Source organism: Silurus aristotelis, assembly GCF_946808225.1.
Source record: "Silurus aristotelis genome assembly, chromosome: 12".
NCBI classification, from domain to species: domain Eukaryota; kingdom Metazoa; phylum Chordata; class Actinopteri; order Siluriformes; family Siluridae; genus Silurus; species Silurus aristotelis.
In genome coordinates, this window is record NC_139585.1 from 22,168,099 (window position 1) to 22,312,277 (window position 144,179).

Here is a 144,179-nt window from a genome sequence, read left to right on the forward strand (position 1 = left end):
TGAGGCACAATAACAGTAGACCGTGTCAAGTTTTACACCCATTCCATTTTCTTTTTAGTTTAAAGGGGGGGGAAAAAAAAAACGATCTGCGAGTGTAAATACCCTGTTATGGATTGAGTGAAATACTGGTTCGAGCTGGCAGGGAGGGAGGTCACCTTAATTTGAATAACCAATCTTTATGACCACGGTGAGCAAAAAAAAATATCATGGCAACATCATATAGCATGTAAAAATCTGAGACACAAAAACAGAAGACCATGCCGGGTTCCTGTCAGCCAACAACAGGAATTTGAGGCTACAGTCGGCACAGGATCGTTAAAACTGGATAGGCGTTAACGTTGGGAAAATTGGAAAGCCTTTGGCTGTTCTTATAAATAAAGTGGTGTGTGAAAAAGCAAAGTTCCAGATTTGTCCTAAAAGGAAGAAATTATTGCTCAATTAAACAGATGACAATCACATTTCACCTGATACACCCGGAACATACTTGTTACACAAACCTGTTTGTCATCACAAGCATGAATAATGCGCTCTTTAGATTTCTATCGGCTCACAACAGTGTGGGTGGGACCTTTTTTCATGTTAACACTCCCATAACAGCGATCAAAAATCCTAAATGCTAAACTGGAGATGTTAACATCTCTGTACGTAGGCGAGGTTTGTTGGATTGTGTAAGGAGATCGCATAAATCATGTACATAGCATGGAAAATTAACTGAAATTTGATCGCCAAGACAGACGAATGAGGTCTGAGACACACGTATGCCTTGCTTTTGTTCTGAGGAAACGCTCATTAGCATTCAGAAGGATTGGGGTTTGTCACCTGTGGGGTTGTCAGGAGAAGACCAAGTGCCGTAATACTTAGGAAGATGCTCCTGCAGCTCGAGTAGGCACGGGTCACAGCAGTCCTTGGCGTAAATCTGTGCGAAACACAAGTAAAAAAAAATAATAATAATGAGCTGGAAATTTTAAAATGTCCAGTGACACGAGTGGATCCCTTCTCTAGCCGGCATTGTCAGTTAAAGAACTGAACCATAGCGGAAATCCTGACTGAAAACACTCACAGCTTCAGGGCATGCTGAAAAGAATAAATCAGACTACTGGCTCACAGCCTCTGTCATTGGGAGGATACGCTTCAGAGTTAACATTTACCCCCAGAAAGCAATTTTGGACTGAGAGACCAGCTGGTCTTCCTAAAGAGTCTATTGGGAGTCAGTGAGAAATGTCAAGCCTCTGGAGACGTGACTATTATCTTCACGCCCATGAGCATCAATGATGGCGCCAGATAAGCTTATAAACAGAGAGAGCATTTTTATAAACAGTATTTATTTTATATGAACACACAGACTGCCAAGAACATACCCAAACATGGGTATAATCACAATACACTAATGTAGGCACCTGTCATGGAAATGAGAGACTGTATAGATTAGAAAATAAGAGGCAAAGGCAAAGAGCGAGCTATTAAATGTACTGTTTAGTTTATATTAGAACACTTTCTTTTTTGTTTAGCAAAATCCTTAAGGATATTGCATAATAAATGTGTTGATACCTTACTGAAGTTCTCTCCTCATCGTGTAATATGGAATAACCAGGAGGAGACACCAGTCAAAAGATCACGCTTTCAAGTCTGGTACATTCATACACAAGATGGTTCTGGAAAACTGTGATTGCCAAATTGAGAGAATTAGATTTGGACTCAAATATTGAATTTGTGATGCATTTAAAGGCAGCAAAAACAAGCCAAAGCTACAGCATCAGTGACTCTGGGTATCAGGAAGATATCTTGCCTTTTATCCCCATACATGTAGATTCCAGTTGTACGTCAATATTTGGCGCTTGGTGCTGCATTTTGCGAGATGCTCTCAGGAATGTTTTTTTTTGTTCAAGCAACATTTTCGAACAGCTCTTATGAAGATAGAATCGAATGATGTTGAGACTTTAAATCAACTAAGATGTGTGAATCTGTGATATCTTAATTCATTTCCTTTTACTCCAGGTTTGGAGTGTGTTCAGTTTTCTGCAACTGTTTTAGACTCTTGAAACTTGAATGTGTTCTCTCTCTCATATATTATACACACACACACACACACACACACACACACACCATCATCTGACAAAGAGTATGTGCAACCTCTTATTTGGCCATGATAAGTACAGTTTCTGGTGACTAAAGTCACATCTAAAATAAAACCATTTCAATGGAGAAACTACAGAAGTCCTAACAGGCCATGCATTATCATTTTATCTTTCTTGTTTTCTCGTGATCTCGACACAACTTGTGTCGTGGCGCGTCCACGCGACTTCATTTGCTCCTGCTACAAATGGCTGTGGTTATGGTCGAGATCATGAGGAAACAAGAAAGCAAGAAATATTATAATGCATGGCCTCTTAGGACTTCTGTAAAAAAAAAAAAACTCTTATTTATGAGTGTCAACCATGCCCACATTCTAAATTACTGTTATTTGTATGACAAGTATTTCTTGCTATATTAAGAATAAGTAGGTTCTTTTTTAATGAAAATTGTGGATCATTATGTCTAAGTTTGAGTCCCTTTTTACCAATTCTTGTACCACATCAAATATTATAAGCCAAAGTATACAAGATAATTGACCATGAGGGAAATGTACTATTCAACACTACTTACCATGCTATAGAACTGCATCTCTCTGGGTCCTCTGGGAGGAGGTTGGAGCTGCTTTAGTACCGTGCCATCAGGATGCTGCAATATACCTGTAGTTCAATTCAACCAAATACATAAACTACATCAGTCAAGACAGTCGACTTATTTAGCGTTTATTACATAGATTACTGGATATATCAAACACATAGTCATGACTATTACGGTCACTAAGACTATTGCAACATTTCCTTATTCTCTTCAGCTGAAGTTGCACTCTGACTCAGTACCAATGCGTATTTTGTTGTGAACATCTGAACTGGATTTCTGTCAGTAAAACAGTCCTGAAACTTGAAATACATTGGCACCTGTTTTAAGGTAGAAATGATAAAACTGGGAGAAGCCCATTGCAACCTAACAGCTCCTGGGTGCCTGCTTTCAGCCTGAATGTGGGTTACTCTCAGTGACGTGTTCCACATGTTCTACCTACGTCTATCTGGGGCTCTTCTCAGTTCTCGGACTTCCTCACAGCTTCCAAAAGAAAGCTGGGATGTGGATTAGCTATGGTGAATTTACCTTTATGTAAATGAGTGGGCAACAATGCGTTCCTATTCAGGGTGTGTCCGTATTCCCAGAATGTGCTACTTAACCGTGACTAGGATAAAGTTCACTAAAGGAGTTTCTCTACCCCTATAAGTTACCCTTACTTATAGAAATATCCTGAAAGCAATGCAAAACATGATTCCTAAACATCTCATTAAGGCAAAACCTTAAATAAAATTGTGGGCGAAGAGAGGTTTGTGTTTGGATGTGCCTCACGTCAGCACTTTTAGACACTCTACGGACCAGATCGTCGTGTTGTGAACATTGATTCAACCATCAATCCCTCCCCAGACCTTATTTTAAAATAACCAGCATGGTATATCTCAGAGCTTGAGGAGGGGGGCAGCTCAATGATTAAGGCTGTGGGTACAGATCGGAAGCTTGGAGCCCCTGAGAAAGACCCTTAACCTTCTGTGCTCTTGGGGCCCTGTCACATGGCTGACCCTGTGCTCTGTCTCCAGCTTCCTAACAACGCTGGGACATGCAAAGTGTCAAAATGACAATTTTAAAGCTCTTCTAGTTTTAAGAAAGAAAAAAAAAAAACAGGCTGAGATTAATCTTTCTCGATGCACCTGTTAAACTCAAGCCCAAGTAGAAATTGCATACTTAAGGCGACAAATAGTGTGATGTCATGAGTTTAAATTGACAGACAACTTGCACGTGAACGCGCTTATTGCATGTCAAGTATGACAGCAATTTTCCATAATACAGACGATCTGGATTTCGGTAATGGACACTTACTGTGTCATACATCTTTAACTCTGACACAAAAAAGTCAGGGGTCCCATTCAGTCAACTGACCTACTTTGTCCACGCCGTACTTGTGGCCCGCGACCTGGTGGGAGAGCGGCACGCAGCCGAGAGGTCCCGCGCGCGTCCCCGCGTTCTGCGCGCTCCTGTCCTTCGCCCCCGGTCCGTTGAGGCGCGCGTCCGGAATCACGGCGGCGCGCCCGTGCTCCAGCCTCCCCAGCGTTAACGACGAGTCCATGATCCGACGCAACTGCCGCTTTGTTTATAAATACGCTAAGAGGAGCGAAATACAAAGGAAAGTAAAAATAAATAAATAAATAAATAAAACGCGCCGCCGTCCGCTACATTACGGCGCACGTGTGACGTGTTCCAGCGCGAGACCAATCCCAAAGAGCCTTCGTCGTGGTCGTGCTGGCGCTGATAATCGTGGGGGTGATGATCGTGGTGATGGTGATGATGATGATAATGCAGCTGCAACATAAAGAAGATGCCATTACTCGCGCGCTTTTATACACATCCGCGCGGTAGAGGGGTTGGTGGGCGCGCACCAGGCGCTCGAATCGTGTCGCATCGTGGACCGTAAGCGTAGATAGAACCGGGGCCACATCCCACTTCCTCACTTCGTAGATGTTTACACGAGATACACGCCATGGGGGGAGACATCAGTGCACGCCACCCAAGCCGGAAAAACCAAAGCAAACACACGCCATCCGATTTAGGCGAGACCAACTACAAACATAGCAGGAAAATATATACATATGACACACACTTCTTTTCACACACTCTCTTCTCCCTCTCGCTCCTCCGCCTCCTCCCCATCCCAGAAGACACGCGAGAAGCACGTGACATCACGTGTGACGTCAGCCTTCTCAAAGGTCACGCCACACAATTAAATGGAATATAAACGCTATAAATCTATACACATATATATCTAATATATCCGCATCATTAAATTCAACACACACGTTATAAACTGCATTTTATTAAACATACATTATACATGATCTTTAGACCGCCGCCTTTAGTTCAAAGCACTTCCGGGTGACATCCATGAGTGCTGTTAAAAGTCATATTTTTTTTAGGTCAATATTAATGACCAAAAAAACTTTCAACACAATAGTATAAACAATTAAAAAAATTAAGGCATTTATTGCTCAAACTTCTGTAAAATAAAACATGTGAATGTGCCTTGTGTGTGTGTGTGTGTGTGTGTGTGTGTGTGTGTGTGTGTGTGTGTGTGTGTGTGTGTGTGTGTGTGTGTGTGTGTGTGTGTGTGTGTGTGTGTGTGTGTCAGCCCTGTTGCACCATTTCACAAGTTTTTTTTTTATATACTTTTCCAAGAACATGACTCTTGTGTGAGTGGAAATTGCATCAGTTTCATGTGTCTCTTTTCTTCCGAATTTATTACCTGTTTTCCAATGCTCGAACAAATGGCGCAAGCAATTCATTGTTCATATAAACATTACCAATCTTTCCTGTCTGCTGTTATGTATTTCATCATACACTATGGGTCAGGTCAGTTTGAATAGAGGCACTATATATTAAAAGAAAAAAAGGGATCGTATCTACACTATCAGCACCGAAGTATTGGGACACCTGACCTTTCCTGCCATATGTGGTTCTTCTCCAAACTGTTACCACAACGCTGGAGGCACGCAATAGTATAGGACATCGTTGCGTTATAATAATATTTTTCGTTCACTTGAACTTGGAAACCCAAACCTTTTTTCCGCCTGAAAATGCCCCTGTGCACAAAGTGAGCTCCATAAAGATCTGGTTTACATGGTATGGAGAGGCCCTGATATAAAGCTCTGACCTCAACCCTATTGAACACCTTTGGGATGAATTAAGACGCTGACCGCACCCCAGGCCTCCTCACTTCACCTCACCTACATACCTGACTTTACTAACATCCTTGTGGCTGATGAACACAAATATATATAAGCACACTCCAAAATCTAGTGAAACATCTTCCCAGAAGAATGGAGGGAATTATAAGACTATATTGACTAAACGAGAAATTGATGAACTTGATGTTCTGTAAAGTAAACCTTGTATTAAAATTAAATTAATTAATTATTTATATATATATATATATATATATATATATATATATATATATATATATATATATATATATATATATATATATAACACATGTCTACCTTTAGTAGCCCAATTTCCACCGGTACCCTGTTGGCTAATGATACCTGTGGCGGTCGTTGTAACCTGGGCCTCAACCGATCCAGTATGAATTTCTGATTCGTGATCTGCATATTTGATTTGACACATTTTACGCTGGATGCATGCGTTATAAAGGGTGTATATCATGATGAAGAAATTCATACCGATCGGTCGAGGCCTGGGTTACCAACGACCGCCACAGGTATCATTAGCCAACAGGATACCGGTGAAAAGTGGGCTACTGTTGGCCAAAGGAGGAGAAATAGAGGAGGAAGACGTCTACAGAGACAGCAGGGAAAGGATAAGTGGAGGAGAGTGGAGGTTCAGGTTGGTGCTTTAAATGTTGGTAGGATGACTGGTAAAGGGAGAGAGGTAGCTGATATGATGGAGAGGAGAAAGGTAGATATGTTGTTTGTTCAGGAGACCAAGTGGAAAGGGAGTAAGGCCAGGAACATTGAAGGTGGATTTAAACTGTTCTTTCATGGTGTGGATAGAAAGAGAAATAGTCTAGGGGTGATTCTGAAGGAAGAGTACAGTAAGAGTGTAATAGAGGTGAAGAGAGTTGCCGATAGAGTGATGAACATGAAGCTGGAAGTTGAAGGAATGATGATAAATTTAATCAGTGATTATGCTCCTCAAGTGGGTTGTGAGATGGAGAAAGAAATATTCTGGAGTGGGTTAGATAACGTGGTAGAAGGTGTACCTAGGAAAGAAAGACTGGTGATTGGAGCAGACTTTAATGGGCCTGTAGATGAAGGGAACAGAGGTGATGAGAAGGTGATGGATAGGTATGGTCTTAAGGAGTTGAATATGGAAGGGCAGATCGTGGTAGATTTTGCTAAATGGATAGAAATGGCAGTGATTAACACTTATTTTAAGAAGGAGGAGCATAGGATGACATAAGAGTGGAGGAAGGTGCACACAGGTGGACTTTGTTCTATGTAGGAGATGCAACCTGAAGGAGATTGGAGACTGTAACGTGTTGGCAGCGGACAGTGTAGCTGGACAGCATCGAAACTGAAGGATGTACTCCATAGTGCTCACACTGGAAAAAACTCAAAAAATTCAGAGCAGACAGGGATTTGGTGGTGGTGAAGAGGTGCTGGATGATTGGGCAACTACTGCAGAATTGAATAGGAAGACAGCTATAAAGGTACTTGGTGTGACATCTGGAAAAAGAAAGGAAAACAAAGAGACATGGTGGTGGAATGAGGAAGTGCAGAGATTTGGTGGTGAAGTTTTAGGTACCTGGGGTCAACAGTGCAAAGTAATGGAGAGTGTTAGAGAAGTGAAGAAAAGAGTGCAGGCAGGGTGGAGTGGGTGGAGAAGAGTGGCAGGAGTGATTTGTGATAGAAGGGTATTTGCAAGAGTGAAAGGGAAAGTTTATAGGAACTGTGGTGAGACCTGTGATGTTGCATGGTTTACAGTGGCATTGAGTAAAAGACAGGAGGTGGAGCTGGAGGTAGCAGAGCTGAAGATGCTGAGGATTTCATTGGCAGTGACAACGATGGAGAGGATTAGAAACGAGTTTATTAGAGAGACAGCGCATGTAGGACCTTTTGGAAACAAAGTGAGAGAGGCCCAATTGTGGAGAATGCTGAGGATGGAGCCGCCAGGAAGGAGGAAAAGAGGAAGGCTAAGGGGAAGGTTTATGGATGTGGTGAGGGAAAACATGCAGTTAGTTAGTTTGAAAGAGGCAGATGTAGAGGACAGGGGGGATATGGAGAACGATGATCTGCTGTGGCGACCCCTAATGGGAGAAGCCAAAAGATTTTATTTTATACAATGGTACGGTGACCTACGAGTGCATTAATGTACGAGTTTTCTGAGGTACGAGCGGTCAATCATTTGATTTTTTGCTTTGTTTCGCGAGCAAAAAATTGAGGTAAGAGCTCGAGACGCCGCTGCTAGATGGTGAAACGAAGCCAGAAAGCGAAGATTGTGACGAAAATTAAGATAAGCAAAAAAGAAAAATTAAAAAATTAAAAGTTTAGGGATACGTAGTGTACAGTAGTGATAGAGAGAGTATATATATATATATATATATATATATATATATATATATACAGTGAGGAAAATAAGTATTTGAACACTCTGCTATTTTGCAAGTTCTTCCACTTAGAAATCATGGAGGGGTCTGAAATTGTCATCGTAGGTGCATGTCCACTGTGAGAGACATAATCTAAAAAATAAAAATCCAGAAATCACTATGTATGATTTTTAAACTATTTATTTGTATGATACAGCTGCAAATAAGTATTTGAACACCTGTCTATCAGCTAGAATTCTGACCCTCAAAGACCTGTTAGTCTGCCTTTAAAATGTCCACCTCCACTACATTTATTATCCTAAATTAAATGCACCTGTTTGAGGTCGTTAGCTGCATAAAGACACCTGTCCACCCCATACAATCAGTAAGACTCCAACTACTAACATGGCCAAGACCAAAGAGCTGTCCAAAGACACTAGAGACAAAATTGTACACCTCCACAAGGCTGGAAAGGGCTACGGGGAAATTGCCAAGCAGCTTGGTGAAAAAAGGTCCACTGTTGGAGCAATCATTAGAAAATGGAAGAAGCTAAACATGACTGTCAATCTCCCTCGGACTGGGGCTCCATGCAAGATCTCACCTCGTGGGGTCTCAATAATCCTAAGGAAGGTGAAAAATCAGCCCAGAACTACACGGGAGGAGCTGGTCAATGACCTGAAAAGAGCTGGGACCACCGTTTCCAAGGTTACTGTTGGTAATACACTAAGACGTCATGGTTTGAAATCATGCATGGCACGGAAGGTTCCTCTGCTTAAACCAGCATATGTCCAGGCACTTCTTAAGTTTGCCAATGACCATTTGGATGATCCAGAGAAGTCATGGGAGAAAGTCATGTGGTCAGATGAGACCAAAATAGAACTTTTGGGTCATAATTCCACTAAACGTGTTTGGAGGAAGAAGAATGATGGGTACCATCCCAAGAACACCATCCCTACTGTGAAGCATGAGGGTGGTAGCATCATGCTTTGGGGGTGTTTTTCTGCACATGGGACAGGGCGACTGCACTGTATTAAGGAGAGGATGACCGGGGCCATGTATTGCGAGATTTTGGGGAACAACCTCCTTGCCTCAGTTAGAGTATTGAAGATGGGTCAAGGCTGGGTCTTCCAACATGACAATGACCCGAAGCACACAGCCAGGATAACCAAGGAGTGGCTCTGTAAGAAGCATATCAAGGTTCTGGCGTGGCCTAGCCAGTCTCCAGACATAAACCCAATAGATAATCTTTAGAGGGAGCTCAAACTCTGTGTTTCTCAGCGACAGGCCAGAAACCTGACTGATCTAGAGAAGATCTGTGTGGAGGAGTGGGCCAAAATCCCTCCTGCAATGTGTGCAAACCTGGTGAAGAACTACAGGAAACGTTTGACCTCTGTAATTGCAAACAAAGGCTCCTGTACCAAATATAAACATTGACTTTCTCAGGTGTTCAAATACTTATTTGCAGCTGTATCATACAAATAAATAGTTAAAAAATCATACATTGTGATTTCTGGATTTTTTTTTTTAGATTATGTCTCTCACAGTGGACATGCACCTACGATGACAATTTCAGACCCCTCCATGATTTCTAAGTGGGAGAACTTGCAAAATAGCAGGGTGTTCAAATACTTATTTTCCTCACTGTATATATATATATATATATATATATATATATATATATATATATATATATATATATATATATATAGTCACACTATTTGCACTTTATGTAATGGTTTTGGATCCCACACTGTGTTTTGCATCACGTAATATTCTGAACCAGAGTCCTGCAGGCATTAAATGTAAAACCTCTGTAGACAAATTGCCTCAAATGAGTAAGCAACTGAGGAAGCGACTGCAATGGAAAATAATCTCTTATCAGTTAATGATGATTGCAGGTTATTACCCATCTTACAAACAAGTCCAAAAAAGAAAATAACAAAATAAAGTGACTTCCTGTGGAAAGAAATGTACAGATATGACTTATTTTTTATATAACATATTTACTCAGAAATTCCATGTAAGAGATGATGAGCAAATGATTTGGGAAGTTAAGCAATCTGTACATCAAGATATCTAGTTAATTTAGATGATTCAGATTTAATTATTGGTAATCTTCAAGCTAATTAAGATAGAAATGTAATGCATTGATACTGTTCATACACAAATGCGAAGTAAATAATAATCATACCTTCTTATATTTATTTATAGGATGAGAAGTTGGATTCAGGGTATATCCCGTGAGAAACATAGGGGAATAAGATGGGAATGCAGGATGGAAAGTCGGTCCTTCGCAGTCCACAGTATTCACATCAAGAACCAGGATGTTTTCAGGGCATGGGAGGAAAACAGGAGAAAAGCTATGCAGACATGGGGTCTCCTCACAGGCAGGGTCTTGGAGCAATGCTGGTTTACATACAGTGTGAATGAAAAGAAACTTAAAGATAAATTAAAAACAGGCGCTCTCCTAATGCACCAGTATTGTTTTAAAACATAATGAGAAGACAATTAACGATGATTTGAGTCCTAACTCAAATGTAAAAGGGAACAGTAGAATTTGAGGACCACCCAATAAATAAATAAAATCCATCCAACTACATCTTCACACGTTTCCTATAAAGGTAATATACAATATAAGGTTGTACAACGGTTAATAAAAGCATCAAACGAGACATGTCATTTTAAAACAAATTTTAATGAAAAATTAAAAAAAAAGAAAAGAAAAATCAAGTATAGTCAAATTTTAACTATACAATAAAAATATCTAAACAAAATGGATTTAAATTGAATGAGAAACACATTGTCCTTAATTCCCCTGATCTGGGGTAACTGCAGCTGTACAATGCCATGCCAATTTTAAATAGGATCTACAATACAATGAAGAAAATGCAAAGTGCCCCACATTGCCAGAAAGGGAAAAATGGTGGGAGAAACGCACAGGGTGAATAACCGCTTTTGCTTTTTTTGTTTTGTGCAAAAAAAAAAAAAAAATTAAATTAAACAATAACGCTCCCCTCTGACATACTAGTTTAGGTGTTGGTCACTTAAGATGGTCAAATGTTATCAATACAATGCGTTTAGTAATATAACCTAAGTCATTTTTTTCACTTTTTTATTTTATTTATTTTTTTATGCTAGAATTTAACAGTGATCTGTGACTTAAAAAATGTCCATTAAGTCTTCACATGGCATACTTTTGGGTCCATTCTCTTGCTAGTCTGTTGTATCTGTAACAAATAAAGAACAAATTAATAATTAATTAAAAAGGAAAACATTATCTAAATAACAAATGCACACATTACCTGTTATGACGTGCTATAAAACAGGTTTTGCAGTCTTGGCAGTTGGGGGGGGGAGTGTGTGTGTGTGTGTGTGTGTGTGTGTGTGTGTGTGTGGGGGGGGGGTATAATATGCAAGCCAAGTATCGCTAAACGTGCACTTCCCCATAGACAAAAACTAAAATCTGTTTAACGTCAGTGGTACAATTAATGAGAGATTCGTGCCAACAACAGAAAGCTGATTGGCTGTTGCACGTAGTCGTAATACAGCGAATTATATTTGGACCTTCGAAAGAAAGAACTAAAACACCAAGGAAACAACAACAACAACAACATTCTAAAGTGCTACAATGAGTGTTAGACTTAAGGTAGATTTTTTAATTTTAGACTTTTTTTCTTCTAGATTTTAAGACCCCACGGAAACCCTGACATTTACCATATCCATCAGCCTAGACTGGCATGTGTTCGTTTTGTTGCCACCAAATTTTAACCCAGAAATGACCATTTATCAGACCAGGCTTTGTTTTTTTTTTCTCTCAGCAGGCCAGTTTTGGTCAGCCTGTGCCCACTTCAGCCTCAGCTTTCTGGTCTTGTTTAACAGATCTTTAAGTGGTCTTCTGCAGTTTGAGCCCATGCACTCCAAAGTTCGAAATGTTACGCATTCTGAGATGCTTTTCTACTCGCCACAATTGTAAAATGATTATCTGGGTTTTTGCAGTCTTTCTGTCAGCTCAAAGAGGTTCCCTGTTGGTCTAGTGGTTAGGATGCGGCGCTCTCGCCACTGCAGCCTGGGTTCGATCCCCGGTCAGGAAATCAACCCCAGCCATTAAGCCAGTGCACTCTTAGTGCCGGTCCCAAGCCCGGCATCGCGTAAAAACGTGTCAAATTGAACATGCGGATCTCGAATACGGATGATCCGCTGTGGCGACCCCTAATGGGAGAAAGCGAAAGAAAGTTCTGTCAGCTCAAAGCAGTCTGGCTGTTCTTCATTGCCCTCTCTCGTCAACATGGCGTTTCTGCTCGCACAAATGCCGCTCACTGGATGTTTTGTTTATTGCACCATTCTGAGTAAACTATCGAGCAGGGGGTCACCAACCTTTTTGAAACTAAGAGCTACATCTTGGGTTCCGATTAATGTGAAGGGCAAACAAATTCGCTCAATTTACCTTTAATTAGATGTTATTATTAATAACTAGCTGAAAGTACCCGTGCTTCGCTACGGAAGGCAGAACGCTAAGCAATATGGCAATAAGCAGTAAGCACTGAGCAGGACTGGATGATCAGAGATCAGAACGTAACGTCAACAAATAACGTACTACCCCTTTGTAGTACTGATACAGGGCAAACTACTTTGAAAATAATTTTTATCGTGCATCTAACATGTAATAAGAAACAATGTAGTAAGTTTCATGAGGATCCGTACTGTTATTTTGAAGAGTTTACAATGCGTGAGAAATCGCGTTTTTCGCTAGTTAGCCCCGATCCAGGGCGAATTTTTCAAAACCCTTTCTTAGTGAGCACCTAAGACCCAAGAGGAAGGTATGTTCCAAATTTCATTGCAATCCGTGCAGTGGTTTTTAAGATTTCGTGATGAGTGAGTGAGTCAGTCAGTGGTATTTGAGCTTTATATATATAGATTAATTAATTATATTTATCTATATCTAGATATAGTGTTCTGGTGGCCGGAAAACTGGCTGATCATAGACTTAAATAGGTAAAGAGGCTTTTTACTTGTCACATGTACATTACAGCACAGTGAAATTCTTCTTCCCATATCCCAGCGATGTTAGGAAGCTGGGGTCAGTGCGCAGTGCCAGCCATGATAGAGTCAAGTCAAGTCAAGTCAAGTTTATTTGTATAGCGCTTTTCACAACAGACATTGTCTCAAAGCAGCTTTACAGAAAACAACAGTGAAGGTGAATGGTGTGCGTTTGTCCCTGATGAGCAAGCCGTGGCGACAGTGGCAAGGAAAAACTCCCTTAGATGATATGAGGAAGAAACCTTGAGAGGAACCAGACTCAAAGGGGAACCCATCCTGGAGGATGGGTGACATCAAAAGTTTGGTCATAAATAGAGCACCCCTGAAGCTTTAAAAGTTTGGGGTCTTGCTGAATGAGTGGCAGCTTGGTCATACAGGGGCTTGATCCCTCAACCTTATGATCAGTAACCCAGAGCCTTAACCACAGAACCACCCCTGCCCCACACGTTGCATGATCTTCTAGAGGCTATTTATAAGACTACAATTTATATATTACAAACAACAAACGGTAATACGGTGCTTTATAGGTCACAGTAATAAACTTACTTTTCTTTGTCTGTTTTGTAGATGTGCGCTATGTCTGGGACTAAGGGGTCGTCAGGGTTTGGGTCACAGAGCAAGGAGCATATGGACAACAGAACTGTACAAAAAACAAAAAACAAACAACAACAAAAAAGTGAATGCAATTCATGATATTCTTAGATTTGACACACAAGGGAAATCATCGTTCAATCGATTTGTCAACTATCGTCGCTTACGTTCAATTTATTACTGGACGGCGTGCTTTTTGTCCATTTATAGTTCCATTTAATGTTCTGAAATGTCTCGGAGACAAACTAGTTCCTGTGATCACTTACATTATAGCAACTTTAACCAACTGTTTACTAGGGCTGGGACGATTCACTAATCTGGCGATTCAATACTATCCCGATACTTTTGTGCCGATTCAATACATATTGCGATTCATTGTTTAAATTGTGATTTTTGTTTGCTTAATAAAAGATTAGACAATGGCAAATACTTGATCATACCCTTAAAAAGACTGTATATGAGTTATATTAACAAAAATAATGCATCACATCTTTCTGAATTTTTATTTCAGGAGCACACACATACATAGTGCATAAAGAACCTTGAAGCATAAACCTTTTCAAGTACCTCAAACTTGAATATAATATTTAAATGTGCAACAAATAACTAAAAACAATACTCTCTGAAATAAAATAAAAGTGCCGTTAAACTGTTCCAATGTTCAACTCAGTCAAGGTGCTAATATACTTCTCTCTCTTCCTCACCTCAGGTGAGAGCTATTATGGCATTTGTTGAAACATCTGGTATAAGTTTGTGCACAGGGAGCTCCAGTAACTTTTGTTTTTCCTGCAAAACATGAAGTCCTGCAGCACTTCTATGGAAATATCCAGTGATATGTCGTACTCATCCGAGTAACGTCGCGACAGCGGGCAGCTTCAGTGCGCGCTGTGAGGCCAGATTATGAGTGTGCGCGTAGCACTTAATATGGAGAAAGACGGTTAATTGGGCAGCGATAACCATATTAGACACAATGTCTGTGACTAAAGCAGGATCTTTATCCGTTAAACAATTCTCAAAGAGGTTTGCTCCACTGACTTTGCAATAGTTTTGCTTTCTCGCACCAGCTTAAAACGGATAAGACGTCATCTAATACGGACAACGACAAAATACGTTTCGCCCTCTGTTGTAATAAAAGCGGTAACATCTTCCCGCCACCTCTCTGAAAAAGTTAAATAATCAAATATATATCGATTCTGAGGTAGACGAATCGATCTCAAAATCGTTTTAAAAAGAATCGCGATAGTTTGGTGAATCGATTTTTTTCTCCCACCCCTACTGTTTACTCAGCAACTTTTGTTTTGTTTTTTTCCCCCAAAGCTTTAAAGACACTTCGTTCCGTAAGTGTTACATACAGTAAATATGTGTCTGTTTACAGAAAACCATTAAATATCAGTAATAAAATGTTCATCGAGTACAATTTTTTTCTTCGATTATGCAAAATATGCACCATACACTTTTCAGCGTATAAACAGTTATTATAAAACGCGTACCAGGAAAGATCAGGAAAGATCAGGAAAAAAAATCTTCTATAATAAACACCAATTCATGAATCGACATGTTTGGACCCGTCAGGTAAATAAACGCTGCTGCGTTGTAACGAATATATTTAATGAGTGAGTGATGTTATTTCTAAGTAAAAGTCTGTACCTTTTGAGACCGTTAGAGCTGGAGACCACTGTGACCTCAAGATGTCCAAGCAAATACTTCCATTACTGTTTATGTTTGGGTGATAAATTTTTGTCGTAAATGCTACCTGTGAAAAGCAGAAATGGGAAGAAAAAAAAAAAAAAAAAAACACACATTAAACCAAATCACCAGCGAATGGAAAAAGGCAGGCTGGGGATATAACTAATTACCTTCGGAGGCTTGAACGGATAGTCTGTGGGAAAGTGGATAGTAAGGAAGAACACCCCTCCTTGGTACGGACTATCGGTCTGTTGGAAAACCAAAAAAATACAAAATAAAAAAGAAGGGAAGGTCATAGCACCTTGGCTTTGCTTTGCAGCAGTATTTTTAAGATCTTTGTTTTATTTTTTTAGCAAAAATCCAACGCAGTTTCAAAGAAGAAAAATACTTACAGGTCCCATTATTGTTGCCTGCCAGTGAAACACTGCAAAGCACAGAAGATTGCGACGTTAACTCAAAGTCGAACGTCTGAAACCCACCGATATCGTGTTATTTAATAAACAAACGGTAGATCTATAGACTTACAGTCGTCTCCAACAGGTCCAGCTGAGCACTGTGCAGGAGGATCCCTTTGCAAGTCTTGGAGCTCCTATAGGACACACAAAAATGATGATTAGAGCGAATCAGGAAAGCAACATTTTCAATAAAAGAAAACCAAAAAGAGCAAACTGATGGACCGAATTCTGTACGAGATCACCCGGTGTTTATTCTGAATATTAGATAGAGGTCATACTGACCACGCAACGATTGCGTAATCCTATCTTTTGTGTAGCAGGTGTTTAAATATCAAATAAAGTACAACATCTTGAGTTGTTGTTGCTAATTGCTTTTCTAATTGCAGTGTCGGATATTTGTCAGGGCTTCGGTGCTGTGACTGTGCGGGACAAATGTGGTAAAAAAAATATATATACAGTATATTGTTACATAATCTGTTGTTGCAGATTATTGCTTTAATCTGCACTTGTAAAAAACATCCAGGAATGCAGAAAGTTTGTGTAGTGAAAGTACAGTGAAAACCATTCATCGAGACCAGGGGTCACCAACATGGTGCACCAGGTTGCCCTCAAGGACCACGTGAGTAGCCCGCGGGCCTTTTCTAAAAATAGCTGTTTCCTACTTTGTTAAATCATTGTTGATAATTATTGTGAGAAATCATTAACATGATCAGTGTCTTCACATGGATGAATATCATTAATCAATAATAATAACATAGAATAAAATGTCCACCATCCAGTTCATCCCATGTGTGTTTAATGGGGCTGAGGTTCCTCCAGGCCAACCTTGTCAAATCCTGTCTTCCAGACGCACACGTTTGCACACGGAGACACACAAAAACACCAAGGACAACTTTGTGGTAGGAACATGTACGAGATGTACAGAGCCTGTCGGGAATTTTGAAACACCTAGTGTTTTATTGTTGTTTTGAGACACGTGTGTTCCTTTTGTTTATAAGCAACAAACTAGGTAAAAGGCGAAAACACGGAAGAATCGAATAAAGTTCTGTTCACAGATGAGTCCGAATTTGACCTTTTTTGGCTCTAACAGAAAAACATACACTATATTTCCAAAAGTATTGGGTCACCTGACCTTTCCTGCTATATGTGCTTCTTTTCCAAACTGTTACCACAAAGCTGGAGGCACTCAATTGTACAAGACGTCTTTACAATCACTATAATAAAATGTTGCGGTTATTTGAACTTGGAAACCCAAACCTGTTCCAGCATGGCAATACCCCTGTGCACAAAGTGAGCTCCATGAAGATCTGGTTCACATGCTTTGGAGAGGAAGATCTTGCTGCTATAGAGCTCTGATCTCATCCCTACTGAACACTGAATTGGAATGCTGACTGCACCCCCAGGCCTCCTCACCTTCATCAGTACCTGCCTTTAGTAATACACTTGCGGCTGATAAACACAAATATTCATAAGCACACTCCAAAATCTAGTGGAACATCTTCCCAGAAGAGTGAGGGAATCATAAGAGCAAATTGGGACTAAATGTGGAATGCGATGCTCAAAAAAAAAAAACATATACTGTACTTATGATTAGGTGACCCAATACCTTTGGAACCAACTTCATCACACAACAAGACAACGACCCAAATTATACATCCAAGTTCTCGAAGCATTAGAAACAGTCTGAACTGGATCGCAAGGTCAGAAAGAAATCCTCAACTAGTGAAGACCATCTTTGGCAGGTTTTACAAGATGCAAAGTGTTTCAGCTGAACGTTTGGAGAAACTGTCTGAATGCCAAGAGTGTTAAGCTGTTTTTCATACTAAAGGAGGAGTGTTTACCGAAGTGTTACATCTGTAAATGTATATATTTGACTTAGTTCGTTGCAAAAACCGAAAGAAAACTTGCATGTATCCCGCCAAAAAAATCCATAAAATTCTAGATGTTTCCAAACTTTTCACAGGCTCTGAAAAGCTCAGGTGTAGTCGTGCCTACATACGGGACATACCATCAGAGTACTCATTAATGAATGACAGTTATTGCTCTTGTCCGCAAGTTGCGGTTTTCCAAGTTGAGGTTTACCATGTTGCGTGGCAACCTCTGACGTCACATCCTGAGCAAAAACAGCGGCACTTCCACATTCCTGCAATGCCGGAAGTTGTTTACAAGTGAAAAAAATGAACAATAAATGCACTAGGGCATTCAGCATTCAGTGTAGTCCAGAGCTAGAACACTCCTGAACTGTGTAGTCTCACAATGAAAACCACAACACATGAGGGCTGAGAGGGAAAAGTGTCAGCTAGGCACATAAACCAAACAAACAAACAAACCAAGCAAACAAACAGGTAAATAAGAAAACAAATCGAGGTTACACCAATGTCATGGATTTAAATTGTACGTGGTGATATTTTGTGCCAAACTCGTGGATATATTTCTGAAACAACGACACGAGAAATGCCCCCGTCTGGGAAAAAAAAACGGGTGTAAAATATCAGCTCAAACAAACAAACGAACAAACAAAAACAAACAAACGTATAAATAAGCTACTAATCTAAATAACACCAATGTCATGGCAATTGGTAGGTCACCAAATAATCGGTAGGGTGTTCTTATTTTGTGCCAAGAACGTGGATGGATTCCGAAAAACAACGACGCGTGAAACGAACCCCTCAAGCAAGCAAACAAACAAACAAATGACGTCAGGCCCGAGTAGTGCTAAGTAGCTCGAGCCCATCCGACAACTGACGGAGGAGCGAGAAAAATAAACTGAAAGTGTGACACTGATCTTATTAGAGCTCAGGGGCGGAGGGGACAAAGGAAAAACTGAATAGATAAAGAAAGAAAGAAAGAAAGAAAGTAAGAAAGAAAGAAAGAAAGAAAGAAAGAATCTAGGAAACTGACTAAACAGCCTAGCATTAGCTAATATTCGGCACAACCGCTGAGACCCTGCTGCTACTCATCCACCGACTCTGAGACAGAGAGAGGAAAATAAACAAGAAAACAAAAACACAGACAGACAGACAGACAGACAGACAGACAGACAGACAGACAGACACACACACACACACACACACACACACACACACACACGGATAGATACAACTTCACCCTTGGATGTGTTGTAACTGTCAGATGCCTCCGCGACATCCACCGCTTACCTTCTGTATTCTTTTTAACGCCATAGCACCGGGATGTGTGTGTATGTGTATGCGTGTTTGTGCGTGTTTGTGTGTGTGTGTGTAAAAGTGTGTGTATTTGTGTGTGTCCTGGTTGATCTCTGTAGTAGCGCAATCGGAGCTCCGAGTTTCCCTGAGACCAGCTGCTGTATCTGCTACGACCGAGACTCGAGCAATTGTTACTTCCGGGATCCAGGGGGTGAACTCCAAAACGCCTTGACGCACCCTGTATAGGTGCACTAATTCCTTACAGGTACCAGGGCGTATAGGGAATTTATCTAGTGCACTTGTTTAATAGGGCGCGGTTTAGGGTTGCACGGAAGACGTAAGCTAGCGTCAAAGTAAAAGTATGCACGTGAGTTTTTTTTTTTTTTTTTTTTTTAAATAAATGCAAAAATAAATTACGAAACTGTTACATAAAACACAATAAAGTTACTAAAAACAAAATCTTATTTATTATCTATTTATTTGTATATTCTATCTATCTATCTATCTATCTATCTATCTATCTATCTATCTATCTATCTATCTATCTATCTATCTATCTATCTATCTATCTATCTATCTATCTATCTATTTTTATTTATTTATTTGTTTACTTATGTCTGTTTATTGATATGTTTGTATGTGCTCATTAACTTATTATCTACTTATTGGTTTGTTTGTTTATTTTGTATTGTTGTATTTAATTATTTATGTATATATATATATATATATATATATATATATATATATATATATATATATATATATATATATATGACTTTATTTGTGTCATCTATCTATCTATCTATCTATCTATCTATCTATCTATCTATCTATCTATCTATCTATCTATCTATCTATCTATCATATTAAAGATAAAGCTGGGAAAATAAATAGTATGGATAATTATCGATCTGTAGCTTTGGCCAGTTTTGTATCCAAAGTTTTTGAGAGAATTTTAATACACAGAAAAAATAATAAAATGATAAAAAAAAAAAGGAGATTTGAATATTAGCAAAAATTCCACAATTTGAATGTGTTTTATTGATTCATCTAAAGCCTTTAATCGTGTGAATCATGAGAAATGATTTGATCTACACGACAGAGGGGTGCCTACATTTTTAGGTAGTATTCTGGCTTTTTGGTATGATCATCAGTTAATGTATGTAAAATGGGGTAATCATGTGTCTGCTCCATTTAATGTAGGTAATGCACATGTTAGACAGGGAAGTATTTTGTCTCCAGTTCATTTTAATATTTATATGAATGACTTATCAAAGATGCTAAATAGTTGTAAAACACTTTGTATGGTTGGTCAAATCGTTATCAACCATATGATGTATGCGGATGATTTGGTGATTTTTGTCCATACGGTGCAGGACTTCAACAGCTATTGAGGGTTTTGTTCTCAATAGTGCTCAGAGTTTGACATTAAATATAATTTAAAGAAGAGTAATATTATAATTATCAGGAGTAGGGACTCATTTCACTTTTCAGACTTTTCTTTCTCTGGTATTGTCCGTAAAGTATGTGATGACAAATACTTAGGACATTATATAACTGATGACTTGTCTGATGATCGGGAAATCTTTAGACAGTGTAATGTGAAGTCATGTGATTTATGCACAAGCAAATATGTTGGTTTGGAAATTTAGTATGTGTTTATAATCTGTGAAGACTGTAGTGCATAGAGCATACTGTACACCTGTGTATACTGCCCATTTATAGCAGCGTTACAGAAGAAGCAGCTTGCAGAAAGTTAAGGTAGCATATAATGATGGAATGAGAAGGTGCCATGATGGAGTATCCATGGTGGAGTCATCCATTGGGTCAACCATTGCATTGAGTAAAAGACAGGAGGTGGAGCTGAGGGTAGCAGAGCTGAAGATGCTGAGATTTTCGTTGGGAGTGACGAGGATGGACAGGATTAGAAATGAGTTTAATAAAGGGACAGCGCATGTAGGACGTTTCGGAGACAAGGTGAGGGAGGTGAGATTGAGATGGTTTGGACATGTGCAGAGGAGGGACATGGGGTATATCGGTAGGAGAATGCTGAGGATGGAGCCACCAGGAAGGAGAAAAAGAGGAAGGCCAAGAAGGAGGTTTTTGGATGTGGTGAGGGAAGACATGCAGGTAGTTGGGGTGAAAGAGACAGATGTAGAGGACAGGGTGGTATGGAGACGGATAATCCGCTGTGGCGACCCCTAATGGGAGCAGCCGAAAGAAGATGATTTTTTTATTGCTTTTTTTGTATTGTTTGTACACAATGGACCGTGTTTGTCCTTAAATAAAAGTGATTATCTATCTATCTATCTATCTATCTATCTATCTATCTATCTATCTATCTATCTATCTATCTATCTATCTATCTATATTTGTTTGTTTATGTCTATGTATTATTTATTAGCTTGTTTATTTCTATGTATTTGTATTTATTTATCGTTTGTTTGTTTCTTTATGAAGACTGAAACAGTAGTAAATAAATAAAGGCAGTTTGAGAGAACGTGTATGTTGATTCTCCGTGACCGCATTGTCGCTACATCTGGCCAAATGACGAAAGATAAAATAAAAGTCCCCCGACTATCTTTCATATTGTTTTTTGCATTTCGAAAGAAGTCTTATTTACATACATTAGAAAAACCTGAGCTTGAGTCATGCTGCTTTTAAAACAAAAAGCTTATTCTTTATAAGACTAAGGCACAACTGTAATTAAAAAAAAGATAATAATAATAATAATAATAATAATAATAATAATAATAATAAAAGAAACAGAACGAAAGTACGTCTGTGAATTGCAGGGTGGTCTTTGGTTATCCCACAATTCACCTGGGCTGCAGAAGGCGCCTTTCATGCTACTGAAGAGGGAGAGCGGAGCTTCATGTAGCTGTTGTAGCACTGAATCCCCGCTAACTTACACAGCCTGGTGTAGTAACCCTGTGTGTGTAAAAGTGTTAGAGAGAGTGTGTGTGTGTGTGTGTGTGAGAGTGTGTGAAAGAGTGTGTAAGAGGCTCAGGGTTTATCAGCAGCATGGCTCCATTCAGCATAATGACAGTTGGTGCAAATCTTCTGTCCAGATCTTGGAGTCTGTTTTCAACTGCACTTACTGTGAGGTAAAGTGCAATAAAACTGTGTAAACTGTGTGTGTGTGTGTGTGTGTGTGTGTGTGTGTGTGTGTGTGTGTGTGTGTGTGTCGACTGCATAAGCTGTTTATATGCATGCTTCAGAAAGAGGTTTGTAGACTTGGTGTGTGTGTGTGTGTGTGTGTGTGTGTGTGTGTGTGTGTGTGTGTGTGTGTGTGTGTGTGTCGACTGCATAAGCTGTTTATATGCATGCTTCAGAAAGAGGTTTGTAGACTTGGTGTGTGTGTGTGTGTGTGTGTGTGTGTGTGTGTGTGTGTGTGTGTGTGTGTGATCGATCGTCCTCTTGCAGGTGCTCTTGTGTTGCTCCAACATTAAAAAACTTCAGCACGACATCTGGTGGTCCTCCAAAAAGGCCCCTGACTGCGTACCTGCGATACGTGATGGAGCAGCAGCCCATCGTGGTCAAACAGAATCCAGGTATTACATGTGGGCTTTGAAGTTTTCTCACCCCCCCCCCCCCCCCGATTCAACTCCAGTGATTAGTCATATGGGTGTGAAAGTGATCTTTCACCATAAATGATGGTGAAAGATGGTGATTGGTTTTGAGGGAACGATGGTGATCAGTAATTAGTTGTAAGGAGAGGATGGTGATCAGTGATGAGTCGTGAGGGAACAATGATTAATCGTTAGGGAAAGATGATGATTAGTGGTGAAGAAACGATGGTGATCAGTGATTATCTGTAAGGAAATGATGATCAGTGATTAATTGTGGTAAAACTGTGGTGATTAGTTGTAAGGAAACGATGGTGATCGGCGATTAGTCTCAAGGAAACTGGTGATCCGTGGTTAATTGTGGTAAAACTGTGATGGTGATCGGTGATTTAAAGTGTTTTGCTGGCTACTATAACATACGCACATAAACCAAAACACCCAGTAGCACCAAGAAGTGAGGGACAAAAAAAATCCAGACAAAAAAATAAATGAAGGCGCCATTGGCTTCTATGAGAAAAAACAACAGCCGCCAAATAATATTTTTAAGTGCCATATAAGAAGGAACCTACTTGGCGTTGGTCAACAAACTATGTGATAGAACACGCACATAAAAAGTCATAACATGCAGATTATACGGTCATAACATGGACATTGATATGGTCGCAGTTTGGAGCCCTGTATGTTATACGCTACTATAACAGTTTCACGTTGATTTCTAGCCCAATACATTTTCTTGATTTAAGCATTTATCCGCTGTGTATACGCCGCGTCCGGTCGTTACAAAGCAAAGCAAAAAAAAAACAGTTTCAAGACTTTGTATGATGTGTCAAGTAAAACATAAATATTGTGCTGAACCCAAACAAGCTTTTACCTCAAAAATCGAACGATTTGTTTGGTGATGAGAAGCGCGTTTGCTTCAGCCTGCCGATTTGCTCGCGTGTAACTCAGGACTGAATTTCTCCATCGTTTTACACCTCCAGAAATCAGAGTTGTGGACGTTGTCCGAAAGATAGCGCTGCAGTGGAGGACCCTCACACCAGAGGAGAAACGGGTAGGTCCATGCGTGTTTAAATCATAATAATAATAATAATAATACAAAACTTTTCCTTCCACGTGGGTGCATGCTGCAAAAAGTAAACCAGAGAGCTGTACAGTGGACTCTCCGCATTATCTGAGCCTAATAAACACTGACACAAACTGTGTATGGTGTTCCTTCTCTCCCTCTGAGAGATTGACTGTTTATAGCTGCTATAAGAGAGGGAACGACGTGTTCTTTATTAAAAACACAGCTGACGGATCTTGTATAAGTGCAACCAAACACTCCAGGGTGCGCTGCTATCGCCAAATTATCCTACAACATCAAATTATCCTTCGATCCTACAACAGAACGTTTGAGGTCTTTGCTTATACAGTAAAACCCTGTTGTACGAGCAACTAATAGTACGAGCAAACGGAGATACGAGCGACCCTGCTCGCACAATTTTACACTATTTCACGAGCAAATTTCGAAGGCACGAGCAAACCAACGTTGCTCAGTGCAGCAAAAACGTAACTTTTTTTAGTGTTATATTTTTATTTCACTAGAAATCTTATAAAATGTCTTCGAAAGTAAATAGATTTACCATTGAAACCAAGAAGGTTACGAGCGAGTTGTGCGTCTCACACTCGCAATCAACCACGATCACATGGGTAAGTGTTAAATTACGTTTACATTACGGTCATTTGCGGCGTATTTGTTTGTTAAAATAGGCTACAAAAACTTTTTAAGTGCAGAAATAAGCGATCGGATGAGATCTCGGAACGGATTAAATCACTTTTACATTCATTCCAATGGGGAAAATGTGTTTAAACGTATGAGCAAATGGACCTACGAGCAATTTTCACGAACGAATTATGCTCGTCCAACAGGTTTTACTGTATTCACAAACTCGAAGGAATAAAACGGAAGAGCAATATAGGGGCTTGTAGCAGGGTTCCCATGACTCATGGAATTTCACCTCTGCATCCGGTATTTAGTTTTGTATTTGATCTAGGTCATGCAAATTGAGCTTTTTATTCAGTAAAAGTCAGGGAATTTGACATTTTGGTTTAGAGTGGGAACCCTGGTGTAGTCACCGTGATTAACTTCCTTTCGCAGCCTTTCGAAGAAGCCTCCATAACAGCCAGGGAGCAGTACAAAGTCGACATAAAGGCATACCAGGAGCAGCTGACGCCCGCCCAGAGCGCAGCACTCGCAGAGGAGAAAAGACAAAAGATGGCGAAAAGAAGAGCGATCAGGAAGAAGAGGGTGAGTGAAGGATCGTCCGGAATGCTACCGATACGCTTACACTTTTATAAACTGTATATTTACTAACATTTCTGCTTTTTTACTGTATTTTTAGCCTTTTGCTCTCTTGTATTTAAGATCTGACCTCAACCCTAGTGAACACCTTTGAAATGAATTGGAACACACCCCAGGCCTCCTCACCTTACACAAGTGCTTGGGTTTACTAACACCCCTGTAGCTGAATAAGCACAAGACTCAAAATAGAGGATGAAAGAGAAGTTTTGATTATAGCGAACGGAGATTTAACCTGGAATAGGAATGTTTAAGAAAAGCACATAGGAATCGAATGGTCAGGTGTCCACAAACTTTTGTCCATATAGTAGACAAATACAGTGAGGAAAACAAGTATTTGAACACCCTGCTATTTTGTAAGTTCTTCCACTTAGAAATCAAAGAGGGGTCTGAAATTGTCATCGTAGGTGCATGTCCACTGTGAGAGACATAATCTAAAAAAAAAAAATCCAGAAATCATAATGTATGATTTTTTTTAAACTATTTATTTGTATGATACAGCTGCAAATAAGTATTTGAACACCTGTCTATCAGCTAGAATTCTGACCCTCAAAAACCTGTTAGTCTGCCTTTAAAATGTCCACCTCCACTACATTTATTATCCTAAATTAGATGCACCTGTTTGAGGTCGTTAGCTGCATAAAGACACCTGTCCACCCCATACAATCAGTAAGAATCCAACTACTAACATGGCCAAGACCAAAGAGCTGTCCAAAGACACTAGAGACAAAATTGTACACCTCCACAAGGCTGGAAAGGGCTACGGGGAAATTGCCACGCAGCTTGGTGAAAAAAGGTCCACTGTTGGAGCAATCATTAGAAAATGGAAGAAGCTAAACATGACTGTAAATCTCCCTCTGACTGGGGCTCCATGCAAGATCTCACCTCGTGGGGTCTCAATGATCCTAAGGAAGGTGAGAAATCAGCCCAGAACTACACGGGAGGAGCTGGTCAATGACCTGAAAAGAGCTGGGACCACCGTTTCCAAGGTTACTGTTGGTAATACACTAAGACGTCATGGTTTGAAATCATGCATGGCACGGAAGGTTCCCCTGCTTAAACCAGCACATGTCCAGGCACGTCTTAAGTTTGCCAATGACCATTTGGATGATCCAGAGGAGTCATGGGAGAAAGTCATGTGGTCAGATGAGACCAAAATAGAACTTTTGGGTCATAATTCCACTAAACGTGTTTGGAGGAAGAAGAATGATGAGTACCATCCCAAGAACACCATCCCTACTGTGAAGCATGGGGGTGGTAGCATCATGCTTTGGGGGTGTTTTTCTGCACATGGGACAGGGCGACTGCACTGTATTAAGGAGAGGATGACCAGGGCCATGTATTGCAAGATTTTGGGGAACAACCTCCTTCCCTCAGTTAGAGTATTGAAGATGGGTCGAGGCTGGGTCTTTCAACATGACAATGACCCGAAGCACACAGCCAGGATAACCAAGGAGTGGCTCTGTAAGAAGCATATCAAGGTTCTGGCGTGGCCTAGCCAGTCTCCAGACCTAAACCCAATAGAGAATCTTTGGAGGGAGCTCAAACTCCGTGTTTCTCAGCGACAGGACAGAAACCTGACTGATCTAGAGAAGATCTGTGTGGAGGAGTGGGCCAAAATCCCTCCTGCAGTGTGTGCAAACCTGGTGAAAAACTACAGGAAACGTTTGACCTCTGTAATTGCAAACAAAGGCTACTGTACCAAATATTAACATTGACTTTCTCAGGTGTTCAAATACTTATTTGCAGCTGTATCTTACAAATAAATAGTTTAAAAATCATACATTGTGATTTCTGGATTTTTTTTTTTAGATTATGTCTCTCACAGTGGACATGCACCTACGATGACAATTTCAGACCCCTCCATGATTTCTAAGTGGGAGAACTTGCAAAATAGCAGCGTGTTCAAATACTTATTTTCCTCACTGTATGTGAACTTTTTGGCGCATGAAGCATTTATAAAATTGAGTTGTTTCGTCACGAACGTAGGAACTGAACAGTCTCGGGAAGCCCAAACGGCCCAGGTCGGCTTTCAACATTTTCATGGCGGAGCATTTTGAAGAAGCTAAAGGAACCACTGTACCGGTAAAGATAAAGTCTTTGGATGCGCCATTCATTACTGTAATTCCTTGAGTGCTTTTTTTCATACCATGGGATTGTAATATTTATTAGGGTATTTCTTTCAGGGCAAAATGAAGTCTCTGTTTGACGACTGGAAGAGTCTGTCCATGTCGCAGAAACAAGCAAGTTCCCAATTCTCATCTGAGTCACATCTGAGATTAGATCAAGGTGAAATAAATCTGACTGCACTTTTTTTTTTGTTTAGATATACATGCAGCTCGCAGAGGATGACAAGGTACGCTATAAAAACGAGATGAAAGCCTGGGAGGAGCACATGACCGAACTCGGGAGGGAGGATCTCGTCCGACGGAAGGAGTCAAGACGTAAGAAGGCGACGACTAAAAAAGGGAAAAAGAAATCTAGAGTGAAGGTTTTGAAGGCCAAAGCGCCTGCTAAGGAAGCGGCAGGGAAAAAGTCTTCTGATGCTGAAACCAAAAAACCACCCAGTAGCACCAAGAAATGAGTGGTACACAGTGTATTGGGAGAAACCTGTACACGCTTTCCTCAATAGCGCTTTAGGAGGGCGTACGTTTCCCCCATTAGCATTGAGAACTGTGAAAAACCCCACTGTAGGCCAGTTTTGGTGGGAAAGACTACGCAGCCGTTACCAAGGGGCGTATGTGTGGGCAAGGCTGAGTTTATCTGACTACTGCATTCGCTTTTGGTTTATTATGAAGTCATATAATAGTATTATCACTGCTTACTTGATTATTTTTGTTTGTTTGTTTTTGCTTTGTAGAAAGCATTTATACTTAATCCTGGCAGCCATGTTTTGTATACAATCTTTACTCAATAAATACCTGCATTTTCTAAAAAGAAAGAAAGAAAAAAAAAACCCACAAAACACAAGCAACATGATTTATGTCTACATTGTAACCCAAATTCAAAGCACATGTGGCACATAGTATTATACTATTAAAATACAAGTGGGAATGTAAGCCATTTTATACAGTCTGGTTTTATACACACATACAGAGGTCACAAATATTCTGGCCAAATATCGTCTTTTCTGCATTTCCTTCAGCTTTTGACAAATATTTTTTTTTACAGATTTCATAGGTTTGGAATAAACATGTGAATCAAAGTCAGTAATCCTCACAAAAAGGAGAACTTGCATTTTTATATATATATATATATATATACATACACACACACACACACACACACACGCGCGCGCGCGCGCGTTTTTGTTGTGTTTACAGTATAGTACATGTACAATTCCCCTTGAAAAAGGAACTATCAAAAGGAGAGAGTCAAAACCTCGCGATTTTTTGTTACTCGCGAGGGGATATAGTTTACGACTATCGAGATTTTAGAAGAATAGAATAGCCTCTATTTGTCACATATACATTACAGCTTGCTCGGAAACTGGGGTCAGAGCGCAGGGTCGGCTCTGATCCGGGTTAAGGGCCTTGCTCAAGGGCCCCAAGAGTGGCAGCTTGGCGATAACCGGGGTTCGAACCCCCGACCTTCCGATGAGTAACCCAGCAGCTTAACCACTGAGCTACCACTCACCAAAGGTTGCACTGTATACAGTAATCCCCCGCTTTAGCGGTGGTTTGTGGTTCAAATCTCGAGCCTCCGGTTTATCGAGGGATTGCGTTTGCCACATAAATATTTAGTTTATCCCTGTCTCTCTTTCGGATAGCACAATAGACCATAAAAAAAACTTTTAGGGAATTGTTTTTATGGAGTTTCATGTTGAAATAATGAAATCGATTAATAAAAATACTGTATAATTACTAATTGTAAAATGAAATAAAATGTTAATACAGTACTGTATACATAAAATAGCATTTGTGGGGTCGGTTTACTGCAGATTCTCGTTTATCATTCGCAGTTTTTTTTAACGTAACCACCAGAAACAGGGGATTACTGTGTATATGTACATGTGTATATAATATATATTGAAAAGTCTAGACATGTGTTTGAAAGGAAAGATGGCATTTATGTTATAATTGTTATTGCAGGAAAATTCTGAGGGGGTGAGGTGACGGTGTTTAACGTAGCAAAGTTAGGCAAAGTGCCTCTTATCACACAGCCGTGTAGTTGCAAAGGGGTTCTTGTAAATGTCCAGAAAGTTTTCATGGGAACAACTTCTGGGGAATTTTGCAAACGCCTACTATGAATTAATGGGAATTAATTTGAAATTTTGGGAACTTTATATAAACTGTATCATATACAAACATTAAATAAACATTTTGTTTGGTCATAATCTGATGCATGCAAACTAATACAGATAAAAGAAAAAAATATATGATTTAGACTGATTTAATTGTTAGTATAACAACATATATGCTTATATAATTAAATATATAGTACAATAGCTTACACACAGTACATGACTATGTAATTTATGTGAATACTCGCCAAAATGGATATTTTTCTACATTATTTTGTGTGTAGGATTGAAGAAATTATCCATTTTGTGGATGTAGAGGGTGTGGCCTTAGTGGATTGAATCTGGTTGCTTAATCCAAGATTATCTGGCAAGATTTTTTTTTCTCAACTATATTTAAGTTCCCTGTTATTGTATTTTGTGAATTTCCAGTTTATTCCTATTAATTCCCATTGAAATTTTCCAGTCTTAAAATTGTCTGGTATTTTGCAACCCTAACAGTGTATTATTGTCTTGAAACACCAAACATAAAGCGTGTCCTCCCCTTACTTAATGCAGGCAAGAGCGACCAGTTTTGATAAACCAGGTAAAGTTTATACAAGGCAACAAAACTGCCATATAAAGGCATAGTCGAGTTCTCCTTATTATTTACCATCATGATTGTAAAACCCATATCCAATAAATGTTTCTGTCTTTGTTCAAATGACTTTTGTTCTGAGTCAGAGTAACGCCATGATGGACTGAGAAATTGATCCATTTAATTTAGTCAAATACTTTAGTGAAATGTTGGTCCCCTGGTGGTCTAGTGGTTAAGATGCAGCGCTCCCACCGCTGCGACCCGGGTTCGATTCCCGGTCAGGGAACCATCCCCCGCCACTCTTAGTGCCGGTCCCAAGCCCGGATAAATTGGGGAGGGTTGCGTTAGGAAGGGCATCCAGCGTAAAACATGTGCCAAATCAAACGTGCGGAGGATCCGCTGTGGCGACCCCTAACGGGAGAAGCCGAAAAGAAAGTTACTTTAGTGAAATGTTGCCACAGGCACAGTAACAGTGACTGTTTTAATTACCGTATTTTCCGGACTATAAGCCGCTACTTTTTCCCCCACACTTTGAACCCCGTGGCTTAAACAATGCAGCGGCTAATTTATGGATTTTTCTGGATTTTTCCCGGTTTCACAAACTTCAAGCCAAAAAACTGAGCCCCATAAAATTAGACCAATGAAATTGCTGAACGGATTCAGGTGAACCAATGAAACTCTTTATATTAAATCAGATGCGCTCCCACTGAGTCGGGCCGCACCACATCATAAATATGGATGATGATCCTCTGACGTTTGACCTGCCGCTCACTCGGACTGTCAACAAGAAAATGTGAATCATTCGTCACGCTGAAAACAACCAGGCATGAAAAAACGCACTTCACCTGTGTTCTGAGCTGCACGGCATCGGGAGAAAACCGATGGTGATTTTTAAACGCACGACGATGGCAAAAGAAAAACTCTCAAAAGAAATAGTTGTGAAAGGAAGGAAGAAGACAGTGAACAATGACTTTCTTGGTAGGCTGCTGTTTAGATACAAGCCGTGTTACAGACACTGTTTTTCATTAAAGCCTGTGTAAAGTTTATTAGTTTCAATGTAGACACCTGCGGCTTATAGACAGGTGCGGCTTATTTATGTTCAAAATAAAAATGTTTGTCAAATTCAGTGGGTGCGGCTTAGATTTGTGTGCGCTTAATAGTCCGGAAATTACGGTACACAAATTGGGAAATCTTTCATCGTCTGCGTTTGTAAATCAAGCGTCCCCAACTGTCACAACCGCTAGTTTGGGAAACAAAAAGGTTTGTCATCCTTATCCTGTTAAAAATGTTAATAAATAGAAGTTGGGGTTGGTAGAGATTCCATCGTATACACTCGTGGGAGCAGTAAACTGGGCGCAAAATGATAATATATTAAGATTTTAATGGTAAAAATGACAAAAAACAAACCAGTGGACTGAAAGGAAAATGCACCTTTGATAGAATATGGATAGTTTTATTCAGGGTGGTTCAGCAGTTGTGTGGAGTGAGCGGTCAGTTGAATACTGATTGTCCAGAGAGATGTCTGATGAGAAATACAATAGTAAATGTACATCGATCAGGCATAACATCAACAGGTGAAGTGAATAACACTGATTATCTCTTCATCATGGCACCTGTTAGTGGGTGGGATTTATTAGGCAGCAGGTGAACATTTTGTCATAAAAGTTGATGTGTTAGAAGCAGGAAAAATGGCGTAAGGATTTGATCGGGTTTCACAAGGGCTGTATTGTGACGTCTAGATGACTGGGTCTGAGCATCTCCAAAACTGCAGCTCTTGTGTGATGTTCCTGGTCTGCAGTGGTCCAAAAAAAAAAAAAAAGTGATCCAAAGAAGGAACAGTGGTGAACCAGCAACAGGGTCATGGACAGCTGAGGCTTATTAATGCACGTGGGGATCGAAGGCTGGTCCGTGTGGTTCTAACCAACAGACGAGCTCCTGTAGATCAAATTGCTGAAGAAGTTAATGCTGTTAATGCTCAACAGGTCAGGACTGTTTTTGCAGCAAAAGGGGACGAACACAATATTAGGCATGTGGCCATAAAGGTATGTCTGATCACTGACCGTGTGTGTATCTTTTTCAAGCATTGCATGAACACACCATTATATCAAACACCCCAGTTTGCTGTACTAATCACGTCCACATGTGCGTTCAAAGACCCTAATTAGCCCGAACATTAGTACCACGAGTACTAATGAGTAGATCTTGGATGTCGTTTGCATGTAGTCTCACCTCTTCATGATGTATGAGGAATGGGCCCCAGATTTGAATCCTGTTTGCTCTCACATTAACCACAAACTAACCGGGGAACCATTTTTCAACAACTTGTCAATTGTTTGATGCTATTGACATGTTATAAACATTTTTGGAAACAAAAAGTAAAGCTGTTACCTACTAAACGACTATCAAATTTCTGTTAATATCCTAACCAGCGATTTGTTGCTAAACATTAAAAGCTTATTATTTTGCCATTTTGCACCCGTTTTCTTTTGACCCAAAAAATTAACTGGGAAAAAATTTTCCATTTTCTTCAGAGACTTTAGAAGATGAAGTCTAGATTTTGCGCCAAAAACCTTCGAGTGTACGTTGTAAAAATAAATACGAATAAAAGCACGACATTAAAAACATCTGAAGTGTCTATAACACACACGGCATCCCATCTTTCTAATGTACACAAAAACTTGGCTTCTGCAAATCGGAGCACGTCCACTTCTAACTTGTCATGCTGGAAATCTCATCCCGTCTGAATGGTTTTAAAGACTGGCTGGATGTGTGACGGAGCCTTGGCCACTTTTAGGAGAGCCTCGAAGTTGGGGGAACACACCAGCTTGTGTTTGACATCCCCGAGCACCGTCATGTCGCCGGTCAGACCCTCGGTGAGCCGCACGCACACGAGTTGCTGCGAAAGCGCACAAACACACGTCTTCATATCGCATGTGTCCTCCCGAAACTGTACACACTTCATTTATGCTGTGATTTATCCTGCAGCTACACTTCTATCATTTCAGCAAAAATTCTGGACCAGATTTACCTGAGGATAAGGAGCACTGAGAAACACTGTATTGATGTACACGGTGGTATCCAAAAGTTTCGGGACTAGTTTTGTAACACGCCAACAGATGGCAGCTCAGAGCTGCACGCACAGTCACAGGGAGCACCGACCTTTGTAAGTCAGTGTGCCAATAGACAATGGTGCAAATCGTGCTATGCGGACCACGTGCGCACCGAGCTCACAAAGGTTTCTCGCTGGAAATAACGTGATCTTGCTTACGCAGATTTATTCTTCCGAAGATGAAGATCCAGCTCAAAGGTCGCCATTTTGACCCGCTTCGAAAAGAAGACTTCCAGGACGCATTCCAGAAGTGGCAGGAACGCTGGGGGGCGCTGTATCGCTGTGCAAGGGGACTATTTTGAAGGTGATAAAGTACTTTTTTGTAAACAAACCTAGTTTCGAAACCTTTCGATACCACCTCGTATAAAACAGAAATGTAAGCACGGCTCCTGAAATATTTATCGTCCAAGTCTCACCTGTAGGAAAGAAAAAGCTGCTCCCTCCGACACGTCCAGTGTAATGTCCCCGACGACCAGCTGCACTTTGCCGGATTTCCTAAATTGCATTTTTCCTAGGAATCCTTCCGTGAAGTCCGAGAGCACAGGCACTGCCTCTTTCTCCACTGGCTCCTAAAACACAACATGTTCAAAATATTTCGGACCAAACCAAAGATGGAGAGAAAGAAAAACTGAAGGCTTCACTCACTGGTGCTTTGATATGAGAGACACGCTTGTCTTCGGCGTCACCTTTTTTCACAGGCTTTTCAATTTTTTGGGCTTTTATAGGAATAGTATCAGGAAGCTGAATGAATAATAGCTCTTCCTTCTCTGAGACGCTCAGCCGCTGGAAAAGTTCTCGGACACTCGGAGGCTGAGGACACGCAGAGAATCCACTTGTTTGTGTTGGAAACCTCTCGTGGGTTTTTAATGACTTGGGATCAGACTGTGCGTCTTTTACTGTGAAAACAATGTTACATATGGTCAAGGAGGGAACCTCAGCTGTATTCCGTATTCATGTAATAACAATGTAATAATGATTATACAAGCAATCATATTTAAGTGTATTGTGGCAAAACTTTCCAAATAAGACTATAAATGAAACTTTCAATGCGTTTCTTGGAATTTTTTTATTGGAATTGCCCGCACTGGCAGGTCCTGGTTTACACGCCTCACTTAAAGCAAAGCCAAACGTTTCAAACTTTTCCTCTAATATATGGACAAAGTTTGTAGACCATAAAAGGGGTAGCGCAGTGGTTAGGATGTTGGGGTTCTCATCAATCGGAAGGTCATGAGTTCAAATCCCACCACCGCCAAGCTGCCACTGCTGGGCCCCTCAGCAAGGCCCTCAACTGCTCAGCTGAATAAATAAAACCCCCTCTGGATAAGGGCGTCTGCCAATTACCGTAAATGTAAAATAGGTGTGTGTTTTTTGAATATCCTGTTCCACATTTAGAACCCATTTCCTGTTATAATAACCTCCACTCTTCTGGGAAGATGTTCCACTAGATTTTGAAATGCACTTGTGGAGATTTGTGCAGTCCGCTTTCCAATTCATTCAAACGTGTCCAATAGGGTTGAGGTCTACAGCAGGCCACAGATCTTCCACTCCAAACCATATAAAGCAGATCTTTATGGATCTGCCTTTGTGCACAGGAGCATTGCCATTTTGGAACCTGTTTGGGCTTCCTAGTTCAAGTGAAGGGAAAATTTTATGCAACCTCATAGAACCACATATGGCTGAAAAGTGAAATGTCCATAAAAGCTTTTGAACCTACGAGACGTCTCTGTCGCCAAGTAGCCGAATGACTGGTGCAGTGGAAGTCTTATTGGTGTCTGCTTGGGATCGTTTTTCAGACCGGGGTCGTCTATGAACTATACAGCAAATGGAGAGGAATAAGTTTTTTTAAATGCAGTGAAAACATTTTTTTTAATATAAAATTTGCAACTTACATCATCTCGCTGAAGCTTTTCTAGAATTCCATCGTCGTCTTTCTCTGGAACGTTTCTCTCCTTTTTAATACTCCTAGTAAGAACTGGATCGTAGTCGCTTACATCTGTGTTTCCCCAGCTTCCTGCAGATTAAAAGTACCGCTGCTAGGATCATGGACACTACTGTGCACTCTCTTATTTGATTTAGGTGTCAAATAACTGACCTGATTTCCTGAAGGTGTCTGCAGGACGCTGTTCAAAAATGGAGTGTGACTGAATGGTTTGGGGTCGCTCTCTCCGCCTGCGCTCTCTCTGCCTGTCTTCCCTTTCTCTTCTCTCCTTTTTCGGCGCACTGCACGGCTCCTCCTTTAACCTGCGTGGAACGTTGAAAAAGGCTTCGGTCGGCCGAACGCTGGCTTACACGTGGCTGACAAATAATCTTTTGATGCAGATACTTACTCGTCTTTGCTTTTCCGTATGGAGTGGACGTTTGGGACAAATGTTTTCTGCAGGAACGAGAACACCATTCAAGTCAGTTTTTAACCCGTACTTTATGCTTTACAGGTACCGGTTTCCTGTGTGCACCAGGAAGTGTTTCAGTAAGGTGGTTCATTTCAACCCAGTTTAGTCTTAAACCATAAACTCTGCCTATTCTTGGATTGTTATCACTAATTATGACCACCTGCCTAATATTGTGTTGGTCCCCCTTTTGCTGCCAAAACAGAACAACTATCTGGTATCTTTCATAATGAAGAGAAGTGGTAGCTCAGATGTTGGACTTCTGATTCAAAGGGCTTGAGTTAAAATTCCACCAACACTAAGCTGCCACTATGGGCCCTTGGGCAAGGCCCTTAACCCTCAAATACATAGTTGTATGAATGAGGTAATTGTAAGACGCTCTTTATAAGGGCGTCTAAATGCCCTAATTGTAAGACAAAATCAATGTACAAAATCCATATTGTAATGTAAAGAGAGGCGTAGTGATTGCGCACAAGTGACCTTCTTATATCCCCCGAGTGTCAGGTCTCTGGAACGCAGGGATGTGAGTCTGCCTGGAGGTGGAGGATTCAGTAATGTCCGTCCTGCCAGTCCTCTTCCCAAAGAGAAAGACTGACGCGAAGTCCCGGAAGAACCGGCCACAGGGTCTCCGTCACCACCGTCTGCCATACTGTAAAATAGGAATAAACTGGGCATTTACCAACAAACAGAGAACTTAAATTTCAGTTGAATTTCTACCCTGCACATTAACCAATCACATGCACACAGGACACTTACTGCAGGGCTGCTGAGGCCAGACCCCGGACATGCACTGCGCATTCCCCCATAACATAACAAATTATCCTGATTTGAATCCTGATTTAGCCGGTTCTAGATATTTGGAGGCCTTAAGCAAAATTAATATTGGAGGCCCCCTGCCTTCTTTCTTCCACCTTTCAGAATAAACCAAAAGCCCTTGAAATAAATATAATCTCTAACCTTATTATTTATACATATTTATATAAGACCTGTTTTCAGTGCTTGTATACATTTACTTAAATGTGCATATTAATTCAACTTTAACCAGGATCAACATTTAAAAATGAAATAAGAAAGAAATGTCATTCGGACCAGTTCTTCTTTTTATTCCTTGTCCATGGCCACTTGTTTAAAACAAGTAATGCTTTAACACCGAATGAAGAATTTTACCTGTTCTGCAATGTCGTTTTTCTAGCTGTGTACGGACATAATTTTCTCACCGAAGCAATAAAGACTACAGATACAGTAATAATCATATTATCTATTGCAGTGAAAAACCCTAAATACGCAAAGCAAATCAACAGTGGACGTTAAAGAGACAAGGCAGAAAAAAACTAATTTGAAGTTCTTCAATTGTATTTTTGTATGCTTCCATTTTATTCATTCGGCAAATACAACAGCAAAGTTAATTAGAAAACTAAAAAGAATAAGTATGAAGTAGGCTGTTATGGTAACGTAAACATCACCGGAATAATATACAAACAATTGCGGTACTTTTTTCAAAATAATAATCAATGCCCTGAATCCTGCTCAGAAAATAATGTTTAAAAAAAATTTCCATTTTGGTGAGTATTCACATTTCATTCACAGTATTCATCATTTATGTTTGTTGTGCAAATAAATGATACTAAGAATTGAATCAAAGAAGGGCTGCACGGTTTAGCGTATCGCAATCGCGATGTCAGCTTGTGCGTTTATATGACAGCAAATGTTGCGATTTATTGAAATAAATAAGTGCATGTTAGGTACTACATAGTATACTGGAGATTATAATAAAATAAATAAAGATTCCACTCAATTTAGGAAGCAACACAAGTTGGGGATCGTTCACTGCATCTTATGTACAATGTACCCCAAACATCAGACAAACCTGAAGCAATTTTTGAAAGTTTTTGGACACCGGATCGCCACACTGTTCGCCAAACTCATCATAAAGTTGTACTGGCACAATGGCTGTAAATTTCTGTACATTTAAGGCCACTGTTAAAATTGGGGAAGGTGGTAGCTCAGTGGATGACACTGGATCCGAAGGTTGTGAGTTCAAATCCCAGGCACACCAAAGCCCCTCTAAGGTTCCTGCATAAGTGCCCACAAGGGCTGCTTGATTGTAGGAATGAGATGATAGTAAGTTACTCTGGATACGGGAGTATCCCTTAAATGTAAATGGTTGGAGTGATTGTATTGGGAAAATTAATCTTTGACTGTTTCTGCTTTGTTTGAACTTTTCTCGATGCCCTCGTGTGCCTTTTTCGACTGAGTTGAGACAGTTTGTGCATGTTGCAGTGAGGAGGTACACAAACTGTTTCACTTTGTTACACCATAGAGAATGTCTAAATATGCACCGTTATTCTACAAAGCTTGAAGATTGTTAAACATTGGCATAACCAGAGCCTGGGGCTTTCTTCTCCGTCTGCTCATGTTCCAACAGGACGGGGATGTGGACTTACTGGAGACTTGGCAAGTAAAAAAAAAAAAAAAGGTTGCCAAGTAAACCATTTTCTCTTGCTTTTCCCCATCGAGTGTTGAGTTCTGAGATTTTTCCACCACCACCAGATCTCAGAGTCCTGACCTCAACCCATATGAACACCTTTGGGATGAACTGAAACACTAATACCCAGGCCTCCAATCCTTTACATTAATACGAGTTAACTAATGCTCTTGTTGCCAAATCCCTACAAATCCTCACAAACAATATCAAGAAGAAGAGTAGAGGTTATAATAACAGCAAAAAGAAATACAGGAATGAGATGTTCAGCATATACAGTATATATAATTCTTAGCTATCCCAATAGAATTATATATAATATATTTAATATTTCCAGTAACCTTGGGGACAAGCATTTTCTTTTCGTCTTAAAACCATAATAAAAACATCTTATTTCCCTTTACAGTTATCATCGCTCCAATGCTGAAAGTAGGCGTTTCTTCCCAGGTTGAGTTCCAAATGCGTCCACACTCCCTCTCCAAGTCCATTTCATACATAGCGAAACAATGACTCCACCACTTAACCTAGTGCACTACAGCTCCAAAAAAGTGTCGATTTGGGTACGGCCCTTCGCCGCCTCTTTATATTGCGAGCTAAAAGGCTAAACGAGCGATGGGAAAAACAATGGTGCTTACTTTCTCGGGAAAACAGGCAAACATAAAATAACCACGCATCATAAAAAAATGTGTGTTATTGATAAAAAAAATTATAATAAAACGAGTAAAAGTGCAAAACTTACGCGCTCGCTGCAGGTTTTAGGGCATCTTTCGTCCAGATGAAAAGAAACCGCTTCCGGGTATACGCATCTCCCCCTCGTTCCCTTGACCACGTGACTTATTTTCGGCGTTTCTATTGGCTAGTTTGTAACCATCGCAGAAGTTTCATGTTTTGTTTATCATGTGTACAGATGTCAATATGTAAGCCTGTTTCCGCCACTGAATAAAAACTGCGATCTCACAATTCTGACTTATTTTCTCAAATTTGCGTAATACAAACTTTCACACATATCAAATATACAAATATCTCACAATTCAAAACGGGCTTCCATATCTTAGTGACAGTTTGTACAATGGAATTCTTAATTTAGGCTCCAGGCAAACTACAGCAATATTAAATATTAAACATTAGACAGAAAGTTTTGTATGAGGAAGTCAGGTATGTCAGAGAAGTATGTGAGGGTGGTGCAGGACATGTATGAGGACAGTGTGACAGCAGTGAAGTGTTCAATAGGAATGACAGACTGGTTCTAGGTGGAGGTTGGACTGCATCAAGGATCAGCTCTGAGCCCTTTCTTATTTGCAGTGCTGATGGACAGGTTGATGGACAAGGTCAGACAGGAGTCTCCCTGTACTATGATGTTTGCCGATAGACAATACTGTATAACTGATTTTATGTATTACATTTGCAGTACACTGGGCAGTGGGTAGAGATCTGCTCCATATTTACAGGATCCTCAGTTTGATCCAGGCATCTGTTTACTGTTTGTATGTGTACTGTATGGTCTATCGCATGTTCTGATTTGTCTGTGTAGGTTTACCTTATGTTCATTAGCGCCCCTTCTATAAATTTCCTAAAAGAACAGATTGAACAGGTGGATTAGCCTGTGTTTCTGGAATAATAATAAATGACTGAAGATGCATGAATAGGAAGATGTTATGTTTTATACTGAAACTAGAAAAGCTCAGATGTACACTAAAGGGCTTGGGGAAAGTTTTACTGAAATTGGAGACCAATTTGTGTTATATTTTGGAAATCTGAAAGAACTACCAAGTAGGTAATTATGTGGTTTGATTATTATTTTTTTCTCCTGTCCGCTTTGCTTTTCTTCAACAGTTTGATGTCTCTTATCAATGTTTTATCCAGAATTTAATCTATATTACGCTATGGCAGTTTTGTTGTTATTTCTTTTTATCTCTACTTTTGTTCTGATATGTATGGGCTCAAGTCTTGTGTAAGTGTCACATGACTGTTGATTGCACCCTTACATTGCAATAATAGCTTTTTGGAGGGGTTGTATTGGGGATATTTGAAAGGAGAAACTATTTGTACTATCAAAAAAAAAAAAAGAAATAGGAAAGCAAGTGCAATATTTCATGTTCCACAGTATATTGCGCTCTAAAAAAAGACGAATAAATGAAACACAAGTGAAAATACAAAGGAATTACATAGACCAATTTTCTGTTTATTTTACGCTGCTATGAAATTTGTTAAACATTTGGTCTCAGGTCACTTTTGTTAATATAGTTATTAAAGCAGTGATCTTCTAGTATAACGCCAAGAGATGTCAGTATTTCTCTGCTCATTTTGTGTATCTGTGAAGCAGAGCCTGTGTTTGAAATAGAAAGAAAAAAAGGTGCTTTTTACTTGTCACATATACATTACAGCACAGTGAAATTCTTTCTTTGCATATACCAGTGTTAGGAAGCTGGGGTCAGAGTGCAGGGTCAGCCATGATACAGCACCCCTGGAGCACAGAGGGTTAAGGGCCTTGCTCAAGGGCCCAACAGTGGCTATACTAGGACTTGAACATCGGACCTTTCAATTAGTAACCACTGAGCTACCAGTTCATATATTCAATAAGAATATGACATACTGGCATGTTAATAATGTACTTATAATTATTTCTCAAATATGGATTTAGTTTAAATCGTTTCTATGAAATTTAAACACATCATTATGTCCACATCTAATAATTATAATAATAATAATATTGATAATGAAAAGTACTTTCATGATGATGAAATCAGTGATGATGATGATGGTGACGACAGCGTTCATGAAAAATAATGATGATGATGAAGAAGATAATTATGACGTTTTGATAAGGAAAATATTAATGATGAGGAGGAATATAATGGTGATTAAATGAATGACGATGATGTAAATGATGATGATGATGATGATGATGATGATGATGATGATGGCAACGTTCATCAATTGATGAAGATGCTACTGCTGCTGCTGCTGACATTCATGATTAAATTACTGATGATGATCATGACTTTCATGTTGATGGATTTGATGATGAATATGATGATAATGACAACGACGTTCATGATGGTGACATTAATGATGATGATGATGAAGGATGAAAGGTTGTTTCATTCTTGTTCGCGGGACTCCTCCATAAGAGGCAATTCGCCTTTCTCTAACTTGGGGTCGCCGTGGGCCGGGGTGCGAGTCGAGCGCAGAAGACAGTGTTCTTGTCCTGCTCGGAAGTTTGAGAGAAGGGCGGCGCTCTGCTCGCGGGGGCAGTTAAAGAGCGCGTTCCCGAACGGAGCGGAGCGGATTGGAGTGGAATGAGCGCCATGCGTCGCGCGTTTCCCTCCCGCACGTCACGGGAACTTAACGGGACCGCGTCCGATGCCAAGAACAAGTTAACACCAGAAGAGCGCTCGTAAGCAGAACACGGGCGCGTCTCTTTTTCTCTCTGTCTCTCTCTGTCTCTTTCTCTCTCTTTGTGTGTCTGAGTGTTCCTTGCGTTGTTAAGCGTCGGGTTACGCGCGGACACCATGGCCGCCGGGCGCAGCTCAGTGAACGGGCTCATGCATCAACTGGGAGCGCCGAGCTCCAGCGACTCCCCGCCGCCTCACGGCTCCGAGGACGAGGAGCAGCAGCACGCCGGAGTCGCGGCGGTTCCCCACGACCCCGAGTGGACCGAGGAGAGGTTTCGGGTCGACCGCAAGAAGCTCGAGCTCATGCTCTTAGGTAAAAAAAAAAAAAAAAGTTCTGCTCATGAGTTTTAAAAACAAACAAACAGATGTTTCTGCTGCTTTGCAGGCTTTGACTAACTGCATGCTTCCATACTGAGTAGTATTCCAGATGTTAGGAGTCAAAGCACTATACTAAAAAGGCCACGTCTATACTGCAGTAAGATATAAAGGACATATATATATATATATATATATATATATATATATATATATATATATATATATATATATATATATATATATATATATACTTTGGGGTCCTGTTCTTTGTAATATCTGAAATGACAAAGATTTAGAGGTGGAATAATCCCTTATGCATCATTCCTCAAGTCCTGCACCATTATCTGCATTAAAACTTGTTGCTTGGAGACTTTTAGACCGTCTTATACAGCTATAATCTCCAGACAGTTTTTTTTACTGTTACCTTGATTCATTTATTTATTTTTACATCAACTTTGGTTGTCTTCTGCCTTTAATGATACACGAGTTCTTTTACCATTTCCGTTGCTCTCCTTTCCCTTCCCCTTTTGTTTACACCAGAGGATATTTATTTTCGCCATCATTGATATGACGCTACATATTGTTTGTTGATCATTGGTTAGTTACTGTAGCAATGCAATATGCTCACTGGACTGTGTTGCAATATGAATGACCGACCGATGCAAACCCCATACCTGCGACATGATCAATGATATCAATGAAATCAATTGAAATAAATGATTCATTATTCTCACGCGGGCATCCTGAACAAAACTCATGGCACCGTATTAGTCATTTTGTATTTTTAACAATTTCAAATGGAAGCTTCACTGATTTGTTTATTGCATTCACAAATTGTCTTTGTGGTATAACTACAGTAAAATTTTTCATCCATACTGTTCACCTCCTGGGCCAATATGAGTCAGTGTTGAAACACATAGTCCGTGAGACGATTACAATGCGTTTACCAGTTGTTCTTCTTTATTTCCCCTCTGAATCTGTTTTACTGGAATACTGCGCAATTCTAACAAAACAACTTAGACACACAGACCTTAGTATAAATACACTATGTGAATAAAAGTTTGTACACATCCGACCAAGATTCGTGTGCCTTATTGAACATCCCGGTCCTCATTTAGTCCCCATTTGCTGCTATAATATCCTCCACTTTTCGGGGAGGATGTTCCGCTAGATTTTATAGTGTGCTTGTGGAGATTTGTGTTAGTAAAGTCAGGCAATGATGCAGGGTGACGAGACCTGGGCTGCAGTCAGCGTTACATTTCATCTCAAAGGGGTTTAGTAGTTAGAGCTCTATAGCAGCCCATTTAAGATTTTCACCTCCAACCCATGTAATGCATATCTTCAAGAAGCTGGCTTTGTGCACAAGGGCATTGTCATGTGGTAATAGGTTTGGGTCTCCTAGGTGAAGTGATGGAAAAATGTCATGCACAATACAATTGTGGTCCTCTAAATTTGTGGTAAAAAAAGTTCATATAGTGTATATGTGTATAATACTTTTTTTCAGTTAGAACCAGTTAGAAGTTATGACTATCTACTCCTCAATTTTCTACAGACAGAACACATCAGATCCAATGCATTGTCTGTAGTGAGTTGTGATTCCCACCACTAAATGAACAAACCATGACAAACCATGACTATGCTTCACAGACCACACTCGGGAAACCCCCTGCTGATATGTTTTTTTTTTAAACCTTCAATTCAAGGTTATAGAGAATGTCATGCAACTTTAAAACATCTTACAGCTCACGATCACTGTTGTGGTAGGATACAGAGCATCCAAAAAAAGAAAACATAAACAGAATATCAGCTTAAGGCTCAGATGGATAGAAAGATATTTATTCATTCATCTGAAGTAAGCTTTACAACATTGACAGGGTCGTGGTGGACAGAAACAGGGTCGTTCTAGTCCACACTAGAAAGACTAGAAATGAAGTTGAAATATGCACTGGATTGCATGCCAGGTGATTGCAGGGCAAACACACATTCACACCTTCAGGTAATTTAATGTAGTCAGCATGTTTTTAGGACTTTTTAGGAGAAAACCCAAAGAAAATTCTCATAGTCCTGCACAGGAAGAACACAGCCTTTTACCTGAGTTCAACTTTTTTTTATTAGGGGAAGCGAATAACAGTTTTTGAAGCTGATGTTTAGAAAAGGAAAAAATAGGCATGTGTAAGCACCTGAGCAACTTTGAATCTGCTTCTGAGTCGTGGCATTCATCTGAATGTTACTTTGTCATGTGCGACCCACTGAAACATTGTTTCAGACCAAGTACACCACTTCATGGCCATGGTCTTTTCTAATGGCAGTGAATATAATAAGGCGCTTGAGGAGCAAGGCTTATGAGACATAATGGAGAGTTTAAGGGCCCACATTGCAATTCACAAGGCTTAAAGGATTTGCTGATGTCGTGGTACCAGGTACCATTTCAAAGTCTTGTGCTTTCCACCCTCGAAGTGTCAGATCTGTTTTCGTGATATTTTTGTGATATAACCATTTTCATACAGTCACTAGGGTTTCTATCATCCCCAGTGACTTTCGAGAAGGCCGAGTTGAAATCGCTTTCCCTTTGGCAGTCTTTAAATGTGAACTCACAGCCTTTTAGTCACCAGAAAAGAATTAATAGTGAAGTAACCATCCGATCATACACCTTGACCAACTGTGACCAGTCATGACATTCTAACAACCCTACTGTGCATCTGTAGTTCGCATTGCATACCAATTTCCTGATTAATAATGACCACAGAGGCCTGATTACCGTCATACAATAGAAACCAATGTACCGTACGCCTTTCTGTACCGCTTGATGCTGGAATGGCATTTAAAAGCAGCTGGACGAAAAATAGAGAAGTCTGAACGAATAACAAGCCCATCATGCCAAAGTAAATGTAACAGACTTATGGCAGATTGATTAGATAGATTTAGTGTCCGACGTAAATCGGAAATTCAGATACAAATTGCTCACGAAAAGCTTTGATCCGACAGCTGGCACGGCTGATTCACTGAGTGATGGATCTGTTGACCATTCATCTGAAAGTGTGTTGAAATAAAGACGTTGCTTAGTAATGCCTGAAGGTTGACAAGGCCACAGACGTCACGCAGCATGTCCTGTCACTGCTCACATGTTTTTGCACTGATTTTTTTGTTTGGCTTCTGTGTATTTGAGTAGATGTATGCGTGTGAAAGAGAAATTTTCCATTCTCGTGCTTTAAAAGAATTTCACCCGGCTGCCTCGCGTTGCTGCAGCTCTCGCTCGTCATCTTAACAGCCCTGTGCAGGGTTTATTTCTTTAAATGTTTTAGGACGAATGTGTAAGCAGAACAGGTGCCAACACCATCTAGACCTTCAGAGCCGATTGCTCTGGCCCTTTCGACCCCCTTTCTTTTGTTGAACGCTTTCATACACCTCGGACAGTGACGTTAATTATTTGGATTTGAAACAGGTTTATTTTAATTGGCCCTCATGACCAGCGTAGCAATGCTCAAGCTTTAAAGTGTAGCGTCGTGGCAGAATGGCACATTCTGTGTTTTTACATATAAATTCAATGCAATTTTTTTTAGTCCTGGTCGGCTTCCATTAAGCAGTTCAATCCTGAGTCGTTTGGAGCATGAGTTTGAATTCATCGTCTTGGCCTGGAGGTGAAATGACACCAAGACACAAGCAAGAAAGCACATGTTTCCTGTCTAAATTTAAGGTCCTGTATGTGTAATTTTTTTTGCCCACCTGCTTCTAATACTCAAGTCACATATATGGCAGTGAAATTCTTACAGAAAACTTGTCAAATGTTGTAGCACAGATGGTTTTTGTAAGGGGAGAAAAATTAACATAAGATTCTGGAGTGTAGTATGCATTGGTGTAATATAGAGACATTCACACACACACACACACACACACACACACACACACATATATATATATATTTACAGTACAGACCAAAAGTTTGGACACACCTTCTCATTCAAAGAGTTTTCTTTATTTTCATGACTATGAAAATTGTAGATTCACACTGAAGGCATCAGAACTATGAATAAACACATGTGGAATTATATATGGAATTATATACATAACAAAAAAGTGTGAAACAACTGAAAAATGTCATATTCTAGGTTCTTCAAAGTAGCCCCCTTTTGCCTTGATTACTGCTTTGCACATTTTTGGCATTCTCTTGATGAGCTTCAAGAGGTAGTCACCTGAAATGGTCTTCCAACAGTCTTGAAGGAGTTCCCCGAGAGATACTTGGCACTTGTTGGCCCTTTTGCCTTCACTCTGCAGTCCAGCTCACCCCTAAACCATCTCGATTGGGTTCAGGTCCGGTGACTGTGGAGGCCAGGTCATCTGGCGCAGCACCCCATCACTCTCCTTCTTGGTCAAATAGCCCTTGATGCCTTCAGTGTGACTCTACAATTTTCATAGTCATGAAAATAAAGAGAACTCTTTGAATGAGAAGGTGTGTCCAAACTTTTAGTCTGTAATGTATATAGTGTATAGCTGTAGCACAAAAAGAAAAAGTGGTAATAGAACATGTTTAGTAAAAGCTCCCACGCATTCTGTTTGTGTGTGTGTTTGTGTGTGTGTGTGTGTGTGTGTGCGTGAAATACCACTTACAGGAAAGGATTTTACAAATAGAGATGCAAACACATTCTAGCCCACTAAGTGATAGTCCTGGTGAAATGTACGATAAAAATGGCAAGAAGCATGCTTTACCTTCTTCTATAAACAGATTCTGTTTGTTCTGGCTAATTATATACTTTCAAAAGTTCATACCACAACGGTTAGCAGATTATATGTACACACTCTACACAGCCTCTAAATCTATAGTATCTTCCATTATCTGCTTTTCCTGCTATAAATCTTTTACAGCACACCAGTAAATTTTGCGATCATCTTAAATGTTAGAGACAGTGTTAGTGCATTTCTTCTCTCACTGCACTACCTCGAAATTGTTCTGGGCTTGTGCGCTGCAAACGAACAAATTCCTTGTCAGGAAAATTGCTTCTCTCACAAGCACCAGAAACCTACTGGTCTCGAACCAAGGAACCAGTTATATAAAGGACTGGGAATGAGGGTCATTTTTTGTTGCTTTAGCAACAGCTCAAGAAGGTTACGTTGTTTGCAATAACACAATGAAAAGGAATTACAAATATGTGATATTGTGTTATTTTTGGGCAAAAATGTGCTAAAGCCCCAACCAAAGCCATAAACCAGATGGATGTTGGAGGAGACTAATACTTCATTGGCAGTGGACCGTACAGTGAACTTTCAGAATTAATTAAAAAAGGCAAAAAGAAAATTTATGTTTGAAGTGAAATAAATAAACATAAGCCCGATTGTTGAAATAATTGTTCGCTATTAATCATAATCATATTTAGTTTAAATCAATGGCTAACGGTGATTTATCACAATTTGAAATGACCAAATGGAATGAGAGTTTTTTTCCCCATGTTTATAGCTGCTGTTTTTGCGTATTTCCACAGTGTTTGGTAGGACTAGTGTGTTTTTAATGATTCAGGTCAGGCACGACCAAACCCTGTGCTGTAGAGATGCTGTGATGGAGCACCAGAGACTATATGTAATCGTATTAAAAAGTTGTAATTACTAGACCATGTGTTTCAGCCTAAAGCTTTTCTTTTCAGTGTTTCTTCACATTATTACTTCTCTGAAATGCTTGACACAGCACTTCCTTATTTCTGTTCGCCAGTCAGAGCAGGTGAAAACAGTCCCACCTTTTCGTGCACTTTAACACCCTGATAATTATGGCTAGTCAGTAAGGTCAAAGAGAAAAAAGTCATTAAAATAATTACTAGTGTCAAATTTGACATGATAGGTGAATAGAATGTGAGATTATTTTTTTAAATAAATGCTTAAAGACACTGTCTTTGGGTCATGTTCTGATTTGTGAGCTAGCACTGAATGAAAGCTAGTTAGCAGTATCCAAAGTGTTATGATGTACAAAGCTAGATCAGTGCACTGAAGCTTGAGGTATATTTCCAAAATATTTGCTGCTGTGGTTTATGAGAATGTTTGAAACTATTTCAGCTTCCCTTATATTTCTGCTCCGATTCTATCAGACACAGGACCATGAGAAGCCAGAAGAAGTCTATTTTAGGTGGCTATGTAATGCTTTGCTAAAATTAGCCCAATGTCTGTCTACTAAATCTGAAATCACGATAAAATCTTTTCCTTGATATTAGGATTGTTAGCAATGCTAGTATTTTGGAATTAGCAGGATTTATTGAGTAATCTTTTCTTTTTCAGAAAAACAGTAATAGCAAAGTATAAATAATGCTAGAACCATTTTTATAACCAAATGCCTTCTATAATACACTGGCTAATGCTACTGATAGATGGAGAGGGATGGATTATTAGTGGCCAAGCCACAAATTAGTTAAATTACCCGAGTTCTAAACTCGGGCAAAATAACTGCTATGTTTAACAAGCATAACTTTGACACAACACTGGAGCTTTATTGGTCTAAAAGTGCTCTAAATAAGAATTTGTTGCTACAACAGTGATGAATGTTTTGCAGAAAAACAGCCGGACTGAACTTGGCAAAGTACATGACATGTTCAGTCAAAGTTTCCTGTTTTTCCTTTCTCATTTTAGCAATGAGTGGCTTATTTTGTCAAAGCGTGACTTTAGGATGTTTTTAATTCATTGAGATCATTTGGTGCATAAATCATTCCTCAAATCACAGGCAGTGAAGGAACAGTGAAGTTTGCTCGTGGATGAAAATATATTTTGGAAAATGTTTCTCTCTCACGGTGTGTGTGTATGTGTGTGTGTCCGGTGTGTGTGTGTTTTAAAGAGTTCATCTTTGTTGTGCTAGATAAAAGTGTAAAGCAGTGAGAGAGTGCTGGCTTAGGCCTGCATGTGCTTAGGCCTGGTTGTCCTCTGGACTGTAGCCTAGGGAAACACTTCTCCATGCTTTTTAGAGGTTAAACATGGCATTCTCCCCAAGAACTACCTCCACAGCCAGCTGTTGCTATCCCGAGCCTCTATTCATGGCAGAGAAAAGCATTTCTTTCCTTGTTTTTTTGGTCAAATAAATGAATCTTACTGAAAAAAAAAAAAAAAAACACTGACAATCTTAATTTTCACATCATAAACCTAATGCTTTGCTTTTGTCGGGTCAATAAATGCTGCAAATGGCTTGAATCGGCATGCTGGGTCTGTGCTTGAAGCTCCAGCTCGGGCTGTTCTGGTCAGAAGGACCCTGAAGGAGCAGTGGGTGGAAGGTTCCCAGTGTTCATGACGAATAATTCAATGCAGCTGTTGGAGAGACTTTGGTTTAAAAAAAAAAACAAAAAAAACCTGGCTCAGACCAGAGACTTTGTTATGACAAGGAAAGAAATGGGCCTGTTACTCCAGAGCCAGCTTGCCTGCTTTAAGACAAAAACAAAATGATTGTTGTTCACAATTCAAACCCAAACAGCGCTCTGTCTTGGAGGTAATTGTGTAGATTCACCCTGGTACTAATTCCCAACAACTATTCTTGGTCTTGTATAAATGCAATTTCCAGATAAGCCACATAATTTATTTCCGGAAGTGATATTACAACTATTTATATGCTTGCTTGCTTCTGTAATTGTTTTTCAACAATTTGTTTTGTTTTTTTTTTGCGAAAAAGAAAGCTAAACGCTGCTGTAATGTTGCTTTACAATCTCTCCATTAGCTTCGATCAACCCATTCTATAAAATACTGCTAATCTTGGCTAGCTAGCTAGTGTATTGTTTTCAGTACATGAGATTATGTGAGATTTTTGCCCTGAATAGTTGCTTTTGTGGTTCTATACACATTTTAAAAACGATTTAAAGTGTCTGCACATGTCTATGCATCCCATTCTGGTTGCAGGAGAAGCAGCAAATCTTCTGTGTTTCTTAATAAGAATAGCTTTAACTTGCAAACCTCCTGTGGACATAACATACTCCCGTTGTTTGAGGCCAGGGAACACAGCTGCTGATAACGATTTCCTAATAAACCCCTGCATCCAGCTTTCATGGATGGTGTGGACATCCCTTGCACATAACTCTGCATCCACAGATAATCAAGAGTCCAGCACACATTTTTATGAACTGACTCATGTGTTAAATGAAGCCTTAAACCAGCCAGACATATTTTATGCTTCCTTTTTTTTAAATAATAGTTTTAGCTTGTCGGTTTTGTTTTTGTAAGTATATGAGAAAGGAGAGTGTTGTGCATGGAGTCAATGAGCCCCAACATTGAATCGGTTAATAATACACCAACTTGGATACAACCTATGCTTATGTATAAGTCAATGCAGAAATCCATCTTAAATTGTTATTAACTCATTTACCTCTGTTACTGTGTGTCCAAAATTTTGAAAGCATAAATGTGATCTAATTGCCTTGGGTCTATGACTAATTTGGGCTCAAGAATAGTAATAGTAATAGCATGCAAGTGATAATATTTAAAGCTTAAATATGCAAGGGTAATTTTGTATTGGGTATGTTTTTTTTTTTACAAAACATTGACACTGATTGTGGAAGTCTCTTGCTATGATGTAACTTATTTAGGGACACCCAGGACCAGTCATTTCTTGCGAAACATCGCCTTTATAGGTTTGTGAATGTTGACTTCCCTCTACAGTTCAGACATCAACATTTTCTCCCTAGGTTGGATATAGACATGTGGTCATTATCTTCTTGAAATATCTATGGCAAGCAATTCTTTAAATCTTGGCGGATGTAATCAGCTTGTGGGCTAAACTGTCTTTACACACATGAATCTTCACAAGAGCATTTGAAACCACTAGTCAATAAACCCCAGAGCATCAGTGATCCACCACTATATTTTACACTGAGTTTGAGGGATTTTGCTTCAATGCAGTAATCTTTCGTCCAAACAGGTGTGAGGAGCCAAAACATTTTAATGGCCTAATCCAACCACAATTTCACTGGTATTTCCTGTGACAGTCCTGCATTTTGTGGCTTTCTTTCAGAAAAGGCTTTGTTAGTACTTTTGTTGGTGTCTAACAATTTATGGGTATGAATGCATTGATAGCAATACTGCAGAAATCTCAGGCTAGTATATATATATATATATATATATATATATATATATATATATATATATATATATATATATATATATATATATATATATATATATATATACACTAAATTGCCAAAAGTATTGGGTCACCTGACCTTTCCTGATATATGTGGTGCCTCCACAAAGCTGGAGGCACTCAATTGTACAAGACGTCTTTAGAATCACTATAATAAAATGTTGCATTCAGTTGAACTTGGAAACACAAACCTGTTCCAGCGTGGCAATACTGGAAAAAAGTGAGCTCCATGAAGATCTGGTTTACATGCTTTGGATAGGAAGATCTTGAGTAGCCTGCTATAGAGCTCTGATCTCATCCCTACTGAACACCTTTGGGATGAATTGGAACGTTGACTGTACCCCAGGCCTCCTCACCTACATCAGTACCTGACTTTCGTAATACCCTTGTGTCTGATGGACACAGATATATCCATAAGCACACTTCAAAACACTTCAAGTGGAACAGCTTCCCAGAAGAGTGGAGGGAATCATAAGAGCAAATTGGGACTAAATGTGGAATGTCATTCTCAAAAATCACATACCATACTTATGACCAGGTGACCCAATACTTTTGGGAATATGTCTCTAGATAATTCTAGGTCTAGGAGTTTGATGCTTTTGTTTTTTATTATTTCCTATTTTAACTCTGATCAAGCCATATAGCTAGCAGGTGCATTCATTTAAATTGTTCTGTCATATTTCTGATTGAATAATACTAAGTTGATTGCTGATTTAGGTGTCAGTATCTATGCTTGTCAAAGAGCACTAAAATAAATATTTATACTTAGTTTTCTGTTATAAAAATGCTATTGCAAAGTTCATTTATATTTGGTTCTAACATTTAAACATTTTATATTGGTCTTGGTTTTGCTATTTAGTATTTTATAGCAGTTTATGTAATGTTACTGCATATTCATTATGTCATTTTTGTGCAACAACCACGTGTCTGAGAGCTAAAGGCTTGTGGGGTTTCCCATAGTGATTGATGACTAAGGGATTTCAAGGTGCCCAAACTTTGAGAACAGATTGTTAAGGATTATTTGCATTTGTATTCTGTTTTTCTGTTGTTGTTTTTTTGTTTTAAAAGAGTGAATGTTTGAGTGGAGAATTAGCTTTACTTAATCTCTGCACATTTTCTTGAAACTTGCCAGAGGTTGGCTGTATACTAGGAATGACAGCTCAATAACTTTGCTATGTAGTTACACGTAATAAAACATACTGTTAAAAGACTGCACAGAGATTGTGTTTTTGCATCATATGAACATTTTGGAACTGGGATCCCATTTATTTTCCGCTCTGGGAATGCTGTTAATCTGTAATCTATTTAACCAGCCCAATTGGCCATGCATCAGTAAAAGCATATGATACAATTCTGCTCTGAGGCTAGGTGTGCAGCTGATGATAGATGGACCCAAAATTCCAGTTAGGAGAAAATCATCACTGAACAATCTTTTTATAACAGAGTTGTGCAACTGTGCAAAAAATATCACTTTAATACTGGACTGGCAAAACACAGTACCACTTTAATATCAGCATATTAACACTTTATTGACAATCACAACGGGACACATTGAATATGGACTTCTGTCAATATCTCTGTCATATACACCCCCCACTCCCTCTGTCTAATTTTTTTGTGTTCATTTTAATTTAAAAGTCTATCTATCTATCTATCTATCTATCTATCTATCTATCTATCTATCTATCTATCTATCTATCTATCTATCTATCTATCTATATAGTTCTCTTTATTTTCATGACTATGAAAATTGTAGAGTCACACTGAAGGCATTTTTTTTTTCGAGTTCTGTAAGATTTCAAATAGAACTGAAATACACTTCTATGTCAAGCTTCATCGCTTTACCTTTCTAAATTTCTGTGTTTAACTCTCTTTGAACTTTAGAGGGTTTTGTGGGTTTGGCTTCTGTATACAGGAGCTGTCTCAAAAATAAGAACGTGGAGAAAATGAGTAATGACTTAAAACGAGCGATGACTTTTTTGGTGTTATCTTTTTTGGTTTAGTGTTTTGAAGTAAAAGTATGTAGTTAGTACTAATATGTTAATAAAATGTAGTTACAAGATTTTGCTCTGGTGTGAAAAGAGTGACAACAGTGTGAAAGTCATTGAATCAATCTATGGTGAAAGGAGAAAGATGGCTAAAGCGGGAGCCAGAGGAGATGAAGCTATGAGGAAAGATCTAGCTATGTTTCTATCCTCACCAATAACCATGAGCTGCACAAAAAACTAAGGTTGAAAGTTCAGCCTGCTAAAACAAGGTTTCTCATTACTATTAGGAGCTCAACAAACTACAGGAGGGGATGCACATAGTAGGACCACTGATTCTCCCTGGAATATTTCTGCACTAGCTCAAATACTGACTGGATGGAGATCCCAAAGCAGACCTCACAGTTGGCTGTGTTGGAACATCTGGGAACATCTGGGGTTTGCCCAGGAAAATCTCAAACCTATGGCTGAGGACAGAGAAATGTGACTTCTTCAAGGTCAATAGGAAAAGCACGAGGAAAATGAATTTTAGCTTTTAGTCAAAAATGTCTCTTTGTTGCATAAGATGCATAATCAGCTATTCAGAATGCATGTGCAGGTTCTAAGTTGGCTCTTCATGCTCCAGTGCTCGTTTATTGAACTGGTAAACATTTCTGAACCAAGCCATGTATCCACTTTCATACTATAATCGGATACAGTGAATCTTTTTTAATTGTAATATTTTTGACCTCTGACCGAAAATAAATTGCTGGGATTAGCATGAGCAATGCAGCTTCCATTACATTTGTTATAACAACAACAACATTCTAAAATGCAAACGATATCAAAACTTTTTTGACATTTTTCACATGATTTTGTTGTACTTGAACAGCCTGGAAATAATCTAGAGTTAAAAATACAACTTATTGTAGAAAATGAACTGTAAGTGTATCCTATTGGTTGAATTTTTTGGTTTGTTTATTAAGATTTGCCAATTGAGATTTGTGTCCTTTGTTAAAAATACTATATATAAAAAAAATCGGTAATTTATGTCAACAAAAACTCAAACTGATTCAGATGGGTGACAAAGTAAAAACAGTATGCAGTGTGTTGAAAGTGTTTTGCCACAAGAACTGCTTCAGTGCAACTTGGAACAGATTCTTCAAGTCTCTGGAAACATAGCGAAGGAATGAACACACTTCTGCCAAAAGATATTCCATGAATTGGCATTTTGGCGATAACAGTGATGAGTGTTGTTTAACGCATCGGGCCGCAATCCCCAAAAAGTTTTCCTTATAGTAGAGGTCTGGTGACTATGGCCACAGAATATGATTTAAATACTTTTATCATTGTCAGGATTTCCGTGGGTCTTACAAAGTAAAAATAAAAGGTGTACGCCTAAAAAAGTCAAAAAGTTAAATTCGCTGTTCTAGGTCTTGAATCATTTTAAACAGGTCGTAATTTTTCGACGTCTATGTAACGCTACCTCTAATGCTTGTAGAAATTCTTCAGCAGCACTTTAGAATTTTTTTGTTTGTTAGTTTCCATGGTGTTTAAGTTCTTAATTTCTTTAGTCCAAAGATAATTTGCTGTTTTACGACTACAAATGAGACCGACATGCATCAGCTTTCTGTTATTGGTGCGAGTCTGTTTTGGACTGTACCAGAAACGTAAAACGGATTTTATTTTTTAGCTATGGGGAAGTGCAAGTTTAGAGATTCTTGGCTTGAAAAAAATTATGTAGGGCTTGGTTAAGGTCACTTCCTAACAACGTGTTTGTGTCTTTTTGATATTGTGATAAATTCCATTCTTAATGTTTTTAAAAAGTTCTTAAAAAGTCTTAAATATGACTGTGAAACCTGCAGAAACCCTGTTTATTTATCCATTAATTAAGCTATTATGCCATGGTGACTGGAACATGATTATCTTAGAAGAAACAACTTCCAGTAGGACAGAACTGTTTCCTCATAGCATGAAGGTGATCAGTCAGAAAAAGTTGGTATTAATTGTACTATAGAGACACTTTACTTTTACGGTACTACAAATGTGAACGATACCAGTAAAAGAAATGAGTCTTGTAGTACACCATAGCAGGCAGTTAATTCATTACCCTGGCTGTCTGTATATACAGCAGTGCTGGCTGAGGGCTAAAGAAACCACTACATAGTCTGGAAAATATGAAATATAGATGTGTGGACTTTCATATAGTGATATTTGTGTTATTACAATTTTTACAACAGAGTAACCCTGAAAATAGACATGCATGTATTTTTTTACAGACAGATAATATTTATATCCTGACTCTCTTTCAGAGTTAATGGTTAAAACATGTGCTCATTTATCGTTAGACCATACTGAGCGTATAATATCTGAAACAGCCAGGACAAACTCGTTGAGGTTTTATCCTGAACACTCTCTTTCTACTTTTTAAGGCTCTTTAAATATAGGTTTGTGTAGATTGTTTGGTTTTTTTTTTCTGCAAAAACTGATTAACCCAGTACCATATCAGAATGTTATTAGCTTTATAAATCTGCATGTAGGTCATAATTACTGTAAGTATTTCTAATGTGAATCACTTTCCAAGTGTATTTTTTCATGGTATCATTGTAATGCAGAGCTGATTCATATGGTGCAGTGTTGGTTTGTGCTGTTTTGAAGTGAATGTGCTTCTAAAAACATCCCTGTAATTCCAAGGATATAAATACACACTGGGTATTTGTCTGGCTTAGCTGGGCTTGTGGCAACACGATTTTGCCCATGTCACCAAATGAACTGTCGGTCATGCCAGTTTGATTTCCCTTAGTGATTTACTGTCTTTTGTGTATCCAACTTGGATCATTATTAACATTAATCAAGCTTATTAACTAACATTAATTAACATTAATACAAATTCATGCTCCAGGTACACTATATAAACAAACTGTTACCACAAAGTTAGAGGCACACAAATTTTCCCTTCACTTGAACTAGGATACAAAAAAATCTATCAGCATGACGACAATGCCCCTGCGCACAAAGCCAGCTTCTTGAAAATATGGTTTGAATGGGTTGGCGTGGAAGATCTTGAGTGGCCTGCTGTTGAGTTTTAAACACAATTATTACTATTGAACACCTTTGGGAACACTTTTTGGAATGCTGAGTGCACCCCAGGCCTCCTCACCTGACCTACATTAGTAACTGACATTGGTGAAATGAGCAACAAATGTCCACAAACACACTGCAAAATTTTGTGGAACATCTTCCACAAGAGTGGAGGTTATTATAAAAGCAAATGGGGGTTAAATGTAGAATTAGATGTTTAAAAAATGTGAATCTAATGGTTAGGTGTCCACAAACCTTTGTCCATATAGTGTTCATGTTGGATGGATTATTTTAACCCCACACTGCAGGGTAACCCTTTACTCTTAGAAGGTGTTTATATAATAATAAAATATGCTGATATTTTGAATGCTTGATGGTTTTAGAGAAGAATTTCCTAAATATAAAACTTACTGATATGCACCAAACAGAACTCCTATATGAGCCTTCACTTAACGCAAGCCCACACATTTCCTGCAAAGACATCTTGTTGCCAATGAGCAGGGAATTGGCCCGTGCATTCAACCTGCATGAATTCCAATGACAAAGATTTTTCCACTGCTGGCCATGTGGCAAAATGTGTAAAGATTACTTGCTGATTTTTTTTGTTTGTTTTACACATCCATAAGTGAACCCTGATGTTTTATTCTTTCTGAAATGTCCCTTTCTTCTGCGCAGCTGCCGCCGAGGGGAGGGTGAACGGAGGCGAGGATTTCTTTCAGAAGGTAAGGGAAACCACACTGCTTTGGCAAGTCTGTGTAGTGGTGTAAAACCAGTCAAAATCATATTGCCTACAGAGTTCTGTGGAAATGACATATGGACATGCTTAGCTATGCCCTGCTGCCTTGGTAGCATGAAAGTTTGCAGAATAGTCTGATTTCTCTGATCGCTCGATTTGCAGCAGATTTTGCTACTGCATTGCTGATTAATGACTTTTGTATGCCCACTCGCATCCTTTTTTTTTTTTTTTTTTTTTAACTGAGGTGGACTTAAATCCTTCTGTTGCCAAAGCAAAGACAAGCACATTTGACCTGTGTCGATAACTTTACAGGGGAAATGGGTGCAAGCTTTTAAAGCAGAACACTAGCAGGACCAGGGTGGATAAACACAGAAAGGCCGTGTGTGGGACTGGCCAGATGGCCCAGGGGTGGGGAATGCAAGCCAGGACCCAAGTGAGACCACGGCAGGTGGCCCACTCCTGTAAAAAACCTGACTACATTTACAGGCAGAATGGAATAACGCCTTCAAAATAAACACACTCTCCAACTTGCCATAGTTCCGATTCAGTGAAGAATCACACTCACCCTGAAAGCTAAAAGGTTTGTATAAACTCAAAATGAAAGGGGTGGGAAAATAAACCCACTAGGCTACGCGAGTATGTTCTAGAGGATAGAGTGTGCTGTGGCCTGGACCTCAAACTGCTTCAGACAGTAGTAGTCAGAGCTTCAGGAATGCCAATGCTGGCTTTTCAAATAATCATTTACCAAGTTGTCAGCCAAGTTGGAAGTAAAAGATTTGATGAATAGGAAAGAGCCTGTGTTTCCAGAAATGGCAGATTGGTACATTTGCCCCCAACAAAAGATTTAAAACAAATAGTGAATAGGTTTAGGCTGCTTTAAAGACAATAACGCTTTTGTAACACCTCGCACGCTAGATTTCCGAGGCAGCAGCAATATTAATAATTTCCCCGAGTTAGATTTGGTAACCATGTTTTATTAGTTATTAAACATTTAGTGGGTTGGTAATCTCTAAAATACTCAGTGGTAGTAGCTGAGTGGTTAAGACTCTGGGTAACTGACTGGAAGGTCATGGTTCAAGCCCCGGTATTGCCAAGCTGCCACTCTTGGAGCCCTTAAGCAAGGCCCTAAACCCTAATGCTCCAGCTGTATCATGGCAGACCCTGCACTCTGAGCCCAGCTTCCTAACATCACTGGGATATACGAAGAAAGAATTTCACTGTGCTGTAAAGTACATGTGAAAAGTATAAAGCACCTTTCTTTCAAAGTTGGAGGAACACGATTGTATAGAATGTTTTTAGATGTAGTTGCAATACATTTCCTTCCACTTGAACTGAGAGACCCAACCCTGTTCCAGCATGAAAGTGTGCACAAAACCAGCTCCATGAAGATACTGAAGTGGGAGATCTTGAGTGGCCTGCTATAGAGCTCTAACCTCAACCCTATTGTTGTGAACTCTGAGTGCACCCCAGGCCTCCTCACCTCACCTACCTCAGTACCTGATTTTACTAACACATTTGTGGTTGAATGAACACAAATCTTCCAAATCTATCTTTCAATCCACACCTTGCTAGCTGTACTGTTGCTGCTGTGATTGGCTTTTGTTCTGTCTGAGCGATCTGCCCATCACAGAGAACGATTCAGAACGATGTTTTCAGTCACAACACTGAGTTCCTGTCTGTCAGAGTTTCGGCACTGGGGTCGAGCACAATGGTAGGATTCAGTCTCTGTGGATGTTTACGCTTAACCTGAGTGCTGAGATCAGCTTTCCAACAGAGACTAAAACGCAGGAACCCTCACCATTCTTTATAGTATGTACAGGATGAAGACCAAGGCACTCTTTACTGTCTAAGGATTTCCAGTGAAGACAGTTAGCAGAAGCCTGCAGAATGATCAATGCTTATATGAGCTCTTCTTTGGAGTCCACTTGGACCAATGTAGCAGTAAAGGACAGTATTGTTATTGAAGTCGATTGAGCTTAAAGTGGATCTCCTTTCAGGATTTGTGAGTGTTTGTTTAGGATTTAGTCCAGCTACTTTATATTGTATTTAATGCATAGATAAAAAAAAAGATATATATATATATATATATATATATATATATATATATACACACACACACACACACACACACACACACACACACACACACACACACACACACACACACACACGTGCACACACACACAAAGTTTACTGGAACAATTATCATACCTGATTTGTTTCTATAAGTGATTTCTTGAGTACTTCACATTCCACAGCCAGTTGCAGCAAAACAGTTTCACCAGTGCAACAGGTTTTATGGAATTGGACCATCACAAGTTTTCAAAGTGAGTTACCTTCTTTCCTCGCAACCTGTCCAGGACCGAGATTTAAACCAGGCGTCCAATATCCCACATCCAGATAATCTTATCAAAAGCTACTTTCAGTACGTCTACACTTCCTGCCAAGAACCCAATACACTTTCTGATCATCACTATAGCCTGGTTAACTCATTATTTATCCTGAGACTGTGTGGCAGCTGTGCTTTAACATTCCTCTCCTCCTTAGTCCCTCCAAAAACCCCCACAATTGTTTATCAAGTGAAGACGGATTGTAAACAGAGAATTATTTGTAGCGGGACTAGCCGAGAAGCCGGAGGTAACGAGAAGCAGGTTTGCAAGTCCTGGAACATAACGGCTTTATTAGCACTTTTCATTGGGCTCAATGTGAAAGCATGTTCGTAAACACTGCAGTATAGGCGGACCACCATTTGACATGAGCTCTCAATCAGATGTGGATGGTAACATGAGCCTGACAGAAAGCCTTAGCACAATGGGTAGACGTTGTGCCTTGGAGTCGACTGTGGTTAGAGTATGTGCCACATTTCGTATTGATTGCTACTTTCTATTACAATAACAACCAGCTTATATGCTAAAAGCATAGACATTTTAGAATACAACGTTTGCATCAGTATGCAGCCGCCTAGACGCTTTCCAGTGTAGTGTTACAACCCGGTATTTAAAACGTAAAAAATGTCATCTACACAACGTTTAACGGTGCAAAATAAACAAAAGTTAATTAAAAGTGCAAACTGCTTTTTTTTTTTTATGAGAAACTTTTACGGCCATGCTACAACTTTTTCCTAAGCAATCCCAATAAAGCAAAATTATGACTCAAGGCAAAGGGATTCATGTGTAGTTTCACTCATGGTTTGTGTGTTTTGGTCATGGACAGTGGACAGACAAAATTCAGGGGAGGAGTAGCAAAAATTACATTTAGATATAAGAATGTTTAGCATGTTATTGTAACCTTTACCAGTAAATGGCGCTGTCACAAAATTTGTTGCATAGCCTCAGGTCCCAGTCCTGGAGATGAGCCTTACTTTCTGTTTAGCAGATTTGCTATCAGGTTCATAAGCTTTATAAGCTTCATAAGCAAACCATTTCAAATATTTATAATATATTTTGATAACCTTTGTGAAGGTTACTTTGACGATGATATATGCCACAATTGGTGGCGCTTGGAAATAATTTGCAGTTGGAGCAGCAAACAAACTGTTTAACAGACTAAAAAACGCACTAAATGCAAGATGGTGAAAAATTTGTTTAGGTTGTCTATTTTTCTTGGCAAAATTGGTTTAACATTTTGGATTAGATAAAGGCACATGATGAAGAGCGATTACAAAAGCAAAAGTATTGCCACTGGTTTTTAAACTGACTGACCTAGGAACACATACAGGCTCTTGATTCTCATGAACTCATTAACTTGAACAGTATTCTGTTGGAAGGTAAACCTTTACCCTAGTAAATCTCTTGCAGACTAGAACTTGATCAGTTTCCTAGTCCCACAATATGATGCTTACACTACTATGCTTTACTGTGTAGAAGGTGTTCTCAGGGTGATCAGCAGTCTTGGGCTGGCTCCAATTAATAGGACTTTGTGCCACAGTCAAAAAGATTTTGGTCTCACAGGAATAGAGTTCCTTTTTCCAGATGTTAGCTGAGTCTCCAAGTGGGATTTCACATGCTGTTTTTTAAGAAATGGCTTTTTTATTATTACTCTTTCATTAAGTCCAGGTTTGTGGAGTGTCTGGTTTATAGTTGTCCTGTGAACAGCTTCTCTCCGGCTCAGTCAAAGTTTCACTTGGCTTCTCGGTTGCTCCTTGCTGGCGTTTGGTGGATGACTTCCTCGGATTTGTTCGTGCCACATTCTTTCCATTTTTTAATAATGGAATTGATAGTGTTGCTCCGCATGTTCAAAATATATTTTATTAAATACATTACAATTGACAGCTCTGAAAACCTAATGGCGGTTGTTCAGTTTCTAATAGAGTAAAAGAATCCTGACTTCCTGTTTCAGTTCAAATAAACACTATGCTGCTGTTAGCACAAAGGCTGACATTGTGCTGTGTTTCTGTTAATAATTTCACTGGTTCATTTGCATCTGGCCTTGAAATGGATATGAAATCCTAGGAATTCACAGCTCCTTTCATATGAATTCCCAATGGAAATCTCTATTGATTTATCAAATTTTTTTTACCATGGTACCTTGCCTGGGAATTGTTTTCTTTCTTTTGGCCAGTCCCGTTTTTATTCTAAATGGTCCCAAATTAGTGAGCACAAGTTCACTGAAGACAACCACATTAACATCCATCATGACTGATTTTAGGCAGTATTAAATTTGGCTTAGCCAGTGTGCCAGCTACAAAGGAGAAAATGTAGATATGATCCACGCTGAACTTCAAAACAAGTGTGCATGGAAACAGTGATGTGGTGACTGGGACCATCCCATCACACACTCTTTGCCTCGCTGGACGGAGTACACAGGCTGTGAGGTAAGTACAATGACTGTTGAGACTCCCGTTTCTCGGCATGCACTCAGAGCTCATGGCAATTAAAAAACACACTTCTCCCTGGGACAGGAAAACTATGGAAATAATGGTCATGCAGGCCTGTGATGTGGGCCAGGCCGCTCCCCACGCCTACGAACAGATGACTCCTCATGGTCTTGCTCACTGTCTGTCTGCCTTTTTTCCACCGATGAAGTGTTCTGCTTGGCCTGGATTTGTTTTTGCCTTTCTTTTCTGACACATGCTTTTTCTAAAACAGCGGAGGCAATTCTTGTTTTCCCCTCAAGCCTCTGATCAAGGTGTGTATGTGTCTAACTAGACTTGTGTGGTCAAGAATGTTATTCAAACTTTTTAAAAGGCTTTCAAACTTTGTTTTTTTTCCCCCTCTGCTCAGCCAAACTGTCTGTGATACCCTAATTTGTATCAATGCTGAGAGTTTTAAGTTTAGGCTTAGCTATAAACAAAACCAGTGTGAAAAGTGTAATGTGAAATGGCTTTGCTTTTATCTGAAAGCATATCAACTTTACATCTGCTTCAGAGGAAATGCAGAGTGGGCTGTAGCTGAACTCTCATTCACGACTCCAACACCCTCAGCCGAAAGCCATCTTAACAGCAATCACATAAAGCAATGACATAAAGCTAAAAATAGTAATGCTCTGTATGTGCTGCTAAATCATGAACATCCTGAGTGTTTAGGTTTTTGGCTTAAAACATATAGTCTTTTCATATAGGACCTCTGTATAAATGTGGAGTCTGTCGGTCAGTGAGAGAGTTCGAGAGAAAGAGTCCTTTTGCATTAAACAAGGCAGTTGTGTTGAATCATGGGAAATTTGTTTCTCTATCTTTTTTTTTTTTAAATGATCAAGTAATGTATTTCTGAGCCATACGAGTCATAAATGCTAAATCCGCTGGCTTTACAATAATGATGAGTCAGGCTGAAAGTAAAACAAAAATGCTGTTTCATAAAGGAAAAAAGATTATTGTGTGTAGATAAATCATTCATTCATGTTTAGAATGCAGAAGAACACAGAGAGAACACAAGAAACCTCACACTGACCAGGATCAGACCAGGCTCCGAGGCAAGAAAGCTTTACTGCAACAAAGATCTGCCCTTGATAAATCATCATCTTGTTTAAAAGTGTATAGAAGTATATAGGTTCAAAGTTTATGTATATGTTTCAAAAGCTAATCAAGAAATGATACTTGATGCCGTTAAGAGCTTATGCCATCAAGCTTTTGATATTGGGTGGACCAGCAAACACGTCATCCTTTGGGACACGTGAATTTCTTTGACCAATCTTTAAGTTCCTGCATCTTGTCAACTTTGAATCTGCTGAAAATATAAAGTTTTAGCCCACCCAAAGGTCTCAGCTGAATCAATATACAGAAACAATTGTATTTTTTATTTTTTTTTGCATGGACGTGTTTCATAACAACAGCCAAAAGCTGTTTATGCGAATTGAGCTCCTGACTGAGTCTGGTTCTGGAACGAGGGTGGCGCAATGACAGCTGTTTTCTGTGGACCACAGCAAGAAGCAGGTGCCAGACCAGAACTAGCATGGCAGTCAGTTCTCACACTTAGTTCAGCTGGAGCATTAAATATCACAATGTGGGAAATTGTGCTACTCCTTCTAAGCTGATTCTTGATCAGCTTAGAATTGTTAAATGCTACATTTTTTTTACTACACCATTCTTGGCTGGAGCTTGTCTCAAGCTGCATATAGTTTACAACTGTGTACAACTGGCTGATATCAGTTCATAACCTGTAAGTTTAAGAGATAAGATGATTTTTTTGCTGCTCCGTATTTCACCGTGGCTGCATTTGCTCTTCTGTAGTGTGTGTGTGTGTGTGTGTGTGTGTGTGTGTGTGTGTGTGTGTGTGTGTGTGTGTGTGGTCTGATTGAATGTGCCTCTCACATGGGCATGGTGCTGCCAAAATCAGCAGTAACATCAGAGTGGAATAGCGTTCACAATGGGGTTTGATACGGAGCCAGAATCATTTGTAAAAATTTGCCACCGTGGCAGCGCTGACCTTTACACTGTAAATTGCTAATAAAGCATGAAAGATGTGCAGAAGCCAGACTCACATCTATTACACAAACGTGACGTCTTCAGACAGAGATCTTGGGGTCAAGCCGAGCAATATGAAACCTCCTCAGTGGCATCTGTTGAGTTTTGTGGCTTATAGTTGAAACCTTACAAGAGTGTAATTTAAAAAAAAAATCACCTCAATGTTTGAGTCATGTATAGGGTTGCAAAATTGACTGGAATGGACAGGAAACTTTGTATGGGGAATATGTGGGAATTAAGGAAATAAACTGGGAATTTACAAAATTGCAGGTTAGCCTGTAACAGAAAACTTAAATTATAATTATTAAATAATACTGTGCATTCCTTCATAAAAACTGATAATTTCTTGAATCCTGCACAAAAAAGAATGTAAAAAATCTTTACACGTATTCACGTAAATTACATTATTATTACCTACATTTATGTTTAATACATCTTTGAGCTCGTGTAAGCAATTGTGCAACAAAATTATACTAACAATTAATTAAAAAAATTTTAAAATCTGTATTATTTTGCATGCATGTCAGCTTATGACCAAACAAAATGTTTATATTTATGTTTGTATATGATGCAGTTTATTTACATTTCTCAAAATTTCTAATGAATTCCATAAATAATAAATGAAGTTTCCACTTTGGAATATATGCTAAATTCCTCAGATGAAGTTCCCATAGAAGGTTTTTGTGAAAACCTTTTTTCTGGAAATTCTCCGTCCCATTGCAACCCCAGTCATGTCATGTCATGTATGATATTGGATTCTTGTCCTCTCAGTTGATTGAAAAAAATGTCCATGTGAATATAGCAGGCCTCCAACACTTTTTATTGAACACGTGAATAAACGTGCGAAGGTGGACATAAGGCTGTTGAAACCCACTGCATCTATGATGCCAAAAATTTTTTTTTTCCAGTGCTTTTCTCCCGTCCCCTAATAAATCCTTAGTTTCCAGAAAGGAACCGAGCAGTTTGACTTTTTTGCTTTACTGTAAAGTTTCAGCTTGGATTGTTTTAATTGGACGACGTTTCCCTTTTTCAGCTGGACATGTGTTATTAGGTGATTCCGAGCCACAGCTCTGCAGGCCTGGCAGCTTTCAGCGGCACGGTGGCGTGACAAAGAGTACAATGTGTTTTCTTTGACTTTTTCAGAAACCACTAGAACCAGCAACTAGACACGTTTGTAATGTCATCTGTTTTTCTATCAGGAATGAAAATAGTAGCGAGAGAACAATATGCACTATGCAAACCGTTTACGTGTACAGTGATTTCTGATAAATAATTCTTACCCTTCAGAATAATGCCCTTTCATTGATCTTATAATAGCTTCCTATGTGAATCTGAGGGAAATGCAGATTTTCTTTTTTTCATAGGTCGTAAGGGGAAGTCCACTGTTAGTTATTAATCACCTCTTGAGTGGCCGTACTCTTGACTTTTTAATTCCAACAGCAGAAGTCAAGTGGTTGGAATGCAAAGCCGTATGCCAAGCACAATGTGTGTCTTTCACTCTTACCACTATGAGCAGATGAAAAGGGCAAACCACCAGTGCAGCAGGGCAGATATTTTTTTTTTAACTGGAGCTCCACTTTAACACTGCCTAAGCACTTTTAATACACACGCTAAAACCTGGTCACGTGCAAAGGACATGTGAGTCCATTTGGCCAGGATTCAAACCCAAATTCTGATTTTAAAAAGATCTGTTTGTAGTTACAAGAATTGAATGCACTTTGCTAGAAATGTGAACAGATCTGTGTAATACGTTAGGCATGTTTCCTAATTGTATTTTCATTTCACATTCTAATTTATAACCATATCATGCACGACAGCTGTTTAATGTACAATCAGGGGATACCTTTCTGCTTTGGATTTTTGTTTAAAAGTGTTCGGGTTGATCGTTTGAAAACATTCTAAAATAGTTTAGATATATGTCTTTTTTACACATGCTGCATTTGCGCTGCATGATTTGAGAGAACTATTTTGTTGATTGTAATATCTGTGGCTTCCATTTTTTCAGGTCATGGAGGAGACCAATACTCAGATCGCATGGCCTTCGAAGTTAAAAATAGGTGCAAAGTCTAAGAAGGGTAAGCTTGCCTGAATTATTCTTTCATTGTGTGTATGTGCATGTATAATGTCTATATGTTGACTGAAAAACTGGAAAACTGTGCTGTTATCCTGTTTTGAGTTACCGTGGTTAGGGACAGATTGATATGTGTATGTGGAACCCTGGGAAACCCTTCTCATACTGCAATTTCTGTTATTTTTATCCTATGTAATATATCAAATCTATAGGCATGCTTTGTATGTAACTTCACTTGCCATTTACCCAACATTTTAAAGTCAAACCTCAACAGTAAAAAGGAAGAAAATTGCATTTAAAGATTCAATTCTGACTCTTGACAAAGTAGGTTCAGTCAGAAAAACCTAAATTTTTGCCTGCCAGAATTCAGCCACAGTGATGGACAGTTTTCCCAGACCGTCACACATTTAGTAATACTTTCACAGTTCAAAGGAAAACACTATAAATTTAGATATGTGTACACTCTCCAAGCCCTTTCGAAATTACAGCCTAAGTAATACAAAATAAAAAGACCATTTCATCTTATCAAAGTTATGCATGGGGAAAAAATGCCTTTAATAAATAGCGCCAGCATCTTCTTGGCACCTTGCTATGAAGCTCTGTGTGTTATCTCAGTTTCGGCTGCCTTAATAATGAAAGGTTTTTTTGCAATAGCTTTTCTGAAAGAGGAACATCTTGTACATACATTCCACACTGCTATTAGTTTAATAAGAGAATTAGTTTAAGGGCAGAGGTTCACCAATCTGACAAAAACTGTGTTTTCCAATTGTGGAATAATGTTTCTTAACATTAAATTGTGAAGACCTCGAATATCTCATCATCTTTACGAGAATCTGGAGAAATCTCCAAATTTCTTGCAAGGGACAATGTCGGAAATTACCATTGGTTGCTTGATCTTTGGGCCCTCAGCCAGCACTGCTTTAAAACCGCTGTGATCCTTTGATTAAAATCACTTTATTGGTTTAAAAACAACCCCAGAAATCATTGTTTGTGAACACAGTTTGCCATGCTATCCATGCATGCAGGTTAAAGCTCTACCATGTAAAGAAGATAATCCGGAAATGTTGCCGTCTTTCATTTAAAATGAACTGATGCAAAGGCACTGAGGGTGTTTTTCCTTTTGGTAAACCTTTGGAATTTATTCCAGGCTGACAAAATATGCTACAATTCGAATTCTCTCTGAATACCCTTGACCAGGTCAGAGGCCATTCAGAATTCCACTGCACGTTCTCTCGTGTTTGGCCACCAGCCCTGGGCATTGGCTGCTCTAAAGACCGAACCTTACATAATCTTTCACTGTTATCTTTTGACTGAATGTGGCAAGCATCCCAGCTAATTAGGGATGGAAAACATATGCAGAGCCTCAGACATGTGGTCCGCACCAGGCGCAGCGTTGTGTCGCACTCCTCTGTCCTCTGGGGGCTCAGCTGTGTTGCAAGAGGTTCACTGCAAGTCTGTGTGCAGCTCATCATGACCAAACAGCCAGCATATTGTCTCCGGAGTGAAAACACTCTCTTTGATGTAGTGTTTAGCCTCAGTGTTTGTGAGACATGACAACAGCCGTTTACAAGGCACATGTTTAAATATATCACCATGTTTATATATATATATATATATATATATAAATATATATATATATATATATATATATATATATATATATATATATATATATATATATATATATATATATATGATCATGAGTCTAAAACCTTCTTTTCAATGACTTTATGTGAATAAGGACATGGGTGTTGTGGCGAGTTAAAACCAGGAGTTTCTTCCATCATTTATTACTTCTAAAAACTGACACTGAACTGTATGTTCGTGCTAAGTAGATACCACCAAGGGGCAATGGTGTTTCTAGGTCCTGGTGAACCACGCCATGACCCAACGTCTTCCCATTGATTAGTTTCATCCTTGAAAAGCTCCTCTCTACTTCAGCTACCATCACTGGATGAGTGAAACATATTCTCCGATCAGTCCAAAAATTTGGATACATTTCTGTGACATTTACATGTATAAATTTCACCCTAAATGAATTTATCGCACAGTTAAATACATTGTGTGTCATTGTGCACAATTTATCGAACTCTCAAACCCAAAAACCATCAAACTCCTTGGCTAATTAAAGCCATTAGATACATACAACATCTATATCCTTATATAATACAGTATGTCTTTTAAATGAGTGTTTATATTATAATTTATATTATATTATGATATCCTCATAACCAATTCATGAATGATCTGCATACACACCTTTATCTTTTGCATGTTTCCCCGCTAATTCTTTCCTCTTTTTTTCTGAATTGGGCTCCTAAAGGGCTTTTTTGTCATCCATCATTTTAATTTGGATTCTGTTCTCTTTACTGACGTGACGTCACCCAACCCCTGGCTCTTCTTCTGAGTGTATGAATGAGGGAACTTCTCTTGGCTGTGGGTGCAATCTCCGAGTACCGAACAGGGACATTGACCGTGACATGACATCATAACTAATGCGACCGTGCAAATGAGCGGTAAACAACAGAAAAAAACTATGGGTTTTTTTCTTTTTCTTTTGCGTAGGCACCCCGTGCCTGCTCCTTGGCAAGATGCCGCTCTGGTCGGTTGCCCATGTCGCCTAAATTTAAATCTGCCAAGGGCCAATCAAACCCAGTTTAAAACAGAGCGTGCACTTAACCCTGATTGGGGACTTCCTGCGTGTTTGACTGGTTAAGTTTTCATTCACTCATAAATAAAAAGAAACAGCTGATTTTGTGAAATGTAATTGAGTAAAAAGGAAGATATATGAAGTAAAATGTGGTAAAGTTAAGGTAAAAGTCTCCCCAAACAGAAAAAGTAAAATACAGATATTTGAAAAGTATGCTAAAATAAGTAGTACATATATGTAGAACATATCTTCAGAAAATTGTAACACACAGACACATACAACACTTGTATACACATCTGTATTACCCAAATGGGGTCTAACAAATATAAACTATTTTATTTTACTTTTTTTAAATACATTTGGTTTAATCAATTTAATTTGTGCCAATTTAATAAACTGCACAATTTAATGAATATACTAAAAAGTGTATTGCATACATTTTATTTGTTCTAGTTATTTTATATATATATATATATATATATATATATATATATATATATATATATATATATATATATATATATATATATATATATATACAGTACAGACCAAAAGTTTGGACACACCTTCTCATTCAAAGAGTTTTCTTTATTTTCATGACTATGAAAATTGTAGATTCACACTGAAGGCATCAGAACTATGAATAAACACATGTGGAATTATATATGGAATTATATACATAACAAAAAAGTGTGAAACAACTGAAAAATGTCATATTGTAGGTTCTTCAAAGTAGCCCCCTTTTGCTTTGATTACTGCTTTGCACACTCTTGGCATTCTCTTGATGAGCTTCAAGAGGTAGTCACCTGAAATGGTCTTCCAACAGTCTTGAAGGAGTTCCCCGAGAGATGCTTGGCAATTGTTGGCCCTTTTGCCTTCACTCTGCGGTCCAGCTCACCCCTTAACCATCTCGATTGGGTTCAGGTCCGGTGACTGTGGAGGCCAGGTCATCTGGTGCAGCACCCCATCACTCTCCTTCTTGGTCAAATAGCCCTTGATGCCTTCAGTGTGACTCTACAATTTTCATAGTCATGAAAATAAAGAAAACTCTTTGAATGAGAAGGTGTGTCCAAACTTTTGGTCTGTACTGTATATTATATTATATATTAGTATATTATATATATTATAAAGTATTGTAAAATATTATTTTTATATATTATTTAACCAAGCAGGCAGTTTATTTAAAATTGTTTAATAAATGTAAACTGTTGATGTTCACAAATGTGAATAAAAAAATAGTAAACTGCGTAATTAAAAAATGACAAGAATTTTTATGTTTTGCTTTTATTTCACCCTAACTGTATGGTATATGGTAGCGGGACTTTGAGTATGATCGCAGCATATGTGTATATGTATGTGTGTGTGTATATATATATATATACAGTGAGGAAAATAAGTATTTGAACACCCTGCTATTTTGCAAGTTCTCCCACTTAGAAATCATGGAGGGGTCTGAAATTGTCATCGTAGGTGCATGTCCACTGTGAGAGACATAATCTAAAAAAAAAAAATCCAGAAATGACAATATATGATTTTTAAACTATTTATTTGTATGATACAGCTGCAAATAAGTATTTGAACACCTGAGAAAGTCAATGTTAATATTTGGTACAGGAGCCTTTGTTTGCAATTACAGAGGTCAAACGTTTCCTGTAGTTTTTCACCAGGTTTGCACACACTGCAGGAGGGATTTTGGCCCACTCCGCCACACAGATCTTCTCTAGATCAGTCAGGTTTCTGGCCTTTCGCTGAGAAACACGGAGTTTGAGCTCCCTCCAAAGATTCTCTATTGGGTTTAGGTCTGGAGACTGGCTAGGCCACGCCAGAACCTTGATATGCTTCTTACAGAGCCACTCCTTGGTTATCCTGGCTGTGTGCTTCAGGTCATTGTCATGTTGGAAGACCCAGCCTCGACCCATCTTCAATACTCTAACTGAGGGAAGGAGGTTGTTCCCCAAAATCTCGCAATACATGGCTCCAGTCATCCTCTCCTTAATACAGTGCAGTTGCCCTGTCCCATGTGCAGAAAAACACCCCCAAAGCATGATGCTACCACCCCCATGATTTACAGTAGGGATGGTGTTCTTGGGATGGTACTCATCATTCTTCTTCCTTCAAACACGTTTAGTGGAATTATGACCCAAAAGTTCTATTTTGGTCTCATTTGACCACATGACTTTCTCCCATGACTCCTCTGGATCATCCAAATGGTTATTGGCAAACTTAAGACGTGCCTGGACATGTGCTGGTTTAAGCAGGGGAACCTTCCGTGCCATGCATGATTTCACACCATGATGTCTTAGTGTATTACCAACAGTAACCTTGGAAACGGTGGTCCCAGCTCTTTTCAGGTCATTGACCAGCTCCTCCCGTGTAGTTCTGGCCTGATTTCTCACCTTCCTTAGGATCATTGAGACCCCACGAGGTGAGATCTTGCATGGAGCCCCAGTCCGAGGGAGATTGACAGTCATGTTTAGCTTCTTCCATTTTCTAATGATTGCTCCAACAGTGGACCTTTTTTCACCAACCTGCTTGGCAATTTCCCCGTAGCCCTTTCCAGCCTTGTGGAGGTGTACAATTTTGTCTCTAGTGTCTTTGGACAGCTCTTTGGTCTTGGCCATGTTAGTAGTTGGATTCTTACTGATTGTATGGGGTGGACAGGTGTCTTTATGCAGCTAACGACCTCAAACAGGTGCATCTAATTTAGGATAATAAATGTAGTGGAGGTGGACATTTTAAAGGCAGACTAACAGGTCTTTGAGGGTCAGAATTCTAGCTGATAGACAGGTGTTCAAATACTTATTTGCAGCTGTATCATACAAATAAATAGTTCAAAAATCATACATTGTGATTTCCAGATTTTTTTTTTTTAGATTATGTCTCTCACAGTGGACATGCACCTACGATGACAATTTCAGACCCCTCCATGGTTTCTAAGTGGGAGAACTTGCAAAATAGCAGGGTGTTGAAATACTTATTTTCCTCACTGTATATATATATATATATATATATATATATATATATATATATATATATATATATATATATATATATATATATATATATATATATATATATATTATATATATTTATATATATATTTATATATATATATATATATATATATATATATATATATATATATATATATATATATATGAAATATAATAAATAAATAAATAAATATAATATAATATAATAGATAGATAGATAGATAGATAGATAGATAGATAGATAGATAGATAGATAGATAGATAGATAGATAGATAGATAGATAGATATGAATCAAAACACAGTTTCAGTAGTTTGTTGAAAAGATTACTGTTAAGATTGTAAAAGCTCTTCAAGGCTCAGACTTATCATTTTTGTACTCACTAATTATTAGCAGATGTTGCTCTGCTTCCTTCGAAACTTCTACAACCTCGCGTTCAGATAAACATATAAGACTTTTTGTTTTCCTCCACTATACTGACCAGCCAACAAAAATCATCAGGTCAGATTCGATCCTTTGTCTGATCACTTTGAACGGTACAAACAAGGCCAATCTTGCCGTCTGAAAGATTTGCATACCAGTTCCAGTGGAGTTGCTGCCAGCTGCACACTTATGTGTCTCAGGAGAATGCATTCCATTCCACACACTCCGAGGTGATGCTGGGTAACTCTGGAAGCGCTCGTCTGTTTAACTCATTTGACACTGTAGCGCTCTGACAGATTCTCAACAGACCTTATTGTGTAGCAGCTATAGGAAAGATAAAACTTTCAGGGGTAGAATTCTCACCACATGCTAAACCATAATATACTTCTCTATTTATTTTTTACTATTCCGATTCTCTGTCTGGATCCGCATAGTACACAGTGGCTAGCGGGGTCCTTGAAGGAAATGTCCACTTTGGAACGCATGTAATTTGCAAGAGCATTTAAAGTGGTGTTGAATTGTATTGAAATAACATTGATTTCTTACTGTAATAGTCAGGATACACTGGGAGCCAAATCTTATCCAGCAATATCATATTAACAGAAAATCCTGCATAGAAAAAGTAGAGGCAGCATATTTTAATTATTCTAAATATTCTAGTTACATCTACAAGATGCCAAGCAAGCTGCGTCGACTGTGTTATTTAAATATGAAAACTGGAGCTTAAGAATGTAGCACAATATTCAAATGAGATAGAATTAAGGACAAAAGTGGTTCTACATTTGTAGAATCTCTATTTGACTAATTTGCTACGGCGACTCTGCGTTCATGGCTTTGGCCGCAAACCTCAGCAATTACTGACATCCTGCTTTTCATTCCCACTTATTTACTTTCCTGTCCATTAAATCCTTTTCTTTATCTTCCAGCACTGCAGTGTGAAATAAATGTCATTTGTGCATTTTACTGCATCTTCTCATGTATCTTGTAAATGGCTTATAGACCTGAAAATTGCACTCCTGCATTTTTCCATGTCAAATGATATTATTAAGCCTAGTGGACAAACTACAATGTGCTACTTTAATACTTTATTTATTACACAAGCAATTGATCCAATACATACACATGATACAAATCTGGTGTTGTACAATACATTGTTTTAGATGCTGCTGTAAAATGTGGTGATGCAGCAATGATCAGAAAAAAGCGTCAGAAATAAGCACCATTCCATTCCGGAGACCACACACACACACACACACACACACACACACACACACACACACACACACACACACACACACACACACACACACACACACACACACAGACATTTACACACTTACATCAAGCTCAGGACACCAGATCCGTGGCAGACATTTGCCGTAAATTTTATTGAGATACAGATTATTTAATGACATTAAACTACCAGATTTGAATCATTATAAACAGTTAATACACTACGTGGACAAAAGTATTGGGACATCTGATTTTTTCCATCCATATGTGGTTCTTTACCAAGTTGCTACCTCAAAATTAAAGGCACACAATTGTATAGAATGTCTTTGGATTCAGGAGAATTACATCATCTTTTTTTTTTACTTAAACTAGAAACTCAAACCTGTTCAAGTATGCTAATGCTCCTCTGCACAAAGAGAGCTGCATTAAGATATGCCTTACATGGGTTGAAGAAGAGTCAAAGATCTTAAATAGTCCTCTACAGAGCACTGACATCAACCCCAGTGAACAGCTTTGGGATGAATTGGAACACTGATCTCACCCCATGCCTTCTCAGCTCACCATACATCACCATACACCAACATACCCCTGTGGCTGAATGAGCACTCCAACATCTAATGGAACATCTTTCCAGAAGAATGGAGGTTATTATAAGAGCAAATGTGGGAATAAATGTGAAGTGTTTAGACAGCACAATGAAATTTATGGTCAGGTGTCCACAAACTTTTGTTCATAAATTGTATCACATTAAAACCTTGTCTAGGTACAGTTTCAATTAGTTCAGCAAAAAAGGAGCTAATAGGCAATATATTTTTAGTAAAAGATCATTTAAATATGATTTATTTTTATACCCAACAAATCTAACCAGTTGCTAGCTAGTGTTCTGTATTCTGTTCTACTGAAAATCTTAATCTAATAATAAATAAAATAAATTCCCTCAAGATTTTTGTCATTGACAGCTGAATAATGTTGGTAAATTTCTAGTTTGGTTCTCGTTTTGCTTCTCTTCTGTGTCACAGTGTTCTCTGTGATGCATAGTGGTCGCTACAGTGGACAGTTTAGAATTGGTGCATATCAACTCATGCAGCAGCGGGTTAAATAATCACAGTCTAAATTTAGCCTTCAGCATAGCATATTCGGCCGGCGCTTAATTACTCCTTCTCACCTTCCGAGGTCAAAGCGCTTTCTGCATTTTTCTTTAAACTCGCTGACGGCAAATAAAAACCACAGTTTCTAAAACGGGAAGCTTTCCAGACCTTTTGTTTGCTGTAACAATGAAGCCTGTGAAAGAAAGGAATGTTCTCAGATTCATTGGCCAATTTCAAGATGCAAAGCTAAACATTTATAAAAAAAAAAAAAATAATAATCATTTATGCTTTCTATTTAGAGGTGCATTCAGGGTAAAGTCTGCATATGTCCTTAATCATCATTGTCTCGAGAAATAATTCACAATAAAGCAATAAAATCACATATGTAATAGTAACACTGTTTGGATAATTTAATTGACCCATTTAAAATGATTAAAAAAGAGACGATAATACTTGTTTTTAGCATAATTATTGAAAATTAATGATATACCCTTAGAAATTCTTCGATATTTTTTTGACATTTTTACAAAGATGGTTATGTCTTTTTGACTTGAGTAAAATAATAATTATATAATGTATTTTTTATATTGTAGCTATGGAGCATGAGGCAATTTCATACCCTGGTACATTTCCTTGTAGCTATGAATTACGCCTTAATCCTGCAATCAAGAAAACCCCAAAATATTAGGATTTGTTTTGACATGCATGTTTCATAAATGTTTATTCTACTGATGAGGAGGAAATCGAGAAGAAGATAAGAGTACAATAGGCAATCTTCTGGCAATCAGTGAAGCTCTGTACTGATAGATCCTTCTGCAAAAAAAAAAAACAAGAAAAAAAAACACCAAATGCATAAAACAATGACAAAGTTTTGTTATCAGGGAATCAGGTTTTGAAGGATTTAAACCTCTCCAGAATTTCGGAATTTTGACGGCAGTCTAGACAGAGCATTCACTCGTGCGCGAATGAATCGTGAATAGAAAACTAATAATACTATTTTCCCCTCTTGTCTAATACGGGCCAATCGAATGCAAAGACGCTAATAAATCGGTATTTGCAAGTACGGTGTTGATTTACAAGGAGAGCAGAACAGGTCTTAATGCAGGGGTGCAGCAGCTGGAAAAACAAACCTGAAGCGTACGGTTCTGCAGCTCCCCTTTTTTGGCCCACTTGACATGGCCGTCGAACGCATCGATATTTCCATGGCGAATCGTGCTAGGCTGCTGCAACTCTGTGATCTGGTATGCCACTGACTAGATGGTCCTGTTAGCCAAGGGGAATTTAAGGTCTGTTGCCTATAATGAAGACCTTTTATTCTTTTTACCAGACGTTTTTTTGGGAGTTTTTTCAGACAGCGATCGCCTCGCTTTTATTTCAACCAGATCAAATAGATTGCTTGCTCTGAACACAGGGTATTAAAGGGCACACAATGAAGCTTTGCTGTGACACCACATGGAGAAGACACTGGAATTTATGGTTGGTTTAAAGGTTGTTTAATGGGACTGAATACAGAGAAAATATCATTCAAATTCTCTACCTGATCATGACTTTTTTTCATTTGGAGAGCTCTCAAATGGCAACATTTAATGCAGTTTAGCAATTGCAGGTTTTTATTTTTATTTTATTTTAGCTAAATGTTGGTCAGATAAAATGAACTTGAATTCAAGGTTGAATTCAAATGAATTGATTCCAAAAGATTCAGATTTTTTCTTTGTGTTGACTGAACTCCATATAAGTATGTATAAGGGAACTCCAAACTGTGAATTCATGGGTTTTTTCTTAAATAAAAGAAAGTTAGACGATGGTTTACTTGTTTTGTATAAACAAAAAGTCTTATCCATCAACATACACTGATAACTTTTGTTGTAATTCTTATCATTTATAACATATAATAATATCATCATATATATATATAATTTTTTTTCTGCATATGTAAATCTATCTACAAATAGTTTTACCTGCATGTAGTGCATTGATGGTGAGCTCATTGCTTGTGAGTTTACTGAAGGATGATGGGGGGGGTCATGAGGTGTAGGGTGAAAAGCCAGGAATCACACTAGTATGCAGCATTTACAGACGAAATAAACACTGGGCGTCTCGCAAGAGGCCCACCGGAAACTTAACTTGTCTCCCTGGAGGCCTTTCAGAAACATTTCCTTGGCTGTCTTAGATGGAGAGGTGATGTGGGATTTCAAAAATTTAAAACAGAACAAAAAGAAGTTGAGTCTTGTGGAATGTCAATGCCAATGCAGCGACACAGAGTATGTCAGAAAAAAAAACCCAGAAGAGTTGAAAGGGTTTTCGCTCAGCGCAGCCTGTGTGTGACCCAAAGAAAGAGAGATTCAGTGTAATTATTACCGCTATTAATAAAGTACGATTGTAATTTCAGTACTCTTTGGTGACTAAACAAATATGTCTGGGATGCATGTGTGAGTGCGTTTTGTTTTCTCCAGAGTTCAGGAACATCTGTTCTGTCACACACGGTCAATCGCTTTTTTCACTGTGTTGTTCAAGGTCTTGGTTGCAAACATGCCGGCACGGGTAATTAATCCAATACCTGGAGATTCTAAAAATACTAAACAGAAAGGGACGTAGTAAAAAGTTTGTCCTTCCAAACACAATACTGTAACATATTCATTCCTCCACACAGACTTGACTACATTCACCTAATGTTTCACAGTGCTGCATTCCAAACATCAGTGTTAACTGCTTTAGTGTTATTTGTTAACTTGTGTGTTTACTATTATGCATTACATAATTCACCACGGAGGGCACCGCAAAACAGCTGAGAGTCTGATTATCACGTGCCCCATTTTGCAAACAGCGCCACCTATGGAGTAAAGAGGTCTGCTGCATGGTGGCCCACTAAATGTAAATTCTATTATAGCTTATAAACAACATAAAATAGCCAGTGTTTAAATTAAAGTAATTTAGTTTCTCCCCTTTCACAGTTGTATATTAGTTGCATGATTTTTGGTAAACAAAGATCCTGGTTCTGTTCAGTATTAATAATGCTTCCAGGTGCAAAGTAAATCTATAAATCCATTTCTGTTGGGGAATTATTCAATTACAGTAGTTATGGTCTGTGATTGAGGCATTATAATGGTATAAATAGGCTGTAGTAAGAATGTAGTAAGCTTAATAATGTCAGTAAAATTTCATTGTGTGTAACCACAAACCGTAAAAAGGTTTAACGCTCTGGAAAACATTGCGTAAGTTGTTATATTTCTCGCAAATAAGTATTTGTGTTTTTGATACTTAAGTTTACTAAACAAAATTACTTTTTTACTTTTTCCTCATGTAAAACTGTATTTTTATTGTTATTGAAGTAATATTTAAGCAGGATGTTCCCTCCACAACTGATTATACTGTATATATACTGTTGGTTATTGTAATCATTGCAGATTAATTTTTCACAGTATCCCAGTGCAGTACTGAAATGGCATTCAATTTGTTGCACAGCAGACCAAACAGAAGAACAGAACAAGCTCACACTAATTTAATAAAAATTTGTTAGGTGGATAAATTGGATTATCATCTGATTGTAAAGCAGAATCCTTTTTTTGTTCGATACACTGAAGGTCAAAAGTTTGTGGACACCCGACTATAAGATTCCTATGTGCGTTTATAAAATCCCATTTCACATTTAGTCCACATTTGCTGTTACAATAACCTCTATCCTTCTGGAAAGATGTTCCACTAGATTTTGGTGTTCACTAGGGTTGAGGTCAGAGCTCTAAAACAGGCCACTCAAGATCTTCGACTCCAAACTATGTAAATCATATCTTCATGGAGTTTGATTTGTGCACAGGGATATTGTCATGCTGGAACAGGTTTGGGTTTCCTAGTTCAAGTGAAGTCAAATTTCATGTTACTACATCCAGATGTATTCTATACAGTTGTGTGTCTTTACTTGTGGTAACAGTTTGGGGAAGAACCACATATAGTTGGAAAAGTCAGGCGTCCCAATATTTTTGCCCACATAATGTATTTATGGTTATAAGTATATATACTCTACACTAAAAAATTCATTATTTACTTCCTTTATGCTGTTTTGTGTTTCTATTGGCTGGTGATTCACTGCTTTGATTTATCACTCGTTATGATGCTAATTAGTGTCTGTAGGGCAAATAAAATTGTACACTGTGCTAGATTAAACCTAACTACTCTTAGCATCCAGATTACGACTGATTTACTGACTACACTGTGTACATATTCTTAAATTCAAGTAATTTTCCTTGTGCAACTGGTTCCTATTCTGCAATGCAGCAGTAGCCAGACTCCTGTAATGATTCCTTTCTAATCTGTGTTAGGCAACCAGGCTCCATAACTGACTCCACGTCAGAGATATGTCAGTCTGTCGTTTATTTCACCCTCCTCTCACATTCCAAAAATGCACCTCAAATGAGCTCAAAGTAAACATTGTGTGGATTGTATTTGGACAGATGTGCCTTGTGCCATCATTAACACTTATCAAAAGCAGCTGTGCATGGGGGAGCAGAGAGGTGGGGAGGTGGACTGGTGCATTTTGGAGGTGTATTAGCAGCTCCAGATGCGTCTATTTTTAGTGTATTGACTCGGAGTGTGTAAGGGCATCTCCCCACCTGACATACGCTCCTGTGTTAAATCCGATCCAGTGCATTTTTTTATTTAAATCCTATTAGCTCTATGTTGATGTAGGTACAGATGCGATTCTGAATTGCTCTTACAATATAATCTGGTATTTGTCCATAATGAAGGCAGTTATATTTAGTGCACACGACACTTCATATTGTCAGAGTTTAAACGAGTTGAACACTCGACGAATGATGGAAAAATGGACCTCTATGATAATGAACCTTTTCTAATTGTAATTGGTTTCATGTGTGGACTTGAGCTCCCCTTGTGTATTTTACGACTGGATTCTGTTCACAATGTGGTCAAAAGTAAAGAGATTTTAGTGGAACTGAAAAGAAAAATTGGAGAAGGTCACTGGAAGGGGTTATAAAAGCATTTCTAGTTGGCTTCCATAGTTTCACTTTAACTTTCACCTGTCAAACCTCATGTAACAAATATTTTGATTATTTTTTATTCATTGATTAGTTGGATTATTTAAAATAATTACAATACTACATTACTAACATCGCATAAGATGTACAAGTTCAAGTTTATTTTTATATAGCGCTTTTCACATTGTCTTAAAGCAGCTTTGCTGAATGTAAGAATTATAGAACAAAAAATGGGAATATAAGGGAATTATGTGTATTTATCCCTGATTAGCAAGCGCGGCAAGGAAAAACTCCCTTAGATGGTATGAGGAAGAAACCTTGAGCGGAACCCATCCAGAAGGGGAACCCATCCTCATTTAAGTGATATAGAGTGTGATTATAAATAAGAAAAAAACTATACAAAATACCAGAGAGTGAGATACTTCATGAGCACCACTGTGTGTGATTATGAGTAATGCCTTTTCTACAGTCTAATACAGTCATTTGAAGTTGTGGAACCAGGAGCTCCTGAGCATCTCAGAATAGCTTAATATCTGTGATTATTATAGATGCAACACCAACTTCTCCATGCCAGAACTTTTAAATGATCAATGATGGAGAAAGAGCATATGTAACAACCAGTCAGACTCTATAGATGAAACACTTTGGTGCTACATTGAACTTGCTTGCTGTGATGAGAATGGCATCAGTTTTTCAAGATTTAGCAGTTGACAATGCTTGGAATCAAGGAATCGACTCTTTTTGAATCAACTTCAATGTTAACCGAATGCAAGATATATGAGGTATATACATTTATAAAACAAAATATAACCATGTCGGAATTATTGTTTCACATACAGTGGTTAATATATATAATAAATATGAATGAATATAAAGAATTCAGGCATTAGTAGTAATATACACTATTTTAGACTATGTCAACAAAAGTGTTGGGATCCTGGACTTTTCTAGCCAAACGTAGTTCTTCGCCAGACTGTTACCATAAAGTTATGTATTAATATTACATTTCTCTTCACTTGAACTAGGAGACCCAAATCTGTTTCAGCTTTATACCTTTGTATACTTTATACTTTATACCTGTGTATACAAAAAGCTTCTTGTAGATATACAGTACATGGTTTAGAGTGGAAGATTTGGAGTGGCCTGCTATAGAGCTATAACCATATTGAACAACTTTGAGATGAATTGGAACACTGAAAGCACCCCAGACTTTCTCACCCTACATCAGTACCTGACTTGACCTACACCTTTATGGCTGAATAAGATCTCCACAAGCATACTCCAAAACTAGTGGATCTTCCCTAAAGAATGGAAGTTGTAACAGCAAATGGGGACTAAATGTTGAATGTAATGCAAAAAAATGCATATGAATCTAAAGGTCAGGTGTCCACAAACTTTTGTCAATATAGTCTAGTGTGTAAAGTGTGAAGATTTCAGATATTACATATTTATCCTAATATCTGTAGAGTAACTGTAACAGTAATAAACTGTTGGATTCTTTTGCGCCAGTTGTCTATTTTGGGTTTTCTTTGTATTCTGCACATTATTGTAGAAAAGTGGTCAGGAATTCTTAAATCATCTGTGAGGGAAATCTGAAAGACTTGAAGACTTTTACAAAATGTAAAGACGATCTATCGGAGAACCCTTAAAGAACCCATGAAAGGTTCTTGTGTGTAAATCATTTCCACAATGATGTATTTGATGTCATTAGGAATGCTATGGTCAATTTATAAATATCAGTGTGTACATACTGTAGCTGATGGACTTTTATAGATTTGGGCTATGGATGTTGTCAGGATCTGCAGTTAGGCTCATGCTTATTTCAGCTGTGGGCAATTTAAGTGCTAGCTTCTCTTGGGGGTAACTTTAATAGCTAGTTCTCTGTTAAAAATATCCAAATATGCAGAAAATGTTTTGCCTTTTTTCTTTTTTAGCGATGCCTTTTACTGATTCGACATGTATGCTTTTGTTTAAAAGTCTGTTATGAATTATATTGTTTTACACATTTTCAACCCCTAACCTGTGTCCTATTCACCAGATGCCTACCGTAAATTTGGATATGACTAACCCTAGTCATCTGAATATTTTTTTTTAGATCCTGGTGTACCTCAATTCTATCCAGGAACTATTTCAGAAAATGTGTTTATTGGCTTTGAGGGTGGGGCACTGGAGTGGTAGGTAGTTTTCTGGACTCACATTTTCTGAATAGAGTGCTCAATCAAAAACTTTTTACATTTTAGCATGTTCTCCTTTTGTCTGCCTGGTGCTCACCTGGATTCTCAACTTTCTCTTATTTCTTAAAAACATGTAGTTTTGTGATTTGGCAACTCTAAATTACCTAACATCATTCTCACGTTTGCTGTAACTAGCATTGCAGTATTTGCTTAACCTTCCGAGAACAGCATCTCCAATCATCCAATTTGAACATTTAAAGCAATCATAGAGAGCCGTTTCTGTGTCATATACTTCCAGTCATGTGTGATGACTTGAAGTAGATCAGCAAAAGAATAGACAGGGTTCAGAATATTACAGTATATTGCTTTGTATGACATGTAGCCAGGGCTCAACAGGCATTAAACCCATTTCATATTGCACAGGAAGTCTGAGCTTCTCTAATTATTTGCCAGTAGCCAGATGTTGGCAGGGCTAGAAGTGGTGTAGCTTTACATCTGACCTAGCCTACTATTGTTTTTAGTATGCACCAACTGCAAAATAGTTTTTCGGCCCGTCATTTATGTGAGGGTTTGTGAAAGGTTTACCTGAGAAAAAGAGCTAAGCTCAATAAGGCATAATAGGAAAATTAAGATGCAGTTAATGGCCAAAAGGTCAAAATTAGCCCCTTCTGTATTGTTATAACAGGGTTTCTGTTGGGTTTTGAAAAGTCTAACAAAGCCTTAAATTTTAGGCTTTAAAAGTCTTAAATTTGCTGTTCTAGGTCTTAAATAATTGTAAAAAGGTTTAATTTTCCAATGTCTATGCCGGCACAAAAATTTCTTTCTTCTTCTTCTTCTTCTTTTTTTTTGGCTTTTGGCAAATATAATTCTCTGTATTATGATTACAAAATGAGACCAATATGCAACAGTCAATCTGCTGTTATTAATGTAAATCTCTATTGATTTGTACCACAGACATAAAACAGACTTAAACGAGGAAGTGCAAGTTTAGCGATATTTGGATTGAAATAAATTAATTTAATTAATAAATAATAAATTAATCTACATATTTGTGATTGTTTTTGATGTTGTGATATAGGACTTAAATGTTATTCTTAATAGTCATTTAAAATGTCTTAATAAGTATTACATTTGACTTGGCAAAACCTGCAGAAACCCTATAAGATATTATCAATTCACACATCCTCAACTACATGAGCATTAATGAGGTCAGGTTATGATTTTAGGAAAAACAGTTTAGGCTGCAGTTCATCATAAAGGTGTTCAGTGGGGTTGAAAACTGTGCTCTATGTAGGCTATCAGTTCTTGAGGAAGATTCACATATGGGTGTGATGGCCAGGTCCAACCTTTTGGCCATATAGTGCATGAATGGATATTTCCATGCAACCAGTGCAAAATATACTAAAATCACTAAACACTAAATAGTTGTTCATCTGCTTCTAGGCTAGATATTCCAAAGTGAATCATTTTGTGAATTGAATCTATATGAACATTAAAACCATGTCCTAAGTATAAAGAATGATTTAGGAAGTGTGTAAACGCATCACTGGCTCGGGGTTAGATCACTGTCGGACTGACTGACTCTAAACTCTATAGCAGAATTCTGAAAATTTGTCTGTGATCTAAGAATTCGAATAGGTTGGGTCATGCAACATGAAACTGTAAAGTGAGTGAAGCACTGTGCAGTAAATCAACAACAGAACAATGTCAATTTTTATGTATTCTTTGCTTGGCTCAGTGTCCTGACTGCAATCCCAGTCAAGTGGTGTGAGCACTGGTGTGATCCAAAGCAGGCCTAACAGGATTTACAAAAAAACATGAACTAAACCGAAGCACTTTTGACCAGAAGAATGGAAAAATACTTACTAAACACATTCCAACTGATCAACAGCTACCGAAAGCATGTGGCTGATTTTAGTGCCAATAAAGTTTACTACATAGTATGCGCAGTCATTTCATGAATATTTGGCCTTGATTAATGTTACAATAAGATGTTACAATAAAATGTTACTATAATCATCCGATGACATTCATGCAGCAAATGCTGAAATCTTCCCAGAAGTCTCACATCTTCATGAATTGCGATACGACTCTTGAGCCGGTTGCTACGTGATTATGCGGACCGTCTGACTGGTGCCTGGAGATACTCTCTTTCGGCATGCTTTGTTTTTGTAATTGTATAAAAACCGCCAGCTACTTTCCAGCGCCCTATTATACCCAATTCAAGATCATGCCTGTCAAGGACAGAGCGGCGAGAAGAATTATGGCTAAATAATGTAAAGTGAGAGATCTTTCATTCATGTAATCCTACTACTTACACCACAGAGAATTAGCCCCTCGATACGAAACTGGCCATTTAATACATAGCTGTTTTTTTTTTTTTTGCTTTTCTCCCAAGTTTCTCTTGCACCACAGTGCAAACAGAGAAACCTCTAGTGAGCACTTGAGATCGACCACAGAAAAGGGTTGCATTACATGCAGTTAAACCAAGGTCAGTAGTGGCTAACTAATAGTCTGTCATTTGACCAGTGCACGACAAGCAGCCGGAGCCGCATTCAAGCATGCTCCCTTTTCAGGATCCACCTAATCGCAGCGAACTGTTGTTCTGCAAGATTTTGCGGTGCAGGAATCCGCCTCTGTGTCGCGTAGCAATTCGGCTTCTCCTTTTTTTTTTTCTCATTGCTTTTGGCAAGTGAAAGCCATCATTATGAAATGAATGTTTCAATCCTGTGGCTGCAGTAGACACGATGGAGGTCTTTTCAGCATGAAATGATGACTTTCCTTTATACTCCTCTCTTAATTTTAATTTGCTGGTTGCCATTGTGACTTCTATTTTCAAAGTGCTTGCTGATAGATAGGATGAGCCTTAGATGCTCTATTTGTGGACCACGCCGCACACAATGTAATTTTGGCACATTTCTCACCACAGAATACAGAATTGTGAAGATGGAACCCCTGTTAACCATATGTTAATGGAGCTGGCATTGTGCATAAAGGTATTGTTAGGGTGAAATAGGTTTGGGTCTTCTAGTTCATGTGAATGGATTATTTAATGCTACTTCATCCAAAGACAACCTATACAGTTATCCAACTTTGTAGTTGTAGAATCACATATGGCATTAAAAGTCAGGTAATGATGAGTAAATAATTTCATATCAAGCATTTGATCACAGTTAAAAGTACAGTTTCTAATGTTTGGTCATTTCATTTAAATCACCACTTTTTTAAAAACTTGGCTGTGTTTACTAACAAAAACTAAAAAAATACCAGATTGGTACAATGGATTAGTATTGGAGCTAGGGAAGACTAGGCTTGTGAGACTCAAAAAATCATGCTCTCATAAATGGTTAGCAAGATATGCCTCAGAACAGCAAGTGAAAAAGTTCTGTACTCTACATTTAAGTGCAAGTGTGAAAATTGTATAATACATAATGAATGAGTAATGGAAACTTAGCTAACATGGCAAGATTCTGTTCCGCATCAGGGGCTCAGAACGGCTAGTCATAATGACAGAAATAAAGTCCCGGCTTTTGCTAAAACTGCGGCTCAGCAACGTCTATATAACACTGTACCAAATAACCTTCAGACCCGACGGATAAAAAGCAGGAACACAGAAGGATGCAATTATCTTGCTGTTTCTTTGAAGTAAAGTAGTCTTTTAAATATTCAGCAACTACACCCATAACAATGTGACACAGCGGAAACCCAAGGTAAGATGTTAAATTGCAGCTTCAGATTAGTGATGTCAACTTTTCACCCTTTGTTTTGCAGATCCGCATATCAAAGTAAGTGGGAAAAGAGACGATGTGAAAGAAGCTAAGGAGAAGATCATGTCTGTCCTTGATACTAAGGTGAGCTATGCAAACAGGGTTGTGAGTGATTCCCAGTAAATCATAATTTAAATACCATCATAATAGCTTTTTTTATTTGTTATTAATAAGAGCAAATTTTATAGACAAAGGTTTTTGGGCACCTGACCATACGATTGGTATGTGCTTTTTGAATATCCCATACCACACGCATAACCTCCACTCTTTTGGGGAGATGTTTCACTAGATTTTTGAGTGCTTGTGGTGATTTGTTCTCTTTCAACCACAGTTGTGTTAGTAAAGTCTGGGGTGCAGTTAGTGTTCCAATTCATTCAAAAGCTGTTCAGTAGGGTTGAGGCCAGCTCTCTACAGCAGGCCACTTAAGATCTTTCTCTCCAAACCTTGTATATCATATGTGCATGGAACTGTCTTTGTGAACAGGAGTATTGTCATGCTGAAACAGGTTTAGTCCTCATAGTTCAAGTTAAGGGAAAATTTAAATCTACCACATCCAAAGACATCCTATACAGTGGAAACCTTTGTTCATATAGGGTGCATCATTTGTACCCCTTCAACAGTATTTGTCTTTAATAACTGTTCCAGATAAACAGATAATAGTAAATGCTAATTTATACATCACAGATAAGGGAGCGTGTTTTTGATCTATTTTACATCATTTTATATACATATGCTATTCTTCAATTGTGTGTTGGTTAACAATTATATAATAATAATAATAATAATAATAATAATAATAATAATAATAATAATTGATAATTTTAATAATAATAATGATGATGATAACTGATAGTAATAATTCAGAAACTGATTCAAAATGCTTGTTATACAATATAACAATGAAAACACAGTAAAACACTGAAGATTTCTGCTAGGTGATGTTTATTTAACAATTATTGAAGGACTTTCATTAGCTTGTAAACACCATGCAGTTTCCAACACGGTCATCTTATCATTTACATTACGGTAGCTATGGTCATTTCCACACCATAATCACTTTTCTCCTAATAATAATAATTGTAAGGGTTGAGAAATCACTGGTAGAAGAAAATTATATACAGAAATGATTTAAAATATACCATTTATGAGTAGAATGCTTTTTTAGAATAAGTTTATACTAAATACTAAGTTTATATCTTTAATTTGGTTATTTCTCTATTATTATTTTAGCTCTTACAGCTGGGGATAGAAACAGATGTGCACCACCCAGAATCCTTACACACTGTGTATACTATCCCAGTGTTAGATTTAATCACTGTAATCTGATGTCCTGTTATACATTAGAAATAAGCTTTCTACTCTTCAGTACATAGGTTGGCACTTTGCTGTTTTAAGACCCCTGCTGGTGTACACATAGTTCAAAGGTCTTTCTTAGCCAGTGACCAGTGACCCCGCACACAGCAGTAACCCTCGGATTCCACTGGCCAATGGAACAGAGCTAGGCGTCATTCCTTGGTTAGATAATAACTCGCAGAGGGAGATCGGAGCTTTTCTGTGATAATAACATCTGCAGAGCATTCCATCACTACAGGAGGGTGACCTTTGAGGAAGAGCAAGGGAGCTCAGCTGTCTTGTATATTGATATATATTTGTGTCCCCTCTTACATTTTGTTTGCAATCTAGGAACAGCTCCAGGTGATACAATTTGGACTAAACAGTTTTCTTATCTGACTAGAATCTGACCCATAATCATAAAAGATGTCTGAACCAAACTTATGAAGATATCAAATACATGTACTATATTACGAGTAACACGAGGTGTCTCCTAAGTGGAAACAGGACGCACTTATCAAAACAAAAAAATAGGTTTGTCATGTCTACTATATAGTATAATATGTCCAAATTGTCTCTCTAATACTAATGTATAATATAAAGTATTAGTTGTAGCCTGTGTGGATACACTTTCACAGACTGTATAACAGACTATGCTATTACAGTGGTCATATAACTTGGCCGAAAAGAGTTTTTTTCAGACTGTAAGTCATTAGAAAATGAAGAGAGGCCAGCTTAGGCTGTAGAATTATGAAGCGATGGTTCTGGCAGGTGATTTCACAAATCACAGGCAATACATTATCAGCATTGATAAATAATACTTTTGTGAAGTATTATGAACATGAACTTGGACGGTCATTCACTCAATCGTGCTGATTTTCTTGCAAAAATGCTTTTAAAAAAGAATCAAAAAGGTTTATTGGATAACAGAGAATGCACTAATCAAAGTACAAACTGCACATTAATACAAGTAACAAAACTGTTTCTTTTCTTTTTTTTTAGCAAAGGGGTTACAACTTGATGTTTAGCGTTCAGCAAAGAAAAATAGAAAGACATTGCGAATGCAGCTGTGTACATGTCTCTATGTGTATGTGGGTGTATTAGTTTGCCTGGTTTTATTCATGTTAGTAGTGAAACCTTTTGATATAATGTATTGCTCAACCTTAATAGATTCATTGTTGAGTTAGTGATCATACATTATAGTTAGCTAGCACTTTTCTTTATACAATTTTGTACATTTAAAGAAGGGACCCTGACTCCTGTAAGTAGGAGGCTGTAGTAACACTATTGGAAATTCAAGATTCAAGAGTTCATTGCCATATGTACAGGATATACTCTGTTACACCATACAAGGAAATTCTTACTTTGTGAGGCTGTGATATAAATTATAAAGGACATGGGGGAATTACAAAAGTGCACAAAAAGGGGGAATATGTGCATATATAAAGCGTGCAGTGTATAATGTGAACATGTGAACATGTGAATGTAAATATACATAGAAGGTTTTCATTGTAATTACAAATAAGTTTTCATTGTGCAATGTTAGCTTGGAAGACCTGCATGTGCAAAGTCCTGCAGTTGTTTTTCACATTGTAAAGTAAATGTGTGTATTTCCATTAGCCCATCCCATTGTAAAAATTATTATCATGTCACTGTATAAAGTGTGGGGTTTTTATTGGCAGCAGAACAATTTTAAAGTTCGTGTTCGGATTGCTTTACTTAATAAACATAATCGGAGAAGAATTTTTTATTGATTTCAGAAGATCTTATTAAACTGCTACACTACTGAATTCTTGCTTCCATGATGAAGATCTCAAAGATATAGGAAGAAATACTTAAGCACTTGGATTAATGCTTTTTTAAGAACCTTAATTGTTTTAATACAATACTAGTGAATCCAGAGTGCTACGTTGTTTTGTTAGCTTTGGTTAGCGAAGATACCATGTGCAGAGAGGACAGAAAAGGCAAGCCTGAATCGTACCAGGAAACTATGACTCACTCCTGGAGCTCATAGATCTATATCAGCATTATAGTGACAGGTTTATTGCTAGTCTTAGTCATCACGGCTTCCATAACATTAGTGAAATTATGGTCCACGTTACCAATGCATTAGTGACACATTTATTTGCTATATTCATGCAGAGCAACCGCGTGACTCTGAAAATGGACGTTTCACACACCGAACACTCGCACGTCATTGGCAAAGGAGGCAACAACATCAAGAAGGTGATGGAGGATACGGGCTGCCACATCCACTTTCCTGACTCCAACCGTAACAACCAGGCAGAGAAGAGCAACCAGGTCAGATCTTATTCCAGCTCTTATTGTGTGTGTAATTTTACTAAATTACAAATTGTGCACTGAAATGTTATGTTCAATATTTTATTTTAGAACACTCAAAATAAGACATTGTTTTTGTTTGCGAAAAAGAAAAAAAAAACGGTTTGCATTTAACCATCACTCATAAATCTTAGTTTGAGCCACCATTTTGCTGCAGTAACAGTTGTGATTACTGGTTTGTGGTGTGCAAATTTCAAATAGTGCCACAGATACTCAGTAGGACTGAGACCAAGACCTTGACTGAGCCACTGTCAGACAGTTACCTTTATGTTCTTGAGCCACTACAATTTTGATTTGGCTTTGAACTTGGAATGATACACAGGCTTCAGTTTTTAGCAGACTAAAGCAGGTTCTTTAGCAGTAATTCCTTGTGTTATCTATCTATCTATCTATCTATCTATCTATCTATCTATCTATCTATCTATCTATCTATCTATCTATCTATCTATCTATCTATCTATCTATCTATCTATCTATCTATCTATCTATCTATCTATCTATCTATCTATCTATCTATCTATCCACATATATATATATATATATATAACTTTGCATTGGCCACCTTGATCGCTTTTCTTCATTAGTCCAATCATGCACACAGCTTTTTCCCCCTGATGTTTCATTGCTAGGTCTCTGATATTGGTATGCTGCATCAAATTCCTTTATCATTTCATGAATCTAGTATTGATCTTTAGTTTGGCCCCACCATTGTAAATTAAATCACTTGCATTTGAATCCACCTAAACATGCCATCTCCTATACAATTCTGGTCATGTTTTTAACTTGTGTGAGTGAATGCATCAGGAATTTTATCAGCATGCTCTCGGAAATCGCATTACATGCTTTCATCCTCAAGTGGTATGAAAGTCAATTGAAAGTACATTTAAGCGTCTACTCCATTCTGTAATGTTCCTAGATACATCTAGAGCAGCACAATTTAATTAGTGGCCCTTGAGTCAAGTTCTACTGGGCCTTTGATTATATCCAGATGACTCAATGTAATTAAAACAATATTTAGTATGCATTAAGGGCTTTTCACACAACAGGAAGCAATCATTCAGGGTGTACAGATAAAGAGTTGCGAAAGGAGCAGTGTTGAATGCAAGACACTTTGAACGCATGTACCCCAGTGGACGGCTAACAAAATCTTTTGACACAGTCACAGAAGACTTGCATAGTTAATTCTTCACTCAGCTTCTAAAATATTGTTGGCTGAGTCACATTTGAAGCCTGTATTAATGCGCCTGCATTGAAGCCAATAACATCACCTTAAATCTTTGTTCATTATGTTGCTTAGCGACCAAATGTTGCTTAGATTGTTATTAATAATAAATTAAATTACCTATTTATCACTGATTTAATAACCGTGTTGTTTCCGTGTCCGAAAACGGCCTGAGCCATGATAAAAATCAACGTATCAAATGACCTCATAGTTAAATGATTTATTAAATCACCCTCAATAATGTGACATGATAAATAGCTTATAAGCCTTTAAATCTATTGTTGAATAAAAAAAAAATATGTTTCTCATTTGGTAAAAATAGGGAATGAAGATTTGGTCTAGTATATACAGTGAGGAAAATAAGTATTTGAACACCCTGCTATTTTGCAAGTTCTCCCACTTAGAAATCATGGAGGGGTCTGAAATTGTCATCGTAGGTGCATGTCCACTGTGAGAGACATAATCTAAATTAAAAAAATCCAGAAATCACAATGTATGATTTTTAAACTATTTATTTGTATGATACAGCTGCAAATAAGTATTTGAACACCTGAGAAAGTCAATGGTAATATTTGGTACAGTAGCCTTTGTTTGCAATTACAGAGGTCAAACGTTTCCTGTAGTTTTTCACCAGGTTGGCACACACTGCAGGAGGGATTTTGGCCCACTCCTCCACACAGATCTTCTCTAGATCAGTCAGGTTTCTGGCCTGTCGCTGAGAAACACGGAGTTTGAGCTCCCTCCAAAGATTCTCTATTGGGGTTAGGTCCGGAGACTGGCTAGGCCACGCCAGAACGTTGATATGCTTCTTACAGAGCCACTCCTTGGTTATCCTGGCTGTGTGCTTCGGGTCATTGTCATGTTGGAAGACCGATCCTCGACCCATCTTCAATACTCTAACTGAGGGAAGGAGGTTGTTCCCCAAAATCTCGCAATACATGGCCCCAGTCATCCTCTCCTTAATACAGTGCAGTCGCCCTGTCCCATGTGCAGAAATACACCCCCAAAGCATGATGCTACCACCCCCATGCTTCACAGTAGGGATGGTGTTCTTGGGATGGTACTCATCATTCTTCTTCCTCCAAAAACGTTTAGAGGAATTATGACCCAAAAGTTCTATTTTGGTCTCATCTGACCACATGACTTTCTCCCATGACTCTTCTGGATCATCCAAATGGTCATTGGCAAACTTAAGACGTGCCTGGACATGTGCTGGTTTAAGCAGGGGAACCTTCCGTGCCATGCATGATTTCAAACCATGAAGTCTTAGTGTATTACCAACAGTAACCTTGCTGCTTGGCAATTTCCACGTAGCCGGTGGATCTAATTTAGGATAATAAATGTAGTGGAGGTGGACATTTTAAAGGCAGACTAACAGGTCTTTGAGGGTCAGAATTCTAGCTGATAGACAGGTGTTCAAATACTTATTTGCAGCTGTATCATACAAATAAATAGTTTAAAAATCATATATTGTGATTTCTGGATTTATTTTTTTAGATTATGTCTCTGGACATGCACCTACGATGACAATTTCAGACCCCTCCATGATTTCGAAGTGGGAGAACTTGCAAAATAGCAGGGTGTTCAAATACTTATTTTCCTCACTGTATATATATGCAAATGTTTTCATGTGATTTTTTCATCTGGCTGTTACAGTTTTTCTCAGTTACTTTGGAACATTTCACCAATCATCCTTAGTATTTGCAAACCAGTAAGTGTATTTCTCAGAAAAGTTTGTACAAACAGCACAACACATTGGATCCCTAGTTAATCTCTCAAAAGTAAGTATTTGTGTCAATGAACAAATCATTGCCTTCAAAATGACAAGTCCTTTTGTCATTGTTTACAAACAAGATCAGCAAAATGTTAAGGCATGTTGTCAGTTTGACGGCTCATGGCTTCAGTATGTCCTGATATAAACTACGGTTTGGGTTACAGTGATTGGAAATGCACAAGGCTGAATTTCTTCTGTTTGGCATCTACAGTATGAATTTCCACAGCATGAATGTATTTATTTGATTTTATATACGGTTTATATTTATTTCAAGAGACCGGACAGAATTAACACTTTTACTATAATAGTGTCCGTTCATTTCTCGGCTCTTCATCCATTTTTAGAAAGTGTAAAAAAAATTTTCAGAAATTTTGCGCTGTCACCAATTGAAGATTCACGAGATTCACCTTTGACCTGTTTTAGAGAACTAGTTTATTATTGGTCGATCTAATGCCATTCACTCGCCTTCATTAGTAAAATTCAAGATTCATCTGCATGATTCATCAATTCAACCATTTTGACCATTTTGCATTCAATGATTTATACAATGGACTGATGCCGAGATGTTTTGGGGATTAAGACTATTCGGGTGACAACTGATAATGTAGGATACAGCAATTGTACACAATCAATTACATAAGTGTACTTAAGCATTTGCAGTTTATTCAAAGCGACGAGACATGCTATTATGGTATGCACAAGTGACTACATGATGTGGAGATTGAACAAGTAGCTTTGAGATTTTCATTTCTGATCTTAGAAATGCTCCAAAGCAACTGAGAAAAACTGTAAACATACTTTCAGCTAAGTGCAAGTGGGATGTGCATAGCCGAGCTTCTGGTGATTGAGCTTTGCAGTATCCTCAGTGGGATGCCATAATGGTGCAGCAGGGCGCATCTCCAAATCTCAGCTCCAGTGTACTCTACAGGGCTGTTGTCTCTGCAGAATTTTATATAATGCCCTTTCATGATTTAATAGGTTTCTTCTAGGTTCTTGAAGCATGCCACTGAATTGCCACCAATAGAAATGTCTGAATGCATGCGTACATGTACACAGTGCAGTTAAGAAATGTGTTGGCCCCCTCACACGACTGATTACTAAGTAAGATCCAGGCTTTTGGTTTTTCACCAACCATAACAATTGATGGCGAGGCTCTTGTTTATGTAATTTCAAGAGATGCAGTATTTCATTATGACAACACATGTTTCATCTTAAAGGAGACTCCAGGAATGCTAAACATGCCACGCTGTGTCTCCACTTTCGTAAAAAAAACCGTCTGATGCTCCAGATTATTTGTCCCTAGTTACACTCATCTCTGTTTATTAGGTAATCACTTTGGTCAACAGCCGATGGTCAAAATGCTAAACAAACAGGGTGTTAGGTTTGTTCAGGGACCTAGTACACACTCATGCACTGAACAAGTGTTTGGTAATGGAAATTTTTTGTCTTCGTCTCTATAGGTGTCCATTGCAGGCCAGCCCGGAGGAGTGGAGGCAGCCCGGGCCAGAATCAGGGTATGTAAAAAACACTGGACAGTGGCTCGTAAATGCTTTATAGCTACTTATGTGTGAGCTCTGCATGAAAACACATGGTTAGTTCTTTCAGCCCTCACTGAACACTTTGGAAATAGCATTCCAACATGCTGTTCTGGTCAGTGGATGAATGTTTGTGAGTGGAAGTCATGCGTTGTTGGGGGCGGATCGTGTTGACATGTATAACACATAAAATTGTATATATATATATATATATATATATATATATATATATATATATATATATATATATATATATTTTTTTTTTTTTTTTTTTTAATCCTGCATTCCTCTGTGAGAAAAGGAAAAGCGTCTGTAGTGAGACTTAAATTGCTGCCCCCTGCTGGTGATATATTAACAGACGTTTTTTTATCACAGTAGTTTTTAGTCCTCATCCTGGAATAACCTTGTTCTTTAGTGTTTTTACAGTTACCCAAGATCCCCAAGATCTACCCAAAGAAAATAATTTTACTTACTAACTAATCAGCACAAAATAAGCATACATGGGAAAACGGCACAATATATGTCATACATGAGATTTAAATAGATATGCATTGTTTTTTGGTGGATGGATAAAAAAATATGGTGAAAACAGGGCAGGAGATTTGACACCCTCTGATGTAAAACACATGGCAATGACCCCGAGCTGTGCTGTTAAAAATTGTAAGCCTGTGTCCTGGGCTATTTGGTGTTTTTGCTGCTCTGGTTCGATTCAATGGAACCCGGGCCTTTTCCTCTGGTCACAAGCCTACCGAGGTTCTTCCTAACAAAAAAATAAACACAAAACAAGCTCAAACAAGACCAGATCTGCTGTCTTTGGGATTTTGTACAGAAACTGAGCCCCAATTAATTGTAGGTTTTTACACCAGAAATGGTAGCAAAGCCTTTTACCATTTATAAAGTAATTTGTAAGAAATGAGCACCTAGCCAGGAAGTCCAAGTGTGGGTTTTGAGTATAAGCAAAGCAATGTGGGTGAAACGTATACTTGGGAATGAAAGACCAACAAGCCGCTAGCTTTCTCTTTCTTTCTCTCACTCTCTGCCTCTCTCGCTTGCCATCTTTCTCGCGTGACTTGTGCCGCTGGAAATTCCACTCCTGACCACTCCAATCATCTCCACTTTTCCCCCCTTTTACTTTTGGTCTTTGAAGGAGTGCCTGCCTTAGTTTTTCTCATTTGTCTTGACAGCTAGTGGACAGCACGAAGAGAGATGGAGTGCGTTTGGCTGACCAATTTAAGTAGTAGACTGAAAGTTTTAAGTTTTGCTTTCTCTTTTCCTGCCAACGTGAGGCCAGAGTTCTGCAGGCTGATATTATTATATCGTTAAATTAATATTCATAAACTTTCAGGAAGGCTCTGTTACAATCCTGAGAAGCGTTTTCTTCTTGCTGTAGTTGTCTTTGCATGAAATACCAGCAAGATTAACCAGAACCCATGCGTCTTACTGGCAGTCAGAGATTTAAACTGTTATTTTAATGCTTCAGTGAGATTAGGCGATTAAAAAATTAGCCTAGCATTCTGCCGAGTCTGTTCTTTAATGAGGAGCCAGGATCTTTCTTTACAAATATGCAGAAAACCGAATGCATTACAGTTAGTAATACTCATTTAAAACCGATCCTTCCTTTCCGAGTAAAAAGTCATATATATGATGCTTTTATGAACAAAATCAGAACCTGTGTACTGGTTTTAAGCCCCATGGGAATAAGAAAATTGTAAGCTTACATTGACCGAAGGAATGTTCAATCGTAAGCACTTTGTCCACGACTGCTACTGATGTTTCTGCTCAGCCTGATGGATGGAGGCTTTTACATTTTAAGGGGAAGTTCCTTCCTTTACCACATCTAAAGGAGTTCACAAGGCCTTTCATTTTGGCCCCTGGTACAGAATGTGAGTGCACGCGCAGGCCCTGTCACATATGGGACTAATCAAGGGTGCATTTTGTCTGACTGGTCGCTCTTTGTTTACCATTTAATCCTAGGAGCATGTGAAGGATCAAAATTGTAGATGACGGTAATATGGAGCAATGTTTTTGCTCATGATTTGTGTGTGTGTGTGTGCTATGACTTGTTTTTCTAGAGTCCTTTGTAACATGCATTTATGACCGCAGGAATTTAGCTAAAAAAATAAAAACTCTCATTCTTTTGAGCATTTAAAACAGCGGTTTTGGGTGTGGCTTTGGCGAAGGTCACGCATCACCAATGATGGCGCCAAACAGTTCATTCCTGTGTACACCGATCAGCAAATATCAAATATCCCAGATAGATCATTTTTTGGTTTGTTTTTTAAAGGAGCTGCTGCCTCTGGTGTTAATGTTCGAGCTGCCGGTCATAGTACAGCTGAACCCTGATCCCAGTTCTCCGGCCATCCAGCACATCTCTCAGACATACAACATCTCTGTGGCCTTCAAACAGCGTTCTAGGCTCTACGGTGCTACTGGAGTTGTAAGGGGCTCCCAAAACAACATTGCAGCTGTGAAGGTATGCAAAACAGACACTTTTAGAGACTGAAAAACATTTTTTTCAACCCACACAGGTATTAAACTAAAACTTCAGATGCATTGTAATAAAAAAGCTAGACACACTTTTTTGTGAAAGTTCACTGGTGCAGGTAAATATGGCCGCAGTCTGTGTGCATTGCTATGAGAAGTTCCAAAGGTTAGTATTGGAATTGGAGCCTGATCTGTTATTCTTGATTATTCTATCAAGCCCAATGTTCCTCCTGAAGCCAGACATTGAGAAATAAGGTTCTAGGTCAGCCCTGAGAAGGCTACAGTGAAAAATATGTGCTAAGTGCTAGGGAGGTCATACAAATTCAAAAAACCAAATGCTTCTGCATGCAGTAAATGGGAGCCAAATAGGCCTTTATGCTGTTTACCTCTTCTTCCTGTCCAACAAGTGACCAATAAAAATTCTAGATCATTCCAGGAGGTTAAAAGAACATCTCATATTATTACAGGAAATAAAATTTTGCATGCATAATAGTGTGAATGAAATTTTTTTGAACAGTACAACTTTTTAGTAGAATTTATAATAATTTATTAGTATAATTAATATTAATAAATATAATATATTGATTTTATGAGTAGGTCATATACAGGAACTTGCAGGACAGATGCTCTACATTTTTTGCAAGGAATCTCAGTATCAGTCAGTACATTTTTCACTGCTGGACAATTTTCTGGACAAAGGAGTTAACACTTTTTTTTTTTTTTTTTCTGTTACTTCAGCATTTTTTTGTCTTTTTAACAGGAGTGTAGTTATATAAATCCCAAAATGCTTCTGCATGCAGTTAATGGCATCCAAATAGGCCACAGAAAATGCTGTTGACCTCTTTCTCCTGACCAACAACTGACCAATAAAAAATTCTTTCAAAAAATCTTTCATATACAGGTGCATCTCAATAAATTAGAATATCATTAAAAAGTTGATTTATTTGAGTAATTCAATACAAATAGAGAATATTATTAAGATTCATCACACACAGACTGATATATTTCAAGTGTTTATTTGTTTTTTGATGATTATGGCTTACAGCTAATGAAAACCCAAAATTCAGTATCTCAGAAAATGTTTATCTTGTGAAAAAGTTAATATTGGAGACACGTGGTATCACACTCTAATCAGCTAATTAAATCCAAACACCTGCAAAGGTTTCCTGAGCCTTTAAATGGAGTCTCAGTCTGGTTCAGGCTACACAATCATGGGGAAAGACTGCTGACTTGACAGTTGTCCAGAAGACGATCATTGACACCCTACACCCTGCAAATTGAGGCAGTAATTAACGCAAAAGGAGCCCCTACCAACTATTGAGTACATATACAGTAAATAAACATACTTTCCTGAAGGCCAACAATTCACAAACATTTTTTTTTTGATTGGCGTTATAAAGTATTCAAATTTTTTTAGATAGTAAATTAGTGTGTGTGTGTGTGTGTGTGTGTGTGTGTGTGTGTGTGTTGAATCTATATAATATACGAGTTTACTTTTAATGATATTCAAATTTATTAAGATGCACCTGTATATGTTATATGATTTTATATTATTACAGGATTACAAAGAATATTTCGTTTTTTTCTGTAACATGACAAAGTGCATCATTTTTTGTCTTATCAGCGAATAAAAGGTGCTTGTGAAAGAAACACAGAAACAAACTAGTTATAGGATTAGATGTAACCATAAATAGATAAAAACGTTATTTATTAAAGAAATTACAAATGAAACCTTTGGCAAGTTGAAGTAGAATTAGCTGAATAACACACTCCCGGCCATGATGCTATATGAATTTAAACCACGTTTGGGTGATGGCGATTGCATTACATCACGCATCCCTTTTTTTTTCCATTAAAGAGAGTTAAAGCTATCCAGTTCTTTGCTGTTTAGTTGCTGCTGATACAGGCAGGTCTGAGGAAAGCCACTGGAGGACCTGACCGATCTTTTCAGTGTTCTTTGTGGTTGTGCTGCAGAGGGGAACAGCCATGTTGCTGGAGCACTTAGCTGGAAGCCTGGCGAGTGCCATTTCCGTGAGCACACAGCTGGACATCGCTCCTCAGCACCACCTTGCCATGATGGGCCGCAACGGCAGCAACATCAAGCACATCATGCAGAGAACCGGCGCTCAAGTGCACTTCCCTGATCCGAACTGCCCGCAAAAAAAGTCTACCGTCTACATCCAGGGCACCATCGACTCTGTATGCCTGGCACGCCAGTACCTCATGGTAAAAAAAAAAAAAATTTTTAGGATGTTTTCTTATGTTCTGCTTTCAGGTTTTTTATTTACACTAACCAGGCATAACCTCATTGCCACCAACCAGGCATAACATTATGACCACCTGCCTAATATTGTGTTGGTCCCCCTTTTGCTGCCAAAACAGTCCTGACCCTTTGCGCATAAAAAGCATTAACTACTTCAGCAATTTGAGCTACAGGAGCTCGTCTGTTGGATCACGGACCAACCTTCACTCCCCATATACATCAATGAGCCTCGGTCGCCCATGAGCCTTTTGCTGGCTTACCACTGTTCCTTGCTTGGACCAGTAATAGATACCGACCACTGCAGACCAGGAACACCCCACAAAAGTTTTGGAGATGCTCTGACCAAGTCGTCTAGCCATCACAATTTGGCCGTTGTAAAAACTCGCTCAAATCCTTACTCTTGCCCATTTTTCCTGCTTCTAGAACAAAATGTTCACTTGCTGCCTAATATATCCCACCCACTAACAGGTGCCATAATAAGGAGATAATCAGTGTTATTTACTTCACTCGTCATAATGTTACAATGTCATAATTTTATGCCTGGTTGGTGTATATATTTCTATACTTTTTCTGTCTCTTTTCCTTCTCTTTTGCTGTGTAAGAAAAACTCTTTAGCTGTCACTATCTGTTGCAGTGTTCTTCAGATGTCTGGGCCCTCAGGTCAGCTTAGTAAGATATCCTGTAGTAGAAGAAGAGAATAAGGCTCCATTAAGGGGTGGTCAGTGAGAATGAGAGTGGGGGTGGCAGCACACAGAGCAAAAAAAGAAGAGAAATAGCATAAACATAGGATCCTCGTTCAGGAACACACAAGTAGAGAATGTTCCCTTTGCGCTTTGTGGGAAAACAAAGCCATTGCAGCACAGAGAAGCCTCATCTCTTCTTAGCTATGCAGCTCTCAGCCCAATAACACTCTCTTGTATTATTAGATAGTATTGGAGCTGATAAAATTACAGCAACATACAAAAATGTTTTTTTTATATATTTTGTGCACTATAACATTTCTGTTATGTATCTATTATAAAAGATATAAAAGTTTGCCTTAATTATGTGCCAGTGGGCCAATTTAATTCCTTCTTTCAACAGGAGACATTTTAAGAAAGCAGCTTCATAAAAAATTAGATTTCAATTGAGTAAGCCAAAGATGACAACAGTAAGGGAAAAATACATGAGACATCATGAAGCAACCTTGAACCACATTCCAAGAAAACTCATCCTCTTCCTCTTGGTGTTCCGTCACACAACTAGTGTGATTTATAAATCATTAAGGTATACAGATGTAAAAGACTCAAGACAAACAGCACTTAGATTGTTAAAAGGATATTTGTTATTAACATCAGGGTCTTTTTGCAATCGCTATTTAGTGCTTTGATGAATCTGTGGATCGATGCTGAAGATTAATATCTATTTTAATATTTTAAAAGCGAATTACAGGATGCACCTGTATACTTACTATACCTGAATACTTATATACATGTGATTTATTTTATTTTATTTTATTTTAATTTGCAAAAATTTCAAACACACTTCTTTCCTATGAGGGAAATGTTTGTAGAATTTTGTGGAAAAATAATGAATTTAATCCATTTTGGAATAAGACTGTAACAAAATGTGGAAAAAGTGAAGCGTGGTGAATACTTTCCAGATGCTCTGTAAGTGCAATCTTACAATATACTGGTGAAGTTATAGACTGGAGGCTCAAAGGGAGAGCAATTTATTAACGTAGCAGCAGAAGATACGAGGTCAAAACCTTTTTATCAATCACATCCTCAAATAATTGAGTCCAACATCTCTGTTTAGATCTTTGGGAAGTTTGGTGAGTGTATTAAAAGCATAAAGCTAAAGGTTCTAGAGCATTCTCAGTGGTTCCAGAGTGCCCGCTGGGCTTGTTGAGTTTATACGCAATGTGAGTTTCCTCAATGCTGTACCTGCTGATGTTGTTCCTCTCCACATGAGAACGAGAGGGTGGATCCCAGTACAATAACTGTAGCTTTGGTACTTTAGGATGTGAGCCAAGTAGTTATTGGGGCACTTAAAGTTCCAGTGATTTAAAACTGTGTTGAAAGTTGCTTTCCATTCCTTCTTTCTCACTGTCTGGTGGTGTGTGTTTGTGTGTGTGGGTGTGACACAGGGCTGCCTACCGCTGGTCCTGATGTTTGATATTAAAGAAGACGTTGCAGTAGATCCACAGTGCGTCACATCTCTCATGGAACAGCTGGATGTTTTTATCAGTGTCAAACCCAAACCCAAACAGCCTAGCAAGGTAACACACACACACACACACACACACACACACACACACACACACACACACACACACACACACACACACACACACACACACACACACACACACACAGTCAAGGCTGTAAAATGTTATAACCCATAACCTGTAAACGAGTCCGTAATTCTAATCTCAGGCTGGATTAGTGTAACAATGCACTGTATGGCAGGCACATGTATGTAAAAGTAGCATGTGGTTTTAACTCGAGAATCTGGGCATAGAAAGCTTTTCTCAGCATTCATTTTCATATCCTTGCTCACAGTCAGACAACGAAACAGGATCTCGTGTTTTTCCACGACCGGCTCCGTTCTAAATCAGCAGACTGCAAATCGCCATTTTAGCATATAACTCCAAATGATATGCTGATTAGCCTGTTTGTTATTCCATTTCTTGAAAGGCCCTCTATTTTAAAAGTACTACTTTTGAATAATGCTTAGGGTGGGCAACAAGTTCATTCTGCATACAGTATATGAGTTCAGGATGATCAGGCACACTCACGTGAGCTAGCCTTCCTTTCCATAATCATTTTCATATATTTGATTAGCTGGAACGATGCAAGGCATGGTTCTCGTTACAGTCTTTATGGAACGTTTTGGTTCATTCAGGCAATTTTCCACATCAAGGACAGTCAGTCAGCCATATCCATTTCCAGTATATCCAGTATTTTTCAAATATTTATATTTTTTCAACTATTTGGTTTTCTGCATAATATACATTGTGTAAAACGACAAAATAGTGTACAGCAAAAAGACAAAAATATTCATAAAGTTGTCCAAAATCTGCTGTAATGTTACAGGGTTCAGATACAGTGTGATATTTTGTTTATGGTTTACAGGATGTTGTATTTTAAGTCATTAAAGTCTTAAGTGATATTTCTAATGACTAGGATGCAGTTGGGGGAATAGAGTAGGCATTTTGGGTAAGGCAGACTAATGTGAGGCAAACTTTGTATTTGTGTATTCTTTGTGTATTCTTTATCAATTCGCCAGCACAGTTGGACCATACAGAGCTGTGAAAATTACAAAATGTTTTTTTAGGATTTTAGGACATCAGTGACTCCATGTTGCTTTTATAACTGTTATAGTCAGTGATAGTGAAGAGTGTGGAGAGGAACGCCCTGAACATGTATGAAGCCCGTCGCTATCTACTGGGCCTAGACAGCAGCGGAGTGTGTGTGTCCATCTCCACCTCCTCCAACAGTAGTAGTAGCAGCAGCAGCCCTCCGTCTACCCTGACCCCAGCTCTCAGCTGCCCCGTTGGCATCGATATACTCACCTCTGCCAGCTTAGGGCTCACCAGCTTGGGTAAGTGATGCATGATTTTTTTTCCCTTTAATTAAGTATATAGTGCTGTGCAAAGGTTTTAGGCAGGTGGAAGAAAAAGCTATATGTAAGAATGCTTTAAAAAATAGTGTTAATAGTTTGTTTTTAATCAATAAACAAAACGGAAAGTAAATGAACAGAAGAGAAATCAAAATCAAACCAATATTTGGTGTGAGCACCCTTTGCTTGCAATCAGCATCTATTCTTCTAGGTACTCTTGCACACAGTTATTGAAGGAACCCGGCAGGTAGGTTGTTCCAATCATCTTGGGGAGCTAACTAAAGATCATCTGTTGATGTAGGCTGCCTCAAATCATTCTGTCTCTTCATTTAATCCCAGACAGACTTAATGAAGTTGAGATAAGGCCTCTGTGGGGGCTAAACCATTACTTTCAGGGCTTGAAAGGAGCCTGCCTGATAGTATTGCCTGATGGATAAGAACAGTATCTGCCTGTATTACTCAGCATTGAGGACACCGTTAATCCTGACCAAATTTCCAACTAATTTTGCAGAAATGCACCCCCAAACTTGCAAGGAACCTCCATCATGCTTTACTTTTTCCTGCAAAAACTAATTTTATCGCTCTCTACCCCTTCAGCAAACAACTTGCTTTGTGCTACAGCCAAATTGTTCAAATTTTCACTCATCAGTCCAGAGCACCTGCTGCCATTTTTCTGCAGCCCAGTTTCTATGGCTTTTTGAAAGACATCTTCTGGCCAGACTTCTCCACAAAGTAGATGTTTATACCTGGGTCCCACTGGTTTCTACCATTTTGTTGATGGCACTGTGGGACATTTTGTGATTTCAAAGGGGAATAAACATAATGTGTCCTTTATCTGCTACATAAAGTTTCCTTGGCCGACTGCGTCTACTGTCCTTAACGCTGCCCTTTTGGCGGTTTTCTCTTGCTTTTTCCAAATAGCTTAAACAGCACATCTTGAAATCACAGTCTGCTTCTAAATCTTTGAAAGAGACTTTGCTGAAACTTTGCTGAAACTACCCTGTGTCTTGTTTTGCCATTGTGTATGGCCTGTGACATAAAGCAGCAGATTTTTGCTGTTCCTCACCCAATTTCAAGCCTCTTGCACAGCTGTTTCTGTTTTAGTAATGACTGGGTTTGAACCTACATATGAAATTGATGATCATTAGCACCTGCCTGGTATAATTGGTTACTTGACGCTTGTCTTACAAAAGTGTAAAAGTGTACAAATTTTGCAAAATTAAGAATTTAAAGCCACATTTCAGATTTTTCTTCTGTTCTCTCACTTTTGTAACTTTTAAATGAACTTTTTTTTTGTACAATTTGCATTTTGTAAATTGAATAAACATTTTTGAAAGCATTCTTACTTTACAACATTTCTTAACACCTGCCTAAAACACATTACATACTGTATATCTACAGATGTTATTTATTTATTTATTTATTTATATAAAAATCCAGCAGATTTTGAGGGGTCCACAGAGTAAACAGTTGCTGAAGTGTGATGAATATTAGATCTGATTTATCAATCTTTTATCAAAGTTGTGATCTTTGTAGACTAAAAATTGTAAATAAAATGTGTTCCAGGTGCACAAGTCTTGCGAACGCTGATTTTTGAAAATTATGATACAAAATAAATGACAATCACTTAATAATTACAAAATTGCATTTTAAGCCCAAGCTGATTTAGATTTAGTGCCAGCCACAAAACTCTATAAAAGCTCACAAAACTGTAAACAGCAAAATGATGACTAAATAGCGAAAGAGCATCCTAAGTGCGGTGTGTGATAAATCTTCCACTAATGGAAATCAGCTATTGCATCATGTCAGCAACCAGATGCACAGACCTACTCGGCTCCTTTTATAGGAGGCCATTTCTTTTGTCCTTATTAAAAAGTCTCATTGGATAAAATTTATGGGTTTGTGGATTCACATTACAGACTGTCCTTTGTATAAGTTGGTTTCACAAACCCAAAAGGTCTTGTAGGATACAATCAATTTGCAGAACTAACTGAATTTTAATGAATGCTACTTACAAGCATACATTTCATAATTAATCCTTTATGTCCATGTTTTGTTAGCAAAGGAAAGACTTTATTGCTTATAGTTATATTTTCTATCCATATTACAGGTCTGCTTGGTCCTACAGCTGCTTCCTTGAGTGCTCCATCCACCCCCAACTCTATCCTTAATGCCCTTAATAGCTCCATCAGTCCCCTGCATGTCCCTTCATCTGGAACACCCAGTCCTACTCTTTGGTCCAACTCACTGGCCAGTCCGACCAGCACACCAGGTGAGAGAAACGCACACATGTGCGCGCGCACACACACGCACACACACACACACACACACACACACACACACACACACACACACACACACACACACTCACTCACTTTTTCAGCTGCTTGTTGAGCTTGGACTATATTTCATTGGACTTTCATTTCATTTTTTATAACTTGGGCACACTATACAGCTTCATTCACACTAACAAAATGTATGTTAGCTAAGATAGCCAGTCAGGGATCCCCGGTCAGGGAACCATCCCCAGCCACTCTCAGTGCCGGTCCCAAGCCCGGATAAATTGGGGAGGGTTGCGTTAGGAAGGGCATCCAGCGTAAAACATGTGCCAAATTAAAACGTGCGGAGGATCCGCTGTGGCGACCCCTAACGGGAGAAGCCGAAAGAAAGTTTTTTATTGCATTTCATAAAAGAATATATGAATAGACTCAAATAGTGTACCTTTCTATGTGCAAATAGCTTTTCTTTTTGTCTTATTCATAAACTTTTATTGACAGTATAAAAGCATATAGTATTTTAAAGAATAACAAGAAATAAAATGTACATAATTCACCATTATCGCTAACTCTTATTAATACTAACTAATACTTTTTCAGAATCGGAATATATTACTGATCCCATAGGTTGAAATTGCTTAATGCAGTTAAGGACACATTAACGTCTTTGTTCGGCACAGGCGCTGTGAGGCTAATGTACCGATGTCATGGATGTCAACTTCATCTAAAATCTTTTGTGCATGCTTATACAGCCAATAACTTTTGTTTTATAGGACACAAATTACAGTGCATCCAGAAAGTATTCACAGCGCTTCACTTCCTTTGTTACAGCCTAATTCCATAATGGATACAATTTATTACAAATGAAAAAAGAAAAAGAAATACGTGCATAAGTATTCACAGCTATTGCGCAATACTTTGTTGATGCCCCATTGGCACCAATTACAGTCAAGTATTTTCTGAGTGTGATGCTTCAAGCTTGGCACACCTATTTTTGTGCAGTTTCTTTCATTCTTTTTTGCAGAACCTCTCAAGCTGCATCAGGCTGGGCTATTTCCAGATGCACTATAAGAACAATTGTTTGTGGATGGCTGACAATAAGATTCATATGTGCTTTCTGAACAACTAATTCCACATTTAATCCCAATGGTGGTTGGTTTTCCTAGGTTGGAGTGAAAGAACTCAAGTGTCCTGCATGGCACTGAGTCCTGACCACAACCTCAATGCTGTTTTGTCTGAATAAGCATACGTCCCTACAGGCGTGCTCAAAACTTTTAGGGAAACCTTCTGAGATGTTTGGAGGATATTATTATACATCTGGAATAATATGTTTAAAATCTCATATTAGTGTGATGGTCAGGTGTCTACAAACCTTTTAGCATTTTAAAGATTTTTTTTTCTGCCAAAACCTCTAGGTTTTTCATCACCCTTGATGATCCATCCAGCCACTCAGGCCACACTGACCAACATCCTTCTCCAGAGTTACACACAGAATACACCATCTCCTCCACCTGGCCTTGCCCCAATAGATCCACAGGTCAATGGAGTCACAGACTGCAACAAGGTTGTATCCTCCCTGGTGACATAGCCTCAACAGTTTTTTGATAGCTGTTAGACTAGAAAAGAATTAAAAGAAATAATTAAAATACTTATGTCATTTGAATAAAATGAGCATGCACTGAAATGGATCTGCATCTGTTTTGTGCTGTAGACCTCTATGTACAGCAGAATGTCTGCTTCCTCACTGGCTGACAAAGTTCTGAATGCGGCACATGGAGATTCTGTCCAGGATGCTAGTTCCCACTGTCCATCTAAAACACTGTCCAGCAAGTCCAGTCAGGATCGAGGTACTTTCATACTGGAGTAAATATGCTGTAGTATGAACATAACAAGGTTTAACATACTCACTCACTGCTCTAGGCACTTTTTTGGTTCAGTAAGCAGATGTTTTACTTGGCACATACTACAATTGTATTTATGTATATTTCAGAATGGTAGCATGGAAATGATTGTATATATAAAGTGTATGTTTAAATTTGTATACTTGCATTATGTTAGTTTTTTTAAAGGCAACACCTTGAGTAGTCGAATCTCCTGGAAGAAATGTGTTTTTCTAGTTGTGTTAGCTGTGAAGTAGTTACAAGTTACACATTTTTTTTCTGCCAATTCTCATGTTATTCAGGAATAAATGTGGTGAATTGCTTGATTGGCACTAACCCCCTGACCTTCTTCAGATTGTAATTGGATTGTATTGACTTTGGCTAGTTCATTTATGTATTAATATGAGTTCGGCTTCCAAATGGTTAAGCCATGCTTTCCTGAAGGCCAAGCATTTCCGTATTCCTGCATTGTAACCAGTAAGATGTGTTTAAGTTGGCTGAACTTCTAAACGCCAGGAAAAGGGTATGGTTTCTGTCCCTTACTCGGTCTAGGAGTCAAATTAAACTAGAGTTTCCTGTCTTTGGTGAGCAGTGAGACTGTAATTAGGGTGGTCGACTCAGATTCCTTTATGCCAAGAGTAGTCATGCTATACGTTTGTTAACCAAAGATGTTTGTCATTTGGCTCAGAGGTGTGTGTGTGTGTGTGTTTGATTCAGGATCTGATACTTTTGTGGAGGTGGGCATGCCACGGAGCCCCTCACACTCGGGCAGCAGCAGTGAACTAAAGCAGATGCTGACCTCGTGTAAAACCGCCTCAGGCAAGAGGCAGGCTGTGGAGTTACTTCAGGGCACAAAGAACTCTCATTTACAGTATGTTCTCACATCCTTATGCACACAATATCAGCTGCTACATACACTGATACTTTGATTTTGAGAGCATTTACAGTATACTAGAGACTGGAATCACTAATGTTATCTGGATGTTTTTTTGGTTGTAGTTAAGTTGTTGTCATTATATAACAAATAACTTCTTACAAAGAACTTACAAAAACTACTTTTTCTGTTCTCTTTCCCTCTTGCTATACTGCTCTTTACCTCTTTTACAGTTCAGACTGTTTGCTTTCTGACTCGGACTCTAGTGTGTCTGAGAGTCCTGTGGCAGATAAACGGGCTCCGGGCAGTGAGAGGGCGGCCGAACGAGCTGCCCAGCAAAACTCTGAACGCATTCGTCTCCCGCCCCAGTCATCTTTCACTAACATGCAGGTATTCCAAAGGGTTCTTTTTTATGTTTTTTATCTTCAGTTACCAGACCCACTGTGACTACAACATCAGTCACAGTGCTCAGGATATATACTCCAGGTCTGCACCAGGAATCTTTATGCTAAATCTTTTTCAGTGAGTCATGCTGCATAGGTTTGAGTGGAACCGGGTTCACTTTTCTTTCTGAAACCAGTGTAAAGTAAACTGTCCATAAATGTATGTTAAATATGTGTGACAGAATGAGGCAGTGTTTAGTTTGTGCCTTTGCTTTCCTGTAAAGCAAGCTGGCAGGTTATATATGATGACCATCTTCTTCTCCCCATATGCTAAACACTCTTTGATTCTGTTTTTCTCTCCAGGCATTTGATTATGAGCAGAAGAAGTTGCTGGCAACCAAAGGTATGTGGTTGACAAACTTGATCTCTTTTGAAGGGTTGGTATCCTGCCTATGAATTCTGTTCATCCCCAATTTCCTGTCTCCGGTTTCCTCCAACGTTCCAAAACCATGCCAGTTGTTTTACCAATGACTCTAGTTATTACACCAAATTGCCACTTGCTGTCAATGACTGTGTTATTTATGGTGCCATAAGATGGACTGGCATACAACCAGTGTGATAGCCCAACCCTGATTGGGATGAAGCGATCACTGACGTGTTTTAGTCCAGTGTGGAATTAGAATCAAAGGGGCTGAATTTCCAAGGACAAAATATATTACAGGGTTTAGCATGTCATTACAATCTTGGTTTGTTTTAGAATAAAACTCCTGCAATTCTGCTACAATAAGCAAGATTTGTAATAAGCTTTTTTTCATTTCTTGCGTTGCTCCGTCTTTGACGATGCCAAATATTAAACTAAAAGCGTGTAATAGATATTGGCTACGTGAAAAAGATATTGTTGTTTTCACATATTTATTAAAGGCATGTCTACAAAAGTACTGTGTAAATTTTTAATTATGCCAAGGAGTTCTAAAAAAGATCTGTGGTGTTATGCTTTTTTCAGCCATGCTAAAGAAGCCGGTAGTGACGGAGGTGCGGACGCCAACAAACACATGGAGCGGCTTGGGTTTCTCCAAGTCCATGCCTGCGGAAACCATTAAAGAGCTGCGCAGGGCCAACCATGTGTCCTACAAGCCTACCATGTCCACTACCTATGAGGTGAGACATGTTCTTCTCATGGTGATTCAGGGGATGGGCTTTTCCATTTCTAGAGTCAAGCCTTATGTCTTTTGGTGGAATGCACACTTGTCGATCTCAGATACCTCAGGTAAATACATAAATAGAATATATTCTGGACCTTTTCCAGAGTGTTCATTGGTATCAGTTCATGATCTGGTACAGTTTGTTCAGAGTTAATGCTTGCTACTGTAATTTAGAGTCGAGGTAAATCTTTCAGATGTGCTCAGATTTTCACAAGCACAGCCAGTAAGGGAAGCTTGTGGCTACAGTGAGCAGTGGTGATATAGCATGTGTGTCATGGCAGGGAACTCCTCTGTCGTTATCACGCTCCAACAGCAGAGAAGGAATAGGAAGTGGCAGCGACTCGGACAACTGGAGGGAGAGGAACGGGAGCGGGCTCCCGTCACACAGTGATTTTCCAACGCCCATCAGTCCCAAGAGAAAGCAGAACAAGTCAGGTGAGCTGGTCAGCAAGGCAGTAGAAATTACATGAAGCTGCAGTCCTGCTGTCTTCCTTCAAGACAGCTGATGTAGCTTGAAATGTGGACTATTTTTGCAGTGACAAGAAAACAAATTGTCCTGGCTAACAAAAACCTTTGGCTTGGTTGATTTAAGTGCAGACATATTGGCAGGTTTGAATAAAACGGGCCTAATTTTTGTTTTTTGCAGTAGAACACTATCTGAGCAGCAGCAACTACACGGACTGCATCTCCTCAGTGACTGGGAGTAATGGCTGTAACCTCAGCTCCTCTCTAAAAGGCTCTGACCTGCCAGAGCTTTTCAGCAAGCTGGGCCTAGGGAAGTATACTGATGTCTTCCAGCAACAAGAGGTACTGGCTCAGAAATTGCGTCTCATACTATCAGATAGGGGTTGATGGCACAAGAAAAAATATTTTCCCATAGAGGAAAGTTAAATGCCCAGCTGGTTCATGTTTTATTCCACATCTAATATTGTTGGCATGTAATCAGATTTCTGAAGGCTTCTCTAAAGCAATTCTTTCCAATTTGAGATGATGAATTTTAATCCTCTGGTCTAAGTAAATGAAAATCCATACTGTGAATTTATTATGTAAGCTCCTACATGGTCAAAGAGACACAGTTTTTTTTCTGCTTTACAGATTGACTTGCAGACGTTCCTCACACTGACCGATCAGGACTTGAAGGAGCTGGGCATCACCACATTCGGAGCACGTCGAAAAATGCTGCTGGCCATCTCAGGTTAGGTTTTTTGTTGTAATTATTCTACCTGATTAAAAACATTCAGAGTCTCAGAAGACCCAGCCATGATTTAGATTAAAAGTGGATGAATGCATGCATGGATGGAGCTGTCAGATACTTACACACGTCAGGCCCCATTTCATTGTCTATACTAATATCAAACAAGACCCTTTTGAGTTTGTTCCCAAGTTTATACAGCATTTGGTTTGCACAAAAGTTGCACAAATGATTGCAATCAACTTGGAACATAGATGCGGCAAAACTCGCCCACAACAGACAACAGCTTTTTACAATTTGACATTGCTGTTTCCTTTAATGCTGATGATCCCCCGAAGGAAAAAAAACACAGAGTTTAGATCTGAGGCTAGCTCAATATCCTCTGTTTTTTTCAGTGTTAATACTTGTTATATATGGCCAATGCTGATATGGTAGTAAACTTCAGAGCTTGGAGGTACAAGGAGGACAAGTCAGTTTGTGCTGAGGACAGGAAATGCCTGTGGACCAGTGTTTATTTCTTTTGCTGAGGTCCTGAACAGGTCAGAAATGTAGTGTAGTCTGGGTTTATGGACTGTGGTACTCAGAGATCATCCTCCCTCACTTTTTGTGTCCTCTGTAAGGAAACAAATACATTACATGGAGCTCATGATCTGTCAAACATGTATTTTTAAAGATCAACAGTGCTTGTTGCGTATTGGATGGATGGAAGGATGGATGGATGGATGGATGGATGGATGGATGGATGGATGGATGGATGGATGGATGGATGGATGGATGGATGGATGGATAGATAGATAGATAGATAGATAGATAGATAGATAGATAGATAGATAGATAGATAGATAGATAGATAGATAGATAGATAGATAGATAGATAGATTGATTGATTGATTGATTGATTGATTTGAACATCCTATTCCACATTTAGTGCCCATAAGCTGTTTGTAGGTTTGCAGGGGTGGCAAAAGTACGCATGCTAATATATGCACATATTAATATATTATTACAAAAGAATTTCAAATTTTCTTATGTAATGAAAGTATCCAGGCTGAAAAAACAGTATACGTATATAAATATAACACAAGCGAAGAAAAGATGATGATGATCAGTCTCAATCATGTTTACATCACTTATGCCCTGCTCATTGTTACCTTCATAGGCTAGCTTACATCTGTGGTGCCATGAAATGATACACCAGTGGTAGATTGAAAAATCAATGACAAGAAATAAGTTGATGGGCTGAAAGCGGTGCACAATGCTAGGAAAAAATATTGGTCATGTCACCAATAGATAAAAACTAAAGTAACGAGCCTGGTTTGAAAATGTAAGAAGTAGAAAGTACAGATATTTGTGTGAAAATGTAATGAGAGAAAGGAAAAAGTTGTCAGAAAAATAAATATTACTGATAAAAAACATTTAATGCTAATTCATCCACAGACATCTAATACAATTGTGTGCCTCTAACATTGTGATAACAGTTTGGTGAAGAGCCACATATAGCTGGAAAAGTCAGGTTTTCCAATACTGCTGTCCATATATTTTAGATATTTCCTAAAGTTAAAATGGGCAAACAAGGTTGCAATTTTCAAAGCTCAATGTTGTTTACTTGTCTCATGATTATTGCACAGGTGATGTAGCATACAGTAGCGTTCAGAAATATAGGAAACATATGAAATATGAACATAGAAATATAATAAAAAAATTTCCTTTGTTAATCATTTCATGGTGCACTAACAGAGAGAACATACTCACATGTTACAAAATATAAAAACATACAAAAAAATACAATTTCAAGAGATATTATTGAAAAAAAAACATTACTGTGAAGTATACACAGAACTATATGGTGTGCAAAATGTCAATGTTATCTTAATAATAGTGCAAAAAAAAAGATAGAATAAAATACAAAAAATGCAAATTGATATGAGAGCATCAACCTAGGCAGCTTTCTCAGTGGCAGCATTTCCAGCATTGGTAAATAAGCTTACTAACACCTTCTACTGCTGATGTATTTTACAGACCTGAACAAGAACCGAAGGAAACTCTTTGAGCCGCCCAACATCCGGTCCTCATTCCTGGAGGGGGGCGCCAGCGGGCGTCTGCCGCGCCAGTACCATGCCGAAATTGCCAGCGTGAGTGGGCGCTGGTGAGTGCTGGTCCACCCACCCTTGTGTTACTGTTACACAGACAGCCTTAACTGCACAAAGCCATTCCTGATGCTTTAATAAACAGTATATACTGGACCAAACTCTAGGAATCAGTGCCAAAAATAAAAAGTCTTTGGAAAGAAGGTTGAGGACTTTGGAGGACTTGTGTAAATGTTGATAACTGTGTAAAATATGGTTCTCTATGCAGTATGGTACTCGTGTGGAAATGAAGGGAATCCTGAAGGATTCATGAAGCTCCTGCACTGTTGTTGTATAAGGAGCTATCTCTGTGTACTTAGTTCATGGTTTTTTTTATTTATATCCTTGTCTTAGACTTGTGTCATACTAATTCTTTGCACTTTAAGAGTACTAAATACTTTGCCTATCGGCTGATTCCTCTTAATCCGCCCTACAAGATGTGCATGGAGCGTATATAGCACTTACATCATGGTTCTTTTATTTTCAGCTTTTTTTTGCAATGCATCAGAACTCTGTTTACTCATCAATTTCATTCAAGCAATATAGTTTTAGGTCTTTTTTGTTTAGCTGGCACAAGGACAAAGAACCTCTCTGATTATCTCTGATTATCACCAACCATCCTCAGGCCAGAGGTGTGCATCGGGACTAGGACCGCCGCTAAAAAAGGTCTCGAATGATTTTACTCAGTAATCCTTGATGTAAAATCTTACTAGGCACAAACAAAGTACCAAGCAGTACCACAGCATTGCCTTTCATTTAGATGTTTTTTGGGATATCATGTTCCAAGAACAGTCGTGTATTTACCATGGATTTGGCAACCATGCAAAAAGGTATTTGCACTAGTTAGTGTAGTGCAGGAAACAACGAATTGCTCATTTATTTATATTTCGAAAAACGTCACCAAGTTAATCTGAAAATATCTAAAAACACACAGCAGTGCCATTATATAAGGTTTAGCCATTGCATTTGTTGCACAAAAATGGCTATGGTGATACTTACAAAGAACATATTTACGTTTAATCACCACATTATCTGTGTAAAGCTGCTTTGAGACAATGTTCATTGTTAAAAGCGCTATACAAATAAAAATGAATTGAATTGAATTGAATACTCAAATTGCCTAAAAAAATTATGTTGTACTTTGTTTTAGAAAAAAAGTAGCGGTCAGATCAAACATGAATAAAATTCTCCCAGTGAAAACATGAATTCACTGAAGGGGAAAGGACGGTGGACATGCATTTGCTCTTGGCAGTGGTTATTTTCCTGTCATGTTTTAGGTGAATATCGACCTGTGAACTTGCAAGTGTTGGATTTGTCAGCCAGTAGCTTCTTTGTGGTATTTTAAATTGTTAAAAAAATAGGTATGAAGGAGCTGCTTTGTATTCAGTATCAGTCATTCAAGACTTTTCCGTTTTTTTTATCGGTTCTCGCTGTGCAACTGCAAGAAAATAGCCGACTCTTCCACTAACACACTTTAGGCTTTTTGACGGCTTTTTTGTTTTGCTTATTTTTTCTCTCTGGCTTCTACGATATTCTTCTTAGCAACATTTAAGCTGAATATTTGTTTCAATCCTGAGCATTACTAATGCAGCATTTAGTTTGCAAGGTCCAGCTGTTTTAACTACCTCTTTGTCTGCTTTTCACCACTTTCTTTAAGGAACACAGCTCTAAAATAGGAAATTGCATGCAAAAAATGCATCTCTCTGCGTCTTTACCTGGCATTGCAGAAGGAAGGGTACGGTTATGATTGTCTGGTCAGCGTGTACGCATGTAAAGCTGTGAATGTTGCCAGTCGTTCTCTAAAGGTCGAATCCATCAAGTGCCTTTTTGATACTTTCAAAAACGATCTCATCGCGGTACAGCGTTTTTTGGAATTTTTTGCCACGGATGTAGCTAAACCACTCATGGAATAATCTCGCAGAGCATTGCTTCATCTTTACATGTATAGTATTATTGTATTTGCATTCAGTATGTTATGTATGACCATACATGTGATTAGAGGTACTGTTGAAAATATGTATTGTGCATATTGCAATTTTTATTGTCTTTTATACTTTTTACCTACTAGTTCGTTATGGGTCATTTCCAGACAGCAGCGAATGATCAATTAGCAGTTGGGTATGTAGTGTTTTGACTTAGTTTTTATATATATATATATATATATATATATAATATATATATATATATATATATATATATATGTACCAAATATGGTATGTACAAGTGGAAGAAAAAACTTCCTGTCAGTATTAACTGCAAAAAAAATCGACCGACTATGCAAAGAAATCGCTTTGCCATATAATGTTTCTTTTCTACTTAAAACACCGCAGTCTTGTTCCAATCAAGTTCACAGGCTGCCTGACTTCCGTACAGTATATTGCTGCCTTGACGTTCCTGATTAGTGCTTCGTAGGCATCAAATGCTATTTTTATATTTGTGATTTTGTGAGCGACCAAACTGTATTTGATTTGTAGATTTATTTTTCTTTCACTCCCTAAGAGGAGAAAATAAAGGGAACAGAAACAGTTTTGTCTTAATATGTTTGACATGGCTTTGTGACCAGGGCCAGCATTTCTTTCTTTTCATTTCTTTTGAGGATCTTGAGTCACAACCAAATGAACAAATGCTCCAGGGTGATCGTGTAAAGTGGCGCACATTATAACTCTGTTGGAGCATTCGTATTGATGATAAGGGAATAAACAAAAGCACTAATCTGTATTGCTCTGCCAAATGTTTTATAATCCCTTTTGTTCGTTGTTGGATACGGTTTAGTTTGCCAGTGCCTTGCAAATGAATCTGAGTTTGACACAGATAAAATACTCCTTAGAACTGTTATGATATAAAGTTGTTTTAATGCCATAAACATCTGGTACGATTGAATGTTATTTACATGTTGGAGACCTTGTTACAAAAGAATAAAACGTATGCAAACCTTTCAGTCGTTGCATTTCTTATTTCTGTGTGCACGTTCATTCGCTTTTGAATGGTTCATGTTGCAAACCGAGCAAACACTCCTTTGAGCCCTAAATCCTGGTGGTTCCGTTTAATAACAGAATTTTTTTTAAGTCCGATGAAGAAAAGTGCCAGATCCTCATTGATCCATCTTTGTGAAATCCTCCAACAAACCCATCCACCCCTTGTATTGCATTCCCCAGCTTTGCTTCAATTAACCATCTAGCTGCTGTTGATAGGAATGTGAACCAGGGACACATGGCATACTGCTCAGCCGAAAACTTCCCTTGTGTTTTAATAATCCGTGAACTCGACCACACCCATGCTGACTCATTGTTTTCCAAAATCTGCCCATGACCTCAGCATTCCTCTTGAAGGATCTCATGAGAGCCCACATTCTTTTTTATGTGTCACCGTCTGAACAAACTATTAACCATAACTTGGAACTTTTGCAAACTCTATGGACAGCATAGAGGAAAACTAGACTGGAATATTTCATTGTGCATATAATACTTTTCTATTTTATCATTTTGTCCTGTAAATTCAGACTCATTCCCATTCCAAAATCATTCCAGAAAGTGTTGACTGACTCATTGGAGGTATGGGGGGGGGGAAAAAGCCAACAATTCACTTTTTTACACTCGTTTTATTTTCCTCTAGTGAGGTTTTGTCTTTGCCCCTGTAAAACCAGCCATGTTGTGGATCATGGACACATGAAGGAGCGAACAGAGGCACTGAATTCTCTGCACCACATTAAAAACCATCTAGAAAGAATTCAACGGATACAGCAAATGGAAAACCAACCACCGGTGCCAATTAGGAAGTATGTTTTAAATGATGCGTGTCCAAAAATTGACAAAGAAAATTTTCTTCATGACATTATAGGGATCTTTTGCTTTCTTACAAATCTGTTTCGCATTAAGGTATTAGAGTAACCAAAGGATTTCTAAATATCTCTCCAGTATGCACTCTGACCACATGCTGGTTTCCATTGCAGACACAGTGTAAGTGATCTTTGCCCTTGGAAAAAGTAAATCTATTATCAAGTATCCAAGCAAATAGGGCTTGTCTCAGAGCCATCATTAAGACCTAGTGGTGTTGATGGGCCAATTCGAGTGTAATTGTGTTCAATTAGAGCCGACAGAAGTGAAAAACTGGACGTCAAAGTCTTTCTGCAGCTTGTCTGCTTTTGGCTCTAATAACATTTTGCTGAAAAGCGCACGACCCTGTGATTACTTATTGAGCTCCTCAGCTTTCATGGCCAGACAGAGGATCTTCTTTTTTTCTTTCAGTTGCTGTTTTTAGTCCAAAATGAGACAAAGAAAGGTAAAAAGTCTGTAAATATACAACAAAAACAACCCATTATAATACAAAGAATACATGTAGGAGATAAATAAAAATAAAAAATCTCCCCAACATCTGAAAACACGAACTTTAAAGCCTTAATGTGTTTTTATTTTGTTTCCACTAGAGGGCGATAAAAGCATTAATGTGTCCAGTGCCCACCCCACCTCCCTTTTTTCATAATGTGATTAAATTATTCATCAGCACAATGTATTAATAGAACTGACTCCTTTATCGTACAAAAATGCCTGTCGGGGGATGTACTGTTTCATTACTGATTATGTTCCCTCAAGTTCCTTCACAATACTAACCTTGGAAAGCTTCTCGCTGACTTTGGTGGGATGGGATTATAATTATATTGCCAGAATATCCACACTAATCCATGTGCTTATTTGTCTGTAGAACTAAACAGGGCATCTTTATGTATATCTTAAAATTATTAGCTATTAGTTTAAAATGTGTTCATTTTGACTGCTTTAAGACTGCAATGCAGCAGCACTTTATAGCTTTTATATATATATATATATATATATATATATATATATATATATATATATATATATATATATATATATATATATATATATATATATATATATATATATATGTACAATTCTGTGCACAATGCTTCAACAGATCAGGTTCCAAAGATCTAACAATTTGTATAATAATTTCTACATCATTCTTGTTATCTCATAGGTTGCTAACTAGCCAAGTCTCTGCCATATTGTAAAGATTTGAGGTTTTCCAGCATTTGCTATATGTTTTTAAACAATGGACATTGTACCAAAGCCGAAATAAATAGATTGCAAATATCAGTTTTACATGAACAGCTAAATTCAGTTTTATTTTGTATAGAACTTTTAACAATGAATATCATTCCAAAGCAGCTTTACTGAAGCAAACAGGTTATAAAATATAAATTTGTATGTTAGTTTTTATACGTTTAACACTAAGGAGTGGTGTCTGTGGTAACAATGGCAAGGAAAATCCCTGAGAGGAACCAGACTCAAAATTGCAGTCCAAATTCATGCTCGTATTTCTTGAGTCACTCAGTAACTTCATTGATCTTTAGGCTGTTCATGTGGAACGATCCTCAGCCTAACAGGCTGTTTTCAATTAAATCAATTTGTCTCATGAAGTGTGTCCCTAATGAGTGAATGAAAATATGAGGAAGAAACCTTGAGAGGAACCAGATTTAAAAGGGGGAACCCATCACCATTGTTGAGGAGATTAGCTGCTCAATGACAAAGACTTGAATGAAAAACTGTTAAACTGTAATTCTAAGCCAATGTAGCAAAACTGGTCATTTTGATAGCAGACCTAAGACATCTTCATGGTTTCTAAGTGGCACCATCCAAATGTTTTTTCTGGCTCTTTTTATCTTTAGCAGTTAGTGGTTTCCAGTTAAGGAGAACTAAATCAGGGCATGATTTAAAAAATATATATTTTTATTATAAACATATTTAATGTGCTTCAGGATGGAGATTTCCTACAAATACTGTCTTTAAACAGCAAGTAGCTTATTTGTTATTGTTACAATCTTGTGAACTTGAATCTACTGTATATTGACTATTAATGCATATCATTGTAGCCTAAGCCAAGGGTAAATCTCTCAAACTGGATTTTTCCTAAATACATTGAGGCTAAAAATAAACAGCGGAGATTGTGGGTTCATAATAAGAGTTTTTGTCACTGAGAGCCACAAGGATTATACTGAACACGGTCCAGGGTAGCTTCATTAGAGACCAGTCATGCATCAGCCTGAACTGTCTTCACAGCAAAATCCCCTGAGTTCAATTAACACCTAAAGTGATGAATTAACTCTCACTGCTTTGTGCTGCTAAATAGAGCCAGTTACTCTACAGCATTTTAAAGTCTGGTTACCTCTATAAGTGAACAATAAGGGGGGAAAAAAATCACATTTGAAACTGCCCGGGAGCAGACATCCTGACATCTGGTGTCTGAAATGAAGTGATTAGGCATATGTTCATTTGCAATAACTTAATCAGTGTGACTTTCACAGTATGAGGGAAAAAGTTAGCTAGGGTTTAGGCAAATTGTGTGTGTTTTACTACTGTGTAAGAGTTCTTTTAAAAGAGCATGAATTCTTCTTCTTTGTCTTATTCTTATTCATCATTTATTTCTACTTATTTAACATACATTTTATATTATTCTGCTTCTACTACAAATATTTTCTCTTCTTCCACTTTCTCTTCTTCTCTTCCTCCTCCTTCTTCTACTTATATATCTTTATCTCCTTCTTCCTACATCTGGTGTCTGAAATGAAGCAATTGGACATATGTTCATTAGCAATAATTTGATCATAGTGTGACTTTCACAGTTTGAGGAAAAAGCTAACTAGGTTTTAGGCAAATTGTATGTGTTCTACTACTGTTCTTGTAAAAGAACATGAATTCTCCTAGTCTTCTTTTTAAATAACATACATTTCTGCTTTCTCTTCTTCTTCCACAATAATACTCCTCTCTTCTCTTCCTCCTCTTTATTTTCTTCTTTTTTTCCTTTTGTTGTAACTAAGTTGTCCATGCCAGCCAATAAAACCTTCTTGTAAAAAGGAGCGAAATTTGATACATCTATTTAGGAGGGTCAAAAGAACATTCTGACTAAATTTGGGCAAAGTGCTGCCAACACTCTAGCTCCACCACTGGGTCAAATGTGGGCCTAATTTGAAAGTGCGTTCATGGCCATAAACAAGGAACCATATGTCCAGACTGAGCTGAGACAAGTTCAAAGCACCCTATGATGTCACTACGATTTTCCACCATATTGGAGTGTTTTTACTCTTTCTACATTTTTTGTCTAACTGTCGACCAAATTTGGCACATTAAGCCTTCGCAAGAATTTGAAAACTTCAATTGGTTCGTCTGGATGTCAAAGATCTGACAGCAAAGTCAACAAACAAGATGTGAGGCTGTATCTCGGCAACAATTTGTGATGGCAATGATTCATACATATGACATGCTACAAAAGATTATATCTAACTGCTATTATACATTTTTTTTATTTTTAAATCTGCACCAAAATTACCTCTCGTCATCTAGACCATACTCCTCATTTTCCAATCTCATTGCCTAAAGTTACGGTTTTGCTTTCCTGTAATTGCTTCGGCAACAGTAGTGTGTGTGTAATTTGTGGATCATCAAATGTCCCATTGGATGAAGTTCTGTTTAAATAAATAAAATTCACTTGAAATCTCAGAATTGGTAAGTTTGAAAGTGGACCCTATTAACTGTCAACTGTATATTTCTGTTTATCACTGTTTATTGTTAGAAGTAACAGATGAAGACCAGTTACAAGTCACCAATTGCAGCTGGAAGATGACTGTTAATTAATGCATGTCTTATATAATATATTATTTGACAAGATGTTCAAATGTACTGTTAGACTTCATAGCATACACTTATAAAAGAGTATTGGTTTGAAATTGCAATTAAGTATCACACAGAAAAAATGGGTTCTCTTTTAAGTCTGGTTTCATCCTGCCATCTTATGAAGTTTTTGTTTTGTTTGTATTTATTTTTGTCTATTTACCTCTAGCTTGTTTGTAAGAGATGTACCTCTAAATTAATATGCAGATTTTTGTAAAGCTAAAATGTCATAAATGCACATATATTAGCTTATAGATAAAGCTAAATTCCTGAGTCATATCTTTAAGACAGGTTTTTAAAAAGGTGTTTATTTTGATGAGTGCAGTCAGGGACTCCTGCAGGTCTAGCTATGACAGCATCTCTAAAAAGGACAGCCATAAGGTAACGCAGGCATGAGGTAGCTCTGGGATAGCAGTGTCTCGTGGCTCTACTAAAAAACTTGAACGTCTGGCAAATCGGTTTTTAGCCCAAATTGACATTGTCTCGGTTTTACTTTGCACAGAATCTAAAGAAATAATGTCACAAATATGTAATGAAACAGTATTCATCACTTCATCATTTAGACGAGTAGCTTCGTAGACTTTAGGGCAGCAAATTTAACATGGGTGATTAACTTTATTAGAAGTTGGTTGAAAAAGGGAGAGAGATTAGAATTCCCTTTTATTAAAAAAAAATATTTTATTATAAACATATTTAATGTGTGTAAAATTGGAATTTTCCTGTAATTACTTTTGAAAGAGATTACTAAAATGGATTTTTCAGGACAGATAATCTGATCAGTTGAAAAATATACGATCAAAGCAGCACAACAGGAAGCTCAGACTGAGTTAAAAAAAAGGTGTTTGAGATGCTATATATTTTTAAATGTCATTTGATTACATTATAAGAGTAATGTACAATTAAGCAGTTCAGTCTGTTTTTATGTTCATAACATGCCTCTATCAATAAACCAACCTCGTTTAAATGTATGCTGTCAATCTCCAACTCACTGTTAGTTTCACTTAGTGGCATTCTAACATCAGCGTGTGCTTTCGGATGCATCAGGGCACCAGAAAATATGAAAGGTGAGACAGCTGTACTACTACTTAAATATGATAAGCCAAAGTCAAATAAAGCTCATGGATCAGAACACAGTAAAAAAATACAAGAAGTTGCAACATTTTTATTTGTACTGTCCTTACCTTGGATCTTCATAAATCATTAATAAGTATTGCTTATGAAAAATGCATAAAATGTACATGTCCGAAGATTTTTATGTATACGTTTGCAACCCCAATTCCCAAAAAAGTTGAGATGATGTGTAAACTGTCAGTAAAAACAGAATGCAATGAGAATCTTTAACAATTTTTTTTTTTTTTTCATAATAGAACATAGAAAACATATCAAACGATTAAACTGAGGAAAAGTTCCATTTAAATGAAGAAATAGCTGCAACATGTCTCAAAAGTTGGGACAGGGCCATGTTTACCACTGTGTAGCCTTCTCTCTTCTTTTAACGACAGTCCTTACATGTCTATAAAGTGAAAGCCCAACATAGCTTTGTTGTAGAAGAGTCTGGGTGCTGAACTGGCCAGCCTGCTGTCATTTCTTTGTCCAATTGAAAACATTTGATTCGTCATGAAACAAAAAATATGACAAAGAAGACCTAGGACAGTTGAGCATCTAGAATCCTGTATTAAATACAAATAAGCAGTGTTTGGGCAATAACGCATTACTAGTAATGTTACTGTAACGCAGTTACTTTTGACAGTAACTAATACTGTAATAGATAGATAGATAGATAGATAGATAGATAGATAGATAGATAGATAGATAGATAGATAGATAGATAGATAGATAGATAGATAGATAGATAGATAGATAGAACTTTATTGTCATTGCATAGTACAGGTACATAGCAACGAAATGCAGTTTGGCATCTACCAGAAGTGCAAAATGTAGCAGTCGTGCAAAAGTGCAAATAAATATATGGCATATTTACAGCAAGTTATAGTGATATGTAAACATATGTGAAGGAAATAAATACAAAGGCAAGTCGAATAAACAGTCTACTATATATATATATATATATATATATATATATATATATATATATATATATATATATATATATATATATATATATATATATATATATATATACATTCACACACAGGTTATATACACAAATGAATAAAATGTTGGGCAGAATGTACAGTAATGATATAAGTATACACGGATAAAAATAGTGCAGATGTAATGAGGAGTAAAAGATATACTATGTAATATGTACATGTATAGCATATACATATAGGTTATGTACAGTGTTTAGAGTTCAGTAGTGTGATGGTGGATGGAAAAAAGCTGTCCCTGAACCTGCTGGTTCTGGTGCGCAAGTTCCTGTATCTCCTTCGTGATGGAAAAAGGTTAAACAGTTTGTGACTGGGATGTGAAGAGTCCTTGATAATGTTGTGAGCTCTGCGCAGACATCTGCTGTGGTGAAAGTGCTCAATGGCAGGTAGTTGGGTGCCAGTGATGCGTTGGGCGGTTTTGACCACCCTTTGCAGGGCTTTCCGTTCACTCACAGTAGAGCCTCCGTACCATACGGTGATGGAGTTGGTCAGGATGCTCTCAATGATGCAGCGGTAGAAGCTCGTTAAAATCCCAGGGGACAGATGAGACTTCTTGAGACTTCTCAAGAAGTACAGGCGCTGTTGTGCTTTTTTTTACCAGAGCTGAAGTGTTCTGCTGCCATGTCAAATCCTCGGAGATGTGAACTCCCAGGAACTTAAAGCTGGAGACTCGTTCTACCTCAGTTCCATTGATGCTGACAGGTAGATGTCTCCTGCTGTTGGATTTCCGAAAGTCCACAATGAGCTCTTTGGTCTTTGTGGCGTTGAGAGGCAGGTTGTTGTTGGCACACCACGCTGCTAGATTGCGGATCTCTTCCCTGTAGGCCAATTCGTTGTTGTTGTCGATCTGGCCGACCACGGTGGTGTCATCTGCATACTTGATGAAGATGTTGGAGTTATACAGAGGAGCACAATCGTGGGTGAACAGGGAGTAGAGCAGTGGGCTCAGAACACAGCCCTGCGGAATGCCAGTGTTCAGAATGAGGGTTGAGGATACCTGGTTACCCAACCTGACAGATTGAGGTCTGTTGGTGAGAAAGTCCAGAATCCATCTGCAAGTGGAGGTGCAGATACCCAGTTCACTGAGCTTAGTGATCAGTACAGTGGGGAGGACTGTATTGAACGCAGAGCTAAAGTCAATGAACAGCATTCTAATGTACGTGTTGCTTTTATCCAGGTGGGTGAGGGCTGAATGAAGAGCTGTGGAAACTGCATCCTCTGTTGACCTGTTTGGGCGATAGGCAAACTGGTGTGGGTCCAGTGTAGGTGGTAGGCCCCAGTGAGGTGATTCAGGATCAGTTTCTCAAAGCACTTCATAGCAATGGGGGTGAGTGCAACTGGTCGAAAGTCATTCAGGCATTCAGCAGCTGAGTGCTTAGGCACTGGTATAATGGTTGTGGTCTTCAGGCATGAAGGTACTGTGGCTTGGGCCAATGACAAGTTGAAAATGTCAGTAAAAACCTGTGCCAGTTGTCCAGCGCATGCTCTGAGAACACGTCCCGGTATGCCATCCGGGCCAGCTGCCTTTCGTGCATCCACTCTGCTAAACACTGAATAGACGTCCGTTGTTGTGAGTGAAAGTGGGCTGTAAGCAGAAGAGTCCGTTGTTGTGAAATGTCCTGTGCATTGGTCAAAACGAGCAAAAAAGTGATTGAGCTCGTCCGGTTGGAAGGCACTGCTGGTTGGTTGAGCTGTGCGTTTGTAGTCTGTGATGGACTGGATGCCTTTCCACATGCGTCTGGGGTCAGAGTTGTGGAAGTGCTCTTCTATGTGGAGTTTGTATGTGAGTTTTGCTTTCCTGATGCCTCTTTTCAGGTTGGCCCTGGCTCTGTTGTAGTCCTCTGCCCTGCCAGATTTAAAGGCAGCATCTCTTGCTTTCAACAGGAGACGGACTTCAGAGTTCATCCATGGTTTCTGATTAGGAAAGCATTTTACGTGTTTGACAGTAGTGACATTGTCAATGCATGTGTTAATATGGTCCAAAACAGATGAAGTGTAAATGTCCATGTCTGTGTGAGAGTCCAGTGTGGCCTGTGAGGCAAACATGTTCCAGTCAGTATCCTGAAACTGTAGCTGTAGAGAAGGAATGGCCCCCTCTGGCCATACCTTTACTGTCCGCAGAGCTGGTTTCACACGTTTGATCAGTGGTGTGTATTTGGGTAGCATGAACAAAGAGAGGTGATCAGACTGACCCAAGTGGGGGATGGGAATGGCTGTGTATGCCCCAGGTATGTTTGTGTATACCTGGTCCAGTGTTTTGTCCCCTCTGGTAGAGCAGGAGACATTGTGGTGAAATTTTGTTAAAACAGATTTCAGGTTGGAGTGGTTGAAATCTCCAGCAACAACAATAGCTCCTTCGGGATGTACAGACTGCTGTTTGCTGATAGCTGCATGCAGTTCCTCCATAGCTAGCTTAGCATTAGCATCCGGCGGAATGTACACTGCAGTCACAACAATGGCTGAGAATTCTCTCGGTAAATAAAAGGGTCTGCACTTAATCATCAAATACTCTAAATGAACAGAGCAATGACTTTCAGTAACAGTAGAGTCCGTGCACCATCAATTGTTAACATAAATGCACAGACCTCCACCTCTGCGCTTACCAGAGTCCTCTGCCGTCCTGTCCGCCCGAAAAACACTGCGACGCCCGAGCTCAATGGCGCTGCTGGGAATGTTGTTGAGCCATGTTTCCGTAAAAATCATGACATTACATTCCTTAATCCGTTTGTGTGATGTTATCCGGAGCAGCAGCTCATCCATTTTGTTTGCAAGAGACCGTACATTAGCAAGGAAGACGCTAGGAATCGATGGTTGATGCGGGTTTAGCCTTAGCTTAGCCCTGATGCCGCCTCGCTTCCCCCTCCTTTGTTTACGGTCTCGCCGCCGGCGCTGTGGTCTCGCTGTCGGCCGAGCTGGATCAGCGGTCTGCGGTGTTCGGGCGATTTCCCGAGGGAGTTCAAAGTCTGTTGAAAGCCCGTATCTGTGAGAGTAGCCGATGTCTAGTAATGCTTGTCGGCTGTATGAGATGTGTGCAAGCTTGTTCTGAGTGAATAAACTCGCTGTTGATGGAGAAATTGCTACTAAATCGCAAAATCTGGAGAGACGCTGGGCCTCGCGTTGTGCACGCGCCGCCAATTAACGCCAATCCATTAATTTTTGAATAAAGTAATTCCATTACTGTTACCGTTACTGTTACCGTATGGTGCGTTGTCCGTTACTTTTTTAAATGAATTAATTTTGGCTGAAGTGTAGCCTACAGCCTAACCAGTTTATAGCAGCGACGCATTGTAGGATTGGTGGATGAGAACCACTGTAAACACGAAGAAGGCGCACTCTGGGCGTGTTTCCGTTTATTCAGGTCTGTGCGGCAGTAATGGCAAGTCGAGGCGAATTGGCGAGTTGAAATATGCTCATTATGTCACTTTAGATGATCATAATAACAAACTATTTAGACAAATGTAAGCTGTGTCTTCAGGTTCGAAGGTTGTATTTACTGCGATAAACAGCAACTTCAATCTGTCAAAGCTCCTCCAGGAACGCCATGCCTCGACGAAGCTAGAAGCTAGAAGCTAAAAGCTAACCCGGTGTTATGTTGTACATTGTTGATAGTTTTCATACTTAAGCTGTGAAAGGAACATTTTTAAGGGCTCAACACAACAGCTTTTATGATGCAGAAGCCACTTTAGTTTTTGATTCTGAATATATTATTCAGCTTGTTTTGTTATTTATTTCCGAAATCCTTGTGATATATTCAGTTTGTGCTGGTCTGACTTAAATAAAATAGTGTTTAATATTACTTTGTGTTTAAGTCAGTTTTGTGTTTGGATAGACCATAACACATGAAAGGGCGTTAAGGGGAACATTAAAGAACGTTCTTTAAAAAAGTAACTAAAAAGTTACTTTTAATAGTAACACATTACGATTTGGTGTAAGTAATCAACAAAGTAATTGAATTCCCATTCGGGAACTTCGAGCTGCATCGAAACGCTTTGGGAACGTCCCTGCGTTGTCCAAGCTCTGAACCACATGTGAAATCTGGCCAATAGGCAAGACGTGACGTCATAGACAGGCAACGTCGTGTAAACCAGGAAGCTACAAGATGGCTGTGCGGTAGCGACATTAGCTTCTGCTTGTTCAGGTAAGCGCATTGTGTGTGTTATCTGTGCAGTCATGAGCTGAATTCTGTCTGATGTGGTGTTTGCTTAGCTTAGGGGCATGCTTAGTCGGCTCTCGAGGGAATTGGCTGTTAGCATTTTAGCCGTGTGGCTATGCGCTCCCGGGTGCTAGCCGAGCTCCTGTTCCTTGGGGTGAGCGCCCGTTTGGCAGTTCCTTCTCCTAATGCGTGTAACGCGTTGCTCCGTATTTCTTCCTCCGAGGTGGAAGAAAAATCTCTCTCGCGGCTCGGTCCCGCTTTGCCGAGGCTAGCGGCCCCGGCGGTTATGTGGCTCGCAGGCCCATCTGGCAGATAGTGTGGAGTAGGGCCCCGTTTTAGGGACTCCTTGTCATCACGTAACGCTAACAACGGATGCTTCCCTCACGGGGTGGGGAGCGGTCATGAGTGGCCCCCAGGGTCTGTGGAGTGGCCCACGTCTCTCATGGCACATAAAAAACACTCCCTTCCAGACCTAAGGGACCACCATGTGTTGGTCTGCACGGACAATACTGGTCTCGTACATCAATCACCAGGGGGGCCTACTTGTACAAACTGGCGCGAGAGGTCTTCTTGTGGTCCCAGGACAAACTCCTCTTATTGAGAGCCATTTACATCCCGGGACGGTTTAATGTCAGAGCAGACGCCCTGTCAGGACAATAGCTGAGGCCTGGGGAATGGCGACTCCACCCCGAGGTAGTGTAGCAGGTATGGCAGAGATTCTATGAAGCCCAGGTGGATCTTTTTGCGACCCGTGAGACTTCGCACTATCCCCTCTGTTTCTGTTAGGCATGTGGAAGCTGTGACAGGAGGCACAGTTTGTAGCAGCTGGTCTCTCTACCGAGGTGGTAGAGACCCTTCTCCATTCCGGAGCTCCCTCCACGAGGAGGTTGTATGCTGCACGGTGGCGACTGCTGGTGTGAGCACCATGACTTGGATCCAGTTAACTGCCCGGTTGGTTTAGTTCTGGAGTTTTTACAGGAACAGTTTGCCACAGGGTTAACCCCTTCAACCCTGAAGGTTTACGTGTCCACCATTGCGGCATATATCACCCCGCCTGCGGGGCAGTCGCTCGGTAGGCACCCTCTGGTGACACGTTTCCTCCGTGGCACCCAGAGGCTGAGGCCCGGGACGTGATCCAGAGTGCCTGTCTGGGACTTGGCAGTTGTGCTGGCGGCTCCATCCGTGCCCCTCTTCAAGCCCTTGACCTGTCGGCCAAGACCGCCTTCCTCTTGGCGTTTTTCTCCCTGAAGAGGATCGGGGATCTGCAGGCTCTGTCCGCAGCCCCATCCTGCCTGTAATTTGCCCCTGGCATGGCCAAAGTGTTTCTATAAACGAAACCTGAGTACGTACCGAAGGTGCCTATGGCTCCCACACGATGTGTCGTGTTACAGGCATTCTGCCCTCCTCCATTTATAGCCCCCGACCAGGAGTTACGGAACCGACTGTGTCCAGTGTGAGCACTGGACGCTTGCTTCCACAGGAGGAGTCAGGGGCGTAGCCATCATTTCAAAAGTGGGGGGGACGAAATGTCTAGTGTTACCTGTTTGTTTGTTTTTTTCAGTTAACCCTTGTGTAATTGACAAGTTTTATTTTTGATCATAATTTTTTTGCTTTATATGCTTTATGATTATATATAATTATAAAACAGAAAGAAAGAAAGAAAGAAAGAAAGAAACAAAGAAACAAAGAAACAAAGAAAGAAACAAAAGAAAGAAAAGGGTTTTGATAACACACTTGACAAGACGTTATAAAAGAGTTAAGGAAAATACACAGAAAAAAGTGGAGGGAGTCCGAGCAGCTGTTCGTCTGCTGTGGCCCTAATAGGAAAGGTTTTCTAGCCAATGGGCAAACGTTGAGCAGGTGGGTAGTGGATGCCATGCTTTCAGCTACGAGTCTCCCCGCTCTGCTCGGGGTCAGGACTCACTCCACTCTGCCTCTACGGCCTGGTCTGCTGGAGTATCACTCCGGGACATTGCGACGCTGCGGGCTGGTCCACCCCGCTGACCTTGTTGAGTTTATGGCCTCGACCTAGAGCCACTCCGGGCTCCTCTGTCCTATGTGCAGGTGCCGGGGCCCTCACACACTAGGCAGGGTCTGGCGTGATTGGACACTCGTTCCCAAAGCGTTTTCGACGCAGCTCGAAATTCCCAAATAGGGAACGTCTCTAGGTTACGTATGTAACCCTAGTTCCCCAAGGGAACGAAATGCTGCGTCTCCGTGCCACACTTCCTGCATCCCTGCGGCGCTTCTCTCTTTGCAGAAGCTAATGTCGCTACTACCGCACAGCCATCTTATAGCTTCCTGGTTTACGCGACGTTGCCTGTCTATGACGTCACGTCTTGCCTATTGGCCAGATTTCACATGTGGTTCAGAGCGTGGACAACGCAGGGGCGTTTCCAAAGCGTTTTGATGCAGCGTCTTGTTCCCTCGGGGAACTAGGGTTACATACGTAACCTAGAGACGTTCCCCATTTGGGAATTTCGAGCTGCATTTTGAATGAAGTAACTAGTAACTGTAACTAGTTACTATTTCTTAGTAAATAGCACAACACTGCAAATGAGAATAGTCCTCACCCCAAACTCCAGCAAGTGCTCAGTTCTCAGACATGGCCCTGTCCCAACCTTTCTAAGGCATGTAGCAGCTATCGAATTCCTCCATTTAATTGTTTGATATTATATGTAGTATATGCTAGTCCTAATGACAACTTTTCATAGCAGCATCTTTGAAAGTATTTCCAAATCCAAAGGTAATTGTAGGTTTGTAGTAAAGCGGTCATTTTAATATACTGTAATGAATGCTAGATAGGTACAAATGTGGTTGAAGAGAAATCTGATAAACACAGAGGCAGACAAATTCAAAATAATCAAAACAAGAGTCACAGTGTCTCACAGAGTCTTATATTATAACTGTCTGGTAATTTAAGACAAATAATATTCTACTAATAAAGAATGTGTGACCGGAATCTCAGGGAGTAAAACTGGCCACACTCTCACAGTGGGAGGAATGGGACACCATTCTACAGTCTCCTGTCAATCAGAGGTGACACTTACCAATCATGGGTATCTCTGAGTTCATGTATTCAAAAGAGGGAAGATAGCAATTTTCTCTGAGTGTGATAAGGTGCCTTGTTATGCAGAATGAGCATCAGTAGAAGCACAGTAGGAAAAGCAAAATGTAACCCTCACCTTCCCAAGTCCAATAAAAGGGGCTGGTGGATGAAACAAAAATTTACCAAAATATGAACACCACCACGAACAATCATCATTATAATCATCATCATCATCATCATCATCATCATCATCGTCGTCATCATCATCATCATCATCATCAAAATGTGCTGTTTGATAACCAAACATTTTCCTTTTAAGTTTCTGCCATATGATTAGTGATACCTGGAACCACCATGTTCCTAGGATGTTCTACAACATTAAACGTAAATATAAATTGATAAAAAGTATGCTTTTATGGAATATAATATGTAATGTGGTATAAGGGAACTAGAATCACAGGATGTGCCATTCTGTAAGAAATATTTTGTTTATCTCACCACCCTGTTATTCATTATTTTCCTATAACAGTATATTCCCATCAGTGTTTTTTTCCTCCTTCTATTAACAGGAAGTTCAAGGTCCCCTGGTGGTCTAGTGGTTAAGATGCAGCGCTCCCACCGCTGCGACCCGGGTTCGATTCCCGGTCAGGGAACCATCCCCAGCCACTCTTAGTGCCGGTCCCAAGCCCGGATAAATTGGGGAGGGTTGCGTTAGGAAGGGCATCCAGCGTAAAACATGTGCCAAATCAAACGTGCGGAGGATCCGCTGTGGCGACCCCTAACGGGAGAAGCCGAAAAGAAACATATTAACAGGAAGTTCAAATAAATTAAATTCAATGTAAAAAAAAAACCTTGCTTTAACTGTTCAAATGAAACTCTGTGGCATATATACTATTATATTATTAGTCTGCTAGAACATTGTCAATATCACTGCAGGAAAAATGTTTAAGGCATTTTTGGGTACTGCATAGCCAAAGATATCAGTGATGCCAAGTCATGATGTACACATGTGTCTTTTGTGCTGGGGGAAAGAAGCTGCAGCAGATTAATATTTAAACCCATGCTTAATAATCACCTGTCTTCATTGTTTTGTGTGTCCATGTGTCTCTATATACTTCTACTTTTTTAACTCCATGAATAGCTTTTGGAAATTAATGCATTTATCAGCATCTGCTGTGAAGCCATTTTTCAGTCCACCACCCTGTAATGAACCAAATAAAACAAATGGGAGTGTATTAGGCATGTAATATAATCACAGAGGCTCAGTGAAAGATTTATAGAAAAAAAGGAAAGGCAGAGAGGGCCAGATAAATATATATATATATATATATATATATATATATATATATATATATATATATATATATATATATATATATATATATATAGAGAGAGAGAGAGAGAGAGAGAGAGAGAGAGAGAGAGAGAGAGAGAGAGAGAGAGAGAAATAAAGACAGAAGATGGGGGTTGGTAGACTTAAATGACCCTACTCTGGGAGCAGTCTACGCCCAAGGCATTAATCTACAGCCTGGATTACCGCTGCTTCTGTCTACCTACAATCCCCCCCTTCCACCCCAATACCCCCCGCCCCAAAAAACACACACACATACACACATGCACACACACACACACACACACACACACACACACACACACACACACACACACACACACACACACACACACACACACACACACACACACACACATACACGCACGCCACCCCCCTCTTCCAACACTGTGCCAAGCTCTGCACAAAAGCATAAGACCACCACTGAAGATATTCTTGCATGTCTGGCTTGATGTATGTCACAGTGCCTAATTGCATGTGACTAGTCAGCCAGCTCAACTCGTCTTCCTCAGCAGCACTCTCCCAGCTGAACTGTTTAACCGCAGGAATGCTGGATAGAAGGCTCTATAGGAAACATTTAAAAATTAAACAGCCTTGAAACCATAGGAAAAAATTCAGGCATAGTCATCAGATACTCAATTCAGCTTGATAAAGGGATGTGGTTATTTGTACCGGTTAAGAATACTGTGTTAACTATATAATTTGAATTGGAGCTGTTTTGTCAAGGGTTCGCACAAAGACATGGACTAAACTCAAAATTCCGCCCAGGCAGCATAAATTCATGGACATTTCCAAATTCCAAAGTTAAGGCTGAATATTTTAAATAGTCACCTGATTTTAGCAATAAAAATACTTTCAAGAAGTGCTACATAGTATATTGTATTAATATAATTAACCTTCATGAAATATTTCAATACTAAGACATTATTAATGATCTTTATGCTTTAAAGAAATCACTCGTTAAAGGGCAAATGACATTCAATTGATACTTTTGTGTATGTTTTTAGTCAACAGAGCTTAAGTAAAGATGAGCATTGTTCTTGTTTCAAGACTAAGTTATTGTTGGATGTTTCATGAAAAGTAAAGTACTAGAGCACATTGCTTTCACATCCATTTAGCTCTATGTTTTGACAGCTACAGTACATGAAAGCCTGATATAGACAATATACATTATATTATGGTCTTGCCTTCTCATCACAATCATAATAAATATGAAGCAATGTAGAGTATGATACAAAGATTTTCAATCCGTACCCTATCTTTATCTTCGGGTTAAAGCTTAGAATTGGAATAAATGCAGTGAATTTTATATTCAGAGGTCAAAGACAAAGTGAAATGACTTACATTCGTCAGTTATATATATATATATATATATATATATATATATATATATATATATATATATATATATATATATATATATACAGTGAGGGAAATAAGTATTTGAACACCCTGCTATTTTGCAAGTTCTCCCACTTAGAAATCATGGAGGGGTCTGAAATTGTCATCGTAGATGCATGTCCACTGTGAGAGACATAATCTAAAAAAATAAAATCCAGAAATCACAATGTATGATTTTTAAACTATTTATTTGTATGATACAGCTGCAAATAAGTATTTGAACACCTGTCTATCAGCTAGAATTCTGACCCTCAAAGACCTGTTAGTCTGCCTTTAAAATGTCCACCTCCACTACATTTATTATCCTAAATTAGATGCACCTGTTTGAGGTCGTTAGCTGCATAAAGACACCTGTCCACCCCATACAATCAGTAAGAATCCAACTACTAACATGGCCAAGACCAAAGAGCTGTCCAAAGACACTAGAGACAAAATTGTACACCTCCACAAGGCTGGAAAGGGCCACGGGGAAATTGGCAAGCAGCTTGGTGAAAAAAGGTCCACTGTTGGAGCAATCATTAGAAAATGGAAGAAGCTAAACATGACTGTCAATCTCCCTCGGACTGGGGCTCCATGCAAGATCTCACCTCGTGGGGTCTCAATGATCCTAAGGAAGGTGAGAAATCAGCCCAGAACTACACGGGAGGAGCTGGTCAATGACCTGAAAAGAGCTGGGACCACCATTTCCAAGGTTACTGTTGGTAATACACTCAGACGTCATGGTTTGAAATCATGCATGGCACCGAAGGTTCCCCTGCTTAAACCAGCACATGTCCAGGCACGTCTTAAGTTTGCTAATGACCATTTGGATGATACAGAGGAGTCATGGGAGAAAGTCATGTGGTCAGATGAGACCAAAATACAACTTTTGGGTCATAATTCCACTAAACGTGTTTGGAGGAAGAAGAATGATGAGTACCATCCCAAGAACACCATCCCTACTGTGAAGCATGGGGGTGGTAGCATCATGCTTTGGGGGTGTTTTTCTGCACATGGGACAGGGCGACTGCACTGTATTAAGGAGAGGATGACCGGGGCCATGTATTGCGAGATTTTGGGGAACAACCTCCTTCCCTTAGTTAGAGCATTGAAGATGGGTCGAGGCTGGGTCTTCCAACATGACAATGACCCGAAGCACACAACCAAGGAGTGGCTCTGTAAGAAGCATATCAAGGTTCTGGCGTGGCCTAGCCAGTCTCCAGACCTAAACCCAATAGAGAATCTTTGGAGGGAGCTCAAACGCCGTGTTTCTCAGCGACAGGCCAGAAACCTGACTGATCTAGAGAAGATCTGTGTGGAGGAGTCGGCCAAAATCCCTCCTGCAGTGTGTGCAAACCTGGTGAAAAACTACAGGAAACGTTTGACCTCTGTAATTGCAAACAAAGGCTACTGTACCAAATATTAACATTGACTTTCTCAGGTGTTCAAATACTTATTTGCAGCTGTATCATACAAATAAATAGTTAAAAAATCATACATTGTGATTTCTGGATTTTTTTTTTAGATTATGTCTCTCACAGTGGACATGCACCTACGATGACAATTTCAGACCCCTTCATGATTTCTAAGTGGGAGAACTTGCAAAATAGCAGGGTGTTCAAATACTTATTTTCCTCACTGTATATATATATATATATATATATATATATCTCACTTTTTCGGCTTCTCCCGTTAGGGGTCACCACAGCGGACCATCCGCATGTTTGATTTGGCACATGTTTTTATGCTGGATGCTCTTCCCAACGCAACCCCTTCCTATTTATCCGGGCTTGGGACCGGCACTAAGGCTTGTGCAACCCTAATGGCTGGGGTTGGTTCCCTGACCGGGGATCAAACCCCGGGCTGCAGCGTTGAGAGCTTTGAGATTTCTTTTTTTTTTTAGCTACACACTCAATTAAATATAATGAATGATGCTTTGTGATGGTTTTATTTATGGCCATTTATTTTTAAACACACCACTCTATACACTATAGGTCTTGACTTTCAAAATCAATCACTTTCTTCCACAGGACTTCCAAACCAAACAGCCTTAAAATTTTATTTGGATAAAATAAATTCAGAAACCAAACACCAGAAACCATTAGGGGCTGAAGGTATGTTAGCACAGGTGGACCTTTAAATTAATGGCAAAGCATCAAAATCTAGTCTGGAACGTTGTACAATGGCAGTTTGTTGTTGTACACTCTTGTGATTTGAGCATTCAGCACCCAATGACATGGTCCAATTAAACAGAATAAAAAATTATCTTTATAAGGAAACAGTTATAAATATAAGCTCCTAGTAAAATGTGCATGCAATTGCATAGCAATATTTTAGATATTCACTTGAATGCTCTGTGGGACACTTACTGCAGCAATGTGCTTGAACCAAGCTAACCTCTACCACTACACTCTTTGAATAACATCAATACGTAATAAATAAATTGACCTCTTTCTTTTAACATATTGATTGCTGCCCACTTCATGCATAATGTTTTACATCTTTTAATGTCTGATTAGACTTTACCGAGCTCATAAAGCGGTTCCTCGTTTCTGTAAATACAATCAGTCTTGCAATTACAGCTCTGACAATGTAGGTATTAATATCTCTATAAGCCGTTATTTAATGCCTGATCACATGACTTGGAAGCCTGATTGTGTTTGCATAAGAGAGGAAAGGTTTTCATATTTTTGATATATAAAATATATACATATGAATCCCAACTTCAATAGCTTAAAGATACTTGTGCTTGGTTTAAAAATATATATTAGTGCAGAACATCTCACACAGAGAATTCAAGTGAAGGTTTCATACATTGCTCTGTATCATACGTTTATGTCCATATGTCTATAGAAGAGGCTGCAGATAAGCTGCATATGAGTTTTTATTCTCTGAAGCTGGATTTTTATAATTATGAGTATTTAAAAAAATATCAGTGCTGTCTTAAAAGCATGCTAATGCCTTTGTTGGCACAGTTCCCACACAATTGGATTTGGAGTATTCAGGATAATCCCATTTAAGATTTCAGAACAAAATCTGCAATTCTTTTTTTTTTTTGTTAATCCATCTTGATGTAACACAAATCCCATCTGATTACGTAGTTATTCATGTTTAAGCATGTTATTCAGGTAGTACAATTAAATGAATATATTATTTATGCATTGGATGTACAATACACATCATATCAACAGATGCAGGGTGTTAAAATGTATTATTTTTAAATGATCTATATTTACAATGTATCTATAGCTGATAGCAGATTAGTAATAGATAGAAACTTGTTTGAGTTAGGAGCCCTCGAGTGTAATGTGTTAAACAGAGACAGATTGTTTAACACGATATGTGCTATTCTTCTATTTATAACAGCGCAACTCATTCAATTACTCATTCAATTCAATTTTGCCACCGGTATTACAGCTGAAACTCATGCTTGGGGCAGATGGCTGGTAATCTTGTTACATAAGAAGTCAATGTAATTCACTTCTCGTTCACAGCTAATCTCTCCAACATATTCAACCATCCAGAACCAGAACAAACTTCTTACTGTATTTAAAGTGGATATTCAAATCAAAGATTTATTGGGCTAAATAATTAAATATTAAATATTAGTCTGCGATAGTCTTCTGACCCAACACAACCTTGACTAGGATGAAATTGGGTTTAGCAAATTAATCATTTCATTATTAATAAGATGTCATCTTTTCGTCATTGTAGGCTGTTTTAAGAGGCATGATCACGTGTCTGTGGTTCCACGGGAACATGTGGAGCTGATGTTACAAGGTCACATTGTAAGTTGGGGCAGCACAGCTGTCTTGAGGAACACAGCATTTTGTTGTAATATTATAGTATTACTTGCTTTGCATTGATTTTTGAATTCAATTTTTGAATTTAATTATTGCAACTAAAACGGATAAGAATAAATAACAATATTAATCTAATTAACAATACTAATACTAATAAGTATTAGTAGGAGTAGTAGTGGTAGTATTAGTACTAATAATTCTGGTAGTTTCAGTAATAGTAGTAGTAGTAATAATACTAGTAGTGGAGTTATTAGTACTAAAAATTTTGGTAGTAGTAGGAGTGGCAATACAGGTAGTAGTAGTTGTAGTCATAGTAATACAGTTAGTAGTAATAGTAGTAATAGTAGTAGTAGTAGTAGTAGTAGTAGTAGTAGTAGTAGTAGTAGTAATATGGGTCGTAACAGTGGGGGTAGTAGTGGTAGTAATAATAGTAGTAGTGGAGTTATTAGTACTAATAATTCTGGTAGTAGTAGGAGTAGCAATACGGGTAGTATACAGGCAGCAGTATTAGTAGTAGTAGTAGTAGTAGTAGTAGTAGTAGTAGTAGTAGTAGTAGTAATACAGGCAGCAGTATTAGTAGTAGTAGTAGTAGTAGTAGTAGTAGTAGTAGTAGTAGTAGTAATACAGGCAGCAGTATTATTATTATTAGTAGTAGTAGTAGTAGTAGTAGTCATAGTAATACAGGCAGCAGTATCAGTAGTAGTAGTAGTAGTAGTAGTAGTAGTAGTAGTAGTAGTAATACAGGCAGCAGTATTAGTAGTAGTAGTAGTAGTAGTAGTAGTAGTAGTAGTAGTAGTAGTAATACAGGCAGCAGTATTATTATTAGTAGTAGTAGTAGTAGTAGTAGTCATAGTAATACAGGCAGCAGTATCAGTAGTAGTAGTAGTAGTAGTAGTAGTAGTAGTAGTAGTAGTAATACAGGCAGCAGTATTAGTAGTAGTAGTAGTAGTACTAGTAGTAGTAGTAGTAGTAGTAGTAGTAGTCATAGTAATACAGGCAGCAGTATCAGTAGTAGTAGTAGTAGTAGTAGTAGTAGTAGTAGTAGTAGTAGTAGTAATAGTAATACAGGCAGCAGTATCAGTAGTAGTAGTAGTAGTAGTAGTAGTAGTAGTAGTAGTAGTAGTAGTCATAGTAATACAGGCAGCAGTATCAGTAGTAGTAGTAGTAGTAGTAGTAGTAGTAGTAGTAGTAGTCATAGTAATACAGGCAGCAGTATCAGTAGTAGTAGTAGTAGTAGTAGTAGTAGTAGTAGTAGTAGTAGTAGTAATAGTAATACAGGCAGCAGTATTAGTAGTAGTAGTAGTAGTAGTAGTAGTAATACAGGCAGCAGTATCAGTAGTAGTAGTAGTAGTAGTAGTAGTAGTAGTAGTAGTAGTAGTAGTAGTAGTAATAGTAATACAGGCAGCAGTATTAGTAGTAGTAGTAGTAGTAGTAGTAGTAATACAGGCAGCAGTATTAGTAGTAGTAGTAGTAGTAGTAGTAGTAGTAGTAGTAGTAGTAGTAGTAGTAGTAGTAGTAGTAGTCATAGTAATACAGGCAGCAGTATCAGTAGTAGTAGTAGTAGTAGTAGTAGTAGTAGTAGTAGTAGTAGTAGTAGTAGTAGTAGTAATAGTAATACAGGCAGCAGTATTAGTAGTAGTAGTAGTAGTAGTAGTAGTAGTAGTAGTAGTAGTGTTTTGCTTCTACATGTAAAATAATTGTTTATGTGTGAAATTACATTGCATGCTCTCTCTCTCTGTCTGCATGAGTTTCTTCCAAGTTCTCCGGTTTCCTCCCACCACCCAAAAACATTCTAGTGGGTAAATGAATGACTCTAAATTGCACTTAAATGAGCATGCCTGAATCTGTGTGTGCACAGTGCCCTACCATAGACATGTGACCCATCCAGGGGCTTATTTGAATAAAAAATGATTATTTTAGCTGATATAATGTTGATGTGACATATACACTTTCATATTTAACATAAAACAGTGTAATTATTAGTATCTTACCTTTTTGTGAACAAGAAGTAAAATTCCCTGTCTTTATTTTTCCCCTCAAACAATTTATTGCATTAAACAGCATAACAGTGGCATAGCAGAGTCTCAGAAGCAACACTGTTGCCAGGCAATTACATTAAGAATATGCATATTGTAAGCTGTTGCAATGGTTGTTATTTTGCAGTTATTTAATATTTAGTTATTTGTGACTGGAGTATATTACTGTAAATAGACTGAATGGTATATAATTGTATATAAAACATTTTGTCTCATGTTTATAATGACCATAATAAAATATATGCATTCATTTGTCATGTAAGCTTCGAAAATTGGAAATTATACGAAAAATAATAATAATTATAAGTGCACACTGACAAAACAAACACAATGGAACAAGGGTACAAGAATTAGCAAGAAAACCATGTAGAATTTCACAAAAGACAAACATTGCAGCAAATGGTAAGTCTATATAGCAGTGTTAATTGCTAAGCTAATTATCATGAATGTGACTCAGATGTGCAAACGTGACACGGTCCCGTAAGATGCAGTGACTGGTGGGAAATTCTGTCTATTCCTGACACTATGTTTTGGTAAACATAGCAGCATCTATTAATTTAATGGCACATTACACATTTATGAATGATATCAGGTAAATAAACCAAGATATCCTGAATTATCACACAGTATCAACCTGTTTAAAACATATTTTAAGTTACTCAACCACTGTACTGTATTTAATATAATAACAGAGTATGGGCATTGCAGCATCATTAAAATAGATCTTATATATATATATACATATGTGTGTGTGTGTGTGTGTGTGTGTGTGTGTGTGTGTGTGTGTGTGTGTGTGTGTGTGTGTGTGTGTGTGTTATTTATATTTTATATATTTAAAATATTTGTACAAAATTATTCTTTAAATATAAAAGTATCGTTTTTTCCACCTTAATGAATTTCTTTAAAAGTAACAAAGAATTAGGGCTGTCTAATATAACCTTAAGCACTTCAAATCAACATATACAGTAGCATCACCATATTGCTGAAAATCTTTTATTTAAATAAAAAAATATAGATTTTATTTTTACCCCTTTAATAGGGTAGTTCTTCCACTGCAAATTCTGTTATTACTGTAAGTATGCAACTTTCGTCTGAGCCTATAGCACTTGTGGTGGTTGTCTAAGTTACGCAACTTTTACATGCTAACATTTTAATGTTTTGTGTAAATGTTGTAGGATAGTCCATAAAAAGAAAGAGACAAAGAAAAATGCATAAAATTGTGATTTATTCCCAGAAGGGTATTAAACAAAGTATAGAATAAAATGCATGACTCATGACTTTGAGACGATAGGACATCTATTGATTGGTATTACACAGACCATGTGAGTGAGCAGTGCTGGTGTAACCCACAGGATTCTACTAACTGGTGTACACAGCCCATTCTTACCACAAAGTCCTCCTGACGATTTGATGACGTCATGCATTAAGAAAGCCGGGTAGGGGACAGAGGAGGAAGGCAAGGCGAGCCGCTCAGTGCAGGATCTGCTGTTGGGATATCATCAGCAGGAAGAAATGGAGGTGCCACGCGTGGCTCGCAGTGTCAGCAGCCCGACAAGCCCGTGCGAGGACGTGATGAAGAACCTGAGCTTGGACGCGATACAGCTTTGTGACCGAGAAGGTAGCACTGGGCATTGTCCAGCTCAGTCATTTCTTTCCCATTTGGTGAACGCGCGTTTGTGTGTGTGTGTGTGTGTGTGTGTGTGTGTGTGTGTGTGTGTGTGTGTGTGTGTGTGTGTGTGTGGTTTTAATAGGTTTTGTTGCAATCTAATCTAACATCTATTGCAATCTCTGCAATGTCTGTATTCGTATTTGTGACCACACAATCACAGTTCTAATGACAGTAAAAGAAAGATTTTTTTGGAGAGTTTTAGGTTGGTAGGCAAATCAAACGGTGATTAATCAGTACTGTGATCAGTTTTATACTCTGGATTGGACAAACCGGATATTTAAACTTCCTAAAATCGCGCATAATAATAAAAACATCGTTTGTTTGCATTTGCGCTTGATTTTCAGCACCATGGACACGTACCTCAATAAAAGAAGACAAGTCTGCTGGGGTGTGTGTTTGAGTGTGTGTGTGTGTGTGTGTGTGTGTGTGTGTGTGTGTGTGTGTGTGTGTGTGTGTGTGTGTGTGTGTGTGTGTGTGTGTGTGTGTGTGTGTGTGTGTAGGGGTAGGGGTAGGGGTAGGGGTGGTTGTTGAGTTGTTGGGCGATATCAGAAAAGACACCCCACCCGACTTTCTCTTGCAAAAGAACAAATTCTATGTTAAACTAATCCCCATAGAATGTACACATATGAGCTAGTGACCAAGCATGATCTGTAGGTCTGATCCATGATGCACATTGTGCTGATTCATGTTCTGGAAAGTAGAGTATGAGTCGCATTGCACATTTCGATAAAGCAAGGTGACTTAGGATCATGGATTGCTATTAAGGACAAATGTTTTAAAACAGAGAGATAAGCTCGGGACTGAGCCAAAAAAAAAAAAAAACATTGTACTTTATAGTGAAGACTGACCACCTACTGTGCTCACTTCCAGAGTGCCCAGATCGACTATAATTAATTTGCTTTTTAATTTAACACTGTATAGATTTTGATAAATTATCCAGCATAATTCCCTATATTTTCATTAAGGGCTGATGTGATCTATGGTGATACTGATGTGCTCATCCATCAGTATGAGCACTATCCATACATATTAAGCATTATTGACTAATGTATACACTTCTAACCTGTCCTGGAGTGCACTTTATCTTTTTAGCAGCAAGGACACTGTGTCATTCAGAATTTATAAATATCTTCTTATAGGTTATCTGAGTAAATAAAGCATATCAGAAAATGTATTAATTGCAGCACATTTGTTCTATACTTTGAACTTAATTAGGGAGCATGGCTTATGAGTGTTTGAAAGTGTGTGAATGTGTGTATGTGTGCTCTAGTGGATTTGTTTGAAGGAGCTACTTTATATTCCACACCAGCCCTAACACACTGGTAAAGGAACCTGAAGCCCTTTTGGCTATGCTGAGAGAGAGACAGCGAGAGACTGTGTATTTTTTTAAATTGATGGCTTGTGCTGTAAAAATCAAAGAGTTTTTACATATGTATGTCAGCATTTCATGTACAGTGCTCTCTCCTCACTTACCCATACACTAAATGTCACTTTGAAATCAGCTGTGCATGTGCCATTGGAAACCCATCTCTCATATCCAAACTTGCATGCTCTAATACAGATTATAATGCCAGATGGGTTCCTATGATGTCACTCTTCATTAGAATAGTGAGGGTGGGAGAATAATGTGTGCCCCTATGTGCCCAACAGACCACCACACAGATGCTGGCGGCTCTCTCATTTCACACACCTGACATCCAGATTGGATGTGGCACAACACGGGGCATGATGTGAAAATAATCAATACCGCTGAGTCATGCTGGAACATTCTGCCCAGTCCCAACTCATCCCTGTGCTTTCTAGCTCCTGATTTACCTCAGCAGTGACGCGTTGTGTTGGATTGTCTAGTTCATTTGCTTTTCTATTCAAACTCATTAGCATGTGACTACAGACAGTCTATAATTGTGATGAGGGGATATGTAACCCTGGGAAAAAACCCTAGGAGCCCCAGCTGGGTTGATCCTTTCGAAGACTGATGGTTTTCAGATGCATGGTCCAGCTGTGGTAGTGAGCACTGGGTCCAAGGGAGGCTACCATCTGCCAAGCCTTCCCACCCACCTACCAAATGAATAGAACAATTTAGCACAGGCCATCAATTTACTAATTGTGGCAGAGCTTGTAGCATTTAAGAAAAGGCAAACATGGACAGAAAAAGAGAGTCGATTCATCATTATTAGCCCATTCATGCTTTATGTGGCATTATGGGTTGTTTGTATGCGTATAGGCCATGGATGTTACTGTATTTAACAGGGTGCAGGCATTAAGCAATAATAGAGGGGACAGTTACACTAGTGGATTTGCAACAAAGAGATGTTAGCGGTATGCCTATTAATTTTTACTAATAAACCCTTTTTTTTCAGCCTGAATTGCAGTCAAATATTTTATTGCTAACAGAACCTTGCAACCACATAGACACACTACACAACTATCCAGTGATAATTTTTGTTTTGTTTTGTGTACAAGGTGTCAATTTAAAATTAGTGTTTGTTCCAGATATGTTTTGTGCCTCCATGTGCAAGCACATCAAATCCGTTCCATTCCTACTTTCAAAACACATTACAAGCTAGTTGGTATCAATGACAGCTACATTTCACACACATTATGAGGTTATTCGGCTCTGTCTGGCTAAATGCAGAGTGCTACACAGTAAAATCTCACATTTATTTCACATTTAACATGCTGTTAATAGGTGTTTGGCATCGATCGGACTCAAATATACACAATCTAAAACTTTGCCAGTGAAGCAGAAAGATGAATTTAAAACAAATGTGTTTCTGCCAAGCACTTTAAATAAGCCTGGTCATGCTTCTAAATAAAAGTCCTAAACCTTTTTAAAATATTCATTCTATGATAATATAAAGGCAAGATCAGAATACAAAATGAGCAAAGAATTTGTGCAAAAAAGTTGAGAATATTGAGAAAATTAAAGTAAGAAAATGAAATTTAGAAAATTACTTTATTGATCTCACAGGGAAATTGTTATTTCTTCACATATCCCAGAAATGTAGGAAGCTGAGGTCAAAATGCATGGTCAGCCATGTAACAGCATCCCTGGAGCACAGAGGGTTAAGGGCCTTGCTCAAGGCCCAAAAGAGTGGCAGATTAGCGATAGCAGGTCTTGAACCCCTTGAACCTTCCAATCAGTAACCCATAGCCTTAATCACTTAGCTACCACCACATAATGTATCAGAAGTGGGATACTTGCCTTAAAATGGTTCAAATGCATAATTTTATTAAAACCTGCTTTAAAATCTAGAAAGCAGTAGACGCCAGCAGGAACGGTCATGGTGTTCTGAATATTTCATCCAGAAATACAGTATATATTGCATGAAAATAGAATTTTGCTCAACCCTGGGCAACAGAATGCAATTATCGCCAATAGTTGCTGAAAAGTGGCTCAAAAATCTGCACACTAAATGCATCCTTAAAGAGTCTGATCAGAGATTGAAGGCTGACATTTGTGAATAACCTTAAGCTGCCAGCTTTACAGAAATAATGGGCATGACCGAAAGAGTCAAAATCATGGTGGAAAGTTCAGGTTTGTATATTTTTCTCTTTTATTTGTGTCCCGGTACTCTGAAAAAATACAGCTTGTGTCTAAGTAGTCTTTAAGTATTAAGTGCTCTTTCGTGCTAAGAGCTAATTGCATTAGATAGTTGTGTGTTCAAACTGCCAGGAATTCCAGACACTCACAGTGTAGTATATTATTAAATATACTTTAGAAACTGTTAAATATTCTCCTGAAATATGTCTCTTCTTATGGAATCTGAGGTGTTTAAGTTCCAAGCTTCATCAGGCTTTGTAGACATCCCTGTTGTGCCATCCATATGCTCCTTTATTCTTAATGTTGGGTTAACGTGCTGATTTTGGACTCTCCTCAACACCTCCTGGCAAGCCAGCACAGTCAGACAGGTCGGACTGTGGGTGACGGCCAATATTCACTTTCACTAGGTTTGTTGCCCTGCTCCCAAATGTAGCCTGTTAAGTCATGGTTTAACAGCTTGTCCCTAATTAACAGCAGAGGTGGGAAGTAACGAAGTACAAAAACTTCGTTACTGTACCTATGTAGATTTTTTCGGTATCAGTACTTTACTCCACTATTTATTTTTCAGACAACTTTTTACTTTTACTCATTACATTTTTACACAAATATCTGTACTTTTTACTTCTTACATTTTCAAAACCGGCTCGTTACTTGATTTGGTGAAATATTATTTTTTTATTTTCACTGCATGCCGATTTCAGCCGAACAACCGATTTCCTGTCATTGCGCGTTCAATCCACTGGTGTATAAAGTCCGGACTCTCACTCACCACAGAAGGCAGTAAGAGGTTTGGGGTTAACGTGGATGATGTAAACATGACTGAGAACAGACACATTCCTGATCATCATCATCTTTTCTCTGCTTGTGTTCTATATGTTCTATTGTGTTCTGCGGTGTGTCCAAACTTTTGGTCTGTACTGTATATATATATATATATATATATATATATATATATATATATATATATATATATATATATATATATATATATACAGTACAGACCAAAAGTTTGGACACACCTTCTCATTCAAAGAGTTTTCTTTATTTTCATGACTATGAAAACACATGTGGAATTATATATGGAATTATATACATAACAAAAAAGTGTGAAACAATTGAAAAATGTCATATTCTAGGTTCTTCAAAGTAGCCACCTTTTGCTTTGATTACTGCTTTGCACACTCTTGGCATTTTCTTGATGAGCTTCAAGAGGTAGTCACCTGAAATGGTCTTCCAACAGTCTTGAAGGAGTTCCCCGAGAGATGCTTGGCACTTGTTGGCTCTTTTGCCTTCACTCTGCGGTCCAGCTCACCCCTTAACCATCTCGATTGGGTTCAGGTCCGGTGACTGTGGAGGCCAGGTCATCTGGTGCAGCACCCCATCATTCTCCTTCTTGGTCAAATAGCCCTTGATGCCTTCAGTGTGACTCTACAGTGTGACAATTTCGTGCCATTTAAAATAATTGTAATTTTGACAGCCAAATATATATATATATATATATATATATATATATATATATATATATATATATATATATATATATATATATATATATACAGTGAGGAAAATAAGTATTTGAACACCCTGCTATTTTGCAAGTTCTCCCACTTAGAAATCATGGAGGGGTCTGAAATTGTCATCATAGGTGCATGTCCACTGTGAGAGACATAATCTAAAAAAAAAATAATCCAGAAATCACAATGTATGATTTTTTAACTATTTATTTGTATGATACAGCTGCAAATAAGTATTTGAACACCTGAGAAAGTCAATGTTAATATTTGGTACAGTAGGCTTTGTTTGCAATTACAAAGGTCAAACGTTTCCTGTAGTTTTTCACCAGGTTTGCACACACTGCAGGAGGGATTTTGGCCCACTCCTCCACACAGATCTTCTCTAGATCAGTCAGATTTCTGGCCTGTTGCTAAAAACACAGAGTTTGAGCTCCCTCCAAAGATTCTCTATTGGGTTTAGGTCTGGAGACTGGCTAGGCCACGCCATAACCTTGATATGCTTCTTACAGAGCCACTCCTTGGTTATCCTGGCTGTGTGCTTCGGGTCATTGTCATGTTGGAAGACCCAGCCTCAACCAATCTTCAATGCTCTAACTGAGGGAAGGAGGTTGTTCCCCAAAATCTTGCAATACATGGCCCCGGTCATCCTCTCCTTAATACAGTGCAGTCACCCTGTCCCATGTGCAGAAAAACACCCCCAAAGCATGATGCTACC

General features: G+C 38.6%; 6 protein-coding genes across 10 annotated transcripts in view; 3 read left to right on the top strand and 3 right to left on the bottom strand.

The window, feature by feature from the left end:
- ipmkb (inositol polyphosphate multikinase b) overlaps window positions 1-4,835 on the bottom strand; it is a 15,326-nt gene extending 10,491 nt beyond the window's left edge. The window contains exons 1-3 of the mRNA XM_083556792.1: window positions 4,021-4,835; window positions 2,644-2,729; window positions 820-916 (exon numbers count right to left, since the gene is read on the bottom strand). Coding sequence (XP_083412918.1) covers window positions 820-916; window positions 2,644-2,729; window positions 4,021-4,207 — 370 coding nt within the window. The 5' untranslated portion in view covers window positions 4,208-4,835. The remainder of the gene's footprint in view (window positions 1-819; window positions 917-2,643; window positions 2,730-4,020) is intronic.
- A 6,023-nt stretch (window positions 4,836-10,858) lies between these two features.
- Window positions 10,859-19,425, bottom strand: ube2d1b (ubiquitin-conjugating enzyme E2D 1b). 2 transcript variants are annotated; one of them, XM_083556802.1, is made up of 7 exons: window positions 19,110-19,425; window positions 16,022-16,085; window positions 15,889-15,920; window positions 15,667-15,744; window positions 15,458-15,563; window positions 13,766-13,859; window positions 10,859-11,409 (listed from the first exon to the last, which is right to left on the bottom strand). In XM_083556802.1, the coding sequence occupies exons 1-7, from the start codon at window positions 19,131-19,133 to the stop codon at window positions 11,364-11,366; spliced, it is 444 nt and encodes a 147-aa protein (XP_083412928.1). In that variant the 5' UTR covers window positions 19,134-19,425; the 3' UTR covers window positions 10,859-11,363. The 2 variants fall into 2 exon arrangements, with proteins under 2 accessions (XP_083412928.1, XP_083412929.1); XM_083556803.1 differs by lacking the exon at window positions 19,110-19,425 and adding an exon at window positions 18,034-18,922.
- Window positions 19,426-21,901: 2,476 nt separating this feature from the next.
- tfam (transcription factor A, mitochondrial) lies at window positions 21,902-29,968 on the top strand. 2 transcript variants are annotated; one of them, XR_014536095.1, is made up of 8 exons: window positions 21,902-22,222; window positions 22,542-22,669; window positions 23,665-23,735; window positions 24,822-24,971; window positions 27,012-27,107; window positions 27,209-27,265; window positions 27,349-28,406; window positions 28,453-29,968. XR_014536095.1 is itself a non-coding variant. In XM_083556800.1 (7 exons), exons 1-7 carry the CDS (start codon window positions 22,140-22,142, stop codon window positions 27,604-27,606), a joined length of 843 nt encoding a protein of 280 aa, XP_083412926.1. In that variant the 5' UTR covers window positions 21,902-22,139; the 3' UTR covers window positions 27,607-28,925. The 2 variants fall into 2 exon arrangements, 1 of the variants encoding a protein (XP_083412926.1); XM_083556800.1 differs by having other exon boundaries at window positions 27,349-28,925.
- LOC310734591 (DNA-directed RNA polymerase III subunit RPC4) lies at window positions 29,071-38,680 on the bottom strand. 2 transcript variants are annotated; one of them, XM_083556790.1, is made up of 11 exons: window positions 38,557-38,680; window positions 35,816-35,984; window positions 35,276-35,322; window positions 35,041-35,189; window positions 34,838-34,959; window positions 34,663-34,759; window positions 33,594-33,844; window positions 33,365-33,517; window positions 32,375-32,735; window positions 31,012-32,292; window positions 29,071-30,064 (listed from the first exon to the last, which is right to left on the bottom strand). In XM_083556790.1, exons 2-9 carry the CDS (start codon window positions 35,981-35,983, stop codon window positions 32,571-32,573), a joined length of 1,152 nt encoding a protein of 383 aa, XP_083412916.1. In that variant the 5' UTR covers window position 35,984; window positions 38,557-38,680; the 3' UTR covers window positions 29,071-30,064; window positions 31,012-32,292; window positions 32,375-32,570. The 2 variants fall into 2 exon arrangements, with proteins under 2 accessions (XP_083412916.1, XP_083412917.1); XM_083556791.1 differs by lacking the exons at window positions 29,071-30,064; window positions 38,557-38,680 and having other exon boundaries at window positions 31,208-32,735; window positions 35,276-35,391; window positions 35,816-35,947.
- Window positions 38,681-40,972: 2,292 nt separating this feature from the next.
- Window positions 40,973-112,064, top strand: bicc1 (BicC family RNA binding protein 1). Of its 2 annotated transcripts, none has more exons than XM_083556944.1 (21): window positions 40,973-41,525; window positions 56,339-56,385; window positions 65,303-65,372; window positions 84,688-84,767; window positions 88,158-88,316; window positions 92,812-92,865; window positions 95,171-95,359; window positions 97,345-97,596; window positions 99,762-99,893; window positions 100,999-101,218; window positions 103,347-103,508; window positions 104,928-105,076; window positions 105,224-105,359; window positions 106,110-106,263; window positions 106,500-106,656; window positions 107,013-107,052; window positions 107,653-107,807; window positions 108,133-108,286; window positions 108,498-108,658; window positions 108,947-109,046; window positions 111,063-112,064. In XM_083556944.1, exons 1-21 carry the CDS (start codon window positions 41,330-41,332, stop codon window positions 111,191-111,193), a joined length of 2,898 nt encoding a protein of 965 aa, XP_083413070.1. In that variant the 5' UTR covers window positions 40,973-41,329; the 3' UTR covers window positions 111,194-112,064. The 2 variants fall into 2 exon arrangements, with proteins under 2 accessions (XP_083413070.1, XP_083413071.1); XM_083556945.1 differs by having other exon boundaries at window positions 108,501-108,658.
- A 25,986-nt stretch (window positions 112,065-138,050) lies between these two features.
- phyhiplb (phytanoyl-CoA 2-hydroxylase interacting protein-like b) overlaps window positions 138,051-144,179 on the top strand; it is a 34,407-nt gene continuing 28,278 nt past the window's right edge. The window contains exon 1 of the mRNA XM_083556994.1: window positions 138,051-138,355. Coding sequence (XP_083413120.1) covers window positions 138,250-138,355 — 106 coding nt within the window. The 5' untranslated portion in view covers window positions 138,051-138,249. The remainder of the gene's footprint in view (window positions 138,356-144,179) is intronic.

Bases quoted from the DNA above. Each gene is read 5' to 3' on its own strand.
- ube2d1b (XM_083556802.1), bottom strand. From the start codon at position 19,133: ATGGCGTTAAAAAGAATACAGAAG. The intron at 15,564-15,666 runs GTAATTAGTTAT...TGCTTTTCACAG, and splicing joins ATCCGTTCAAGCCTCCGAAG to GTAGCATTTACGACAAAAAT. The intron at 11,410-13,765 runs GTAAGTTTATTA...TATTTGTTACAG, and splicing joins TACAAAACAGACAAAGAAAA to ATACAACAGACTAGCAAGAG.
- tfam (XM_083556800.1), top strand. From the start codon at position 22,140: ATGGCTCCATTCAGCATAATGACAGTTGGTGCAAATCTTCTGTCCAGA. The intron at 22,223-22,541 runs GTAAAGTGCAAT...GTCCTCTTGCAG, and splicing joins TCAACTGCACTTACTGTGAG to GTGCTCTTGTGTTGCTCCAA. The intron at 27,108-27,208 runs GTAAAGATAAAG...TATTTCTTTCAG, and splicing joins CTAAAGGAACCACTGTACCG to GGCAAAATGAAGTCTCTGTT.
- LOC310734591 (XM_083556790.1), bottom strand. From the start codon at position 35,983: ATGGCAGACGGTGGTGACGGAGACCCTGTGGCCGGTTCTTCCGGGACT. The intron at 35,323-35,815 runs GTCACTTGTGCG...TCGTTCCTGCAG, and splicing joins CACTCGGGGGATATAAGAAG to AAAACATTTGTCCCAAACGT. The intron at 34,760-34,837 runs GTAAGTTGCAAA...TTTGCTGTATAG, and splicing joins AAAAGCTTCAGCGAGATGAT to TTCATAGACGACCCCGGTCT.
- bicc1 (XM_083556944.1), top strand. From the start codon at position 41,330: ATGGCCGCCGGGCGCAGCTCAGTGAACGGGCTCATGCATCAACTGGGA. The intron at 108,659-108,946 runs GTACTGGCTCAG...TCTGCTTTACAG, and splicing joins ATGTCTTCCAGCAACAAGAG to ATTGACTTGCAGACGTTCCT. The intron at 109,047-111,062 runs GTTAGGTTTTTT...TGTATTTTACAG, and splicing joins AATGCTGCTGGCCATCTCAG to ACCTGAACAAGAACCGAAGG.